Here is a 144,179-nt window from a genome sequence, read left to right as displayed (position 1 = left end):
ATGCAATACAATGTATAAATGGTTTTGTATGGCTTTAAATGTCCATGAACCTCAAGCCGCTTTTCTTGAATGTCACTGCTCATAGAGTTTCATGAGCATCTATAAATAGCACGGTCTCATTTGGATTTCCGACCGCCAAACAAAAATACACAACAAATGTTGTGTAATAATGGCTCTCTTGTGCCATCCAGTGTTACTCTGTAATATTACATTTAAAAAAAACTGAATTACTATGCTTAGTAAGCTGCACAATCTTCTAGATTCACAAAGCTCTGTTAAGTCACGGCTCATAAAACAATGTTACCTAAAACAGCTGTTATTTTCCCTGAGATTAATGCTTCTACTCAAAATAACAACCGTTCTACATTTTATTAGCATAGGCTTAACGCCATTCTAGTGTAACTTTGTGTTAGTTTCTAACAGCATGACATTAAGTTTATCAGACGTACTCCCATCCAGACCCTGTAAAAAGGGCTTTCTGTGGAGACCTATTTTGGCGTCTGGATAGAAGTAACCTAAAGTTTAAATATAACTTAACTAACATTAAGCCCCATGGACTTTAGTGGATATGCGCTATTACGGTAAACACCTCTTTTCACATCTCATTATTTCTAGTTAATGCAATGCTCAGTACGGGAGAAAATATAACATAACATTACATAATTGGCTTTTGAGGATCTGATGTAAGGCGTAACGTGACATTAGGTTAATGTAACAGTTACTTAACAGAGCTTAGTGTATTTTTGGCCAAATTGTAGTGGTATGATTTTTTTTTATTGGTAAGTACATTTATATGGTTTTGTCTACAATTAAAATACCTCAGTTTTTTTCATATGCAACTTTTTGTAGCATACACCAAATCTTATTGTTTTGAGTCCTTTTTGTAGAATGCAATACATGTGTAGCCAGGTACCCTCCGGTCTCCCCGCGCTTCCGTTTTCCCCCTCCTTACCCTCAGTGTGTGCCAAAATGTGAGTGCATTACCTACCGTACCGACACACTTTATTCGAGCAAATACCCAGTATGTACCTGGCAGATACCTGGAATGCGCCGCTCCTCACCTCTGACAAGCCCCGTTGCGTTTGCCTTCCCAGCCTGGGTTCATGCCTGGCTGACGGGCGGCTGATCTGTTAAATGATAATGATTAGGATTTAATAGGCTGCAATGCTTCGCGTGTCTACCAGATGGCATAAATTCATGAATTGTAATGCAGTATATATATATATATACTGTGCAGTATTGCAGCAAGCGGGAATAAAATGCTTCAATCCCTGCCTGGAAAATAACCCAATGCACTCGGGCAGAAAACAGTCACAAACCTCAATACACCCGGGTATACCCGAATTCGTGGGACTAGCCGAGCTCGAATAAAGTGTGTCGCCAGTGTATATGCTATTTTTGTGCAATATATACCCTTATCATACCACACTATTGTGCGCTCTCTCCTTTCTTTCTCCACATTCCTTGGGAGGTATACTGAGTACTTTACAATTCCATCACATGTCAAGCTTACCAGTCCAACAGTTATAAGGCTTCCATCACCAGAGGGCTTCCAATAAAGGGCTCCCATCAGAGAGAGATGGATCTCTGATACGTCTGATATATCTGAATTAATTTGTGAGTAACACTAACACAGAGACTATTTTATATTTCACTTATTAATACCATCTGCACTATTATACTATTTCTTTCTTTTTCACATATTATCTCGAGAACCACAGCGCTCCTACCTGGAAGACAACGCAAGACTACATTGGACCTGGAAAGTCCTTTAAAGGGTGTAGAGCTGCGGTATTTATATGTATTTCACATTTAACATTTAATATTTTATTAATCACGTCTTTTGGTGAAGGTTATTTATTCACTATATTTGTATATATATATGTAACGGTATTTCTGGCCCGGCCTGACCCACCCAATCTCACATTGGCCCCTGTGGTCTAACCGGTCCCCATTACAGTATGATAGTGTCTGGTGGTGCACCTGTTGGCAACAGGACTCCTGAGTCTCCCGCATGATGGTGTGTGGGGAGGACCCGTCCAGACAGGCAGCTGAGGTAGTGTGCTGAGTCCTACCTAGTTCCAGTGCAGCGCCTCCACCTCATCAGGGTCCCTTCGGTCACTTGGGGATGGTCCTGGTGAGGAACTCCTCGGTGGTGCAGCCCCCTGTGCAATCACTTGACTCTTACACACGAGGGTTTCTGAGATCAGCTTCATCTTTATTGATACGGTGGGCTAGCTACCCTCCACAATGGGGTATCTCTAGCCCGTCATTGTGCCCGTACTTCCCTTTAAAAGGTATTTAGCCTTGATCAGGGATTCCCTATCCCAGTCGGGATATCTTTATTCTGTGCCAGGTCCCTGGACACAGACTCCTACTGCAGCTATTAGAACATAACTGTCTTAACTACTTGAACTTGAACTTGACAGAACTCCTTCCAGAACTAGACTAACTTTTAGACACAGTGCTGTGCCTTATGTACACTCTGGGGGCTGACACAACTCTGACATCACCAACCAGGAAGTCAGAGTCTGTGACCACTCCCATCCTTACACAGGGCACATCACCAGGGTGTGAGGGCAAACCTCCATAATTACTGCTGGCATGCCCACAACTTACCAGGCCTTACTGTCAGCAGGAAAGATGACTGTAGCCATTTTACATGACCGCTACATTTACTTATTTTTTTTTTAGGTTCACTGTTATTGGTTATTTTTTACCACTAATCCACTTCAGTTATTTCATAGTTAGAAGTGCCCGGTTCCACTTTTTTGTTCTGTGTCCTGTTATCTACCCTGAAATGCCGATGAAATTCGAACCCTGTAGCCACATTACAGACTTGCAAGAGACTAGTATTAGCATGCCCCCGTCCCCACCTGAAAGTATATGCGGGGATGAGGTCAGTGTATTATCATGTGCTAATTGTTGCTCAAGTAGGCGGAGCTCCAGCCCCAACCTCAGTCCCAGCAGAATGGGGGAAATTCAACTACTTGCCCAGGCCATACAACAATTAGGTGGACCAAAGCATGAATTCCCTCCCCCGCAGCCATAGAGAAAATGAAAGCTCTTTTCAGTGGTAAAACCTACTCCCACGGGTGAGGAGGCTTTTGAAGTGTGGAAGGAATATGCTTCACAGGTACTGAAAGAGTGGACCAGTCCTGATGCGGTGAAATGACAACGAATCATGGAGTGCCTACAGCCGCCTGCGTCCACTACCATCAAGATGTATAAAGATCAGCATACTGAGGTTACAGCACATCAGATGATGGAGTCTCTTACCCGGGCATACGGTAAGGAAGATGATGTGAGTGAGTTATGGACTAAGGGGGTCATGCAATAAGCTCCGTTAAGTCGTTTTTAGAGCGCAAAGTGTTCTTAGAACGTGATGTTGCGCTGAACACGATGCACTAAGCCACGCAAACAGGCACTTTGCACTCTAAAACTGACTTTTTTCAGGAAATTTTTCTAACTCCAACTTTGCTCGTTCGTTACCCTGTTTGCGTTAAATTCTGCCCTTAAGCGGGATGCACTAAACTACGTAACCTTAGCGTACGCGAACGTTGCGTTCAACAGAACATGTCAGCTCAAGGTAGATGCAAAAAAAGCTGGACTTTGAAAAATTTCTTGCTTTGCATTTTTGCATGCGCAACGCCCATACAACAGGCCGGCAGGGATTCCCCGGCTGACCCCGCGGGGTCCCCGAGAGAGGCTGGGGGTCGCGCGCATGTCCCCGGCTGACCCCGTGGCCGTCCCGGGGTCCCTGCGAGAGTCCAAGGGTACCCGCGGGCCTGCGGTACCAATGTTGAGCCTACAAAAATACTAAACATATTTCTAACTAAATACACCCCCCTAACACATACAGTACAATAATGTGCAAAATTACTACAGCTAAACCCCGTTATAACGCGGGTCTCGGGGTCCACCCCGAGACCACCGCGTTACTAACGGGGTCGCGGAAAAAAAAAATGGCCGCCGCGCTTTAGCGCATATTCATCCCGCGGGACAGGAGATGGGAGCGGGCATGTCCCTCCGCTCCCCGCTTCCCCCTGTCACCGCGGGACAGCCCGCGGGGCAGGAGATGGGAGTGGGGATGTCCCTCCTGTCCCCGCGGGACAGACCGCGGGGCAGGAGATGGGAGCGGGGATGTCCCTCCTGTCCCCGCTTCCCCCTGTCACCGCGTGACAGCCCGCGGGGCAGGAGATGGGAGCGGGGATGTCCCTCAGGTCGCCGCTTACCTCAGATCCCGCTGCCTGCATGGAGGTGGTAGCGGGGGGTTTCTTCTCCCCACCGCTGTCCCCGGTGCTCCCGCTGCCTGCGCGGGAGGAGGGGGGGGAGCGGGTGGTGGTGCTGGTCACGGCCTTTCCTCTGCTCCGACCCCACCCCCCGTCTGTGTAGAGTGAGTGTGTGTGTATGTATATATGGGAGAGAAAGTGTGTGTGTGTATATGGGTGTGTGTATGTGGGTGTGAGTGTGTGTAAGTGTCTGTGAGTGTGTGTAAGTGTCTGAGTGTGTGTGTGTAAGTGTGTGTAAGTGTGTGTGAGTGTCTGTGAGTGTCTAAGTGTGTCTAAGTGTGTGTAAGTGTCTGTGAGTGTGTGTAAGTGTCTGAGTGTGTGTGTAAGTAAGTGTAAGAGCCGGAGCGGGAGGTGGGAGGTTTGACAGGGAGGGGGGGGCGTGGCTTGAGCAGAGGGACCCGCTACTCTCCCCCCCTCCCTCCACGGACTGCAGGAGGGAGCTGCTACTCTCCCCCCCCCCTCCCTACACGGGCTGCAGGAGGGACCCGCTACTCTCCCCCCCCTCCCCGGACTGCAGGAGGGAGCTGCTACTCTCCCCCCCCTCACCGGACTGCAGGAGGGAGCTGCTACTCTCCCCCCCCTCCCCGGACTGCAGGAGGGAGCTGCTACTCTCCCCCCCCCCCTCCCCGGACTGCAGGAGGGAGCTGCTACTCTCCCCCCCCTCCCCGGACTGCAGGAGGGAGCTGCTACTCTCCCCCCCCTCCCCGGACTGCAGGAGGGAGCTGCTACTCTCCCCCCACTCCCTCCACTGGCTGCAGGAGGGACCCGCTACTCTCCCCCCCCCCCTCCCTCCACGGACTCGGGCTGGAGCACTCATACATACACACATACACACACACACACACACACACACACACACACACACACACACACACACAGGCACTCACGCACTCATACACACACACGCGCGCACACACATGCAGGCACTCACGCACTCACACACACACACACAGACAGGCACTCGCACTCACACACACAGACCGCTAACCCCCCCCCCCGCCGCAGTACAGGGCCCGCCGTAGCCGCAGCGCAGGGCCCCACCACCCCCCCAACCCCCACAGCACAATGACTTCCCACCCCCTTAACTTTGTGAAACAAAAGTCACAAGACATTGTACAGGCAAAATACATCTGTTAAAGTGCAGTTGTCTGTTTATTTCTATATAATAATTGTGTGCAGTGTGCAGTGTGTGTGCAGTGTGTGTGCAGTGTGTCAGTGTGTGCAGTGTGAGCAATGAGGAGTGTGTGTGCAGTGTACAGTGTGTGTGCAGTGTGTCAGTGTGTGCAGTGTGAGCAATGAGCAGTGTGTGTGCAGTGTGTCAGTGTGTGCAGTGTGAGCAATGAGCAGTGTGTGTGCAGTGTGCAGTGTGTCAGTGTGTGCAGTGTGAGCAATGAGCAGTGTGTGTGCAGTGTGCAGTGTGTATGCAGTGTGTCAGTGTGTGCAGTGTGAGCAATGAGCAGTGTGTGTGCAGTGTGCAGTGTGTGTGCAGTGTGTCAGTGTGTGCAGTGTGAGCAATGAGCAGTGTGTGTGCAGTGTGTGTGCAGTGTCAGTGTGTGAAGTGTGCAGTGTGTGTGCAGTGTGTGTGCAGTGTGTGTGCAGTGTGTCAGTGTGTGCAGTGTGAGCAATGAGCAGTGTGTGTGCAGTGTGCAGTGTGTGTGCAGTGTGCAGTGTGTGTGCAGTGTGTCAGTGTGTGCAGTGTGAGCAATGAGCAGTGTGTGTGCAGTGTGCAGTGTGTGTGCAGTGTGTCAGTGTGTGCAGTGTGAGCAATGAGCAGTGTGTGTGCAGTGTGTGTGCAGTGTCAGTGTGTGAAGTGTGCAGTGTGTGTGCAGTGTGTGTGCAGTGTGTGTGCAGTGTGTGTGCAGTGTGTCAGTGTGTGCAGTGTGAGCAATGAGCAGTGTGTGTGCAGTGTGCAGTGTGTGTGCAGTGTGCAGTGTGTGTGCAGTGTGTCAGTGTGTGCAGTGTGAGCAATGAGCAGTGTGTGTGCAGTGTGCAGTGTGTGTGCAGTGTGTCAGTGTGTGCAGTGTGAGCAATGAGCAGTGTGTGTGCAGTGTGTGTGCAGTGTCAGTGTGTGAAGTGTGCAGTGTGTGTGCAGTGTGTGTGCAGTGTGTGTGCAGTGTGTGTGCAGTGTGTCAGTGTGTGCAGTGTGAGCAATGAGCAGTGTGTGTGCAGTGTGCAGTGTGTGTGCAGTGTGCAGTGTGTGTGCAGTGTGTCAGTGTGAGCAATGAGCAGTGTGTGTGCAGTGTGCAGTGTGTGTGCAGTGTGGCAGTGTGAGCAATGAGCAGTGTGTGTGCAGTGAGTGTGTGCAGTGTGTGCAGTGTGCAAAAAAAAAATGTAAAATTTTTTTTTTTTTTTTAATTTTTTTTTTTTTTTTTAAACGGGAGCCACGGGAAAACCGCGTTATAACCGAATCGCGGTATAACGAGGCACGTTATAACGGGGTTTAGCTGTATTATCCAGATATGGATAATAGAATATTTGCCCATTATTAAACACTACATTAGCATACCTAAATAAAGTAAATAAAAACAGTAGCCAGCTAATCCAATGAATACAAGCAGTAACAACATCAACAATGAATTAATTAAACCATTAACCAATGAAACCAATTAATTCCTAAACCAACTCAAAATGAATAGTAACACTAACCAATCAAACCAATGAATTACTACAAAATTAATGAATGTAAACATGAAAAGACAAAGAAATAAATTCAAACAATATCTGAATTAACCATAAAACGCATTAGCTAACATAATACAACATTAACTACAAACGAACACCAATCGCAAACATTTTATTACCATTAAGCAGGAAAAAAACAGTCACATCGACATAAGAAATTGAAATTAAAAAACCCAACAGAAATACCAAGCCACAAATGCCCCCCAAATATTGTCATAATAATGTATTCATCTGTACCCTAAAGTGGTACAGATTAATACTGTATATTATCAGTCAATGTGCCTCCCCCAAAAAATCAAAAAAACACATCCAATGAAGAAACCTGTAAAAAGAGACGTTTACAAACATTCAATATATTACTTACCATTAGAAGCGGTGGCCCTCCGACTCCCGGGGTAACAGGAAGCTCACGTACCTTGAAGGCCTCCAACAGCATCCAATGCCATCCGCCATGAAGATCCGGATCAGGTACCGAAATCTTCTTTTTTCTTTCTTTAATCACCTTCTTCTATCTTCATCTGTCACCATTTCTTGATCTTCTTTATCTTCTATCTTCATCTGTCAATCCAAAAAAACCTCATGGTAAATCCCAACCGATGTTGTCTCATTGTCTTCTTGGGCTCAAATGAGGTGTTGCGGCCTTAAATAGGGCTTGTGACGTCACATTTAGCCTCAAAATGGTTAACAGCCACCTGATTGGCTGTTCAAACCATGTTCTGACTTTAATTTTTTTTTTTTTACATGACGTCACTTAAAGGGAATGATGCCAGACAATCAGAATGGCTGTGCTTCATTTGCCTTTAAGATGACGTGACGAAGCCGGCGTCACATGGTATTTCAGCCAATCAGATCGTGGGAACCAATTCCACACCCTTATTTGCTTAAATACCATGTGACGCCGGCCATCTTGGATTTAGTGAAGTGGGATCTACGTTCCTGCCAAGTCATCAAGGCTTCAGAAGTGAATGAGAATAGGCGCACTCAATTCCTGCGGGGAGCCATACCCACTCATCATATCGTAGTAATGATCAGATGCGCGCTACGGAAGAAGACCTACTGGGCAAGGTGAAGAGTCATGAGGCCTACACTAGGTTGCATATGCCCAAGAAGGTTAAAGAACCTCGCAAGGACAAGACCAAGGAAGCAACCGTACCCAAAGCAAAGGGAAGCAAGAGCGGTAAGGATACGGCCACCCCCGAGGTGCCTGGGTCCGCTCCCAGGTCACCTGGCAGACCAGGTCCCCGCCCAGACTTCCGTTGCTTCAACTGTGGCGAGAAGGGCCATGTTGTATGGGTCTGTCCTAGCCCCAAGAAACCCACTAAAATCCAGACCTATACCGTAAAAGTGCGGAAGTCACTCTCGTCCTTATCAGCCATACCTGAGGAGAATGAAGGAGAGTCTGAAGCCCCCACAGGACAGCTTCTTCACCAAGATGCTTACAGCAGGGTAGGACCTACGGCTATAATAAGAGTCATCGTAGAAGGTGTATATGCCTCGCTTTGATGGACACAGGGTCTCAAGTGACTATTATTTATAGAACATTCTACAACCAACACCTCAGCCATCTGCCTCTACAGCCGGCTGAAAAGATGAAGTTGTGGGGCCTCAGCAACGAGGATTATCCCATCAATGGAGTAATAGCCATGCAGATCAACATATCCCAGTTGAACACCAATCAGACTAACCCAATGAGAGTGGAAGTCTGGTTTGTCCCGAGCCCCAAGAACAGCCGAGTGATCCCATCATATTGGGAACGAATGCTGACGTAGTAAGGTCAGTGATCCAAACCTTTCTTCAGGAGACAGGTGAATTACCTCTATCTGCACTGCAGCACCCTCCAGCCCTTAGGGATGAATGCTTACGAGTCACTTCCCAGGAAGAATACGGGGAGATCTTCAATCACAAGCAAGGATTGATAGAGATTCCACCAGGGGGAGTGAGGCACATGACCGCCGTGGTCAGATACTGGGGCTGAGACACTGCAGACACCTTGTTCTCATTAGAAACCACCACTGAAGATGATCTGAAGAGAGGGCACAAGATGGTACCAGAGATAAGGGAATGGAACGCAGCTATTCCTGAGAAGATCACGGTGTCCATGCAAAACATTTCCCTTAATCCGATGCCGTTTGAATTCGGACAGAGACTGGGCAGGATATACCCCATGACCACAGTGGAGACGGAAGTGCATGTCAAGGCTATTACCGTCCAGGAAGAGCCCGAAGGGTTATCATTTGACTTTGGGGATTCAACCATCTCTGAAGAGTGAAAGAAGCGGCTGAGTGCACAGCTGGAAGAACGCCGTGAAGTGTTCTCTACTAGTGAGTTGGATGTGGGCTGTAGCCGTAAAGCTCAACACACGATCAGATTGAACGATGCCACTCCATTCCAAGAGCGATCCTTGCGAATTGCACCCCGGGACGTGGATGATGTAAGGAATGTCATCAGCAAGATGGAAACGGCCGGCATCGTGACTGAGTCCCGAAGTCCCTATGCATCTCCAATAGTGAAAGTGAGGAAGAACGGGACCGTCCGCTTCTGCGTTTACTATCGTACCTTGAATCGACGGATCCTGCCAAGGTGGAAGCCGTGGTTATCTGGCCAAGACCCGACAATGTAATGGAATTACTAGCGTTCTTAGGGTTCTGTGGCTATTATTGAAGATTCGTCGAAGGATATTCTAGCAAGGCCAAAGCTCTAAATAGTCTACTCAAGATCTACCCAGAGGAGCCTCGGCAGAAAGCTACCTCTCCCAGAACACCCTTTGGGGATAAATGGACCTCTGACTGTGAGAAGGCGTTCCTGGGACTGAAGAAAAGTCTGACGGAAGCTCCTGTGCTGGCTTATGCCGACCTGAAAAAACCCTATGTCCTGTATGTGGATGCCAGCTTCAATGGGTTGGGAGCGGTATTACATCAGAAGTACCCAGCTGGTCTGTGCCCCGTAGCATATAAGAGCTAAAGCTTAACTCCTAGTGAGAAGAACTATCCGTTCACAAGTTAGAATGTCTCGCCCTCAAGTGGACCATAGTGGAAAAGCTCCACGATTATCTTTGAGGTCTCCTTTGAAGTAAGAACAGACAACAACCCATTGACCTACATCCTAACAACTGCCAAACTGGATGCCACTGGTCACAGGTGGCTGGCTGCTTTATTCATCTACCAGTTCATATTAAAATACAAGCCCGTGGGAAACTTCCGGTGACGTCACCGTGAATGGCAGGGTAGGCAACGAGCTCCCGACACCCTCCCCACAAAGCTAAACAGAAAAGCACCCCACACGGCGCAAACACCCCCCAAAAGTGGCCAGCACGCTCCCTAAGACACAAGGGATGGCGGGGAAACAACAAAGGAAGACACAGAACCCCGTTTCAAAGTTCTTTCAGCCAACGCAGCGCCCGATGGAGCCGTCCTCAGAATCACAAGATGGCGCTGAGGAGCACGAGCATGCCGCGGAGGCCGCATTGCTCGGCCAAGTTGTCCCGGCCCAGCAGGAACTCAGTAAAGAATTCTTTGAGGCTCTTCTCCTCAGAATGCGCAGGGGATTTATGGAGGACCTGGAGAAGGTCCTGCATGACATCAGATCGGACCTGAGCACCTTAACCACGAGAACAGAGGCAGTGGAAGCACAAATTACCACCATATCGGTCACTCACTCCAACATGGAGGATGACATGGCTAGAATGGGGCATGAGCTGGCTGCCCTCAAGAATACAATCGAGGACCACGAAAATAGGGACCGTAGGCAGAACCTACGGTTCAGAGGAATCCCTGAATCAGTACCACCAGAATCCATCCAGCCCTACCTAAAAAAACTCTTTCTGAATCTCGTTCCTGACTTATCCGACAATGAGCTCCAGCTAGACAGGGCACATAGAGCCCTCGGTCCTAAATCTCCGGATCCTAACCGCCCCAGGGACGTGATCGTGAGATTCCACATCTACACAGCGATAGAAAATATCTCAGTGGCCGCAAGAAGAGCGGACGACGTTAAAATGGATGACCACACAGTCCAGATATACAGCGACCTCTCCAGGTCCACGGTCATGAAGTGAATGGAGATGAAGCCTCTCATGGTTCTCCTTTGTGACCGAGGTGTCTCCTACCGATGGGGTTTCCCCTTTAAACTCATCGTCCTGAGGAGTGGACGGTTCTTCACCATGACGGACCCAGAGGACACCATCGACTTCCTCAAAGCCATCGGCATCGCCCCCTCACGAGGAGAAGAACGCCCCCCCCGAGCAGCACGATCCGAGCCTACCGAAACCCCCCGAGCCTCAGAAAGTCTCGCTAACCAACGGTTCCAGTGAGCCGCACATCCCACGACTGTGCCCCGAAAGGCCTGGTAGCCTCTACGCCCATCCCTGCCAGATGTCCAACTCACCCACACTAACTCTCCTGCATCGATTCCTGAACCATTAAAGTGACGATCCAGCTGGTTCTACTCTGCTCCCCCCTCACTCCTATCCCCCCCTCTCCTATCCCCCCCTCTCCTATCCCCCCCTCTCCTATCCCCCCCCATCCCTCCCCCCTCCTCCCCCCCTTCCCTCCCTCATCCACCCTCCCCCTCCCTCTTACCCCCCCATATCTAGTAAGAGGACTCCCCCCTCAAGCACACTCCCCCCCTTTCTCCTAGCCTTCCCCCCCACCCCTCCCCCCTCTCTTTGCCTTCCCCCCCTCCTTGCCTTCCCCCCTCCCTCCTTTCCCCACTTCCCCCCCTCCTCCTCTCCTTACCTCTTTCCTTTTTGCCCCCACGCATCTGACTGCACCACGATCCAGCCGATGCCCAGCCCTCATCGCAACCGAGCCATCCCCGAGGAGTACCTGATGAGAGATGGAGCCGTGGGTCACTCTCTCCATCTGCAGGGCCAGACCAGCAAAAGCAGATGGCTGTTGCCTAGCGCGTCACGTGAACCAATGAGCCCGGTTCTCTGGGGGTGGGGAGACCTTAAAGGACCAGAGTCGTGGAACTGTGCTAACCAAGGGCTTAAACCCCCCTCCCCGGGGGGGGTCCGACCCCCCCGATTCTCAACGGCAGAGTCAGAGCAGCTCCAGAACTCTAGCAGTGGCGCAAACCTGGACAACTTAGCGTGGACAGTTGGTGTCCCCCGCTGCCAGCCCCTGAACTCAGGTTGTATAAGCTAAGCCCCCTCCCCCTCCATGTATCCCCCTCGGCCCGGCTCTACAGTCCCCCCCCCATACCCTGCTCCAAGTCTGTCCCAAATGAACTATGTATAGCCTATACAGCAAGCTTAGCTGTATGCGTTGGGTGCCCCTCGGTCACTCTCAGTTGATATCACCCTCTTTCAGTTCAGGGAATCTTTACCACTGTATCTGCTTAAGGTCATGCTCCAAGTGATCCCCCCCGCCCAATCCCCCCCTCCCCTCTCCCTCTCCCCCCCCTCTCTCTCCTGCCTGCTCCCCCTCCCTCCCCCCTCCCCCCTTCCGCTTCCCCCCCCCTCTCCCCTCCCCCTTTTTTCTCCCTTCCCCCCCTCCACATCGACTGCAGCAGCACCCTAAGTCTGAGCCCCCAGCGACCCTCTGCACTGCTCAATAGGTGGTCAAATGATGTAAATAAGAGGTAGAAAGTGCAAGATGATATAAATGTGTTGAAAAGTCTTATGCATAACCACAAGTCCAAATGAGATATCGATAACCTGTGATCGATGGGAACCGTTACGCAGGTGATGAAACAGCACCACACGTTCATAATAATCAGATCCCCATGAGGCCCCCCTCCTCATCGCGTCCCCCCCCACCCCTTCTCTCGCCTCCCCTCCCTTCAGCCGCCCCCCCCCCTCTCTCCTTCCCCCCTCCCCCCTCCCCCTTCTCTTCCCCCACCACGCACGCCAACCGCAGGAGCACTCTAAATCTGTCTGCGCCCCCAATGACTGTCTGTGCCGAATAACAGCAGTTTATCTGGTATAATTAAGATGTGGAAAATGCTCGTTGATGTTAACGTGTTGAAATGTCCTGTGCATAACCACAGGTCCATATGCTGTATAGTTAACCTGTGGAAAATGAGAACTGCTACAAAGGTGATAGAAAAGCACTACCCGGTTATAAATGTCAGATCCCCATGAGTCCCCCCCCCGCCCTCAACCCCCCCTTTTTCCTCAACCGCCCCCCCCTCCCCCCACTCCCTCTCCCCCCTCCCCCCCTCTCCCCCCCTCTCCCCTCCTCCCTGTCCACCTCCCTCCCCCACTCCCCCCCCACCGTCACTCCACCCCACCCATCTCTTCCCCCCCCCCACATATAGGCTGCAGGAGCACTCTATGCCTGCCTAAGCAGAAACCTGCACCCCCAGCGACCATTGGAACCGCATATCAGTAGTTTGCATGGTGAAAATAGGAGGTGAAAATCATTAGATGATAGTAACGTGCTGAAAAGCCCCATGCATAACCGCAGACCAATACGATGCACGAATCACCGGTGGTAAAACGGAATTGCTATGAAGGTACAAAAACACACACCCTCTGGGACTCCCTGTGCTTAGCCACAGACCAACATGATGTATAGATACCTGGGAGCTGCTTCAAAGATGATGAAAAAGTGCCATAGGTCCCACTCCCTTTTTCTTCCCCCCCGCACGCCAACTGTGGGAGCTCTCTAAATCTGTTTAAGCAGAACCTTGCGCCCCCAATAAAGGTCTGTGCCGAATAACAGCAGTTTAGATGGTATATATTAGATGTGGAAACTGCTCACTGATGTTAAGGTGTTGAAATGTCCTGTGCATAACCACAGACCAATATGTTGTATAGATAAGATGTGGTAAATGAGAACCGCTACAAAGACAATGGAAAAAACACCACCCGCTAAAAAATGTCAGATCCTCATGACTCCCCCCCCCTTCCCCCTCCCCCCACACCCTGTCTCTCTCCCCCCCCTTTTTCCCCCTCTCACCCCCCCCTTTTCCCCCCTCCTCCCCACCCCCCCTTCCCCCCCACTCCCCCCCACCTATCTTTCCCTCCCACACCCCTCTCCCCCCCCACATATAGGCCGCAGGAGCACTCTACGCCTTCCTAAGCAGAAACCTGCGCCCCCAGCGACCATCTGAACAGCACAACAGTAACTTATATGATGATAATAAGAGGTGGAAATCATTAGAGGACAGTAAAGTGTTGAAAATGTCCCATGTGTAACCACAGAACAAAATGGTGCGCGAATCACCGGTGGTAAAATGGAATTGCTATGAAGGTGCAAAAACACACACCCTCTGGGACTTCCTGTGCATAACCACAAGCCAATATGATGTATAGATACCAGGTTATACTTGGGAGCCGCTTCAAAGGTGATGAAAAAGCGCCATAGGCAAATATACGGCGGTCCTCCCCTGAGTCCCCCCCCAGCCTCCCCCCAATCACGCCCTCCTCCCTCAACCTCCCCCTCCTCCCCCTCATTAACCCCCCCAACCCCCCCCGCCACATCCGCACGCTGACAACCCCCCCCCCACACTCGGAGCCCACCTCTATAGCACTATATACCACTAGACCCACCCTACACCCAACATAAGTGGTACAGACAGACACACCATGGGAAACCACCTACACTAAGGCTCCCTCCCCGAGCCCGGCCCCCTACCCTCTCCAACCCCCCCTCTCCTCCCCTTCCCCCCCCAGACATCTCCCCTCATACCTGCCTCCATCACTCTGACTCAGGCCCTCATTCTCTCACGTCTCGATTACTGCAACCTCCTGCTGTCCGTCCTTCCTACCTCTCACCTGTCTCCCCTACAATCTATCCTAAACGCTGCTGCCAGAATCACTCTACTCTTTCCTAAATCTGTCTCCGCATCTCCCCTCCTGAAATCCCTCTCCTGGCTTCCGATTAAATCGCGTATCTCACACTCAATTCTCCTGCTCACTTTTAAAGCTTTACATTCTTCTGCCCCTCCTTACATCTCAGCCCTAATTTCTCTCTATGCACCATCCCGACTCTTGCGTTCTTCTCAAGGATGTCTTATTTCTACCCCCTTTGTATCTAAAGCTCTCTCCCGCCTTAAACCTTTCTCACTTTCTGCCCCTCACCTCTGGAATGCCCTTCCCCTCAATACCCGACTAGCCCCCTCGCTATCCACCTTTAAGACTCACCTTAAGACACATCTGCTTAAAGAAGCATTTGAGTAGCACTGGATAATCATGGACACATGACACATAAAGCTTGGCCCCCTGCAGACGCACTTACTAGTATTCCCTCCTACTGTCTCTGTACGTTCTCCCTACCTACCAATTAGATTGTAAGCTCCTCGGAGCAGGGACTCCTTCCTTAATGTTACTTTTACAGTATGTCTGAAGCACTTATTCCCATGATCTGTTATTTATATTATTTGTTATTTATATGATATGTATTACTACTGTGAAGCGCTATGTACATTTATGGCGCTATATAAATAAAGACATACAATACAATACAATCACCAGGGGGCCCGAAAGTCGAAAGTCTCTAGGCTCGATGAGCGATCCAGCCCCCCCACCCCCCCCCCCCGTTGTCCCACCGTTGGGAATACATCTCGCCCTCCCAGGTTTTTGCCCCCCCCTCCCCAAGGCCACAGGCAGACCCCCCAGTTAACCTAGACAGGGAGGGTGTCGGATCTCCCGGCCTGACAGTGCCCCATGATTGGCACTCCAGAAGGATCTCCAGGGGTTCTGACCCCCTTTTCCTTGACACAATGGTGCCAAAGGAAATTACTATTGGGCTCCCTGAAAGCCCGCTTCTCTTTCTCCCTATGTGTGTCTACCCCCCTTCCTCCCCCTGCCCCTTCCAACCCTCCCCCCCACCCCTCTCCGTTCCCCCACATCAATAAGGATCATAAGGCAGAAAACAGGCCCATCATCTCCCCCCCCACAAGGAACCAGACCTCCCTCGTCATGGGAAAAACACGGGGCCCAGACCCCCCAACTCTGGGAAACCCCCCCCCCCAATAATGTCGTCAATCAAAATTACATCCCTCAATATTAAGGGCCTCAACTCAGTTAAGAAACGTAAACTAGCTCTGCAGGAACTTAAAAAAACCAAGAGCGACATTATCTGTATTCAAGAAATCCACTTTAACTCCAACGACCCTCCCAATACGTTCAAACAGGCCTTCCCTCAGGCCTTCTTTGCTTCCTCCCCCATTAAAAAAAGGGGAGTCGCCATATTGATAAAAAACAATGTCCCCTTTGCCCCTACTAACATAGTTAGAGACCCAGAGGGACGATACTTACTTTTGCAGGGGTCCCTATCTGGAAACCCCATCTCCATCATCAATGTTTACGCCCCCAACGAAAATCAGGTACGCTTCATACAGGACCTTCTAGAATCCCTAGACCAGTCAATACTCGCCTCGCTACTTTTGCTCGGAGAATTTAATATGGTTCTGTCTCCAGACCAAGACAAGTCTAGCATGCCCTCCACTACACACACCACCCAGACCCAGCAAAATGCGAAAAAGTTCAGAGAGATCTTACAGAACTTTTTCCTCACGGATATTTGGAGGGCCCAGCACGTAGGCCAGAGGGACTACACGTTCTTCTCGGCCCCACATCAGTCTTACTCGCGGATCGACTATTTGCTAGGAACCTCAAAAGTTCTCCAGGTGGCCTCCCAGTCCAACATAGGCCCGATCACATGGTCGGACCATGCCCCAGTCGAATTGATCCTCTCTCTGTCTTTTGTTAAGAACTCCTCGTATAAGTGGAACCTTAATGATTCCCTCCTTAACGACCCACAAGTTGTGGAAACAATCCAGCGAAAATTAGCATCATTTTTTAAAATAAATAAGGGGTCTGTCTCTGCTGCATCAATGTTGTGGGAAGCCCACAAGGCCACAATCAGAGGAGACCTAATCTCTCTAGCATCCCACAAGAAAAAAAAAAAAACTAAAAATTCAGAAAGCATTAACTGACAAGATACTAGCCCTCGAGCAACAACACAAAACGACCCCCTCCAAGAAACTTCTCAGAACACTTGACAAAACAAGATCTGAGCTAAAACAATCCCAACTAGAAGAGGTAGAGAGAGCGCTCAAGTGGACCAACCAGAGGTTCTACGATAGGGGCAACAAGGCAGACAAACTTTTAGCAACAAAGCTAAGAGGCCCGATCACATGGTCGGACCATGCCCCAGTCGAATTGATCCTCTCTCTGCCTTTTGTTAAGAACTCCTCGTATAAGTGGAAACTTAATGATTCCCTCCTTAACGACCCACAAGTTGTGGAAACAATCCAGCGAAAATTAGCATCATTCTTTAAAATAAATAAGGGGTCTGTCTCTGCTGCATCAATGTTGTGGGAAGCCCACAAGGCCACAATCAGAGGAGACCTAATCTCTCTAGCATCCCACAAGAAAAAAAAAAAAACTAAAAATTCAGAAAGCATTAACTGACAAGATACTAGCCCTCGAGCAACAACACAAAACGACCCCCTCCAAGAAACTTCTCAGAACACTTGACAAAACAAGATCTGAGCTAAAACAATCCCAACTAGAAGAGGTAGAGAGAGCGCTCAAGTGGACCAACCAGAGGTTCTACGATAGGGGCAACAAGGCAGACAAACTTTTAGCAACAAAGCTAAGAGGTCTTAAGGCAAAGGCCCAAATCACAAAGATCCGCACTAAAGGAGGCCACACTACTTACTGTATGTGGAAAAAGAAATCGCCCAAGAATTTGCATACTATTACACAGACCTCTATAATCTACACTCCCCTAATCAGGACCCAAACGCAGTAGATACTGCCTCGCAATTTCTGGCGCGATGTAATCTTCCCTCTCACACTGAAGAAGAGCTTGCAGCTCTGAACCACAAAATCACTAAGGAGGAATTGACCCAAGCCATAAGCTCTCTCAAAGTAGCTAAAACCCCAGGCCCCGACGGCTTTTCGAATGCCTACTATAAAAAATTTGCATCGTCCCTTTCCCCTTACCTAATTGAAATGTTCAACTCCTTCCTAGAAGGAGAACCGATCCTGGGCACAATTTCAGCTGCCAACTTAGCCATTATTCATAAGGAAGGAAGGGACCCGCTTCAATGCGGTAACTACAGACCGATCTCCCTGCTTAACACAGACCTGAAACTCTTCAGCAAGATCCTCGCAAACAGGCTAAACCCTATTCTCCCCAGACTAATTCATATAGACCAAGTGGGTTTCGTATCAGGAAGACAGGCCTCTGACAACACCCGTAAAATCATTGATATAATTGACCACGTGCATCTCAATAAACTCCAGGCCATGATTCTTAGCCTAGACGCCGAGAAGGCCTTTGATCGGATCAAATGGACCTTCCTCGACCAAACCATGATTAAATTCGGCTTCTCAGGCCCTTTTCTTGAGGGTGTCTGAGCCCTATATCAGAACCCCACCGCATATTTAAAACTCCCGGGAGGACAATCCAACCCAATCCATATAAGAAATGGAACCAGACAGGGCTGCCCCCTCTCCCCTCTGCTTTTCGCGATCTCTATTGAACCACTAGCATCTCAAATTAGAGCCGACCCAAACATCAAAGGCATAACAATCGCTGATAAAAACTATAAAATATCCCTTTTCGCGGATGACGTTATTCTGACCCTAGCTGACCCACACATCTCCCTCCCTAATCTACAGAAACTATTAGACCAATTCAGTCAGGTCTCAGACTATAAGATAAACATGGATAAATCCGAAGCGCTGAACATATCCCTCCCTGATCCCATCTGGAAGCTTCTGCAATTAAATTACAAGTATACAGTAAGTGGAACTCCACCTACATAAAATATTTGGGAATAAAAATCACTAGCTCATACAACTTGTTGTACAAAGCAAACTACCCCCCCCTATTTGACCAAATCAAGAGAGACCTAAACGCTTGGAACACATACCAGATCTCCTGGTTTGGCAGAATCATCTCCGCTAAAATGAATATCCTCCCCCGCCTACTGTATTATTTTCAGACACTCCCAATCCCAGTCCCCCTGGCTGAATTAAGAAATATACAATCACAGATCCTACGTTTCATATGGAAACAACGTAAACCTAGAGTCCCGAGATCGGTACTCTTGTCCGCAATGACAAGAGGAGGACTAGGGGTCCCTGACGTGGTTAGATACTACCACGCAGCCCAGCTTAGGCAAGCTGTGGTTTGGAACAACCCACCGAGCTCTGCTTGCTGGCTAGAAATAGAAACCCATCACGCAGCCCCCATCCCCCTTCCAGTGCTATTATGGTCCCAAGAATATAAGGAAAAACGACCCCAGAGGCTAGAGCTAGTAGCAATGAAATGCACATGGTCCACATGGTTTAAGAACAGTGGGAAATATGGCCTAACTTCATCCCCCTCCCAACTCACCCCCATACTTGGGAACCCAGAATTCCCTCCTGGGTGCTCCCGAGCCCAGTTTGGTCAATTTCAGGACCTAGACATTAGCATGGTTGCGGATCTGCTGGAGAATAACGAAGCTCTGTCCCTCCAAGAGCTCAAAACTAAATTTACAGCCCCCAATCTCCCCATATTCAAATTCCTACAGATAAGGCATTTCCTTGGAGCTCTATCCCCGACCTCGAAATTCCCCCCGCTGACCAGATTTGAATCTCTCTGTCGTATAAGAGAGTACCAAAAAGGACTAAATTCAGGAATCTACAGAATAATCGAGAACTCCCTCCCCCTACCCACACATACCTACATGCAAAAATGGAGTGCAGACCTTAACACATCAATGGATCTGGAGGACTGGGGTTGATGTCTGGGAAGCAGCTTCCAAAACCTCAATATGCACAGTCACAAAAGAAAACATTTATAAAATACTATTTCAGTGGTACCTGACCCCGAGTAGACTGAGCCAGATCTTCCCTGCCATGGTTGACCTGTGCTGGAGAGGATGTGGACAAAAGGGTGACATGGCCCACATTTGGTGGTCATGTCCAGAGATCCAGAGGTTCTGGGCTACAATCCAGAGACTCCTGGACGATTCCCTGGGCCTAGAGGTCCCCTTGGACCCCCTGATGTACGTGCTGGGTAAACCAATAGAGGACCTCCCGGCCCCCACGGCCAGGCTGACCTCAGCCATTCTCATGGTGGCGAGATGCTCAGTTGCTGCGGCCTGGAAGCAAGTTAAGGCACCCTCGAGAAGGACAGTAGTGAATAGGATAAACATAGTCAGGAACATGGAAAAACTCACGGCCATGCTGAAACAAAAAATGCCCCAATTTTACAACACATGGGAACCCTGGCCCAACTCAGACGACCTGCCTCTGCCACAGATTCTAACTATTAACTAAACAACAAGGGATAGGATTTGATCAGAGAGATACCCTACCCCGCCCCCTCTCCTCCCCCCCTCCTCCCCCTCCTACCCTCCTTTTGTCGTCCCCACCTATCGTCCCACCCTATGTCTCCCCCTCTTTTTATACTAAAAAAACAGGAAAAGGACTATTGGGACATCTAATATACTCTGCGGTCATGTGCCGATGACCCCACTGTACAGTGTATTGAAATGATGTAACCACTGTTTGTAACCTTCACACATGTCTCCAATAAAGAAAAAAAGTTTTGAAAAAAAAAAATACAAGCCCGGGCCTCTGAACATAGGAGCGGACGCACTATCCAGAAGACCGGGGCTGACTACTATGTCTGATGACGGGCCTATGGAGGAGATTCCTGGACCAGGAATTAAGGCGACCACTCCCTACTATCCTGAGGGAGATGCGCTCCCAGAAAGATTCAATCGGACATTGCTAGACACTCTAAAGGATTCCCAAAAAGGAGAATGGAGCAAACATGTGGAGGCCTTGGTGCATGCATACAATTGCACTCGGCACGAGTCCACCGGGTATCTCCATACTTCATGATGTTTGGGAGAGAAGCCAGATTGCCGGTCGACATCCGCCTGCGGGTATCTACCGATGGGGTACCCAATACGGCTCTTTATCGATATGTGAGAAGACTCCAAGATACAGAGGCGGCACACTTTATTAGCACTTGGCTAGTGCCGCAAGCCGGGAGGTGTCCCGGCTTGCTCGTTGCTTTCCCTCGGCGTGCCGCGCGTCATCGATGCGCGGTCACGCTTCATCGGGAGCGTGCGCACACGGCGAGGGAGCCCTGGGTTGCTCCTAATGTGGGGGATGCGGTGGGGGGCTACAGGGGACCCGGCGGACCCGGAGAGGGGAGGGGGAAGCCCCGATCGGAGGACCGATCCTCCGAGGCTCCGGCGCGTGCCCGGGACACCTCGGCGCGCGCCCGGTTTCTGTTGCGGCCGAGACCGGGTAAAGGTCATAATAAACTCGGCCGCAACAGTAGCTGATAGGCACGATGCAGACTATCAGAAAGAGCCACAGCTAGACTGAATGCCAATAACAAGAGAAGATACGATCACAAGGTACGTTATCGTTCTCCTACGCAACTTAGGGATTCCCGGCAAACACTAGCTGGCTGATCGCTGGAGAGAAAGTCCTTTCCAAGTAGAGTCCCAAATGCTGGGCCTCCCTGTCTATCGCATACGCGATGTGAATGGCAGGGTAAAGGTCTGGCACCGAAACCACTTGTTGCCTATTCCACAACTGGGAGAAAGTGATCCAGAAACAGTAGTAAACGATAGTGAGCCTGAAGAGTCTACCAAGAATTCAGAGTCAACAGATGAAATTATTCAAGATCCTCTGGAAGGAACTTCCAACGGAGATTGGTGGGCACCTACCGAAGGAGCAACGGGTAAAGGGCCTGCGACCCATGTACCAGCAACAGGCGAGTCATCAAGTCAACAGTTAAATCCTAATAGCCTGAGTTTTGTGCCACACAGAGACAATGTTCAGTTACCTAGAGACTTTGCCCAAAATGGTTCACCCTCTACCTGAGAGTCCTGGCCTCAAGCCTATGATAGTCTCTCCCAAGGTGAAGAGATGGAGACTGAGACTCGAAAAGCCAGCGAGTGAGACGCCCTCCCACTAAAGTGGCTTATGGTTCATTAGGGGCAGATCAGTATGAGTCTTAGCAGCCAGCAAAAGCTAAGCTAGCCTCTGTGATAAATATGTTTGTAGAAATGTACAATCTCGTTTAAAGTTGATCGTTAAGTTGTACACAGAAAACTGCATTTTTAATATATAATGTTGTTGTTCATGTGTTAGTTCAAGCGGGGCCATTGAGGTTTTCACCAGGGGAAGGATGTAGTCAGGTACCCTCCAGTCTCCCCGCGCTTATGTTTTCCCCCTCCTTACCCTCAGTGTGTGCAGGCAGGGCGACAGAGTCGCCAGTGGCTCCCGCAGCAGGGCGCCGCCATCTTGGGTGTGCGCAAGCGTGAGAATCGTGGAAGCAGCGAGGAGCCGACAGAGTGCAGGAAAGGTTGCGCATGCGCAGGGCAACCCCACGGCGGCCATTTCAGGGGTCGTGCAAGGTGCAGAGCAGCGGCCATTAGAGGGAGAGCACGAGACTCCTAATGTTAAGTGTGCAGCAGAGACTACAACTCCCATGATGCTTAGGGAGAAAACTGCCTGGTGCCACACGAGAGCCAATGGGATGGCTGGATTGCTTCTGAAGAAAGGAAAGACTACTGCCTGCTGGGACAGGATGTCAGGAGTCAAGACCTGGACACTAAAGGTGCAGGTATTGTCCACGGAGCAGTGCTCCAGGGACTAGGCCAGAGGTATACCCCCAGGGCCCAGTTAGTCCCCTGAGACACTGTAGAGAAGTAACTTTATGGTATAGGGAACTTCCTTAAGACAGGGACTCCTTCACTGTACTCATAGAGAGAGAGAGAGAGAGATGCTGCAGGACATTGCATGAATGCCAGTGCAGCGTGAGAGCTGAAAGAGTATCTGACTCCATAGCAAAGACTGTTCTCAAAGGATCATCCGGCTGGGGATCCCTCCCCTGATAAGTCACACGGTAATCATTCCTGCAAGGAGCAGCGCGTTGCGCCGTGGGACCACGTTGCGGAGCTGCTGATTACCAAGGATTATCCTGGCCAGGACCATGACCAGGAAGGTATTTTAAGTGCACCAATGGGCCCCAACACAGAGAAGCACTATCCCTCACACTCACACTCACTTTAATGTTTGTGGACACTCAGAGGTTAAGTGCCTAGGCACATTGCTACTTAAAGGACAAAGGGATGCAATGATTGACATGTGTGATGATGCAATGCTATTCATGCAGGGGGATGCAATGCTGTAATGAGAGTTATGCAAAGGTTATTATTATGATGCTTAGTAAATACTGTTTTATCCAACTGTGTGTGTTTACTGTATATGTTGGTTCTGATGAGGGATCCCAACGTGTGGGAGTATTCCCTTATCAGTGGAGGCGCTGCATCGTGTGTAAGTATACTCCAGGCTCCCAGTGGTGGACGCTCAGGCCTCTTGTTAGCCTCACAGGTGACAGCAGCATCAGTAGTTATAGTACCCCAGGAGTGCCCCCGCTACACATGTAAAAGAACAAATTTTGCAGTAAATAATAAACTTCCTAGGACGATTTGCCTTTGCCGGAATTTTTTTTTTTATCACTGAGAAATCCAATTCACAGTTTCTGCAATCCATTGGAGGATTTTAGAATACAATCTGCGAATTCCACAATCCATTGGAGGACTCTTAGAAGATTTTTAACGGTTTGCTGAATACGTGGATGGGATTCTACAAATCTGTCAACAGATTGATTATATCCAATAGCGGTTTTTAATGTATCCATACGGATTGAAACTGCAACAATCAGTTGACGGGTTTTATACTGCAGAACAAATTTTCAATTCAAAGCTCAGGTAAATTCTGGGAAACGGATTTTAACAGTTTTGCCCATCTCTATTCCCAACATTAAAATAAAAACATACCTACAAAAAAAAGACATTAAGTAAATGCACTAATTTATACTGTAGCTTAAATAAGAGTTGGAGCATGGGCTAACCAGTTATAAGACATTGAAACCAGAAAATAATTAAGTTTTTTTGAAGTATTTAACTCTTCACTGTGATAGCACTGATATTACTTTATATTCAAGCTAAATCCAGAAAATATTAATAACCTGCATATTAGGTCGGTAACCACTGGATAAAGTGTAATAGTACTCCATGGTATTATTCTTAATACTGTACTGTACTTGTTAACCTTTTGTTCCATTGGGTTTTAAAGGAAAGTGTGCCTATTTTAACAAATGATCCTCCTTCCTTGTAAATAGTTCCTAGTTGAAATATTGTACATGGGTGTGCCAACACATTGACAGAATGCATTATATGCATGTGCTGTTACTGTATAACAAAGATAATATACAGTATATGTCAAGTGTACAGCTAAGGAAGACAAATTGATTTTCAAATGATTTTGGGGGACAATTTTGTATGTATAACTTTATTTATATAGCATCCACAGTGTACTCCGCGCTTTACAATAGAGATACTATAATACAGGGAATTATAATACATTAAGTGCAGGGGAATTCCTTCCCCCGGAGATCTTACAATCTACGTTCAATTAACATGCCATTTATTTTTCTTCGTCTTTTTGTTTTAATTAATTGAGAAGTAATGATTCCTTTTTGTAGGACATTTTGTTTTAATTTGTCTATGTAATATTTTGTACTGCTATGTGGTTCGCTGCTAATAAAACGGTAAGAGAAAAAACAGAAAACACAAAGAAAAAAGTGTCTCCCCTGCCCTATTCTTTTGTTGTGAAGTTTTTGATGATTGTGTCCAGAGCTCCCTCATGTTCAAAATTACACTTCTATTAGGCCCTTGATTTGAGAATATAGTAAGCACAAAACAACCACATTTTTTAATGCAATACAGGTTAGTAGGAGGATATTTCAATACAGTAAGTATTTCTGATTACACATCCAGTTGTGTTGGAAGGGAATGAATGGAAGAAGCTTCTCACTTGTAATGTCAGCATGTCTGATCTGCAAAGTAAAATTAGACAAGCTCTGACTTAGACTGCAAGGGATTGTGGGTAATGATTAAAAGCATCTCAGCTGGACTGAGCTAACAGCTACTCCTTTTCCGCCTTTAGTTCCCAGCTGGGAGACCAATCACCTGAGGGCGTCACATTTTTTTTCCTACATCTAATTCCTTCTCATTAATTAAATTATTAAATGACTTTAGTATCTTTGTTTAATGCCTCCGCTTGCAGGTGCATATATAAATTCTTATTCAGCACTGTAACAGGAGCGGAACATAATACTGTCTGTGAAATTAACAGGGAGGAAGGGTTTGCATTACTTTTGCCCAGAGCAGTGGAGCAATTTAATAATTAAAACTAAACCACTGATGGCCAACCCAGTAGTTAAGAAGATATTACACTGTGAGAGTCTGGATTCCCTAGATTTTACCACAGCGCTTGTTGAGAGCGATGCTGAAACAACACTTGGCGAGAATGAGCAAAGAGACACTTTGCATTCATTTGGGAGGGTGATACAGAGAATGTTGTATATTAATAATCGAGTACAAATACAGTAGAGTAGTGCATGAATTACATTGTGTTTCTATGGTACTTGGTTAAAAAACATGCATTTCATTGAATTTATGTGCATGTGTGTTTCTATGAAACCTGGTTAAAACGCAAATGCTTCATTGAATTTGTGCACAAGCGAGTTTATATGCAGCCTGCTTGAAACGCATGTCATTGAATTTCTGCATTGTATACGTATTTGGGGTAAAAAAAAGTGAAATAATTGTGAGAAGAAAATGCTGTACATGAATTAATTACAATACATTACCTGGCAGTATCACTGGATGTGTTTCCTGCACAAACACTGTCTTGTCATCGGCGTGCGAAACCTGCAAAAGGATGAATAAAAACAAGAATTAAATAATGACTGCAATATGAATTTTTTGCATTTTTGAAATACAACAGTAATACAATAATACAATGCTCTTCAACCGTCAACTGACATTGTAGTGCTGTCTCTTGCATATGTTCAAATGTTAAATAATTGTGAAATTGTTTTTTTAGAAGAGAACATGCTAAAGATGGATGATGTACGCTACATTACCTGTTAGGCTAAGGTCCCGTTGCACGCGTCCGCACGGCTGGCGTGCTTGCCGGCGGCGCGTGCAACTCGCTGTACCGCGATCTGCGGTCTACAGGAAACTTTTGTCGGAGCGGGGGGGGCTTGGCCAAACGGGTCGGGGGGGCGCGGCCATGACGTGAGGGGGCACGGCCATGACGTGAGGGGGCGCGGCCATGACGGAGGGGGCGGGGACCAAAACCAAAACAAAGCAGGGCTCACAGCACTGCAGCAGCTCCACACACAAGCAGCCAAAATGGCGCTCTCAAGGAAAGCAAAATTAAAGAAGATTGCAATTTTCCTGCTTATGGACAGTGCATGCATGAGATCCATGTTATTGTATGAGTGGGAAACCAACGTGCACAAAATAAATCGCCACCGTGCATCACATGGCGAATTTTCAACCTTGTACCCAGTACTGCGTAAGTACGACAGAATTTTTTTTGAATACATGAGAATGACAATAACTACATTTGATTATATTTTGGATAAGATCAATGACAAAATCACACCTATCCAGACAAATTTTTGTTGCACAATTCACGGAGATGAAAGGCTAATGCTCACCCTGAGGTAAGTTATACTACTATTATTTGCTTATTAATAACGCACTACCGGATTGTGTTTGTATTATATATATATATATATATGTGTGTGTGTGTGTATATATGTGTGTGTGTGTGTGTACGTATATATGTGTGTCTGTGTGTGTGTGTGTACGTATATATATGTGTATATATATGTGTATATATATATGACGTGTATGTATAGATATATATATATATATATATATATATACACGTGTGTGTGTGCATATATATGTGTGTGTGTGTGTGTGTGTGTACGTATATATATATATATATATATATATATATATATATGTTTGTGTATATATATATATATGACGTGTATGTATAGAGATATATATACACGTGTGTGTGTGTATATAGATATGTGTATATATAGATGTGTGTGTGTGTATATATATATATATATATATATATATATATATATATATATGACGTGTATGTATAGAGATATGAGGTGTAGGGTGTAAGGTGCGGCAGGTGAATGTTATGCGCGGTGGGTGGTGTGACTGTCACGCCGCCGGCCATTCATTATTTTATATATATTTATTATTAATATATTGTTTTCCCTTTCCTCCTACAGATTTCTTTCGACTGGAACACCGTTCCGTGGCTTGGCATTCTCATTTCGGATAGGGAAAACTACAGTGGCAAGAATTATCTACGAGACATGCAATGCTATATACTGTACTTTCAGGAATGTTCATATGCCTTTTCCAAGCGTTGAAAGCTTGAGTATGGTGGCAAGCGAATTTTACAGCAAATGGAATTTTCCGAATTGTATTGGCTGTATTGATGGGAAACATATCCGTATGAAGCAACCCCAAAATTCGGGCACCATGTATTTCAATTCTAAACATTACCATTCCATTGTTTTGCAAGGTGTTGCAGACGCAAATTGTAAATTTATTGCCGTTGACATTGGAGCATTTGGAAAGCAAAGCGATGGCGGGGTCTTTAAAGCCTCATCACTTTATCGGTTTATAGAAGAAAAGAAATTACCGTTGCCTTTGGAGAAAAGTTTACCGTTGAGCCAAAATACCCAAATGTTACCGCATGTACTTTTAGGAGATGAGGCCTATCCGTTGCTACAATACCTCATGAAGCCATACAGTCGGCAAGGACTAACAAAAGAGAAAGACATTTTTAATTATAGACTTTCCAGAGCGAGACGCTGGGTGGAGTGCGCATTTGGCATTATGACAGCGAAATGGAGATTGCTTTTAAAGTCTATTGAAACATCAGTGCCAAATGCAAAGCGTATTGTGCAATGTGTTACTATATTACATAATATTGTAATTGATTTGGAAGGTACTTGTGACGTATCATCAGTGGATGTGGCGCATGTCCCTAGTACACAGCTGGCGAGAAGTCGGGCAAATAGTTCAACCGGGAACATGGCAAAAACCATTCGTGACTCATTCAGGGATTATTTTAATGGTGACGGAGCTATCCCATGGCAAAATATTGTGTAGTGCCTTGCACTTAACTTACTAATTATGTTTGCAACCTGTATTGTTTTTTTATGCTCATAAGTATGTACCCCTATCCTCAAAAGTTCAATAAAACATATTTCATTTTAAATATTTTGTTTCTTTATAAATCACCTTTTTATGTCCCTAGTTCATGCCCTCTCATATGCCCGCTATACTGTCCTCCTATTGCCCCCAACCCTAACGCTATTACCTTTAGCATTAAACATCATAATAAATGACAAAATGTTGAATCAAAAATAAACTTTATTAACTTTAGGGAGGGGTTGGTGGTTTAACATTTTGTGCAATAAAAACATACAGAAATAAATGAACTTGCATGCACTACAAACATACTAACTGTCTTGCATCGCATTCACCACAACCATGTTGATTTGATTTCGCACAAGCAATTTTTTGATTGGATCTAAAGTTTTGAGCTGTGGTAGTAGACTTTTCAAAAAAGATAAGTCCTCACAGTCTTCTACAGGTGGTGGTGTGGGTGGTGGTGGTGGTGAATCATGTAATGCATTGGCTAATATAACAAGTTTATTTTCTTCTATGGCTAGTAATTTTTTTTGTAGTCATTATTTAGCTTCCTTTTCTTCGTTGGAGGTTCTGATGGGAATGGCGGGGTCACACTGAAGGAAGTGTCCTCCACACTTACATCCAGCGTATTGTCCGTGGAATTCCCTGGGAGTTCAGTGTTGCTATTTTCAAGATTGCAGACCGTCTGTGCAGGCGTCATTTGCTCTTTTAGGAAGAGCATCATGGAGAAGTACGGCCACGAAGATGTGTACTCATGTACACTTGCTGCTGCGTCACCTGAGCGTGGGTGTATAACTTTATTCAGCTCCCTACGGAAGGAATCCCGCAAGTTCTTCCACTTGGTTCGCAGGATGTCAGCTAAAAAAAAAAGAAGCAAAATATTAGAGACAAATGTAAAAATACTTTCAATTGTTGTAATACAATAGGGCCTACAAATCAGGCATGGGGCAATCTACATTGTACAAAATAGGGCCCACAGTTCACGTGTTTGTGTGTGTTTATATATATATATATACACACATACACACACACACCATCCACACGTGTGTGTGGATGTATGTATATATATATATATATACACACACACAATAGGGCCTACACATCAGGCATGTGGCAATCCACATTGTACACAACAGGGCCCACAGTTCACGTGTTTGTGTGTGTGTTTATATATATATATATATTTTATATATATATATATATATATATATATATATATATATATATACATATACACATACACCATCCACACGTGTGTGTGTATGTATGTATATATATATATATATATATATATATATATATATATATATATATATATATATATATATACACACACACACAATAGGGCCTACACATCAGGCATGGGGCAATCCACATTGTACACAATAGGGCCTACACATCAGGCATGGGGCAATCCACATTGTACACAATAGGGCCTACACATCAGGCATGGTGCAATCCACATTGTACACAATAGGGCCTACACATCAGGCCTACACATCAGGCATGGGGCAATACACATATATATATTTATATATATATACACACGTGTGTGTGTGTATATAGATATGTGTATATAGATATGTGTATATATAGATGTGTGTGTGTGTGTGTGTGTATATATATATATATATATATATATATATATATATATATATATATATATATATATACACATCCTATATACGGCCATCGCAAAATTAGTGAAGATACAAATGATTAACTTAATGCATGTATATTAAATTCTAAACAGTAACTTAATGCACTTAAGTTACTAAATGACATCAATACTATTTATATAACATATTCAGACAGTTTAATTTCATATTTACTTACTTCCACAGGACATTATTTCTCCAATCTCGCTCCACAATTTCTTGGTCAGGAAACGGTCATGATATGTGTTGGCCTTCTGGTTCCAAAGAGGATCGCATTTGTATATCTCAGATATGAGCTGCTCTATGCTGGAGCTATCCATGTTCATAATTAAATAAATATAAATAAATAAAAAATAACGATATTGAAGAGATATAATAAATAAATATAATAAATTATAATAAATAGCTATAATAAATAACTATACAGATTACAAATAAATAATAAATAAACTACTGTAATATAATATCTAACTATAATAAATATTAAATTAAATAAATAAAGCTAGCAGAAAACTACAAGCAACCTACAAGGTGAATGGCTTGAAAGCAATGTTTTCAAACACAACTTTTCCCTCTTCCGTGTTTGAAATACTTTGCTCCCATTGTGGCTAGCAATAGCTGGCTTGCCATTGGTTGAAGGGAGCCAGTCTATGATTGGCCCCTTCGCGTACCATGTGACGCGTTGCTGCAAGAGAACACCATTCTCTCGTGTCTCCTGCTGGCTGCCGCGTCACAGTATGTCGCAAGTTGCAAGGGAGGAGGGACTGGGACCCGATCGTGAGTTCAAACCGCAATGGTAAGTTGCGCTCACGCCGCCGCCCGCGCCAACGGGCGCAGCGGGTCCCAGCCCTAAGTATCGCTGGATATGCTTCCTGCATGAATACGGTGTTATGATCAGTCCACAAAACCTGCAAAACAAGAATGAAATAAAGAATTAAACAAGAAATACAATAAAGTACTTGATTAGAAACATTTTCTGTAAAACTGTATTTATTAGATTCAAAATATTTTATGCAAAACTTTATTTATTTAGTTCATAAAGTCATCTGATTCGCTCGGAACACTCAAGCTCAGAGTTCTCTAATACCGCAAAATTGCATTAATGCTGTCTTTGACTGTCTTGAATTGTGCAATGCTCATTTTAAGCTGCTTCTTGAGCTGTGACTATCTTGGACTATGCTGGACCAGGGCGAGGTGAGCAGGGATATGGGAGCTGGGAGCGATGGGGGTGCCGGGTTCAGAAGCAGGTATCCTGGCCCCAAAAACTTGAGTGGAAATGGATTTTGCCATCTTCTTTCTCCACACCATTCTGTAAGGAATCTGCTTCTGGCTTTGATTCTAGCCTTGCAGACCTCTGCAGTTTACAAAGTTTCCCTCTGGCAATCAATGGCACATGTGCTGCCTCTCACTGCAGCTTCAGCCCTGTGCTCGTCATTTGGGAATGCTCACACACCTCCCTCCTGTGATTGGCCCAACACCCTTTATATGCTGGGCTCTGGCACTAATTCAGTGCCAAGCATAATCCTACTCTGGATGTTAGTGTTCTGCCACAAGCCCCCTGGCTTGCCTTGTTCCTGTTTCCTGTGACCTGCTGCTACTCTCCACGCAGAGGTCTGTGTTCCGAGTGACCTGCTGCTACTGTCCACGCAGAGGTCTGTGTATCTGTTTCCTGAGGCCTGTTGCACGATCCCTTCTGCAGAGGCCTACTTCAGACTCGTGTGCTGAAGCACTGGTTTTTCCCCGGCGCTGCCCTGCAGTGTTCTTTGGCCAGTCTGTTGTCTCCTCCTACTGAGACCGGCGTCATGGGCTGTGCCTGCTCCTCACGCAGAGGCCACTCCAGCGCTCTCAGCGCTGAAGCAGAGAGCACCCGTCTACCCGTTGCTGAACTCCTGCCTGAACCACGACCATGCTGCCTTCTCCGATCCTGACAATGCTTCTCCTCAGACTACGCTGCCTTCTCCAGTCCAGACCCCGGCTTGTTTGACCATGAACTTCGCACTCCGGATCCGGCTCCGAGGCCTAAGTTCGGTGATTATGCAACCCCACCTCAGTTTCTCGGTCCGGTCCCGGTTTGTGGCGAGCACGTCCGTCACACATTCCCGGATTCTTCCCCTTATGAGTTTTGGGTGCTGTCTAGTTTTCTTTCCCCACTTTAGCCTTTTTGTTTTTGTGGGTCTCGGGTACAGCTGGCATCTTTTGCTTTCTCAAGATTTTGGGTGAGTAAGGGGATGACCCCTAAATTGGGTGCTCTAAAGAAAACCTTGCTGGCAAGTCTGAATTGTTTCTTAGTATTAAACAAGCGGAGTACTCTGTCATCTAAGGTAAACGGTAATGAATGATAAGCAGTATGCAGTCAGAGGACGGTGAACATGTAATTTTAATGGCGTACCAGCCACAATAAAGCCTTTTTCTACGTTTTTGCACATGCCCTAGCCAGAGTGTCTTTTTTGCAGTGCTCGTATCCCCCCCCCCTTTTTTTCTCAACATTTTGTCTGGGACAGCAGCAGCAAGCGAGTTCTTGCATACGTAGAAGCAGGATCGTAGAAGCACAAGATACAGTATCTGATAGCACAAGAGAACAAGAGTTAGTTCTGATCAAGATCAGTGAATGTGGCTATGCAATTTCTGTGAGCTTTTATGTACACTACCACTGACGTAACAGCGGCAGCATTCGGTGTTGGGTGGGGCTATGTTTGTAAGTTGTAAAAAATAGAAGTATACCTGTACCTGTCATTTTACCTTTAAAATGCAGCACAATGTATAACGAAGATGCAATTCACATTGAATACATATTAATTAATGATTCAGTCCTTCTGTAAAGCAGCCATGACCCCAAAAATGACCAAAGAAAACAGCATCACGATAATGCAAATGTACAAGAAAGGATACAGAACGCACATCCAACGTTGGCTTAAGCTTCATCAGTGTTGGGGCATTCTAAAAACTTGAACAAGGACTCATAATTATATTTGAAGATAAGTCCCTCTGTATCACTGTTATCTTCATTTTACACTAAACATCGATACGTTCAGTTCATTACTGAGTGGGCTTGCATGTTCTTACTGCACTATAAGAAATGTGTCAAAAGGCATTCACTAAGAAAAATCACCGTTTTTTTTAGTGTGGTAAAAAAATGTAACATCGCACTGCTTTGTCTTTATTTTTTTTCCCCCAATACTTATCACACTACTTTGGTTTTGCTAAAACTGTGATTTCACTCTAGCAGTGTGGAAGAGTTTCATGGAGAGAGCTGTATCTCCTTGCACGGCTCTTACAGGCGATCGGGCAGTTTTAATGTTAAATTTAATAAGACTATGGAAGCTGAACCGCATTAATTTCAGCCTCAGGGACACCCTTCTTCCCGAGGTACAGATCCCGGTATAGGGTACCGGTATCTCCTGTGTGTATAAATGACCTGGTCACGTGACGTGGGAGACTTTTAAAATTGGGGGGATACTGGCACCCCATAGTGGGGCATGTAACTCGGGAAAAAGGGGGTCCCCAAGGCTAAAATTAATGTGGTTCAGCTCATGAGACTCCCTGCTGCAATACTCTTTTATTAAAATTAACATTAAAACAGTTTCATTTCCTTAGCGGCTAGCCGCTAAGGCAATGAAGGGGGTAAGCCTGAGTACCTGGTTTATTGATGTTAGAGGTTGTGGGTGAATGGGGTACTTTTCACCAGGGTGGGTGGTTAGGCCTAAAATAAAAAATAAGACGCGCAATCTAAAATTAACAATATATATTCAATGGTGCTTCTCTGTGCTGCTCAAAAAAACAGTCTCTAGATACTGTGTGCATGCGTTGATTGTGAAAAAATTCAGCGCACTAGAGTGCAACCATTAATGAAAAAAAAAAAAGAATTATAGTACACAGTTGGTAAGTGAATAAACCACTCCCATAGATGTCTGTAGAAGAATGTCTTGACAAGCACCACCTCTCTTCAAAAAATATACATGGAGAGAACATAGCGTGATACAGTTTAATGGACACAAATACAAAGATGATGGGCAAAGGACACACACACACATTCTCCCAGTATTTTAAAGCATTGAGTGCTGTAAGGGCACACTTACACCACTCTGGATCACCCGAAGTTTCCCGAAACAACTTCTTTGGTTGCACAGCTCAACGCCTTATGATTAATTATCCCTACTGCACCGACACACTTTATTCGAGCAAATACCCAGTATGTACCTGGCAGATACCTGGAATGCGCCGCTCCTCACCTCTGACAAGCCCCGTTGCGTTTGCCTTCCCAGCCTGGGTTCATTCCTGGCTGATGGGCGGCTGATCTGTTAAATGATAATGATTAGGATTTAATAGGCTGCAATGCTTCGCGTGTCTACCAGATGGCATAAATTCATGAATTGTAATGCAGTATATATATATATACTGTGCAGTATTGCAGCCAGCGGGAATAAAATGCTTCAATCCCTGTCTGGAAAATAACCCAATGCACTCGGGCAGAAAACAGTCACAAACCTCAATACACCCGGGTATACCCGAATTCGTGGGACTTGCCGAGCTCGAATAAAGTGTGTCGCCAGTGTATATTCTTTCCTTCCTCTAATAATTTCTCTAAAGCTTTTGGAAGCTGATCGTTGGATCGCTTTCCAATACTTTATACGTAAATGTATCACCCAAAATATGATTGGCTTCATTTATATAGTAGTCTTTAGAGATAATTACTATTCCTCCTCCATTATCAGCCTGTTTTATAACAAGCTGTTATTGGACTGTAAATCTAGGATTGCTTGGTGTTCTTTCTTACTTAGATTAAACTTTTTCTTTCTCTAAACTTTTCGTAATTGTTCAAAATCCTTGGTAATCAATTTTTTTCCAGATAATTATCTTTACAGTGTTTGGGGAAAAAAAAGTGGATTTAGGCTTTAGGCTGGAGTGCTGATAGAGTTCCTGATTATCACTAATAACCACCTCATCTTTTTTCTTTTTTTTCCTTAAAGTTTTTTTCTTCTGCATTTTGTTTCAAAACGTAACATTAAAGAGTCAATTTCCTCAAATATTTGTGGGCACCTACAAATAATTTAAAAGAATTCGATCCTTGGGCTGGTGCAAAATGTAATCCTTTATTTAAAAGTGAGATTTGATCTTCAGTTAACTCCACATTGCTAATGTTAAAAATACCTTTTGACTGTATTACCTCATCTTCTTTTTTTGTTGCTCCGCCTTCTCCCACCTCTGGTCCCTCTCCATTTTTTCTTTTTAGGGGAGATGCTACCAGAGACATATCTCTTAGGGGAGAATCTGCTGGGACGGAGCCACAGATTTATCGGTTTCTCTACCACCTTTCCTTTCTGTGGTTTCCCTCTCTCCTATGAAAGGAGAGTCTGATAAGTGTCTGACTCCCCTTTCTTGGTTTCCAACAGATTTTGGTGCTTCTTGTGGTTTATAATAGTGCCTTTATGTGAACCTAGGTTTATAGTCCCTGCACTGGCCCTTACTTGGGGGTTTAGAAAATTTCTTATTTCCCCCCATGTGGTAATTCATATTCCAATGTGGGGTTGGATTCTCTCTGTGGTAATGTTGATTTTTGTAATATTGTTTCTTGAAATAGTTGTAATTACCCCTCCCCCAATGGTCATTCCTTATTGGTGGATGAAAACCATTAGGAAGGTGCTGGTTCCAATTATAATCATAAGATCTAAAATCTCTCCATGGTTCAAGGTATATTTGATTCTGGCTAGGAAGTCCTAATATACCTTCTCTTTATGTACTTCCCCTTTAGGACTACTTTGGGACCCCCTGCTTCGATAACATTAAACAGCTTAATTTCCTTAGCGGCTAGCCGCTAAGGCAATGAAAGGGTAAACTAGATTACTTGGTTTATTGGTGGTAGAGGGGGTGTGTGAAGGGGGTACTTTCCCCAAGGTGGGTGGTTAAGCCTACCAGAAATGTTACAGGAGTTGTTAACCCCTTCATTACTATAGTGGTGATAACCGCTAATGGTAATGAAGGGGGTTTACCCCTGTAGTGATGGAGAGGGGGGTGGGCCCAGTAATAAAGGGGTTGACCAGTAAGCGACAACTAGTAGTGCCCCAAAGGGCCACCCCCACCATCGTATGGGAGACAAGGGGTTAACTGTTAGAATGCTTAATGGTGTTTTTAATCCCCTGCCTCAATGCAAACTGTGTCTCCCCTGGTTACATGTATTTTTCCCTTTACTGTGTGTACCCAACACATACACTGGGATCAGGTCGGGAGGGAAAGGGTGAATTGCATTAATATGTTTATGGCCCTTTGTTTCCCTTCCCGCCTTTTCTATCCCCATTTGCAGCCCATCCCATAGGTCGCCATAGGAGCTCCATGCAAGTCAATGGAGATTTCCGTGGTTTTGGCCTAATATCAGAAAAGACGTGGCGCCCGAGAGGACGAGCGGAACTCCGCCATTGAAATTAATGGAGTAATGTATTTCAATGGGGATTCCTCGAGTCCGACCTCCAGGAACAAGTTGGCTGCCAGCCAAATCGTAAACCCCGAAAGTGGATACAATTTCAATAAAGAGCGTTTGATCACTAAATTTGCGTGGGAACTTGGTCACAGCCAAGTTCATCCATATTAAAATTGTATCTCTGTAGGGCAGCTAGCAGTTTAATTATTTTTGCCCCTAGCTCAGGGGAACCCACTTACTCGACCCCAACAGGGTCTGACGGACAAACCACAGGGTATGGAGCAGCAATTGTAGTCTCTAGCTCTCTCCTGCTGCAAATGGGGCTGCAGGAGAGGAGAGAGCTAGAGACTACTATTGCTGCTCCATACCCTGTGGTTTGATTTTGCATTATTGTGTACTCACCTCACATTCTCTTGTTCTGCTGCTATTACAGTGTACCTTAGTATTTTTTTGCTTGCTAGATTATCTTTTGTTGCTTAGTTATCTAGGGCTTATTTTATTAACTCTTTTAGGGGTATTGGGGTAAGGGAAGTACCTCTTGTTCCTTTAGGGACAAGGGGGATGGGCCTGAGGAAGGGGCCTGTCCCCAAAATGTTGCCCCCCTGTTTATCCCCCATTGTGTACACCCCCCCTTTTTTCTCCACTCCCACATCTTTCCATTTTTTTGCTATTTTTAGTGTGCTTTGTTCTATTGTGTTGGTGTCACTTTGCTCCTTGTATATAACTTGTGCATTTATTAAATACTCATTTGATTTGGCATTTCCCACTTGTTGCTACTATTCCTATAGTCAGAGCGTGCTGGAATTATTCGCTTTGTTGGTTATTGTGATGGAGGATATTGGGTCCTTCTTATGTTCCTGTGCACCCTGCATTTAGCATAACTATATTATTCTATTTGACCATGAGTGCTGTCTATCATTTCTGTTCTTGTATACATTGCCAGTGAATGGTCAACCTAAAAAAAAAAAAATACACAATTAAATTAAAGCAATCCAACTGTGGCACCAACTCTTGACCCATGACGCAATGCACCTCCTCACCATGATGCGCTGGAGTCCATGATCCTCTGTTGATTGAAGAGACGTATCTGGTAAGTTATTCCTTTCTTTTCCTCTTTTTTTCTTCTCTTATTTATAATCCAAAGGGACTGGAGATGTTGCTAAGTTGAGATAGAACTTGCAAGCGCCACGTTTTTGGATTTTAATCAATAAACAGCGTTCTTGGTGAGCACGTCCAGCATTGACTTTTTTGGCTGTGCACCGGCTTTTTCCTGTTTGGATCCTTCCCCCTGCTACATACTCAATGGTTGGGAGCACACCTGGCAGGAACCTCCATTCGGACTGAAGATTGTGGAGGACCGTGAGAAAACTATAGTATCCACATTATTGTTATGCTGTTAATCATGCCAGTGGATTCTGCATCTTGCGACTGGGACCTGCGACGGCCTCACTCCACTCTGCACAGGGTTAAGTTGCATTTTGTACTGACAGGCTCACGGTCATAATCACTTGCCCACACTCACAAAGATTTGCTGATTCCACAAGGTTCCTGCTTTACAGTGTTATACATCACTCCTGTGGACTAATTATTGTTATTCATACTGTGGTTTTTTGTTCCACCGGACTCTGGGACTGATTACAGCTCAACTTTTCACATCCATATGTTTTAAGAATGTGAGTCATCTTAAAGGGAGGGAAGTCAACCAATCAGGTAGTGCTTTCCTCCCTTTAAGATGTCACTTCAGCAAAAACAAAATGGAACACATCACATGGGATACCCACCAATTGGATTGGTAGACATACCATGTGATGCCTTTCCTTTTTGGAGTGATGTGACGTCTTCAAAAAGGGAGGGAAGATAGCCAATCAGGTAGCATGGCGATTTTGCCATATTATCGAAGCTTTGTAAATAGCTACACATGCAATATCGCTTTAAAAGGGCACTTAACCAGTATTAATGCACTTATCAAAGTTTAGTGAATAGGCCCCTAAGTGTATCTGGATGTTACTCTGTCCCTGTATAACAGTGTTAGACAGTATACAGAATGTTTGACAGTAGAACTGTAAATTTATCTGAACGTGACCCTGTCTCCGTATACCAGGGTTACCTTTTTTTTATCCAGGAATCATGGTGTGACATGCTATGAAACATCAGTAAAGGGAGTGCGCTATTGAATAATGATATACATAAAATATGGAACAGGGGAAGAGATCATCTGAACTCCCCGGGGTCTTGGAGGAACAATAAATTAGTCTTACCTTCTATTGTAGACCCAGATTGAGTCAGTGTATCCTGCTGGCCATGTATATGCCAGACCGCTTGCCTGTGGAGATGCAGAAAACTCCTCTCCCCCTTACGTGCTTCCAGGATAGAAGAAATCAGAAAAATGGCTACAAGGAATCATTCCTTGCTGCCATTTTTGTGCTATGAAACATCACCTGAGAAAAATGTCAAGCTGACAAACAAAGAAGAACTTCACAAAGAGATCCTTAGTTACTGGAATGAGACTTGTGTCCAAACTTGCAATAATTATAAAACTCATATAAATAATGTGTTTTAGAATGTCTTGGTATGGTATGGACATTGGAATATGATTATACTGTAGTATAAACATGATTGTATTTCACAAGAATCTTTTTCTGTACTCTTCCACATTCAGGTTTCTTTAGCAGCAGGTAAAAGTGTCAGTTTCAGTAAGGAGGAATATTGGCCAAACGCTAATGATTTGTCAACAAGTTGGAGAAAATCTTTCAGCAATCTGTGAGTCATTCCCTGGGGATAGTACAGTTTAATCCCGTTTTTACAGTTTTAAGGTTCATTAACAAAATGTGAGATAATCATTTTGAGTGTAACTTCAAGCAGGCTGTTTCACACCTACTGTAGCTAAACTGTAAGCACTAACCAAACATTCTCAGATTTATTATAATCTACTCTTTCATGTTTCGATGAACAGTGGAACTAATATATATATATATATATATATATATATATATATATATATATATATATATATATATATATATATATATATATATATATACAGTGTTCGACAAACCTATACATTTGCACGCCCCGGGCGAGTGGATTTAACATCGTGGCGAGCTCCTATTGGCCCAAGCAGCACACGTGTGGTACTAGGCGGCGGGTAGATTTTTTGGTGATTGGTCAACCACTGTGTATATATATATATATATATATATATATATATATACACAGTGGTTGACCAATATATTACATATTTTTGTGTTGTTTTTTGATATATATATATATATATATATATATATATATATATATATATATATATATATATCAAAAAACAACACAAAAATATGTAGCGCTCAGGTGGATATAAGTGATAATATTAATAGTAAAAATAATATTATAACTAATAAGTATATACTAATAAAAATAACACACAATTAACTAAATATAACAATAAACCATAACGTGATAGTGATAAAGAATAAGTCCAAAATAAATTTTCCAGAGAGATAAGAGTCCCAAGTGAAGATTCAGAGAGAGTTGTGCAGCTTCAGAAAAAGGTGGTATAGCCAACCACTACGAATCTAAGAACAAAATACAAACAAAAGCGCAAGCTCCATAGCACGTAACTGTTTAAACAATAAAGTACATTTATTTAAAAAACTGCAGCCCAAAGGAAATGCACTTACAGGATTAAAAAAGCAACCATACGTGGGAGAGAAATCTCTATGTGTAGTCATCTGCAAGGATGGGGGGGGGTCCCAGGTAGGCAGGGTACATCTGCACAGCTTGTATCCACCACTAACTTCTCTCACGAGTTGGCGCCAAGGAACTGTCAATCAGTATCTCCACGTCCTCTGCTCTCAGCATGGAACAGTTGCCAGCACTAAAAATGCAGCTAGCAAGATCGGAGGGACGCCCAGGACTCCGTGTACACACACCCACAAACGCGATGACGTCACCAACCCTACGCGTTTCGTCACACAAGGGCGACTTCGTCAGGGGATGTTTGATTGGTTAGTGACGGCCAATGAAATAGGCTGAATGATGTAAAGTAATTCTTAAACCCTAATTCCTGATTCACCACAAAACGGAGATTTACAAGTTTGAATAAACATTAATTGCATTTAAAAATTCCACAGTACTTCATCAATATTTGTGTGGTTCACACCATACGCTCAGAATAACCCAACTTATTAATTAAATTAATTTAATCACTTCTAAACCTACTACTAACAGTACCAGAAAAATAACCTACTAATACCAATCTAACATTCATCAAATATGAAAGAATAAACCATTTAAATTGGAATCTATATCTATAGTTAATCTTAGTTCTAATACACTAATTTCTATTACATAACTCAAGTAAATACACCATTTCATATGTATATTACCATATATAATTCCTTATGTATAGTGGGAACAACACAACAACAAAATAACAATGCATTGAACATTTGACATATTTCACAATAAAAAAGAAAATTCATATAAATAAACAAAAAATATGTGTAATATATAGAAAATTAATGATAATTAATATTTAAATTAATTATTAATCCAAAATAGGAAATGATATAATAAAAAATTTACTTATGCTAAAAAATAATATTAATAGAACTGGATTGACTCTAAACTTGAAAATTCAGCACCCATTTTGAATATAGATAAAAAGTATATATAAACTACAGAAAAAACCCTCCAAAAACACAGAGCCCTATCCACTTAAAACTTAACCGTATTGGACAGGGGGAGAGAATCACTATAGTAACCTGAGCAGTTAGGCAGAGAAGAGCAAAAGAGAAAGAACACTAAACCAGTGTGCTTGTATCCAAGCACTCATTAAGACCCTTGGGCGAGAGTGTATCGAGAGAATAAATCCAAAATGATTCTCTCATACAGAGTGACTTGAATCTATCCCCACCCAATTTGGTACTAGAAATACTCTCTATACCCATAATACGGTGTCCCCTGGGATCCTTGGAATGCACTTGGGCAAAATGACGAGAAACACTGTGTGCCAGAACCCCCTTGATAATAGCACGTCTGTGCTCAAGGAATCTGACACACAGTGCTCTTTTCGTGCGACCCTCATATTGTAGATTGCACGAATAAGATATACACTATATATGTTGAGAGACAATTGATTGGACTCATTTTTGTATGCACAGACTGATTACTAGATGAAGAAAAAGTGTCTAATAACTGAAGATGTTTACACATAGTACATCTGATCTCCTGCATTTGGAATTCCCAGGCACTGAATGTTGCCCTCCATTACCCAGTGTATTATCACTAAGTTTACTTGGGGCCAAAATATTTTTAATATTTAAACCCTTACGAAAAACCAAAGGTGCCTTAATAGACAACTGACTGTTTAGGTGTGGATCTGAAAGCAACACTTTCCAGTGGCGATTCATAATCTGTTTAATTTTATTTGAATAGCCATTGTATTTTGTGATGAATTTAACACAACAGGTGTTTTTGTTCTTGCCTTCCAAAGGAAGAAAACGTTATATCTATGGCGCTGGGTCACAGGCAATAAAGGAATTAGAAAAAAGTGTTATACAACCTGTGAAGAGATGTTCTCCGCTGGAACTCTTCCAATGAAGACAGTAAATCATGTAAGAAAAACAAAAACAAACATAGTGTAATACAGTAACTAAACAAAACACTTAACACTAGACAGACATCTGCTGAGACAAGGACTGTTATAAAAAAAGTATCACATTTAATAAAACAACATTAAAATGATGGGTCATGTCTGCATCGAAGCCACGGAAGAAATGCCCGCTTACCAGACACTCATTCAAAGCATGCAGTGGATATATTGGAGAGTATCCCCTCTCTTACAGGCCACACCACGTGCTCTGGCGTCCAAACGGAGCTCCAGGGGAAACCCCCTCCTGTTTATGCTGCCGTTGGTCTCTGCACCTCAGGTATGCCGGCTGGTGTGTGCTGGAGAATCTGCCGTCACGTGTGCCGCTTGGTGGCAGGATACGCGCCGGTATCTGCAGCCCAGCAATGGGATGTGCAGCCAGATCTATGGGGTAGCCGCCAAAACCGGAAACCGCAACAGCGGAGTAGCTGTGAAGGAGGTCCAGGCAGTGTAGTGGGTCCTGTAGTGGCAGCTGTGCAAACAAAGACCACCCTACGCGTTTTGGAAGACTGCGCTTCCTTCCTCAGGGGTAAAAAAGTAGTCCCTTTGCCTTGCAATGTCCTCATATATATAGTCCCGGTTTAAAGGTGTATACACTACTAATACAAGTGTGGACATGCGCAATGGTTCTACTAATGTATCCTGCGTCTCAGCAACAACAATACAGGACTAAACAATACACAAACTTACAAAAATTACATAAAACTGCATAATAGCTAAACAATCATATAATATTACCTAAATGGAAAAAGAAGAAGAAAAACAAAATTACACACAACATATAAAAATTATTATGAGGGTATAGTAGTTCCCTTATAGGGATATGCAACTCCTAAGATCATAGAATGTATCTATGCATATACTATCTCACAACAGTATAAATGATGTCTCATCACTGATGTTCTGATGAGTGAATCAATATGCTAAGGACAGTGTGCAAACGGAGCTGGCATGACATTGCACAGGTGGATACACAAAGATGCAAACAGGACTAACTAACCCTCAAGCTGCTCCAAGCAGGACACAAATGCCCAATCTGACAAATGCTGTCAGGGATGGCTGTCGAAAAAATAATATAGAAGTATAAAAATATAAAAAAGTAAAAAAGTGCAAGGGGTATATAATATGTTAAAGTAATCGTGCACTGTGCCTAATTAGTGCAAAAAACCCTGTAATAGGGAACTATATTATAGTGTGTGAAGTGAATAAATACAGTATCTATGTATGAATTAGAAAAGGGGGATCAGTGTGCAAACCATGAGTGGCACATTAAATACTTTAATTTTATGTTATATTATTTTGTTTTATTTGTAAACTAGAAAAGCCCTGAGGTCGAACTCGTTGTTGAGACAAAGTGGAGTCAGGGTCTTTAGCTCGTATATCCAAAAGGACTCTTTCCTCCCTAGGAGACTACTGATGTTACCGCCTCTCCAGTTGGGTGTGAGTGCCTCTATGGCCACACATTTCAGTCCCGTAGGGTCCTTATTATGCACCTGGAGAAAGTGATTCGATACATTATGTGTGGTCAAACCTTTGGTAATATTGTACACATGCTCGTACAAACGGCGTTTGATTGGCCTTGTGGTCATTCCCACATACTGCAGACCGCAGGGACATTCCAACAGATAAATGACATTAAGGGTATTGCAATTAATGTGTTGTTTGATATTAAAAGTTTTGGATGTAACTTTAGAACAAAATGTCGTGCTTTTTGAGCTGTACTTACGAGCAGTGCATGTATTGCAAATAAAGTAACCCTTGAGGCCGAAATTGCTAAGGGTCTTCTTACGCACTAGAGGACAGCTGGGTGCCAGACTGCGTCCTATATTAGGTGCTTTCGTGAACACTATGCTGGGTCTTTCAGGTAGTAATGTAACCAAATCTTTATCCTTCATCAGTATAGGCCAATGTTTGTGTAGGATCTTTTTAATATTTGGGGCCATTGAGTTGTACTGTGTGACAAATGATAGCTTAGGAGTGGTGTCACGTTTCTTATTATATTGAAGAAGTACATCCCTATCTAGCAATTCGACCTCTGATATAGTCTGTTCTAATTCATTTAATGGATATTTGCGACTAACAAATTTATTTTTTAATTCTTGAGCTTGTATCTGAAATGTGCTGTTTTTGGAACTATTTCTTTTTAACCTGATAAATTGGCCTTTTGGTATGTTACTGATCCACGCAGGGTTGTGATGGCTATTGGCGTGCAAATAATTATTGGCTTGAACCGTTTTAAAGAAGGTTTTTGTGTGTAAAGTGTTATTATCTATATATACATAAATCTAGAAACTCAATAGAAGTTTTGCTAGATGTGAAGGTGAATTTAAGGTTAAATAAATTATCATTCATATAATCTTGAAATGAAATTAACTCTAATGGGGTGCCTGACCAAATAAAGAAAATATCGTCGATGTAGCGCCGCCATAGTACCAAGTTCGCTCCATAGGGACAGCCGGACCAAATGAATTTATCTTCCCAGCTGCCCATAAAGAGATTGGCGTAGCTAGGAGCGAACTTCGTACCCATGGCAGTGCCACATGTCTGTAAATAATATGATCCATTGAAGTTAAAGAAATTGTGTGATAAAATAAATTTTATACCCATGACTAAAAAGGATTTAAGTGTGTCTGAGATATGGGGATCACCATCTAATACCCGGCCAATAGCCTCACAACCCTGAACGTGGTCAATAACAGTGTACAAAGAAGAAACGTCTGCTGTAACTAAATAAAACTGTTGTTGCCATTGGATGTCTCTGAGGGTCTGCAGTATGTGGGTCGTATCTCTTAAATAGGATGGAAGCTGGGTGACGTATGGCTGCAAATGAAAATCTATGAACTCAGATAAATGGGAAGTTAATGATTGGATGCCGTGTGCGTGTGACTGTGTGTGTGTGCGTGTGACTGTGTGTGTGTGTGTGTGCGTGTGACTGTGTGTGTGTGCGTGTGACTGTGTAGTGTGACTGTGTGTGTGTGCGTGTGACTGTGTGTGCGTGTGTGATGTATGCGCACCCATCCTGCACCTTGCATATGCCCCTGCACCTCGCATATGCCCCAGCACCTCGCATCACCCCCCTGCACCTCGCATCACCCCCCTGCACCTCGCATCCCCCCCTGCACCTCGCATCACCCCCCTGCACCTCGCATCACCCTCCTGCACCTCGCATCACCCCCCTGCACCTCGCATCACCCCCCTGCACCTCGCATCAAACCCCTGCACCTTGCATCAACCCCCTGCACCTCACATCATCTCCCTGCACCTCACATCACCCCCCTTGCATCTCACATCACCCCCCTTCACCTCCTCACATCACCCCCCTTCACCTTCTCACCTGCACCACCCCTCACCCCCTGCACCTCCGATCACCCACTGCACCTGCGAGCACGGCGGCAGAGCAGTGTGGTAGGAGGAGGGATGGGCACAGGTTGTGTTGCCCCGCAGTGCCGGGGATCAGGGCAGGGAGGACGGCATATACGGCGAGGAGGCCCATGTGAGTGTCACGCCCCCCCCCCCCCCCGGGGAAAAACACCATGATGCCGGTGGGGGGTGTGGGGGGAGGAATAGAGGGGGTAATTGGGGGGAGAGGGGTGGGGGAAGGTTGAGACGCGGCCGCACCGGGCCCGCCGTATGCGTGGGTTGCGGCGCGCTCAAACCCCCCCGCTTCCCACTTTACCCGAGCAGGAGCCAGGAGTCACTGGCGCCATCGCGCATGCGCGGCACGGCAGTAGGCAGCGGGTCGGGGAACGGCGGCCGTTATGAGCTGCACCGGCGGCTATCGCCGCCGCCGCCGCATGTCAGCAGCTGTGTGGGGGGTGCGGTGGCCATTAGGAGCGGCGCCGGCGGCAATCGCCGCCGCCGCCGCATCTGATTTGTGGAGCGGCTGTGATGTCAGTGTTGGGGTCGGGCTGAGCCAGAACACAGCCCGGCCTCAACTGCCAGCACTGACGTCACATCCATTTCATTTCTGTCTCCACAATCCATTTTTGCCCGATCACGAATGAGGTGCCACTAAGGAAGTTTCACTTCAATAAGAAACGTGACACCACTCCTAAGCTATCATTTGTCACACAGTACAACTCAATGGCCCCAAATATTAAAAAGATCCTACACAAACATTGGCCTATACTGATGAAGGATAAAGATTTGGTTACATTACTACCTGAAAGACCCAGCATAGTGTTCACGAAAGCACCTAATATAGGACGCAGTCTGACACCCAGCTGTCCTCTAGTGCGTAAGAAGACCCCTAGCAATTTCGGCCTCAAGGGTTACTTTATTTGCAATACATGCACTGCTTGTAAGTACAGCTCAAAAAGCACGACATTTTGTTCTAAAGTTACATCCAAAACCTATAATATCAAACAACACATTAATTGCAATACCCTTAATGTCATTTATCTGTTGGAATGTCCCTGCGGTCTGCAGTATGTGGGAATGACCACAAGGCCAATCAAACGCCGTTTGTACGAGCATGTGTACAATATTACCAAAGGTTTGACCACACATAATGTATCGAATCACTTTCTCCAGGTGCATAATAAGGACCCCACGGGACTGAAATGTGTGGCCATAGAGGCACTCACACCCAACTGGAGAGGCGGTAACATCAGTAGTCTCCTAGGGAGGAAAGAGTCCTTTTGTATATACGAGCTAAAGACCCTGACTCCACTGGGTCTCAACATCAAGTTCGACCTCAGGGCTTTTCTAGTTAACAAATAAAACAAAATAATATAACATAAAATTAAAGTATTTAATGTGGCACTCATGGTTTGCACACTGATCCCCCTTTTCTAATTCATACATAGATACTGTATTTATTCACTTCACACACTATAATATAGTTCCCTATTACAGGGTTTTTTGCACTAATTAGGCACAGTGCACGATTACTTTAACATATTATATACCCCTTGCACTTTTTTACTTTTTTATATTTTTATACTTCTATATTATTTTTTCGACAGCCATCCCTGACAGCATTTGTCAGATTGGGCATTTGTGTCCTGCTTGGAGCAGCTTGAGGGTTAGTTAGTCCTGTTTGCATCTTTGTGTATCCACCTGTGCAATGTCATGCCAGCTCTGTTTGCACACTGTCCTTAGCATATTGATTCACTCATCAGAACATCAGTGATGAGACATCATTTATACTGTTGTGAGATAGTATATGCATAGATACATTCTATGATCTTAGGAGTTGCATATCCCTATAAGGGAACTACTATACCCTCATAATAATTTTTATATGTTGTGTGTAATTTTGTTTTTCTTCTTCTTTTTCCATTTAGGTAATATTATATGATTGTTTAGCTATTATGCAGTTTTATGTAATTTTTGTAAGTTTGTGTATTGTTTAGTCTTGTATTGTTGTTGCTGAGACGCAGGATACATTAGTAGAACCATTGCGCATGTCCACACTTGTACTAGTAGTGTATACACCTTTAAACCGGGACTATATATACTGCTGCGGCCAAGTTTATTCGAGCATTTGCCCGTTCTTGGCCGCAGCAGTAGCCTGGCGCGCGCCCGAGTGTGACGGGCGCGCGCCGAAGCAGCGGAAGAGCGCCCTCCGATCGGGGCGCTCTCCCTACCGCTACCGGGTCCGCCGGGTCCCCCGGAATCCTCTGCCGCCGTCCCGCAGATCGCGGGACACCAGGGCTCCCTCGGGGAGCCCTGGACGCGCGTGCAGGGGGCGCAGGCTCCCAAAGACGCGTGACCACGCGTCTATGACGCGCGGCACGCCGAGGGGCAGCCACAAGCAAGCCGGGAAATATCCCGGCTTGCGGTACCGGCCACACTTTAATAAAGTGTGTCGGTAGTGTATGAGGACATTGCAAGGCAAAGGGATTACTTTTTTACCCCTGAGGAAGGAAGCGCAGTCTTCCAAAACGCGTAGGGTGGTCTTCGTTTGCACAGCTGCCACTACAGGACCCACTACACTGCCTGGACCTCCTTCACAGCTACTCCGCTGTTGCGGTTTCCGGTTTTGGCGGCTACCCCATAGATCTGGCTGCACATCCCATTGCTGAGTGGATGTTTGAACTGGGGCGCTCCCTGGGGTGTGTGGCTAGAAAATGCTAAATCGCCTGTAATGTATTAAAATATTAAAAAAATGTAAAAATGATGTTGTGGTGTAAAAGAGTATAAAAATATATACTGGCCCTTTTGATGGTTTTTTTTGGCTGCTGCTTGACCTTGAAGAAGGGAACCCCGTGTCCTTCTTAACGTGGCAATGGGAGTATGAAGACGGTCAGCGCAAAACTCATGGACCTCACGATGTTGATGGAACAGGATGAAGTTGAATAAAAGATGGAATAAAAAATGGAATAAAACACAGTATTAGTGCATAACATCCACATGTGTAGGGGACGAGGGGGGGGGGTGTGGGTGGAGGATATGATGGAAGGGGTGATAGTGGATTTCCACTAAATATACAATCAATGAAACATAAGCATATGGTTTCAATGACTCACACGGGCTTGTGTGAGACTTCGCCCTCAACGCAGACTGTAGTTGGTAAGTGCAGACTCCTATGGTGGAATCACAATAAACATAAAACTCACACGGCCTAATGCGAGTTCTTGCCCTCAGAGGGTGATGTCAGCCTGTATAGGTGATGTAGAATCGTCTCAGCAAAATATCCCCCAATAGGTGTGGTGTGTGAGTGGCTCCTCTCCCCGTTGCCCAAAGACCAAAAAATGTGTGCAAAACCAGGGTTAGCAATATAACAGGTCTTTATTGGTGACAGTTAAAACATAAACATAGACAAGTATAAACGTTATAAAAACAAGGTGAATAAACACAAGGCACACTCACACTGAATTGCAACTCTTGTTGCCCAGCAGCAGCCGCGTGGTTTGATCCTGCAAGATCTCCTCCTCCGTTGATGCTCTCACTGGCGCGTCCGGCAGTGGAACCGGAAGGATCTACACCGGATGTCCTGCGGTCGGCTGGGTCCCTCTCTCAATGAGCTCCGGCAGGGAACAACGCGTTTCGCAGTAAGCTTCGTCAGGTTCCTGCTGGATGCTCATTGTGTGCAGTATATATAGGCGCCATGTCTTAATTAATTAGTAAAACACTTGGCTTTCCGTAAATGTTGTCTACTTCAATTAAAATATAGTAATGTATATGAGAATAAAACCAATCTTTCCTAGCCCTTGGAAACAGGGACAATACAATATGTTTGTACATTTAACATGTTATTATAAACATTTCTTTAGTTGGCACAATCAACATCCAGACGTTGTTCAAGGCAAACATAAATTCGCAGTTTGAAACATATTCTTATGGTGAGTGTCATCATTGTTCATAAACTAAAATTTGCGGACTTTTGTGGGCTCACACAGCCTAGAATCGTGGTTCTATAAATGATTAGCAAGTTCTAAACCGGAGAGTTGTATCCCTTATACTATTATGCTGTCAGGGAACTTTTCTTCATTTGTTGTGCAATGGTGCCCTCATGTGGCTGAGCTCGGAATCTACATGGCCATAGTCGTTCCCTAATGGTGATTAATGCTAGTAACAGCAAGCTGTAAGACTGTGAGCAATGAATTAGTGCTTTAAAATAGTGATGTATCTACCCCAAATTTATATACATAGATTGTAGATAAAACTAAACATACATTTTAGAGAGTAAAAATCTAACAAAATTATTACAGATCTTTGGACAATTGAAACATTGATAGATAATGGGAAATATTAGATTATACATCAATACACTTTATAAAGGTAATATTGTTGGTTAGTTGCCACGCTGATATGAGTCAATTTGGTCTGAAAGAGCTGGTTCAAGGTGGATTCCTATTTGAAACGTGAACTCCTAATAAAAAATGGTAGGGAAAAAAGTGGGATAAGGGGATGGAAACGGATCAGTGTGTGTTTAAAGGAAGGCTGCAATGTCGATCTCTACATTGAGGCCCATGGGGGCCAAGCTTTTCAATTTATAAATCCAAAATGTTTCTTTTCTTGATAAAGTTGTCAGTCTATACCCACCCCTCCAATGTGGTGGGACTACTTCGATGCCCCTAAATTCAAGGCCAGATGGATCTCCTTGGTGGTGCAGTGCAAAATGTTTTGATACACTATGTGTCATTAGTTTCCGCCTAATGTTCCCTAGGTGCTCCAGTATGCGTACCCGTAATGGTCGGCTGGTACGCCCTACATATTGGAGTCCACAGGGGCAATTTAGTAGATAGACTACGAATTCAGATTTACAGTTTATGAAATGCGAAATTTTGAACTGTTCCCCTGTTGCTTTAGAACTAAACTGAATTTTCTCTTTTGTTCCCTGTTTGCAGGCTTTACAGGCGTTACATCTGTGGAAACCATTTACTTTCTGTAACCAGTTTGAATCCTGGCCTGTTTTCTTACTTTCTGGCTGAAAAAGGCTTGGTGCTAGCTGCCTTTTAATATTATCTGCCCTCTTATAAATCACCTTGGGTTTCTCTGGGAGGTGTTCTTTCAAGGTGGGGTCTCCCTATAGGAGCTGCCAGTGTTTGTTCAGGATCTGTTGTATGCTTCCAGCATCTTGACTATATTGTGTTAGGAAAGCAATATTAAAATCCTCTCTAGGTTTCGGTGGATTGGTTTTTAAAATATCGCTGCGTTTAAGCCTCCCTACTTCTCTAATTGCTGTATCCATTTTTTCATTATCATAATTCTTTGCAATGAAGCGGTTCTTCAGAATATTAGATTGTTCCCTGTAGACATGATCATCGCTACAGTTTCTCGTAATTCTGCGAAACTGTCCTGGGGGTATATTTTTCAGCCACTTCTTATGGTGGCAACTGGTATTAAGCAGGTAATTATTGCAGTCAACTGTTTTGAAGAAAGTTTTAGTCTTGAGTCTATTGTCTTCTATGTAAATTGTTAGATCTAAAAAGTCTACCGAATTGTTCCCTATGCATGTTGTAAACACTAGGTTCCTCTCAATGTTATTAATATAATTCAGAAAGTGATTTAGGGTCTCACTATTGCCTCTCCAGATAAAAAACACATCATCGATGTATCTCCGCCATAGGACCAAATCCTCACCGAATTCATGTTCCGACCAGATGGTATCGGTCTCCCAACTGTCCATAAACAAGTTGGCATAACTCGGTGCGAATTTTGAACCCATGGTTGTTCCGCACTTTTGTAAAAAATATGTTCCATCGAAATTAAAAAGGTTGTATTTAAGAATGAAATTAATACTTTCTAAAATACAGCGTCTTTGTTCTTCATGTACGGCAGCATGATTTGTTAGCGTCCGTTCGATGGCTTTAATTCCATCATCATGTTTTATGGACGTGTACAATGAAGTCACGTCGCAGGTGCACATTTTATAGCCTTCTTGCCAGTCTACCTGTTCTAATATATTTAGAATTTGCGTAGTGTCTCTGAGATAGGACCGCATATTTGCAACGTATGGCTGCAGAAAAAGGTCTATGTACTCCGACAGTCGGGATGTGAGCGAGCCTATCCCAGAGATAATAGGTCTACCTGGTGGTGCTTTAATATCCTTGTGGATTTTGGGTAGAAAATAAAATATAGGCATAACTGGGAATTTCACATTTAGATATTCATATTCCTTTCCATTCAGGACTCCTGTTGAGCTGCCCCTATCTAGCAGAGTGAGGAATTCTTCACAGAATTCTTTGTGGGGATTAGTCTTCAGACGTGCATAGGTGATGTCATCCGACAATATCCTCTCTGCTTCACTCTTGTAGTATTCCGTATCCATAATGACTACCCCCCCCCCCCCCCCTTTATCTTCTTACGGCACACGTGACGGCAAATTCTCCAGCACACACCAGCCGGCATACCTGAGGTGCAGAGACCCACGGCAGCATAAACAGGAGGGGGTTTCCCGTGGAGCTCTGGTCGGACGCCAGAGCACGTGGTGTGGCCTGTAAGAGAGGGGATACTCTCCAATATATCCACTGCATGCTTTGAATGAGTGTCTGGTAAGCGGGCATTTCTTCCGTGGCTTCGATGCAGACGTGACTTATCATTTTAATGTTGTTTTATTAAATGTGATACTTTTTATAACAGTCCTTGTCCCAGCAGATGTCTGTCTAGTGTTAAGTGTTTTGTTTAGTTACTGTATTACACTATGTTTGTTTTTGTTTTTCTTACATGATTTACTGTCTTCATAGAAGAGTTCCAGCGGAGCACATCTCTTCACTGGTTGTATAACACTTTTTTACTAATTCCTTTATTGCCTGTGACCCAGCGCCATAGATATAACGTTTTCTTCCTGTTCTATATCTGACCCGGGGGGTCAGAGTTATATCACAGGCTGCGGGTCTTTGTCTAGAATAGCGCTACCTTTCCTTTGTTTAGTTTCTTGCCTTCCAAAGCCATAGATTGAACATATTGTTTTAACTTTGATTTAGCTAATAGATCCACACGTTCTACAGATCTAACCTTGTTGAATGCCTCCTGCACTAGAGACATATTATAGCCCTTATGTTTGAAATCCTCGATAAGACGACAGGATTGCACCTCAAAGACCTGGTCGGACGAGCAATTCTTCCTCAGTCTATTGAACTAACTGAGGGGGATATTGCATAGCCACTTTGGATGGTGGCTGCTTTTTGCGTGTATATAGCAGTTGACCGCCACTTCTTTGAAGTGCACCTTTGTGTTGATGTTCAAATCTGAACCTACCGACAATTCCAAATCCAAAAAGACTATATTTGATGCACTAATCTGATGGGTAAATCTGAGGCCCATATCATTGGAGTTAAAGTCAGCCAATATCTGCTCGAGGTCCCCATCCCATATGATCAAGATGTCATCAATGTACCGGCCATAGAACACCAAGCTCACCCACAGCCGTGCATTGGGCCAGATAAATCTTTACTCCCAGTAACCCATAAATAGGTTTGCATAGCTGGGGCAAACGTGGTGCCCATGGCCATACCACAGGTCTGGAGATGGAAGCTCTCCCCGAAAAGAAAATAATTGTGACCAAGGCCTCAGATTTATTCAACCTTGTACTATTCGATATATAGGTACCTATAGTGCTCTATGGGATCAGATTAAAAACATCTACAGAAAACATTGGCACATCCTTCTGGAGGACAATGACTTACGTAAGGTTCTCAAACCATTTCCCACGATGGTATCGAAGAGATTAAAAAACTTAAGGATACTTTGGTCCACAGTCATTTTCAAAATAACCAACAAGTTCAAACATGGCTCCCCCAAAAAACGTATGGTACATATAAATGCGGCACTTGTAAAGCGTGTAAATATGTTCAGTCTAGCAAAACCTGTGTAAAAGACTGAATCTGGGCTTGAAGAATTGATATAATTGATATAAGTAAGTTCCTGATGCTGAGACCCTGTGTAAAAGACTGAATCTGGGCTTGTAGAATTGATATAATTGATATAAGTATGTTCCTGATGCTGAAACCCTATGTAAAAGACTGAATCTGGGCTTGTAGAATTGATATGATTCATATAAGTATGTTCCTGATGCTGAAACCCTGTGTAAAAGACTGAATCTGGGCTTGTAGAATTGATATAATTGATATAAGTATGTTCCTGATGCTGAAACCCTGTGTAAAAGACTGAATCTGGGCTTGTAGAATTGATATAATTGATATAAGTATGTTCCTGATGCTGAAACCCTGTGTAAAAGACTGAATCTGGGCTTGTAGAATTGATATAAGTTAGTATGTTTGAATGTAAAAAGTTTTTTTTTTCCCCCCTCTTAACTCTGTGCTGTTAATTGACCAAATGGTACAAGCTGATTGATTGGGGAGGGGGAGGGTCATGTGACTGCTTTTATCTGTATAATACCAACACCTTTCCTGCATCTTTGCAGGAACTGCATTAGGCATTAGACAGTGAGGCATTTAAAGTGAGGTTTTTAAGTGATAAATACAGTTAGACTACAGTTTGACTAGAGGTGACTGGGGACTGCTTTTTTCTGCAGACTCTTTTACTCAAGACAACAAACGGTAAGCTATTCAGATCACACTATGATCCCATGCTTCCTAACCTGCATATTTCAACCCCCCACCCCTTTACAACTTATTCACTGCAGTCTCTCCCAAAACTGACTGCACAATACACTGAAACCCTGAACTGACTCTAGCATTGCAATACAGCTAAACCTTTGACAAGGAACAGGCACACACCTGCTGTTAGTCTGCTCATACTCACTCTGCTCACAACAGCTCCTTGCAGCACTGCCTACCTCTGGCATCATGAACCTGCTATGTATTTTAATTTTTTTCTTTCTCCTGGTCTCATGGAGATGTTACTCCCTCTATCCACTACAAACTCCTCCATCCTGGCCCACACCCAACATCACCTACACCCTGGACTACTCAAAAGCCTTGCACTATCTACTGAATGTTGGTGGAGAACTCTAAAAACCAGCACACCAACCACTGCTCACTCAAATGGCAAACATCACAAATCTACAACTTGCAAACAACTACCCAAATTTCTACTCATACTATTACTCTCTTTAGCAGGTGATATTGTACCTAACCCAGGTCCTCCCATTTCAGCTCTGTCCCATGCCCCTAAGAATTCCACCTTTAAATTCCAAAAAGGGCTATCTGTCGCCCATATAAACATCCGGAGCCTGCTGCCCAAACTGGACGAACTAAGGGCATGGTGCCTTATGCATAAACCCAAAGCCATCATTCTTACAGAAACATGGCTATCCCCTACAAACCCTGATGCAAATATCGCCATTCAGGGATACTCCATTTTTAGGAGAGATAGGTCAAAGAGAGGAGGAGGGGTGTTATTTTATATTGCAGACACCTTACAATTTACACTGTTAAATTGCCCACCAAGTCCACCCTCTTTTGAAACTCTAGTTGGCAAAATCTGCCTCCCCTTTTCTAAGCCCATCTTGCTTGCTGGCATCTACCGCCCCCCTAAAGTTCCTCTACAATCCCTGACTGATATCACCCAATTTCTTGGCTCCATTTCCTCTTTGAATGAGAAGAGTGAGCTGCTAGTTCTTGGGGATTTCAACTTCAATTGGCTTGACCCTAAAAACCACAAAATCCAGATACAACTCAAGTCACTTAACCTATCGCAACTCATTTCCCAACCCACACGGATAAACCTGAAATCGCATAACCATTCCTTGCTAGACTGGATTCTCTCCTCAAACCCCAGCAGAATCCAATCCTCTGGCATCTTTCCTGATATTTTCAGTGACCATGCAATAGTGTACTGTGTAAGGAAAATTAAACCGCCCCATTCAAGCCCTAAAGTTCTCCTCACTAGAACATTTAAAAACTTTAACCCACAACAGTTTCTGGATGACCTTACCAACTGCCAGTGGCACAGAATCGATTTAATTCCCGACCCCGATTCTGCGCTCGACTATTTCCAATCCGAGTTCTTAAAACTCTGCGATACCCATGCTCCACTACGCAAAATAAGGGTACGGGGGGCCCACCTTCCATTGGTTACACTTGACCTTATAGCACTCTACCAGTTCAGGGATGCCTTGTGGAAAAGCTACAAAGTAACTGGCACTACCAAGGATCTCAATCACTACAGATGCATGCGGAACATGTGCACAAGGCAAACAAGGCATGCAAAAGCACAATATTACGCTGACAATCTCCACAAAAATACATCAAACCCAGCTAACTTCTGGAAGGTTATCAACAATATATTCCAGCCTCCTAACCATCAACAACCAAGTAATATCACTAAGGGGGATATTACTCTGACAAACCCCACTGACATTGCAAATGCATTTAATGATTACTTTGTGGGGTGTGCCACTAACTTATTAGCGAAACGCAGCACAAACCCCAAACATGAATCTCATACTGGGAGTATCCCTACAGTCCCACCCCCTCCCAACACTGCCCACAATTTTCAATTTAGCCCAGTATCTGAAAAGGAGATTACACAAGCGCTCCTCAAACTAAAACTAAGTAGCCAATGTGGACCCGACTTACTACAATCTAGGTTCCTACGACTTGGTGCCCCAGCCATTGCCAAACCAATTGCGTCCATAGTCAACTCTATCCTGTCTGCAGGCCATATCCCTAAGACCTGGAAAACTGCCAGAGTTGTCCCAATCTTCAAAAGTGGGGACAAAAACACTGTCTCAAACTACAGGCCAATATCACTTCTCCCAATTCTATCCAAAGTCATGGAAAAATGTGTCCACTCTCAATTAAGCGATTTCTACACCAAGACAAATTTCCCTAGCCAATTCCAGTCTGGGTTTCGTCCCAAACACTCCACCGTAACTACCCTGCTAAAAGTTTGCAATGAAATCCAGTGTGGAATGGAACGGGGACAACTCACTGGTGCAGTATTCCTAGATTTTGCAAAGGCTTTTGACACAGTTGATCATGTTATCCTGCTTAACAAACTCCAGAGCTCTGGAATAGGGAAATATTCTTTAAACTGGTTTCAGTCCTACCTATCAGGAAGATCCCAACATGTGTCCATCTCAGGCTCTAACTCCAACCCCCTGGATATCACCTGTGGTGTCCCGCAAGGCTCTGTTCTGGGCCCCCTACTCTTCTCAGTGTTCATTAATGATCTTCCGACAGCTTGTTAGGAAGCCTCAATACACATGTATGCAGATGACACAATCCTATATACACACAGCCATAGCCTCTCTGACCTTCAACACATACTTCAGTCTGACTTTTTGAGACTCGAAAACTGGATTTCCCAAAACAAACTGTTTTTAAACACTGACAAGACTGTAACAATGGTATTTTGGACCAAAACTAAATTTGTAAAGATTCCAGTGACTGAGCTCCTGATTAGAACCAATGCTAACACAACCCTAACACCTGTCACTAGTTTTAAATACCTGGGCTTATGGTTTGACTCCCACTTAACATTCGGGATGCACATTGGTACCCTGACAACCAAGACCTATGCCAAACTAGGGGTACTTTACAGGAACAAATCCTCCCTAAGTCTCCTGGTCAGAAAGCGTATTGCACAGCAGATGCTAATGCCAATTATTGACTATGGAGACATAGTATATGGCTCGGCTCCTCAAACCCACCTTAGCAAACTTGACACCCTCTACAATTCAATTTGTCATTTTGTTCTCCAATGCAACTATAACACACATCACTGCGAAATGCTCAAAGAACTAGATTGGTCATCACTAGAGTCTAGGCGCAAAGTTCACCTTTCCTGTCTCACCCTCAAATACTTTCTGGGCAAGCTACCCAGCTACCTGAATAAGCTCCTCACCCCTACCACATACAGCACCTATCACCTGAGATCAGACTCCAAAAGACTATTCATGGTCCCAAGGCTCAACAAAGTATCCGGATGTTCCTCCTTCTCCTTCCGTGCACCCCAAAACTGGAACAACCTACCAGAGACTCTCATATCCACCACCAGCTTAAGTTCTTTCAAATCGAAGGCTGTCTCACACTTTAATCTGGTTTGTAACTGTTTCATACGCTCATAATATATATTTTCTTTAACTGAGCACGCAATGTCTCTGTATATAATGTATACCTTGTTCATTTATGTAACTGTACTTGTAACCATGTATTATTTGTTTTACTCTGTGCCCAGGACATACTTGAAAATGAGAGGTAACTCTCAATGTATTACTTCCTGGTAAAATATTTTATAAATAAAACGTTCAGAAGCACTAACAACATGAAGACTTTCCAAATGAAAAGCTTCATAAACTGCAAAACAACTAAAGTCATATACTTAATCACCTGCAAATGTGGGATCCAGTATGTGCGGAAAACGGGTCGACAGTTCCGTAGACACATACTAGAACACATCGGATCCATTAGGAATGAGCTGGATACCCCAGTATCCTGCCATGTAAGGGGGGACCACAGTGGAGACATTAATACTCTGCAATTCCAAGGAATTGCAAGTCTCAAAAGTGACATGAGAGGGGGAGATTGGGATAACAAACTTTTACAACTAGAATCTCGTTAGATATACCAGCTATCCACATTGACCCCATGTGGTTTGAACGAGGGATTCCTCTTCACCCCTTTCTTATAAATCTGCCCTGGCATCCATACACTGGCGACACACTTTATTCGAGCTCGGCTAGTCCCACGAATTCGGGTATACCCGGGTGTATTGAGGTTTGTGACTGTTTTCTGCCCGAGTGCATTGAGGTATTTTCCAGGCAGGGATCGAAGCATTTTATTCCCGCTGGCTGCAATACTGCACAGTATGTATATATATACTGCATTACAATTCATGAATTTATGCCATCTGGTAGACACGCGAAGCATTGCAGCCTATTAAATCCTAATCATTATCATTTAACAGATCAGCCGCCCGTCAGCCAGGCATGAACCCAGGCTGGGAAGGCAAACGCAACGGGGCTTGTCAGAGGTGAGGAGCGGCGCATTCCAGGTATCTGCCAGGTACATACTGGGTATTTGCTCGAATAAAGTGTGTCGGTGCAGTAGTGCCAATTATGGAAAAATTATTATAGCTGTTATAATCAATCCAAATACTTTGGATTAACCCCATGCCAAAGGGTTTCATGAGTGCCTCTAGATATTCTTAAGGATCTATACAGGGATGTGTATCATTAAGATCACTTAGACAATCAACATTCTTCCCTATAGATCAGAGGAACCAATACTGATTATTCAAATATATCACACTTAGTTGATATGTATCCTAAGACTATAGTTTCCTGTTATCTGATTAACCAGATTTGCCATTATTAACACCATCATGCAACTAACTTACCTTGATCACCAGCATAGCTCCTTAAAGTTATCAGTTCAAATAGAATATAAATAACATATTATATGTCCTTTGTAAACTAATAGAACTGGTACAAGTAAGAACAACAAATAAAGGGGTTATATAATGCTTTAATCCAATGCACAATAAGAAGCACGTATTTCTGACAGCCACACAAATGTAAATAAACAGACACGAATGAGTACACAGTGATACTAATGAATCACGGACCTCGCCGGCAGTCAGGTGGTGTAGGGAAACCAATGAAGACGCATTACACGTCCTCTGTTGCATTGGGACATGACGCGCAATTATTACGCGACGTCACGTAAGACCAATGAGTATTAAGCATTTCTGGTGGCCATAGCAACACACTAGATGGATATACATGAATGCAGTAACATACTGGCCAATCATTGATGTTGCAGATGGTCAGGTGATTTGAAACAACAAATAAAGGCACAATATATCCTCACTGATGTAATCGAGGGTGACGCACGATGATGATGCAACGCTTTAGGACCAATTAGAGCCTGACACTAATTAGTATCCATGGCAATGGTTGCACATAAAAACTCACCAGGAACACATTGAAACTGCCCCGATGAAGCCACATAGGCAAAACATATGTTGCGCACGCTTAGTGCTACTACCTGGTGCGCAGGCTAGTCGGAGAGGTCTGGTGCTTCATTCCTGTCAGAGCATTTCGGAGCCGTCACTGTGGGAAGCACAACACTCTGACTATATCCTATTTCTCTGTAACTTGAGTGTTAGATTCTAAGACTATGGTCTAAGTGGGCTATGTTATTTAAACTCCATTCATAGGAGTAATTTGCCAGTGTATGTCAAGTGGTTCACCATAACAGACCTACAGGCTCAGTTACAGTAGAGGCCACATTTATCCTAACGCTTGCTTTAAACTAGCCGGGTTACATTCAGAGTATGTTCTGGGCTAGTTTGAGGCACGTTTAAGGCATTTCTGCATTGACTAACAACCCATAGGATTAACACAGCAGGGGTCCCTGGCAGTCCAATTCAGTTTGAATGGGACTGCCAGGACCCCCACTGTTAATCTGATAGGCCATTAATCAATGCATAAATGCTGGGGCTAGTTTAAGGCACGTTTTAGGCATGTATTCTGGCAATTCATGGGTCTTTTTGGTGAATGCCACTGGTTTTTGTTAAAATAATCATAGTCTCTACTGTATCTCTGCACCTGGTGGTCTGGTGATATAGTGTATGTGTACATAGAGGTACGGACTAATATATAGTTGAGGTAGATCTCACATTAGTCCAATTATTACCCCACATACAAACACTTATATAGACATACAGAGCTAGTAGCCCTCTACAACCATAAACACTCTTAGTCATATAGGATTATATATCTGACGACCTAAAATTGTATTGGAATAGCTATTACCACGGCTAATTCATATAGCATAACCGTGGGATGTGATAATGTTCAATAGCTATTTCCCTCATTTACACTGCCGTCTAGATTTAGCACACAGACGCCTCCATCACTTTTAATTTGTTTTAATATTTTGATTCATTGTATACTCCACTGCAATTATATTTTAATCAGTTTATTAATAAAATTATTTTAATACAGACAAGGGTGTTTTCTCTAGTGCGACATAATAGGGAGATTTTCTTTCTTCTGTTCACAACATTACTCAATCCCAGTCAGCACCACCCCTACACCCGTTATTGCAGTGTAGTTCTCTGTCATAAACAGGATACAATCTTATCTTCCTTTTTGGAGTTGTGCGGGGTACACATTGACCCCTTTTTGGGGTTACCCTTCTTCTCTTTTTTTGTTATATATAAAAAAAAATCATTTTTTTACAAATATATATACATTTAAAAATGTTTATAGAAAGTATAATAATGTTCTAAATATTCTGTTGATGTTATATATTTTTCTGTCTAAAAACATAGTATAACAGTTTAATAATCCTCTTTTTTTTGTTTTCAGGTTGCTTATCAAAAGGTAACATACTAATGTTGAATGTTGTTTCCAGCAGGCCACTTCACACCTACTGTAGCTACAGTAAACTGTAAGCACTAAGCACAGATTATCAGATGAGCCTTAAAGAGTTTGATTTCTTATAATGTATTCTTTCAAGTTTGGGTACGCAGTACGTATAACCCTATAATCCCATTTTTCTGTTTTCCGATTGCTTAACAAAAGGTGAGATACTCATGTTGTGTAGCTTCCAGCAGGCCACTTCACACTTACTGTAGCTAAAAGTATAATAATGTATGTACAGTATGTGCCCACTACAATTAAAATATAAAAATATAAAATATACAAAAAGTAAAAACCCCTGTATTGGAAGGAGTCATTGTGCATTGCATTTTTTTTTTAATCAACACCTTTGCACTTTGTCTGTGAATCGAACTTTGCTTATAACCTGGATCGAGTTTTGACACATTCACCCATCTCTAATCATATCCTACAGCTAACCTATTTGAAAATATAATTAAACAAGAGAAAAAAGCATTTTTAATAAAACCAATGAGGTAAGTAATTTTCAACCGAAATCCCTATTGACCTCAATATGGATTTTGATCTGAAAATGGCCCAAACAGCTGCTTCAGGGTTAATAGAATTTACCTAAGACTATTACATTTGTATCCATAAAAAAGCTATTTTCAGAAATGAACTTGAAACTCAAATATTCCTGCACACACTAGAGTCCTGTTTATGTAAAATGATGTGACATCTTTTTACCTGCAGAAGCCTCAGAGATCAAAATCATTGTCCATATTGAGCCATGAAAATATCTTCTCTAAAAAAGCTAATAGTTGAGAAAATGATCACTTAAAACAAATGGCAAACAACTTCAGGGCAAGATTTCAATTAAAATAAAAGATATTTATATGACTATTTTTCTACCAAAACTCATCTGAACAGAATAAAATATGCCAAAAGAATTTGTCTGTTACAGAACAGAAATTGTAATCATTTTTTTAGACTAAAATGATTGTTAAAATAATGATTTTGCCTGAAAAATTGGTACCCTGAAAAATGAATCTATAGTTGCTTGCCATGTATCATTTATATGATTATTAATAACACAACGCATGTAACACAACAAGTCATATTATTGTATTTTGTGCTGCTAAGGGGTTACTGTTGTATTTTTACAAGTTGCTTGCGTCTTGAACTCTCTACTCAATTTTTATCTGGATGCATTCACTGTAAGATTAAGGTGGGAGTTACACCTGCAATTTCCCCCCCGTCCTCCTCCCCTCTCCCTTTTGTTAAACAGATATGGAAAGCAGGGATGAACTGTGTTAATTTCCACTTAAGGCACCACCTGCTTCCTGAGATACTTAGCAGGGAAGGTGCTGCCAGTACTGTCCCTTCCAGGTTAAACAAAATGGAGGTTTAAATCTCCCCTGTCACACAGGTCAATAAGAAGCCGCAACATCATCATCCATCACAGCTTCCTATTGGCCTGTGTGTTGCAGGGGTTTAAACCTCCATAAAGAACTGGTGGTACCACCTTCTCCAGTAAGTATCTCCGGAAGCAGGGTGTCCCCATAGCTGAAATTAACAGGTCTGAAGACCTCCTGCTTCCTATTGAGGGAGCTGGGAAGAACTGCTCCTTTAACGTCAACATCATGTTTCCTAGTAAAATCCTTGCTTAACTTTTATTAATCTTGTTATCTCTGGTGGATTAATCTATTAATTGTAACTTTTCTCTGTTATTTTCAGCAATTCTATACACACACCCTTCCAAATCCTTTATACTGTTATTTCTGTTCTGATGCAACATATAACACTGTATATTGTGAAATAGGGGGAGAGAATGACACTAGAGAGGAAACTACTACAGTATGTAGCATTTTTCAGTGTCCTAGAAACTATTGGATAATCATTATTATGAAATAGCCAGGTACTGTCCCCTTTCGTTTAACTATACTGATAAACTATACTATACTAATAAACTTCTCAGAACAAGACAATTGAATATGTAGGTAAATAAACTAATACCGACCAGGCAATTTACTATTAGACAAAAATACCCAATGTGACAGAATACATACAGCTGCGGCCGACTTTATCCTAATGCGGCCATAGCGGCGCAACTCTGATAACCGCGGGCAGATGCAGTATATATTTTTTCCGGAATATGTTCTGGTATTTTAGCGCTCGTAATATTAGCATATTCTTAGCGCTGTCTGCAATACTGCAATACCGTCTAAAAACTCATGTGGGTCGTTCGCGAGCTGTTGTCTTCAAAGTCTAATACTTTAGCAGTTCAACCTACGTCAGTACACAGTCTGCGTGTGCGCGCTCAGTAATTGTAAATTTGCATATTTTACATGCATGTATGTCTCATTTGAACATTGTTGAAACGCATAGGTGTGTACTGTAACAGTATCAAATTTCGGCGTATATAGCGCTCTTCCCTCGCTCGCCCCCGCACACACACACAGGATAATGTACTGCACAGCAGTATTTCAACTTCTTATCTACAGTACACCTCTCCCACGCCATTCCTTTGAACGGATGGCTTTCTGGTTTCAATAACATTCCTGTCATCACATTCCTGCGTGTATAACGTTCAGTTTTGATTTACTGTATTCTTCTGTGTTGATTATTAATGCTCATTGGGGAAAAAAAATTTCAAGAGTGACCAAAAAAAAAAATATTTTAATTTTCTTATTGTTGGCTTTGAGTCACCTCTCTGCACCTGCATGTAATCCTCTTTGGGAAGGGAGCTGTAGTTGATTAGTACTGCGCATGCGTGAATTGCTTGCAAAGTTCAAGAGTGACCAAAAAAAATATATTTTTTTTTCTCGTAATTTTTTATTATTATTTTCTCAACATGAATGAACATGTTCCTGCCACAACCATCTTGACATTACAATATTCAATCTGTGCTGTAGCTTTTGACTGTGACACTGTGCGCTTGACTGCACATGATTGATTTGTGTGATTTTTATGTATTTGGGGGTGTGGGGATCAAATTATTATGATGACCTGCCTGTTGAAAATATGTCTTGTCTTTGGACTACAGTACAGCTAATCCTTCATGCAGCTTTACCCCTCTCCCCCACGCACACACACAAGGCTCGCTCAAGGATTTGAACCTCTTATCGACACATCTACAAAACCATTCGTTAATTTTCCTATTGTTGGCTTTGAGTCACCTCTCTGTAATCCTATTTGGGAAGGGAGCTAGCTAATGATTACTGCGCATGACTCACCCATCCACCCCCCCAACCCTTTGAGGCTTTGTTTACGGTAACGCTTGTGATAATCCCTTCTCGAATTTGATATGTAAATCTGATTTGCACAGCACTGTGAAATTGAGAGTTAAAAAAAACATATTCTGATTCATGTTTTTGATGCAGTAAATTACCAAATTTTGTCATTCTTACTTTTTCTTTGGTGTAGGGGGGTGGGGGGTGTCAATGATTATGATTATCATGAATGTAAAGAAATATTTATTTTATTTTATCAGGAACAAAAAATACAAATATACAAATAATCATGAATAATACAAAATGCAGTATTTATTCAGTTCTTCTGTCAGTTGAAAATTGAGGGCCGGTGGATAATCATGAATAATACACATTGATAATAATATTAATTAATAATATATAATATATAATAATATAATCTTCTTCCTCATTCTGTGTAGTTCATTGAGAGAGGGGGGGTTTTGTGGAAATCATGACTGCACTTTAGATACACTTTACTGTACACACAGTTCACACAATGTACACATGATACCCCCCTCCCCCTTTCCATCCTTTTTTTCTCTGAAAAGACAAGAAAATAAAAAATTAGTGCAGTTAGGTGCATATTATGGCATTGTGTACTGTATAGCTACTCCATATTGGACTAAAGTATGCAGTTAGTACTGTCAAACTAGTCTAAACTGGAACTACTGTATACTGGAACTACTGTTAAATACTTTGTAACCAGATGGCTAGTGCTGCTCTCAGGAAAGAAAAAAATTGTGCCATACTTACCTGTATCATACAGCACTGTACTTGGTGTGCCGGTACTTACCATATTACAGTACAGTACTATACCATACTACCTTCCTGATGCTTGCCCATTACGCTCAATCACAATGGGCAACACAGTCGCAATATGGTCAATATATTTATTGCATCGTTCCACGGTGAGTACATCGTTCCAAAAACTCATTATGCCTTGCGCCAACTCATCCTTTTTTGAGGGTTTCACGACTTTTCGGATATGATCCTTCAGCTGATGCCAGACCATTTTGATAGGATTGAAGTCTGGCGATCTGTCATTGGAGGGGGGAAAAAAGGACAATTAGTTAAAGAGATACACAGTAAAAACAGTGGGAAAAAATGAGACACGGTTACCGCACTTACTCCGCTGGCATCTTCACCCAGAATATGCGCTGTTGACGCGGTGTGCTTCGGATCGTTGTCCTGGTAGAAACGGTGACCATCTGGGAACTCACGTGTGATGTATTCCACAATTTCAGGCACAATTTGCTCTTGGAAAAAAGCTTTATTCCTGATTCCTATAACAAGAAAAGAAAAGTGCTCAAAACTGCACACTAGTACAGTACAGTGCATAAGGCAAAAGCGTGTGACTTATTTTACCTTCAAAGATGACAATGCATCCTGGTCCACGCCTAGAGATGGCACCCCACACATGCATCTTCACTGGGTGTTTTGGACGCGGCTTCATAGATATGCGACCTTTTATGTAGAATGCAAAGGTGGCAAATCTCTCCAGCGAAACAGTAGACTCGTCAGTGAAGATGCAATCCTGGAAAGTTTCTCCACTGTCGATCCATGGCTGGGCCAGGGCCACTCTCTTGATCTTGTTAACGTCCCTTATCATAGGGTACGCTCTGTAATGACAAGGAATAATTTTATAGGTACAGTACAGTTTCTTAAACAACACTTTTACCTCCTGTACTGTCCAGTACTAACCTCACACGTCCATATTTCCATCCAATTCTGCGTCTCATCTTCTTTATGCTGGTCTCAGAAACAGTGAGATTGTGATTTTGCAGCAGAGTGTATTTTACCCTTAAGGCACTCTTTTCATCATTCTCTTCACTTATTTTGTCGACCAGAAGAGTTGTCTCCCTACAGTGTACAGAAAAAAAACAATCCGGTAAGTTATAGTGCAGTAGGCCACAAGTACAGCACATAATTTCCAGTAAACAATAATAGATGCAGCAATATAAACAATAATAGATAGATATATTATATTATATAGTAATATAAATAAACAGAAATAACCATAATGTTAGATAGATCTATACTATATAGTTATACAGTATGTATATGCAGCAATATAAACAATAATAGATAGATATACTATATTATATAGTAATATAAATAAACAGAAATAACCATAATGTTAGATAGATCTATACTATATAGTTATATTTATAGGCAGCAATATAAACAATAATAGATATACTGTATTATATAGTTATATAAATATACTTACGCGTTAGTTACCGTTGGTGTCCTCGTGCGTTGTTTGGTTTTTCCGTGTGCATGATAGCACACGGTGGTTGATGGCACAACGAGGCCAGAAGCAGCTAACCAGCGTTGGATATCTGCAATTCATTGTCCGCTCGTGTACATCTCCTTAATTCTCATGCTGAGATCCTTTGAAATCTTTTTTTTTTTTTTCAACTTATATTTTTTATTATTTTGTTCAGTACATAATATGCATACAGTAAAAAGGCTCGTAAGAACAAACATTATCTGCTTACTGCATGTGTCATTCAACTTTGTAATTGGGTAGAGGGTTTTGGACATACGGGGTAGACGGACAGACAGACAGGGGGGGGACTCCGGCCAGAAGTCGGAGGGGAGAGACAGACAAAAAGAGGGGGAGAAGAAGAGAAAGAAGGGGGGGGAGTTCGGGGGGTCTCCTTCCATGATTCCGCCTCTCTCATGCTGGTTCTCTGCATCTGAGGACTTTGTGCATACCCCGTAGGACCTCTAACTTTTGACTAGTTTGTCTCTCTCATTTTCTTTTAGGTCCCTCTTGGGGCCGGCGGGGTTTTGGAGTGTGGGGGGGGGGATGTGGGGGGGGCACTGCGGGCGTCTAAGTGTGGTACGGGTTCTACCGTTAAGCACTTCCTCACGGGAGAACGCATTTGTCCCTATCAAAGCCAAATTGAGGTCCTCTCCACTCCCTGGATTTCTTTCTGGGCTAACCATGGTGCCCAGACTTTTTCAAAATTTTCGCCAGTGTCATTGACCAAGTTTGTCAGCATTTCCATCTGGCATACCGTCCAAATTCTATGTCTAATATTTGGGATTGAGGGAATTATGTTCTGTTTCCAGCGTGCTGCAGTCTCCCCCCTCATCGCCATAGCAAAGTGAGCTATCAACTTATTTTCTACTTTAGTGAACCCGACTGCTGGTCTGTTCAGGAGGAACAGCCATGGATCTAATGGGACGGGTTTACCTGTGATAATCTTCAACCAGTCTTTAATTGAGTCCCAGACTGGGACGATTTTGGGGCAGGACCACAGCATGTGCAACAAATCTGCCTGCTGTCCACATTGTCTTGGACATAATGGGGAGTAACTGGGCAGAAATTTAGCTAATTTTGTGGGAGTGTGATACCAGCGCATCATTACTTTATATGCGTTCTCCCTTTAGGTCGTGCACATTGAACTTTTGGAGGTCGCCGTCACTATTTTTGTCCAGTCCTCTACCTCTAACTCCTCTCCTAGGTCTGATTCCCATTGGGTCATATATCTGGTTTTGTCCTTTACTGTCGTGCTAGAACCGGTCACTTCTTTATACTGCTGCGGCAGAGTTTATTCGAGCATTTGCCCGTTCTCTGCCGCAGCAGTAGCCTGGCGCGCGCCCGAGAGTGACGGGCGCGCGCCGAAGCAGCGGAAGAGCGCCCTCCGATCGGGGCGCTCTCCCTACCGCTGCCGGGTCCGCCGGGTCCCCCGGAACCCCCTGCCGCTGTCCCGCGATCGCGGGACACCAGGGCTCCCTCGGGGAGCCCCTGGACGCGCGTACAGGGGGCGCACGCTCCCGAAGACGCGTGACCGCGCGTCTATGACGCGCGGCACGCCGAGGGGCGGCCACTAGCAAGCCGGGAGATTTCCCGGCTTGCGGTACCGACCACACTCGAATAAAGTGTGTCGGTACTGTACATCTGCGATGTAAGTCTCACCGTGGATGTCCCTGATCGACAGAGCTTTTCGAAATTTGTCATAGGGGATTTTGGCTGAACTTTTTGATAGAACGCCCTGATCTGGAGGTACCTAAAGATCTCGGCATTGGGGATATGGAAGTCTGATTTGACTATTTCGAAGATTTTTATTCCTTGTCTTCCCTCCAGATCAATCAATCGCTTTATGTTATTTTGTTTCCAGATAGAGAAATCTGTGCTGGACTGGCCCGGAGCAAAGAGGGGGTTATTCCAAATTGGTGTCATGCCCGATGCCCTGCTGGTCAGGCCATATTTGAGTCTTGTGCTTTCCCAGATTAACAGCGAGTTGGTCATTGAGGATAGCTAAATAGTTGAGTGGAGGCGGTCACAGCACTTGGAGTCCAGTCAAAGGCTGAAGATAAAATCAGCTTTATTAGAACATGCTGTACATCGCAGATAACATACTCTGACGCGTTTCGTCTCTGTCCGAGACTTTATCAAAGAGTAACTTGCCGTTATCACACAGGTTCCCTAAATAGGTCCCAAACAAATGTGATTGGATGTTCTAAATGTGAATATGTGGAACCCAATCAGCCTGATGGGCTGATGACCTTTGATGGGACCCATACAAGGAGTCTGTGCAAGAAAATACAATACATGCAAATAAAATATATATATAATAAAGGAAAAAATCATATATATTTTTAAACACATAACATACATTTTAAAAAGAAAAAGGCGATCACTGCGATTTAAAGCATAATATAATGAAATCATTGAATGTTACAAATATGGAGTTTAAGATGTGGAGGGATGTTAATTCTTGAAATAAATATATATAAAGGAATTGTATAAATTGATATATATTTCTTCAAAAAAATATGAATAAAGTCATGGTGATGCTGATAATAATCATCATATAAATCTATAATTATAAGTACAATAATAGACAATACTCAATTGTGCAACAATGTTGATATTAAATAGTTATATAATATTTGTTGATGATGACTATACAATTAATTAAACAAATGGAACAATAAAACATATGAAGTCGAAGAGTTATAAATATAGAGAAGGATTGATGCACTGGAATACACCCTGCCTACCCCCACGCACATGGGTATCACAGGAAGTGTTTAAGCTCCCAATCCGTGTTGATCCCATGTGGTTGGAGAGTATTGAGGGTGTATATCCAATACATCTCCTGTTTGTTTAATGTGTTCTCTCTATTACCCCCCCCTGGGGTGAGAATGAACATGCTCAATGGCAGCAAAAGAAAAATTAGCGATGCCTCCTTTGAGGCATCTCGTAAAGTGTCTTGATACCGGATGAAGTAAGTCGCCTTTTCTGATTAGGCGTACATGTTCCGCTATCCTTGTCTTGAGGGGCCTGATGGTACGACCCACATATCTTGATCCACATTTGCAAAATAGAATATATATGACATAACTAATGTTGTAATTTTAAAACATCTTAATATTATATTTCCTGAGATTATCTTTAGACATAATAAATGTAGTTGGAGATGCATACTGACACATTGTGCAACTGACACATTTAAAGAATCCTTTCGGAATACCTCTAATATTAGGGAGACTTGATCTGCTATCGTACATACTTGGTGACAGATGAAAGGCTAATGTCTTGGCCTTGCGGTAGGTGAATCTCGGTCCATCTTTAACAATTGGGTGGATATCACTATCCAGCAGGAGGGTGTGCCAATGTTTGTGAATAATATTACGTATCTGTTGGGATTGTTTGTTGTATGTTGTAATAAAATAAGGGCTTTTCCCATCAGATTTCCAAGCATTGGTTCTCCTCCTGCTGTGTAGTGATCCCCTCCGTTTACAAATAAGGGATTTTCTATCCGTGGCCATGGCTTTCTCAATGGCTGCTGAAATAACTTTGGCTGAATATCCCCTTGCCAGGAATCTTTCTGACATCTCACCTGCACGGGACAAGAAGACCTCACTGTCAGAGCACAATCTTTTTAATCGCATAAATTGCGCTCCAGGGATGTTTCTGATTAATGATTGAGGATGGCAGCTTTGAGCGCTGAGGAGTGTATTCCTGGAGTTCTCCTTACGAAAAATATCAGTTTGTATTTGCATATTGTTGTCAATGTACAGGACTAAATCCAAGTAGTGGATATGATTAAGATTGTGTTCAAAAGTGAGTTTTATATTAACATCGTTAGTGTTTAAATAATCAATAAAAGAAAAAAGTGTGTCCTCGTCTCCCTTCCAAATTAATATCAGATCGTCAATATATCTCTTATAGAAGATGATATTTTGACAAAATGAATTGTCACTGTGAAAAATAAACCGTGATTCCCAAAAACCCATAAATAAATTAGCATATGACGGTGCAAAACTCGTGCCCATTGCGGTGCCTAATAATTGTAAATAAAAACGTGAATCAAACATAAAATAATTGTGGGTGAGTAGAAATGAAATAGATTCAAGTAGAAAAGTGCAATGTGAAATAGATAGTGTAGAAAGATCTAAATAATGTTGAATTGCTGTGAGTCCATGCTCGTGTTTGATAATAGAATACAGGGAGGCCACATCAAGTGTGACCCACCTGTAATCTTTGTGCCATGTGAGGTCCTGTAGATTGACAATCAAATCCGCTGTGTCTCTGACAAATGAGGGCAACTGTACAACTAGGGGTTGTAAAAACCTGTCCACATATCGCGACAATCCATCTCCCAAAGATCCAATACTCGATACAATTGGGCGACCCGGAGGGTCTACCAGCGACTTATGGATCTTTGGGAGATGATGGAGTCACTGGATGTGGACAGGTAAGGAATTCAAATTCCTTATTACTGATAGCATTAAGAATCTTGCCAAATTCTAACAGTTCTAACAATTCACGACTATATTTGGATACGGGATTCCCTACAAGACGCTGATAGGAGTCCGCATCTTGTAACTGTCTTAATGCTTCTTTCTTATATTGTTGAGAAGACATAATCACAAGTGCGCCCCCCTTGTCAGCATTCTTAAGTACAATATCATAATTCTTTTTGATACAATCAATCTGTCTAATCTCCGTGTGAGTCAAATTACCAGAATTTACACTTGAGCAGGAAAAACCTTGAGCTAATAAACGTAAGTCCCGTTCTACTAAATTTTCGAACACAGTAATTGAAGGCCCTCTGTTGTAAGTAGGGCAAAACAATGATGTCTTGCGATAGCCTGAATCTTCATGTCCAAAGAATGGTTGGGTATATGTAGATAGATGTTCGCCCTGTGTATCAAGCAGTGTGTCCAAATCGGAAAGGGCGCAACATTCCTTGAAAGTCAATGACTCAGGCTCATTGTCCAATGGTGATTTTTCTAACGTGTCTCCACTGGTCTCTAGTGTGTCAGAATCATTTTTTGAACTAAACATTTTCTTTAGGGACAGCTTTCTGGTAAATTTCTGTAAGTCGATCACAGTTTGAAAGAGTTGAAAATTTTGTGAAGGTGCAAAACCAAGTCCCTTATTGAGAAGTGTCAATTGATCAAATGTGAGGTGTATACCAGACAGATTAATTACATTACCAGGATCCATCACTCGTATTTCTTCCGCTTGGCTTTGCCTCGTGCCTCATTTCCTTTTGGATCTCCTTGTTCTCCTCGCCCTTTCGGGCCTGCCGGTAAAAAAGCTGAGGATGGTTGACCTGAGGATTTAACCATTTTAGTTTGAAAGGATGAGGTTGAGGCTTTATTGTCAAACTTGGAAGTTCCCCGGTTGTCCCTAGAGTAATCTACAGATCTATCAAATGAAACTATTTGTGATCTGTATTCTTGGTCCGAAGCTTCGGATTCAAAACTAGAGGTCTCTGCTCTGGGATTTTTTTAAATCGATTTATTCGGGGGATTATTTGTCCATCTTTTTTGATGACGTTGTGTGTTCTTGGGTGTGCTGGAGCTGGTAAACTCTTTAATAACTATAGGCTTTTGCCAACAATATACTTGGCCTTTGCTGTAGTCAATGCGATCTCTTTCAAATTTCACATGTTTTTTATCGCTAATGGTATCTTCTATTATTTCAATGTTAGACAATAGTGTCTTATCATTTTTGACAAATTGATCCACTTTTGAAAATGGTTGCAACTTAGTCTGAAGTGTGGTAATTTCTGACATAAGAAGCGATTTTTCTGCTGTCTTTTGTTGAATGATAAGTTCCATCAATTGCAATGAGCAGGTGTCTAAAGCCTTAACCCAATCTTGTTCAAATTGTTTGTTCAGAAATCCAAAAGATGGAACTTTCTTAATGCGTAGTCCCCTAGGGATTCTATTGCATCTGATGTAATTCTCTAGTGAGGTAATGTCCCACCAGAGTCTTAGATTCTGAACTAACAATCTTTCCAATTTAACAAAATGATGGGTTAGGTCTGATGGTTCATCGCATACTATGTCAGAGATACCATCAAAAAGATGAGCGGCCTTTCTTGTTCTTCTAGTATTGTCACCACATGTAAGTACATATGTGCTACTCTCAGCATCTGATATGGCATTTTCCTCTCCACTGGATTCCTCCATAATGTGAAGGAAATTTGGTGTAAAGATTCTTTATGTACTTTTTATTAAAACAAAATAAATAGTTCCTAGACTGTGTACTCCTGTTGAGCGGACTGGATGTGTATATAGAAATAAAGGTATATTTTTCAAATCAGAAAAAAGAACAAAATCCCAATGTAATAGACTGCATACTATAAATCTCTCAGTATAACAAATAACTTAGTTGGAAAAAATGTGTGTACTTGACGAGCAACCAGCAGACCACAATAGCTTGATATAGACAAGGGAATGAACCCAAAAGCTGATGCTACCAGAGTCAAGTATATAAGGGGTTAATGGGAATAATCCATAGTCCGCTGTACCGAAGATGGCTCCTCACCATTGACATAAATGATAAGTCATATAAGAATAATAAGAGGATAATGTAACTCACCCGTGGCGGGGGGCCCGTTTTTCAGTGTGGGGCTGGGTCCAGGAATATGAAGTATCCAGAAACACCGCACTCCTGTGTCCCTTGTGCCGTTAGCTGCTGCCCTTACCCGTGTTTATTGTATCCTCGGAGGGTTGCTGAGTACGTTGAGCTGTGTATCCCGCTGGAACGTCTCCCCTGGCGTCTTTCCTATGACGAGGGAGCTTGCGGTGGCGTCCTAGGTGTATTTCCGCGCCAACCCAGCTTCCATGTGGATACCAGCTGATTCCGAATCAGTGCACGCTGTTTCCCTCAGAGAGGAGGAGCCGCTGGTGCGTCCTTGCATTGAGGATAGCGGCAGTTTGGTGCTATTGCGCACCTTCTTAGGGTACCAAATCAGGTGCTCTAGTTCCAATGGGGAGCATGCCTCTCGTTCCAACGCGACCCACCTTTTAGAGTCGGGGTTAGTGTGCCATTGCACAATTTGACATAATTGGGCCGCTCGATAGTATGACAGCAAACAAGGTACCGCTAGCCCTCCCGCCCCCGTTTGTGTGCGCATTATCTGTTTGCTCACTCTCGCCTTTTTGCCTCCCCAGATAAACTTATCTATCTCAGTTTGGAGGGAGAGAGTTTCCTTCAAACTTAACGGCACTGGGAGTGTTTGAAAGAGATACAAGAGGCGAGGGAGCAAGTTCATTTTTACGCAGTGGATTTTGCCAATCCATGAGATTTTATTTTTGGCCCACCTATGGAGATCCTCTCTCAGGGTCCGTATCAGCCGCGGGTAGTTAGCTTGGCCAATTGTATTATATGTCCGCGTGATATTGACCCCCAAATATTTAATTTGCTGTTTTTGCCAGCGGAAATTGAAGTTAAGGGCAATTAGTTTTTCTACGTGTTTAGGGAGGTTTATGTTAATAGCCTCCGATTTGCTCTGATTGATTTTGAACCCGGAGACCCTATTGAAACGTCCCAGCAGATCGAGCAGGTTTGGCAAGGAGGTGAGGGGCCTGGATACTGTCAGGAATACGTCATCCGCATAGAGTGCCACCTTATGCGTCTGGTTTCCGATGGCAATACCTGAGATGTCTTTGCTATCCCGTATCTGAGCCGCCAGCGGCTCCATACACAGTGCAAAGAGGAGGGGGGAGAGCGGGCATCCCTGTCGCGTACCACTCTTAATTTGGAAGGGTTCTGAAGCGAATCCCTGGTGGGTAACCCTAGCCGACGGGGTCGAATATAGTGCAAATATAGCTTTTGTTAATTTGTCACCCATTCCGAACGCTCCAAGCGTGGCTTCCAAGTATGGCCAGTCTATCCTATCAAACGCTTTTTCCGCATCCAGACTGAGCGCCATAACTGGTATGTCTTTATGATTGGCTATTTCTATCAGATCAATAATCCGTCGGGTGTTATCTGAAGCTTGCCGACCCTGGATAAACCCGACTTGATCTGGGTGCACCAGTCTGGGTAGGATAAGACTCAATCTATTGGCCAACAATTTAGAGTAAATTTTGATGTCTGAATTAATTAGGGATATAGGTCTATAGCTTTTACAGTCCTGTGGGTCTTTCCCTGTCTTGTGTATTACTGAGATGGACGCTTGGAGCATTTGGCTAGGGAACTGGGAGCCGTTCAGCACTTGGTTGAACATACGTAGTAGATAAGGGGCTAGTTGTTTTCTAAATTTTTTGTAGTAAAGGTTCGAGTACCCGTCGGGGCCCGGGGCTTTAGAGGGTTTCAGGTTTTTCATAACCTCCGATATTTCCTCCATTGTAAAATCTCTACCCATCACCTCTCTGTCCACCCCGCTCAAGCAGGGTATATTTGAGCTATCTAGAAAATTCACCAGGGCCTCCTTGTTCGCTGGAGATCTAGCTACTTTATCTCCGTCGTATAGTTTTGCGTAGAAGTCTTTGAATTCCCTTACAATTTGCTTGGGGTTGGCGGTAATTTCCCCTGATTCTCGCCGTAACGCTTGGATATTATAATTGCGTGTTTTGGAATTAATCATATTGGCTAGTAAGGTATCTGGTTTGTTTGCTTTCTCGAAGAATCTTCTCTTTGACCAACTTAACTCTTTCTCAGCCTGGGAAGTGAGCAGAAGGTTTAGTTTAATCTGGGTGTCCTTTATTTGTTGCAGGGTCGCTGCATTGGGTAGCCTTCTATGTTGTTCCCAGTGCTGCTTTAGCTCTGCTTGCACCTTAATAATTTTTGCGTTGCGCTCTTTTTTCTTGCAGGCTCCCATGCTAATCAAAACCCCCCTCAGTGTTGCTTTATGTGCCTCCCAGAGGGTTATATGTGAGTCAACGCTATCTTTATTCTCCCTGAAGAAGTATTTAATCTCCTCTTTGATCTTTCTCTCAAGGTCTGGGATCTTTAGAAGGGAGTCATTTAGTTTCCAGTTTGCTCTTGGCCTTTCCAGCCCTATCTGCGTGCACCTTAGCTCGATCTGTGCGTGGTCTGACCATGAAATATCATGGATCTCCGTATGGGTGACCGCGGAGACCAGTCTACTAGACACAAAGAAGTAATCGATTCTGCTAAATGAGTCGTGTGGGTGTGAGTAGAAGGTGTAAAGTTTTTCTAGTGGGTGGGTTTCTCGCCATGCGTCCACTAGCTGGAGGTCTTTTAATTCTTGCTCTAACGTGGAAGATCTGGGATTGGCTTTGTGTTTGTGAAGCCCTGAGCGATCCAGAGTTATGTTCATAGCCACGTTGAAGTCCCCCCCTAGGATTAAGGCTCCTTCGCTGAATTTTTTATGATGCCGAATGTCTTCTTAAAGAATTCTGCCTCATGGGTATTAGGGGCATACAGCGTGGCTATTGTTATGGGTAGTGCATTTATGGATCCTACGAGCATCAGGAACCTGCCCTCTCGGTCCTTCTTTACTTTATTTACAGTTAAGCCTACCCTATTATGAACTAGGATTGCTACACCCCGCTTCTTTTCTATGGCGGAGGATAAGAATACTTGGTTATATTGTTTATCGAAGTATTTGGGGGCGCTATTGGTACTGAAGTGCGTTTCCTGGAGAAGGATGAAATCTTCTCCCTTTTTTTTGTAATCAGTAAGAGCTATCCTTCATTTGCATGGGGAGTTTAGTCCCTTAGTGTTGTGGGATATAAATGTTAGAGGCATGTTGGTGCGGGGTACTGACCTTGTATTCTTAGTGTTGCTCTTGGGTGTATCGAGCCACTACGGTGCTGCTTCTGTACCTCTGCAGTACTCAGCTCTGTGCGGGGCTTCGGCGGTGGACCACTTGTAAGGGAGACAGTGTGGGGGAGGGTAGACACAGTAGGTACGTGGGATACATGAGGGAAGAAAAAGAACACATATAAAACACATATCAACTTGGGAGAGTGGTCAGCGGCATAGTACCACTTTCTCTCCCTTGCCTGTGGGTCGGTGGGTCTCTGTAGCACGCCCTCCATCTCCTTCTTTCTCCAGAGGGCCGTGTCACCCCACCTCTTCCCCAGGGCTTCCTCAGGTTCTAGGGCAGCTGCCCCAGCCCGAGGGTAGACACACACGGCGACTGTAGGACCGCCGTCCCAGCCATCTAAATATCAACTTTATTAGTCCTAACTTGGATCTCGTTAAAGTTCGCATGTGAGATAGTCTGCGTAAAACCTCTAATGTGAGAATAAACCCAAAACTGACCATGTAATCATAACTTTCCACAACTTGACCCACTTTCCTCTGTATTTGTGACGCCCCTCATATTGCCTGCTGAGCTTAAGCTATCTGCTACATCCTGTAGGTATAATCTCTTCCCTTTTAGCTCCAAGCTTTAATTTAGTTCAAATTAGCTGCTCTTAGCTTAATTGCCCCCCCAGAGGTACCTGTCAGTCTGGACCTATCCCTGAACCTCCCCATCTCCCCTCTCGTGCCTATGTTGTCGCTCCCTTTGCAGGTTTCTACATTGGCATCTCCACTTCCTAACTTACAGGTATTTCGTTATTGTCTGTTGCTTCTGTGTGCACTCCAACTTTTATCTCCCTCCCCCCCTGCTCCCTCCCCCCTCCTCCTCCTCCCCTCAGCAGGCTCCTTCCGCTTTCTCCTGCTGCCCTCCGCTCTAGCTCCCTGCTTTACCTTGCGGGGCCCTGTATCTTAATCCCCCTGCGCCGCTCTGTTAGTGTGTGTTGTGTTACTACTGTCCACAATCTCCCTTCGGTGCCTTGTGATGCTGGATTGCTGGGCTGCTTCCGGGATCTTGTTCTTGCTCCCGCCTCTTCCGGTTTGTTACGACCACCGCCATCTTGGATGTGGCGCCTCGATCGCGTACCTCTCGCGTGAGGCGCTGCCTCCTTCCCGCTGACGTCATCTGCTGCCGCCCCTTCTCAGTTGGGCTCCGGAGCTGGTTCAAGATGGCCGCTATTCCTCTTCTGCTGCCGTCGGGGGTACAGGCAAGTGGTGCAGTGATGCTGTGGGAGATCAGGACCTTGTCTCTGCCGGGTTTCGATGCGAATGCCGTGGGGGGGGGGGGTGCGCAGCCATGAGAGGGCTCCTGGTGGGGTTTTCGTGGGCATCTTTGGCTAACGGAGAGGTAGGGTCAACTGTAACTGTGGAGGAACATTGATTCTTTATTTGACCATTTACTGTGGGCTGTGGGCTTGGTTGTTTTTGTTGGTTCTTCCTGCCTCCCGCCATGTTGGATCTGGGGCTGCTCTGTTTCCCGCCACTTCCTCCGTGATTTTATCTTGCAAGCCCAGTTTTGTAAGAAAGGCTCCTCCATCCTCAGCTTTCTTTATTGTGGTGGATGCCCCATTTCTGGACACCAGGAGCCCGAAAGGGAAGATCCAGCGGTATTTAACCCCTTCGTCCCTGAGGATCCTGGTGATTGGGGTAAGTTGCTTTCTTTTCAGCAACGTGGTGGGGGAGATGTCCTGAAAAACTTGAATCTTGTGTGACTCAAAGGACGGGTTATTTCGGGTCAGCTGGGCAAACAGTTCTTTTATTCTGAAGTAATGGAAGCGGGCGATGATATCCCTCGGGGGGTCTCCCGGTTGTGGCCTGGATCTCAGGGCCCTGTGGCAGCGATCTAAATGCAGCTCCTGGGACGTTTTGTCCGGCATCAGCTGGGTCAGCCACCGGGCCATGAAATCTTCTGGGTCGGTCTCCTCTTCTGGGACCCCCCGTATCCTCATATTATTTCTTCTCTCCCGATTTTCGTAGTCCTCCTGCTTATCTAGGATGTCCTGGATAGTGTCCTTTACTTGGGCCAATTGTTTGTCTGTTCTATGGAGTGCTTTCACAGTAGTGTCCAGTTTCCTTTCCAAGGAGTCAGTTCTGGACCCTATACTGCTTATGTCTGCTCTTAGGGACGCCACCTCGGCTAGCAGGCATCTCTTAATGTCCGCGCAGAATTCCTGCATATCGCGTCTCCGCATGATTCTGTTGCCATTATCATTCTCCCCCTCTCCCTCCGAGTCGGAGCCACTTAGCGGGAGGCCCTCTTGGCTGCGGGCGCGTGGCTGATCTCCCTTGCTATAATAGTCCGTCATCACTGTGGAGGGGCGCTTTGATCGTGTTCCCTTTGACATCTTGGGGGTATCTGCGGGCTATGTGGGCAGTTTTCTTTAGATTTGGTGAGGTTTTAGCGCATTTATTGATTTTTTAGTGCCGGCTGGGAGCGGAGCTGAAGGTTCAAGCAGCCATTCAGTCCGCTGTCGCGCATGCGCATCCTTTGAAATCTTTTTAACAGGCATTGCTGCGAGTAAAAAGAAATACAAACACAAGAATGTATATTTGATGTTTAGTCGATGTGTATTCAATGTGCAGTGAATCCACAAAATGGATGGTGTATTTATACGTTAATGACTCACATTAGAGTACGCCCACTTTTAACACCTGTACCTCGTCGCCATGCATAAAAGGTTACACACTTTGCATAGCCTCCCACTCAATGATCTTTATCTGAACTTGCCCTTATCCAGATACTGCATTGTGCCATCTGCTTCCATGGATCAACCCCGATTCTACGGATGCAGGAACACACTCGCTTCTGCCGTGCCTGTCACGCAGAAAAAGTGAAAGGCAGGAGCCATTTCCAAGCCAAGGCCAAAGCAAAAGGCTAAGGCTAATAAAGAAAACCTTCTGCTGACCCCAAAGGCTAAGGGCTTTAATACACGTAAGCCTTATTAAGTCAAGAAGAAATTCGGTGATGTACACTCAAGGCAAAACAAATGGCAGCCAACCCATCGAACCCGCAGGCCACTTCCTCAATTACGCTTCGATGACTCTGCTGCTGCCACCCCGGAAATCCACAGCCCATCTTCTCCACTACTTATCCACGACGCTGCCGCTGCTCTCCCGGAAATCTACAGCCCATCTTCTCCATTACTCTTTGACGACGCTGATGCAGGTCTCCCGGAAATCCACAGGTCACTTTCTCCATTACGCTTAGACGACTCTGCCACTTCTCTCCCGGAAATCCACAGGTCACTTTCTCCATCCCTCTTCGACGACGCTGCCGCTTCTCTCACGGAAATCCACAGGTCACCTCCTCCATCCTTCTTCGACGACGCTGCCGCTTCTCTCCAGGGAACCCCCATCTCATCCTCTGTAGCACCCATCCACCCAGATGTCCTGAGCACCCCATGCACAAGATCCAGCTCGATAGACAGCATGCTGAATGGGTTAAGTGTCGATATCCCCGGGAACTCTACTATGCTGGTAAAGATAGATCTTCTTTTAGAGACCATGTTAAATATGGATCAACGGATGGAGAAGCTGGATCAACGGATGGAGAAGATGGATTAATGGATGGAGAAGATAGAGACTGACATAGCGGGGATACATAATTTGCACGGAGTTCATGCCCATGTATCTCCGACGCCGGAGCAGGAGGGTGGCATGGATGTGATGAATGGGACCTTCGACCGCCTTTCATCACCAAGCGCACCCCTTCCACCAGAAGAATATGTGTACATGTATGCCGTTGACGAGGATGACATGACAACCCTGTCAAGACCACGCCAGGAGAAAACACGGCGACCAAGACAGGAGGAAAGCATCCTCCCAGACAACCTACCCTCGCCCGCTGCCACAAGCACACCCGCTGCCAGAAGAACACCCACTCCCAGAATCCAATCCACATACGCTTGCATCAATATGGTGCCCGACATCATCCTGCGCGAGCTGCCCAATCCACTCAGGGAGAAGTATAGGGTGATATGTGCTGGTTTACCCCAGAAGTATGCCATGTTAATTTTCAAACACCACGTGTCCTACTTGGTGTACTGCGGGTGGGCCAACAATGTAAACTACGAAGGAAATCGCGAAAAAAGGGCGCTTCCTGAAAATTTAAGAAGGACTATTGTGGAGGAATTGCGGAGCTATTTTTCAATTACAGATCCTGTAATGAAAATCGTTCGATACTCCATTAATGGCATTTTGCGTCCTACAAGGCATCGGACCTGGAAGGACAATCTGGTGGGGATCGAATTTGCGTGACTGTTCAAATGTTGTTTATTTTTTGACTTGTTGCTTGTTTTGACTTGTATTAATAAATAAATGTTTTTTACTAACACCATACTGTTGTGCTGTAAATGTTTTGACTTACTGTACTTTAATAAAGGAGATGCTGCGTGTTTTAACTTGTATTAATAAAGAAATGTTTTTTACTAAAAACATACTGTTGTGCTGTAAATGTTTTGACTTTCTGTACATAAATGTTTTTACTAGCAGTACACCATACACCTTTAAATGTTTTGAATTGCTGTACACTTTTTGTACTTACTCCACCAATAAAAGAAAATGTTGATTTGTTTTAAATTAATCCATTGTCTCCTTTTATACTGTAACGAAATACAGTGTTTCTAGAACATACAGTACAGTACTGTCCAGGCATACTGTACTGTATACTGTAGGCATGCTCAGTACTGTACATCACAAGAGTATTAAAACAATACATACAGTACAGTACTATCCAGCGAAAAAAGGGCGCTTCCTGAAAATTTAAGAAGGACTATTGTGGAGGAATTGCGGAGCTATTTTTCAATTACAGATCCTGTAATGAAAATCGTTCGATACTCCATTAATGGCATTTTGCGTCCTACAAGGCATCGGACCTGGAAGGACAATCTGGTGGGGATCGAATTTGCGTGACTGTTCAAATGTTGTTTATTTTTTGACTTGTTGCTTGTTTTGACTTGTATTAATAAATAAATGTTTTTTACTAACACCATACTGTTGTGCTGTAAATGTTTTGACTTACTGTACTTTAATAAAGGAGATGCTGCGTGTTTTAACTTGTATTAATAAAGAAATGTTTTTTACTAAAAACATACTGTTGTGCTGTAAATGTTTTGACTTTCTGTACATAAATGTTTTTACTAGCAGTACACCATACACCTTTAAATGTTTTGAATTGCTGTACACTTTTTGTACTTACTCCACCAATAAAAGAAAATGTTGATTTGTTTTAAATTAATCCATTGTCTCCTTTTATACTGTAACGAAATACAGTGTTTCTAGAACATACAGTACAGTACTGTCCAGGCATACTGTACTGTATACTGTAGGCATGCTCAGTACTGTACATCACAAGAGTATTAAAACAATACATACAGTACAGTACTATCCAGGCATACTGTATACTGTACGCATGCTCAGTATTGTACATCACAAGAGTATTAAAACAATACATGCTGTACGGGTAGTAGAATACACATATGTACTGGAATACATGTAGAATAAATGCATACTTTTTTCCGAGTTTATTATACAGTATATATATAAAAAAGTATTGTATACGGTCTGAAAACAACAGCATACTGTTTCAGGTTTTCTATGAAGCTCTCATTTACAGTATTCTATCCTAATCAATAGCAACGGCCACTAAACAGTTGACTCCAGTACGTGGTTTTTTAAATCCGATTCAACAATGTGCAGGCATTGTTACACAAAGCGATATTATCCATCGAAATCCCTCCATGTGCCATTTTCCGCATGAGATGACAAAGTTTTCTTTTCTGAGGAAAAAAAAAAGTTAAAGTTTTACTGTAATGGTCAGACAGTCCCCTAAAGAAGTTCCCACAGTCAGTCCCACCAATAATTTTCTTGGGGGGCGTCTACTGTTCACATGCGCATGCGCCTACTGTCGATGTGATGACACACATATGCATTTCAAGAAGGTTCCAATGCGCATGCGCCTTGCTTTACACCAATTGTTCAGTAGCTACTGTAGAAGCTGCTCAGCCAATGATATTGCTTACAGGAGAATCGCTTGACTGTGCATTGATATTTCAAAAAAAGAATAAAATACGGCAACATTACTCACCATAGACTTTGCCAATCAGCTGGCGCAGAGCCACTGCCAGTCCTGTATTCTTGATTATACACGTAGTTGACAGGTGACAGCGGGACTACTACACCTGTAGTTGACAGCTGATGAGGCTGGAAATCGCTTTGGTACATGCAAGCTTGCTGGAATCTGTACGGGAAATCCGGCTCAGGCTGCAGGTATCTGGCCGGGGACAGACAGCAAGGGTTGCCGGTCACCAGGTTTTCACTGACGGTCGGACCGTTATTGGAAGCTGGCGCTGTCGCTGGCGCATTGCTTGCCAGCGACTGACGTTTCTTAGTTGGTTTTAACATGACCTTTCACCTTTTGAAGTCTCCATGATCAAAGGTACGGGAAATATCTGGTGCTACACACAATACCCTCCAATAACACCGGGATCAATACGAAAAAAACACGGATCGATACATAACTTTTTCCTTATTGCACGCTTCCACACATGAGCATCTGGTGAACATTTGTAAAAGTCATAGTTTTCGATAAAATATTGATACATTTGACCAACTGTTGCCATCTTATCATCTGTTGCATTAATCGCGGCCCATATTAAATAAGCGTACGTTATATCGGGTTTTTGGTACACGGACTGCAGCGGTGCACTCATCTCGGAACTCTCAGGACAATAGAACACCAGACACTGCGCATTTAGTTTTTAATATCAAAAGCTTAAATTGATACATTATTGTAACTTCTTCAGTACCAAGGTCAATTTACAATAGACCACTGTGGTATTTTTTTAAACACCTGCAAGTCGACACATTACTAAAGCGCATGCGCATTACAATTCATGAATATCTGCCACCTGGCGGATACGCGAAGAATTGAAACCAATTAAATCCGAACCATTATCAATAAACACATCAATAAACACATCAACCGTGGGTGACGCCGGCATGAATGCAACATGGATGCGGCATGAACGCGGTGAAGCGCGTGACATTCGGAAAAAATCCCCGAAAGAAATCGGAGATATCGGACAATAAAAGGGGCCGCGGCTGTAGTTAAATACTTCAATGTTAGTATTCTCATGCGTAAGGGTAATTTAGTTAAACCCTTTGGCCAAAGCATTATAAGCCTGCAGCCACTTCATGGAATGACCAGTATTCAGGTCGTAACACTACCTGTGAAAATTCTCATTTACCTCTGCAATGGAGGGAGAATGGCCTCAGTGGACCTGTCCTGCACAGTTTCATGGAAAAACCTGCTACTTAAAAAGTGGGATGGGATGAGGTTAAACCCTGGGATGAAGGTCCACCAACCTCCCACCAACTGATAACCATTTAAAATTAAAATTAATGTTCTATTAGAGTAATATGTTATTAGAAGAAAACACTATCCTTATCTAGCATTCACAGTGCTGTATAAAGACATTTCATAATGCATCCTTATCTGGAAGAACTAATAATCTAATGTTGGTTTCTGAAGACCAGAGAGATAAGGGCTGGCAGTTGATTTATTCATTCAGATAGTAGATGGTCTCCTTGCTCCATTTAGCCAAAAATCTAATTTTAGCACTGTAGTTAAGCTATTTCTCCCAAATGTTCAAGTTTGTATAAAGTATCTTTAACATAAGATCATAGTCTAGGAACATGTTCTGATCAGAGATGAACAGACACAAAATATGCGTTCCCTGGCGCAAAAAAAATTGGTTGATAGTCCAATTTACCGTAGTCCAAAATATCAGTCCAAGAATAAAATACGGACTGCAGATTCAGATGATAAACTATTCCAAAAATTCACAGACGAATGGTAGTGACCCCATGGATGTCTCCGTGGGTGATTCTAAGGATTAGACAAAGGACACACCATTGCGCAGTAAACTGGACAGGGACACTTAACTAAAACTATAAAAAACCTACTTACAAGATTATATCTTGCTCAGGCAGGGGATAGAATCTGTGCTTGTGCAACGTCTTCACCTCGATCATTCACGGAACCCACGTGTTCAGACCGGATGGAATTCCCTCAGATGGTAGTCAGCGCTCCCACAACGGATCAATTCCGGTGGCAACCGATGGGGAAGGGACAAAGACACAGCACAAGTGCAATGCGTAGCAACAATTTAATAAGAATAAAAAACCAACTAACCACACTTATAATGTGTCAGTGGTATACATACGACTCACGAATGCCGTCCGCAGCCTGTATCAGAGTCTGATCAGAGATGGGTGAATTTGGATCTGCAGCGGATCGTCCGGTTCCTTTGGTTTGTGGATTTCATCGGATCAATATCAAAAAAGGCGATTTGCATTTTGCAGATTATTTATTTCTTTTACCAATAGACTCTGCAACCCATGGATGGCTTTGTAGAATCCAAGCCACGGATTCAGCTATCCATTGGCGGTTTCTTAAGAATCCACCAACGATTGCTGAATCAGCGGATTGGATTCTACAAATACGTAATTGGGTTGTATGTAATGGCATATTTTGATGTATCCATGTGGATTGAAACCGCCCACATTTTTTTACACCACAAAAACCTAGGAAATGGATTCTGATGGATTTTTCACTGGTGGCATAAATGTACTTTTTAGATGACACTTTATTTTTCCTGGCTTCTCAGTTGTCATATTGTAAACAGTTGAAATAGCCTTGATTTCTAAGTCAGTGAGTCTACATGAGGAGAGATAAATATTAATAGTTTCTTATTTTGGACCACATTCTCTGTGGTCTTTGACTGTAGTCGATGTCCACGCCTCATCATCTGCTTCTCTGCTTCACTAAAACAATAGGTGCTGGTGGAGGTAAGTAGAAAGCCTTCCTCTAAGTCCATGTGAGTCACTGCGGCTGTGCACTGTAGATGGCGTGTTTGTTAGAAATGTCCTGTAACTACGACTGTTTTGTAGGAATTTGCAGCATTGTGGTGATTGCATGAATTTTATCACTAATGTCCTGGCTGTCGTTAGATTAGCAGTCTGTCAATCATTTTGACGTCCGGTACAAATACTGTAGTGCCCCAAGCTGCAGACATCACAACCATGCCATTCTTTTCAGGTAAATTATTGTGCCAGGGGAAAGAAGGTGGAAGAGAGACTTGACCAGGGGTTGATCTTCTGGCAAAGTCCCAGTTACCAAGCTAGAAGCCCAGCAACTGGGCAAATGGTGGCTATGCCTTGCTTAAATTATGGTTTAACCCCACTTGGTAAATATGGCCTAAATTATAATGTGGTGGTGTGTTCTGCATATTTCTGTAAGTCAACGGATACAGTAGAAAACATTGTGCAGATATCCTGTTGGTTCTCGACTTCTGGATTATCATGTGATAGCAATAGTTGTATCTTGTAGTTGCATGATAGTGACATCTTGTGGTAAGATGGGTTAAAGCAGCAGTTCATTTTTAATTATTCAGAACAAACAACTCAAATATTTTTTTTTTTTTTCATATAGCGCTTTTCTCCCAATGGAAGAATAACGTGTATAGCGCATGGTAGGCACTACATAGGAATTTTTACAGACACAGTCCCTGCCCCAGATAAATTTACAATCCTATGATTTTTGGTGCCTGAAGCACAGGGAGATAAAATGACTTGCCCAAGGTCACAAGGAGCTGACACCAATAATTTAACCAGGTACCCCTTGATTCAAACTCTGTGTCATTGTTCACAGAGTCAGTGTCTTTCCTTATTGAGCTGCTCCTTCTCCCTATGTCCATTATTTTGCCTCTTTTATTTGTTAAAGTTAAACCTTTAGTAGATTACCCCATGTCAATAGTAATGTCTCATTATATTATGTCTCACTATAAATGTATAATGCATTATAAAAACATTGCACAATGCTCATAAAAATAATAATTTCCTCTTTATTCTGCCTTTACCACTAAATGCAATGTGAAACGATGGATCATAAATAGGAAGTACCTGTTTAACATTTAATTTGAGGTGCCTGTGGCATGAGGGAAATCTGTTCATATGCTTATACTACCTATCCTCTTTCTAGTACATCCAAAATAATGCTGTTTCAATATAGCTGCTGGGTCAGGGCTTGCTCCGGTGGCCAATAGAATTATAGTTGGGGCCTTCTAGTAGTCATCATCTGCGCCCATGTTTACAGTTCACCACCATAGGGATCTCATATACAGCTTACAATTTAGCTATTGTAATTTACCTCTAATAATTAAAAAGGGGTCTACAATACTAATGGTGCTGAAGACCCTTGTAGAAGGGGAATAATACTAATTGTTTTGTTGGCAACTTACTTAACAAAAGTGGGACAATTACAGCAACTTTGATATTCCAAAATCAGGAATAAAATGATTGCATTCAATCTTTTCTTTTGAATAACAAATGTATACTGCATTATACAGTGTAACATATTGCACAATGCTCATAAAAATAATTATACTACTGAATGCAGCGTTCAGTGATAGAACATAAACAAGAAGTCCCTTTTTTACGATTTAATTTGAGGTGCTTCTGGCACAAGGGCAATCTGCTCAGTCTTATACTATCTGTCCTTTTTTTTAGTACATGCAAAATAATGCTGTTGGATCCAACTTAATTTGAAATCACTCTTTCCTCTTTCATCCCTTTCGTTCAATTGCTCAAATTCAAGGGCTCAGTGTTTCCCCACAAGGCTCTCAATGGCAGAGTGAAGGGACTACAGATGTTGCTGTTAATCTCTGTGGGAGGCCTGATCAGCCCTATACCCTAATAAGATTGTTTTGCATCTCTGTGAATGACGTAGTTTAATGAAGCAATCCGTCTACAATTTTATTTGAAATCTTCCATAGCGGGGAGCTTGGGGTGGACAGGGAGTGACTCCAGTGGCCAATAGAAAAGCCATAACATCATTGGGAGATGAGGTAGCGGCCTTCTACTGGTGTCCACTGTGGGAATGTTTGTAGTTTGAACAAATAGGAGGATCCAGGGCACTACGGATTTGTAGAAAATAAATGTATTCTATGCACACACAACATTTCGAGCTGTACAAAGCTTGAAATGTTGTGTGTGCCTAGAATAAATTTATTTTCTACAAATCCGTAGTGCCCTGGATCCTCCTATTTGTTCATACATCTTGAAATTACACCAGACATGTTTTTTCCCTGAATCACGGAGCACCGGTACCTCAAATTGCAAGTATATTGCTTATAGTACACACTTATAGTGTGCTAGACATAACCCTCTTGTTTGATCATGTTTGTAGTTTGCCACCCGGTTTGCAGGTTTTTGTTGTCAAAACCATCACAAATAAATGACAAATGGCTCCAAAACCAGGAGTTCTTGGATGCTTGGGGACACCTATCAACTCCCTGGGACCCTCTGGATCAGGTTAGAATAAAAAAAATATTCTCAGGCAGTTTGCTGCTTTATCCTAAAGTTTAATTCCACTGTAGAACATCAAGGTTTATTGATATTGTAACATTCATTCTGAAATAGATTTTTTAAAATAGCGAATTGTTTTCTAATGTTTTCTTAATATAAATTTAGATCAGTTTGTGATATGGGGAATTCATTACCCATGGAGACTGTGATGGCAGATACAATAGATTTGTTCAAAAAAATGTTGGACATCTTTTTAGATGGCAAAGGTATACAGGGATATACCAAATAAGTATACATGGGAAGGTATGTTGATCCAGGGATTAATACGATTGCCAAATCTTGGAGTCAGGAAGGAATAATTTTTTCCCCTTAATGGGGTTTTTTGTTTGCCTTCCTCTGGATCAAAAAGTATAGATATAGGATAAAGTATCTGTTGTCTAAATTTAGCATAGGTTGAACTTGATGGACGGAAGTCTTTTTTCAACCTCATCTACTATGTAACTATGTAACTATGAACAAATAGTGAAAAAAATCCACTCAGTGCATCAGAGTAGTCCTGGTCCAGTAGCCAATGAATCTTCAAAAAGACAATGGGGGCTATGCACTAAGCTCAATGGCTTTGCGTTCGGATGTTCAAAAAAAGCACGTCCGTTAAAAAAAGAGGGGCCGGGGACGCAATTCACTAAGGCCTTGAGCCCATTTTTTAACGTACCTGCTCAAAATAGCTCAAAACACCCACTGCATACGTGTTGCTTTTTTTTCGCCCTGCTAGCATTCTTAACCTTCACGTACGCTAGCTGATAGAAAAAAAAGCCGCTTGTAACATTTGTATGGAGATTCTGTATCTCCATGTAAGGCTGTTACAGGCGATCGTACACTAAATTAATAAATAAAAATACATTAAAGCAGCTTCATTACTTTAGTGGCTGGCCGCTAAGGCAATGAAGGAGTTAAAGCACAATAGCATGTTTATTGGGGACAATTGGCCCCAATAAACATAGCAATATACAACACACATCCCCCCTGCCTCCTAACACATACAGTACTGTAATGGGCAAACAAACTATTATCCACATATGGATAATAATGCATTTGCCTATTTTAAATACATATAAATTACAAAAAATACAGTAAATACATATTACAATTACCTTTTCCAAGGCACCCACGACGAAGGCCGTCTTCATCCTCATCTTCATTTTGCCCATGTCCCTCCGATGCTGCAAAACATACACAAGAATAAAAATAGCCAATGTAATGTCCCCTAACCCATTAATCACCTTAGCGGTTCTTAACCTCTACAGTCGTTAAGGTGTTAACCCACCCTCACCCACCACTCGGGAGGCCTACATACCCTCCCCCACTACCCCCCCACCCCATGAGGCCTAACCACCCTCACCCACTATCCAGTCAGGAGGCCTACCCACATACCCTTGGGGCCAATACCCCCTTCCCCCACCCCCAGTACCCACAATAAAAACAATACACTGCCCCACAATAAACATCATTATATTTATTAAATACATAACCCACCCCTTGTGCCCCCCCATAAATACATGATTTATTATTTTACATACAGGGTTAATACCCCAGGCCCACGGGAGTCCCCGGTGGGCCTGACGGGTCACCTCACAGTCCTACAGTAGCCCAGCACCATTTTTAAAACAGGTTCTGGAGGCCTGTTGGTGGTCCCGCCAGGTGCCATGGTCCACCAGGTGGTCTCCACGTGTCACCATGGGCCACAATGGGGTCTCCACGGTAGGCCCGCGGATGTCTGGGGGGCCCCAGGTCAGACCCACAGGTGTCTGAGGGGCCTCGGTGGTTCCCACGGGGGTCTGGGGACCCACATGTGGTCCCTACAGGTCCGCGGTGCCCCCACAGATGTGGGGCCACCGGTTTTTCCCCGCAGGTGTCCCCCGTGGACCCGGCAGCCTGCTACCCGTGGAAAGCCCGAGGAGACCTCAGGTGGTCTCCAGAGGTCTCTCGCAGACCAAAAGGAACCAACCCTGTATGTAAAAAAAATAAACCGGACCAATACATTAAATACATCAATCCACCTCCCCACCCCCAACACATATAGTACAATAATGTGCAAAATAACTATTATCCAGATATGGATAATAGATTATTTGCCCATTATGAAACACATAAAACATGCATAAATCAAAACATGAATTCTTAATCTTAAAATCACCACATTGCATGTTACAATAAATCCAGCAGCACTTGTAAAAATAAAACAACAAACCAGCAGCTACACAAATGTATATTAAATGTTACACAATTGCATTGAGTGTGTACATGATGCAATTAATCTGTGCATCATGTAACACTATGCAAAATATATGTAACAATAAAATACACTATGAACAACGTCCCCTAACCACCAATGCCATCATGAAAATCAAATAGAAACTAAGCAACATCAATACATTTACCATCAATCAATTAATCAATTTCCTAAACCAATTACAATACAATACAAATCAATTATACAATTCCCTATTCAATTCCTAAAGCCAAACCATTGCCAAAAGAATTTTAATTGAAAGTAACCACCATCATTCTAATCTAACTACCAGAAAGAATCCATTAAAAATAACCTGTAACTAAATACAAATTACATTATTCCCACCAATGTACAAATAAAGCTGATAAATACATTAGCCATACATGAAAAGAACATAAACATTAGCAAAACAATCAATTATTATCCCTGTATGTCTATCCATATATATAGATATACATAAAGTAACATACAGGGGCAATAATAGAGCATAAAAAAATATACATTTACATCCAAAAATCACATAGAATACACCCATTCAGTGTCCGTGAATGTAGGTATATCCATAGGTACATAAATACATTCACCGGCATTAAATTTGACTGAAAAAATAAAAGACATTAATCAAAAATTAAAAAAACCTGTAAAAGTAATACACTTTTCTTTTGTTTACTTACCATTAGATGCCCACTCACCAAAATCCAGGCGACCCGGAAGCACTGGAACCAATCCACAGGTAACCATAAAATAATAAACCCTTACAATCCACAACAGTGTCTTCTTTCTTCTATTTATAATTCTTCCCGTCAGTCTTGGGGTCTTCTTTTCTTCTTTGGGGTCTTCTCCGTCTTCTTCCGTCTTCTTCCATCTTCTTCTGCCACGCCCTTCTTTTCTTCTTAGGAGGGGAGGTGTTCCCTCCTCGGCGCATGGCTTCAAAATGAGGCGACATAGGCTTTTAAAGGCCTATGACGTCACATTTTGGTCAAATGTTTCCCACGGTCCTGATTGGGCCGTGAAAAACATGTGATTTGTAAAAATAAAATAAAAAATGATGACGTCATTTAAAGGCAATTACGCCAGCCAATCAGAATGGCTGAGTTTCAATTGCCTTTAAGATGATGTCATCAAAACAAAGATGGCCGGTGACACATGGTACGGTAGCCAATCAAAATGTGGGAACTCCATCCCAACTCTGATTGGCTCAAGTAGACTGTAACAGGGGAGTTATCCCTGTTCATGAAATGTGCCTCTAATCCAGCTGTGTGGTGGTTAACTGCTGGTAGTCAATTAACCAACACCACCTGGCTGATTAGGTTTCTTAGAAAAGCCTGCCCTTGAAACAGGAAGAGAGATTGTTCCTGAGTATCACAAGTTGTGGGACTGACCATAGAAACAGATGTCTTGAGCCTGCCAGAAGAAAAACTGCACGCTGCTTGCAAGACACAAGGGAAAGCACTTCTGAACCTGAATCCTGATATAGCCTGAGGAAAAAGACAGCAACCCAGGAACAGAGAAGACTTTCCCTCCAACTACAAGAAAATAGACAAGACTTTCCTTTATAAGACTTTGTATCTGCACATATATGTATCTATGTACCTATGGATATGAACAAAACACAAAGTAGATGCCGCAATCAAATCAGCTCAAAATGAACTAGTAATACACAAAACCAGATGTCAGGGTAAATAGTACACTCTGGCGGTGCTACCGACCCAAAGACAATTTAACCACAAAAAGAGGGTCAAAAATGGAACACTCAAAAAGTATATAGTGAGAATTAGAAAAATGGATTTTATTAGCAATGCAAAAAAAACAACAAATAAAACATAACTAAACACATTCCACATTTAAGATGACTGCTGTAAAAATGAAACTTATAATATCTAAACAAATAAAAAATAAAAAACCCCAATACATAGAAGAACCATATAATGAGAGTCCCAATAGAACAGAACAAAACTAGGGGAAAAGAAAATTCCCCTAGAGATGTCGTAATGATCGGCCAATCATAGGGTAAATAGGGACTCCAAAAAATGAATGGAACAACCAAATAACACAATAATAAAAAATAAGATGATAAATCAAAATATAACACTATAGACCAAAAACCTGCATATAAAGCAACTAGAAAAAATATCTAAATGCTGCATAACATAACACATGAAATGACAGGCAAAAATAGGTACTAACATGGGGAAAATAAGGATGAACAGCAAAAACCTAAGTGGCTACAATAATGATGGTGAGTAACATGTACAAAGCCACAAAGGTATAATAACGAGACCCTGTGAATGCTGAAATTTAGAAATAAGTCCTGATGCTATTGAGGCACTGCAAGCATATAGTAGGCAGGGTAGGGAGGAGGTCCAAATAAAGCACAATGTACAGTAGATACAGAACCCCAGCGTTTCAGTCCCCCAGTAGAGTGATAGCCAGCAGCCAGCAACCAGCGTCAAGCGCCCCAGCATCCATCAGTCTAGATGTATAGATGAGGTAGACATAGGCATTACGCTGCACAGGGCATACATGGGTCAAGGGGATGTGAAGGTCTGACGCAGCTCCGATGGCCGTTTTGCCGTGAGGCTTCTTCCGACAGCGTAGGTCTGTTGAGTCCATGAGCGCTCTTTAAAAGGCTCCAATTTCGCGCCAAATTCAAATTCGCGACCGACACCAATCAGCAATGCTGTAATAAAGGCGCATCATCTGTTGCGGAGGTTATACCTACAATCACGGACACTGAATGGGTGTATTCTATGTGATTTTTGGATGTAAATGCATATGTTTTTTATGCTCTATTATTGCCCCTGTATGTTATGTATATTTATATATATGGATAGTTAGACATACAGGGATAATAATTGATTGTTTTGCTAATGTTTATGTTCTTTTCATGTATGGCTAATGTATTTATCAGCTTTATTTACTCAATGCAATTGTGTGACATTTCATATACATTTGTTTAGCTGCTAGTTTGTTGTTTTATTTTTACAAGTGCGGCTGGATTTATTGTAATATGCAATATGGTGATTTTAAGATTAAGAATTCATGTTTTGATTTATGCATGTTTTATGTGTTTCATAATGGGCAAATAATCTATTATCCATATCTGGATAATAGTTATTTTGCACATTATTGTACTGTATGTGTTGGGGGGTTGGGGGGTAGATTGATGTATTTAATGTATAGGTCCGGATTTTTTTTTTTACATACAGGGTTGCTTCCTTTTGGTCTGCGAGAGACCTCTGGAGACCACCTGAGGTCTCCTCTGGCTTTCCACGGGTAGCAGGCTGCTGGGTCCACGGGGGACACCTGCGGGGAAGAACCAGTGGCCCCAGATCTGTGGGGGTACCGCGGACCCGTAGGGACCACCCGTGGGTCCCCACACCCCCGTTGGAACCACCGAGGCCCCTCAGACACCTGTGGGTCTGACCTGGGGCCCCCCAGACATCTGCAGACCTACCGTAGAGACCCCATTGTGGCCCACGGTGACCGGCAGAGACCACCTGGTGGACCATGGCGCCTGGCGGGAAACACCAACAGGCCTCCAGACCCTGTTTTAAAAATGGTGCTGGGCTACTTTAGGACTGTGAGGTGACCCGTCAGGCCCACCGGGGACTCCCGTGGGCCTGGGGTATTAACCCTGTATGTAAAATAATAAATCATGTATTTATGGGGGGGCACAGGGGGTGGGTTATGTATTTAATAAATATAATGATGTTTATTGTGGGGCAGTGTATTGTTTTTATTGTGGGTACTGGGGGTGGGGGAAGGGGGTATTGGCCCCAAGGGTATGTGGGTAGGCCTCCCGACTGGGTAGTGGGTGAGGGTGGTTAGGCCTCACGGGGTGAAGGGGGTAGTGGGGGAGGGTATGTGGGCCTCCCGAGTGGTGGGTGAGGGTGGGTTAACCCCTTAATGACTGTAGAGGTTAATAACCGCTAAGGTGATTAATGGGTTAGGGGACATTACATTGGCTATTTTTATTCTTGTGTATGTTTTGCAGCACCGGAGGGACATGGGCAGGATGAAGATGAGGATGAAGACGGCCTTCATCATGGGTGCCTGGAAAAGGTCAGTGTAATATGTATTTACTGTATTTATTGTAATTTATATGTATTTAAAATAGGCAAATGAATTATTATCCATATGTGGATAATAGTTTGTTTGGCCATTACAGTACTGTATGTGTTAGGGGGCGGGGGGATGTGTGTTGTATATTGCTATGTTTATTGGGGGCAATTGTCCCCAATAAACATGCTATTGTGCCTTAACTCCTTCATTGCCTTAGCGTCTGGCCGCTAAGGTAATGAAGCTGCTTTAATGTATTTTGTATTAATAGTGTGCGGGAGCAGGGGGTCCCCTCAGCTGAACCGCATTGATTTCTGCCTCAGGGACCCCCTGCTTCCCGAGTTACAGGCCCCGGTTTGGGGGATCATGCCAGTGTCGCTGCCATCTTTATTGAACCCATGTCGCGGCTTGGACGCTATAAAGATGGCGTCGACATTGACCTCCGATGCCCCATACCGGGGCCTGTAACTCGGGAAGCAGGGGGTCTCTGAGGCAGAAATCAATGCGGTTCAGCTCAGGAGACCCCCTGCTCCCGTACACTATTATTAAAATGTACATTAATGCAGTTTCATTACCATAGCGGATAGCCGCTACGGTAAGGAAATATTGTTTATTGTTATGTGTGTTTTAATACTAGTGTAGATGTGCAGGGGGTCTCCTGAGCTGAACCGCATTGGTTTCAGGTCCGAGGACCCCCTACTTCAGGAGATACAGGCCCCGTTATGGGGTGCCGGTATCCCCTGCAGAATGTAAATGTCCCGGTCACGTGACGCGGGAGTTTTAAAGTGCAGAGCCATTGAGCTTAGTGCATAGCCCCCATTGTCTCCTCGGGCTTTCCACGGGTAGCAGGCTGCCGGGTCCACAGGGGACACCTGCTGGGAAGAACCGGTGGCCCCTCATCTGTGGGGGCACCTGTGGGTCCCCAGACCCCCGTGGGAACCACCCGAGGCCCCTCAGACACCTGTGGGTCTGACCCGGGGCCCCCCTAGACATCTGCTGGTCTACCGTGGTGACCCCATTGTGGCCCACCGTGACCCGCGGAGACCACCTGGTGGACCATGGCGCCTGGCGGGGACCACCAACAGGCCCCCAGAATCTGTTTGAAAAATGGTGTAGGTCTGTGAGGTGACCCGTCAGTTTTTATTGTTTTTATTGTTTAGTATTGTTTTTATTGTGGTTACTGGGGGTGGGGGAGGGGGTATTGGCCCCAAGGGTATGTGGGTAGGCCTCACTTCTGGGTAGTGGGTGAGGGTGGTTAGGCCTCATGGGGTGGGGGGGGGGTAGTGATGGAGGGTATATAGGCCTCCCGAGTGGTGGGTGAGGGTGGGTTAACCCCTTAATGACTGTAGCGGTTAATAACTGCTAAGGTGATTAAGGGGTTAGGGGACATTAAATTGGCTATTTTTATTCTTGTGTATGTTTTGCAGCACCGGAGGAACATGGGCAGGATGAAGATGAGGATGAAGATGGCCTTCATCGTGGGTGCCTGGAAAAGGTCAGTGTAATATGTATTTACTGTATTTATTGAAAGTTATATGTATTTAAAAAGGGCAAATGTTTATTATCCATATGTGGATAATAGTAATTTTGCCCATTACTGTATTGTATGTGTTAGGGGGGTGTATTTAGTTATAAATATTGTTTATTATTTTTCGAGGCGCAACATTGGTACTGCAGGCCCACGGGTACACCGGGACTCCCGCGGGGACCCCGGGATGGTCACGGGGTAAGCCAGGGACACCCATGCGACCCCCGGCCTCCCTCGGGGACCCCCACGGGGTCAGCCGGGGACACCCGCTGGCCTGTTGTATGGGTGTTGCGCATGCAAAAATGTAAAGCAGGAAATTTTTCGAAGTCCAGCTTTTTTGGCGTCTACTTTGAGCTGACGTGTTCTGTTGAAGGCAACTTTTGCGTACGCTAAGGTTGCATTGCTTAGAGCATCCCACTTAAGGGCAGAATTTAACTCAAACAGGGTAATGAACGAGCAAAGTTGTACTTTCCTGAAAAAAGTCAGTTTTAGAGCGCAAAGTGCTTGTTTGCGTGGCTTAGTGCATCGTGTTCAGCGCAGGTTCAGCGCAACATCATGTTCTAAGAGCACTTTGCACTCTAAAAGTGACTTAACGGAGCCCCAATGTACCTACCCAGGAGATACTATAATGAATAAATTCACTAGAAAGTACAGTATCAAAATGTGAATCCCTTAATTGAAGAGGTGAGTAGTATATGTAGCATTTCAAATGCCTATGTATATAATGAATACCTGTCCACATAAATCAGAAAGCACAGCATAAAACTCAAAAGCAGAGCCTATTGTGAGGGTAGAGGGACAAGCACCCCCCTCCCCTTCCCCCTCCACAACCCTCCCCCATCCACTACCACAGATAATGGGCAAATGCAGAGTAAACATAACCTGCAGGCAATAAATAACATAAACAGAAAGGCAAATTAAGGAATAACTCCCTGATTGTAGTCCACAGGGAGTCTTGCCACGTGCTGCCGAAAAAGAGAGAGAGCATCAGATAGTAGGGAAAAACGGAGCACAGCACCATAGAGCAATTAGCTGCCAGAGTGTGCGGAAAGTAAAAAAATTATTTATTAGGCCAATGCAATGAAGTAAAAAAGACAACAAATTCTCAGACTGTTACTCTTGCTCTCCTTACAGGAGTCATATATACATGCAACTGATTGTAATGTTTTATCGGTTAACTGAGGTCTAATCTACAAGTAATACATTGGGATGATGTTTTTGCAGGGAAAAATGTAGAAGATAATTGGTCAGTCTTTAAAACATTGTTAGAAAAGCACACTTATCAGTGTATACCCTTGGGTAATAAGTATAAAAGAAATGTCAAAACCAATGTGGCTAAATAAACAGGTAGGGGAGGAAATGGACAAGAAGAGGAAGGCGTTTAGATTCTTTAAGTCAGAAGGGACAGAGACATCGTATCAGAATTATAAGGAATGTAACAAAAATTGCAAAAGGGCAATCAAATTAGCAAAAATGGATAATGAAAAAAGGATTGCAATAGAAAGTAAGGTCAACCCTAAAAAGTTCTTTAAGTACCTTAATAACAAAAAAATGAGAAAAGAAAATATAGGACTATTTCAGTGTGAGATGGGTAGGCAGATTATTGGAGATAAGGAACAAGCAGAGGTATTAAACAAATTCTTTGCCTCTGTGTTTACCAGGGAAGAATCAAGTTCAATAGTAGCGCAACAGGAGGAAGCCACAACCTCCATATTAAAACAATTGGTTAACTGAGGAAGAAGTTCATAAGCGACTTTAACAAATTAAAGTAAATAAGGCACCTGGCCCCGATGGCATACATCCAAGAGTTCTCAAGGAGTTAAGCTCAGTAATAGCAAAACCATTATATTTAAAATTCAAGGACTCCATTTCCACAGGCTCAGAACCACAAGATTGGCGTAAAGCAGATGTGGTGCCTATATTTAAAAAGGGAGCTAGATCACAACCGGGAAATTACAGACCTGTAAGTCTGACTTCAATAGTAGGGAAACTACTTGAAGGTTTAATACGGGATAATATTCATGAATACCTAATGGAAAACACAATTATTAGTAATAGTCAGCATTAATTTATGAAGGATAGATCTTGCCAAACTAACCTTATTTGTTTCTTTGAGGAGGTAAGTAGGAATTTAGACCAGGGTAATGCAGTTGATGTGGTCTACTTAGATTTTTCAAAGGCTTTTGATATGGTTTCACACAAGAGGTTGGTGTACAAAATAAAGAAAATTGGACTCAGTAATAATATATGCACCTGGATTGAAAACTGGTTAAAGGACAGACAACAGAGGGTTGTCATAAATGGAACTTTTTCAGGTTGGCTAAAGTCATGAGTGGAGTACCTTAGGGATCGGTACTGGGACCCCTGCTTTTTAACTTGTTTTTAATGACCTTGGGGTTGGCATTGAGAGCAAAGTCTCCATCTATGCTGATAATACTAAATTGTTTAAGGTAATAGAATCAGAGCAGGATGTAATTTCTCTTCAGAAGGACTTGGAGAGACTGGGAACGTGGGCAGGTAAAAGGCAGATGAGGTTTAATTCAGATAAATGTAAGGTTATGCATTTGGGATGCAAGAATAAAAAGGCGAATTACAAATTAAATGGGGATAAATTGGGGGAATCCTTGATGGAGAAGGATTTAGGAGTGCTTGTAGACAGCAGGCTTAGCAATAATGCCCAAAGTCATGCAGTAGCTGCAAAGGCAAACAAGATCTTATCTTGCACCAAACAGCAATGGATGGAAGGGAAGTAAACATAATCATGCCCCTTTACAAAGCATTAGTAAGACCACACCATGAATATGGAGTACCATTTTGGGCACCAATCCTAAGAAAAGACATTATTGTACTAGAGAGAATGCAGAGAAGAGCTGCGAAATTAATAAAAAGGGATGGAAAATCTAACTTATGAAGAGAGACTAGCTAAATTAGATTTATTTACATTAGAAAAGAGGCGTCTAAGAGGGGATATGATAACTATATACAAATATATTCAGGGACGATACAAGAAGCTTTCAAAAGAAGTATTCATCCCAAGGGCATTACAAAGGACTCAGGGGCATCCCTTAAGTTTGGAAGAAAAAAAGATTTCACCAGCAACAAAGAAAGGGTTCTTTACAGTAAGGGCAGTTAAAATGTGGAATTCATTACCCATGGAGACTGTGATGAAAATACAATAGATTTGTTCAAAAAAAGGTTGGACGTCTTTTTAGATAGGAAATGTATACAGGGATATACTAATTAAGTATACATGGGACGGATGTTGATCCAGGGATTAATCCGATTGCCAATTCTTGGAGTCAGGAAGGAATTTATTTTTCCCCTTATGAGATATCATTGGATGATGTGACTCTGGGGTTTTGTTTGCCTTCCTCTGGATCAATTAGTATAGATATTTGATAAAATATCTGTTGTCTAAATTTAGCATAGGTTGAACTTGATGGATGGAAGTCTTTCTTCAACCTGGTCTACTATGTAACTATATAACTCTGCATTTTTGGTCATTACTTTTCACACCATTGTGTTGTATTAACAAGCCTATAGATAAGTCTAGTTTCCAGTGACAGTCAAGGCAACGGCAACAAAGTTGTGTAGAAAGGCCTGCTATTGATCTGTCACAACAATCTAACACAGTCTTGAAATCAAACAAAAATGTAGATACCGAATACTACTTCAACGCTCACATCAATGCAACTTGAAAAGAAATACATTTAATCAGGGATGGAAAAATCCGGGGCGCTTAAAATGTCTCCCCTGGCACCTGAGCTGTGCGCAGTGATGACTGACTTGTCAATCAGCACTCTGACATCAAAGCCAGATCTGGCATGCTGGGACTGGCAGTGGCGGTGAATGACAGGTCAAGTCACCACTGCGCAGATCAGTGAAGGGACCAGGGGTATGGGTAAGGTGAGAAAACGCAAGATATGAGGGAGTGTGTCCTAGATTTGACCAAATGGTGTTCTGCAGCAGATTCAGTTGGTGAACTGCCTGGTAGCCAAGCTAGAGCTGGTGGGGAAGAAAAGGGGAAGGGGGGGGGAGGAAGGAGACAAAGAAGGGGCTGATGGTGTAGTAATATAAAACACCTTTAATAAAGGACACATAAAAAAGCCCCCCTGAGGGCATACTGACACTCTGTACTGCCACTCAGGGCACATAAGGGTATCTTTACAGCCAATGCTGTATGCTGTGTGCATCTCCTCTGTCTCTGGCAGTCTCTGACGGTCCCCACAAGTGGCCGCTGGGGTTCTCGTGCAGCTTTACTGGAGTCGGCGTCTGAAGTCACGATCAACCAGGAACGGATTGCCTCCTCCTCCTCCTCTTCCACTCAACGCATTTCGCAAGATAGGGTTAACTTGCTTCGTCAGGAGTATGGGTAAGGTGACCATATTTTTAAAGTGACAAACTGGGACAAAATACAAAATAATTTAATAATCAGCTCACTAATGCTCCCTCTCTATCACTCTGCCTGTCTTACACCCTCTGTCACATTCCCCTCTCACTCCGCCACCCCTCCCCCATCCCTCTCTCTTTTCTCAATGACAATGCCTCACTCAGGGCTGCCAACAGGGCGGTGTTAAAAGTTGGGCTGTATATATTTGGGGGGGTTTGGGTGTATGTATTTGGGGGGGGGGTTGCATGTATTTGGGGGATTTTTGTGTGTATTTGGCAGGTTTGTTGTGTGCATGTGGTGGCTTGTTGTATGTATTTGGCGGGTTTGTTGTATGTATTTAAGGGGGGTTGTTTGTATTTGGGAATGTTGTAGATATTTTTTGGGGGTTGTATGTATTTTGGGGTTGGGGGTTTCAATGTATTTTTTTGGGGGCGGGGAATTGTGTGTGTGTGGGGGGGAAGGGAATGAGTGATAGTTGGGTAATTGATGGAGTGGGAACAGTGAGGAGAGTGGGTCTAAGAGAGGGAGTGAGGGAGTGAGGGAGGAAGAGATGGGTAAGAGAGACATAGGGGAGAGAAATGCATGGGAAGAGGGGGGGAATAGAAGGGCTCCCAAGGTGTGAAACGGGGGTGCTTGAAAGACACTGGGTTGGGGCCCCGGTCATAACTCTAGTCCTGGGCCCCAAGAAGTCTGTCTGCGGCCCTAGCCTCACTCTCACACCCTGACCTCACACTCACCCACCTCCCCCACCCACAAACCTCTCTCTCTCACCCCCAAAGAATCTCACATACACACACATCCCAGGAATCACACACCACTCCCCCCAAAGAATCACACACGCCTCCCCCCTCAAGAATCACACACACACACACCTAAATATCAAACACACACACTCCTTCCCCCCACACTGCCACTGTAAGCTCAGAACCAAAATCGACCATCACATATATTGTTTTAAAAACGCACTAATTCCACCTTTTTAATTTTAATTGTAGTTCCTGCTACAATTGTGAAAGAACACTCTATTAAAGACAGCTCTCCCAACATTATAGTAGTTATGAGAGCTTTTTATTGCAGGTGTAGCAGTGTTAGGACCTACAGAGGGGCCATACTGTGAAGTGGTTGTATGCTTAAAATACTTTATGACCCTTGCTTATGAGAAGATAAACCAATACATATTTAACTATATAATATGTCAAGTTATAAGTAGCACTAGGCCTTTTTGTCTTTAGTTCCACACCTTACCCCCCCCCCCCCCAAGAATCTGACACACACACACACCTTCCTTCCCCAAGAATCACACACACAACACCCCCTCCAAGAATCACACACCTCCCTGCAAGAATCACACACACATGCCTCCCGCCTAGAAACACACACACCTCCCCCCCACCCCAAGAAACATATACACACACACATACATCTCCCCCCTAAGAAACACACACACTTTTTACCTTGGAGGTGGGGGAGGGAGGAGGTAGACCTCCGGTTCCACAGTAGTCCTGTGCTGGTCCCGCGGGTGGATGCACTAGTTGGACTCGCTTCCGAGTGGGCCCAATGTCTGGCGCCAGCAGATGTTAGTAGTTAAAGCTGGGCCACTGCCTGCAATACATCTCATATGTACTGGTTTTTAAATTGCAACTCCAAGAGGTTTGTAGAGACAATTTAAAAACCAGTACAATGAGACGTTTTACTCAGCCTTTCAGGACACTGGGACAAGTTCTCTAAAACTGGTACTGTTCCACTCAAGCCGGTACATATTGTCACAGTAGGTATGGGAGTGGAAAGCAGCTGGCAGAGGTTGTCTGAGGGCTGGGGTGGATCAAGTTGGAGTGTTCCTGTACTTTGCTTGCCACTGCTCTCAGTGCAGTGTGTGTGTGTGTGTGTGTGTGTGTGCGTGCGTGCGTGCGTGTGTGTGTGTGTGTGTGTGTGTGTGAATTTGTGTGTGTGAATTTGTGTGGGTAAGTAGAAGTGTATGCATGAGTGGGACAGTGTATGTGAGAGCATGCAAGTGTGTGACAGTGTGTGAGAGAGTGAGTGTGACAGTCTCTGTGTGAGAGTGTGACAATGTGTATTAGAGAGAGGGTCAGTCTGTGTTTGTCAGTGTGTCCCAAATACACACTGACACACACACACCTTGACACAGAACCGCCGATGGGAGGGGAGATACTTGGAATGCGATTTCCCTCTCCCCAGAGCGCCTAACAAAATGCTGGCTCTTAAAAGTTCTAGCTGGTTCTTAAGTATTTTATATTTTTGTCCACCCCCTAATATCACAAACTGCAAAACACAATGTAACAATGACAATCTCATTCACAAAAAAACTGTCCAAAAGATGAGAAACCAAAAAACCCACCAAATCTCATGAGGGTGATCCACTAAGCTCCGATTATTTGCGCTGAAATGGGAAAAATTAGCTCGGGCGCAAAAGGGTGAAGCCAAATGCGCTATTCACTAAGGCTGCTCGGCGCATTTTCGGACTGCCTTGGCAAAAAGTGCCATATCGCGCGAGCACCTTCTTTCCTCCCTGCTATCGTGCTTAAAGTTATATAGCACGATAACTGATATAAATAAAGCAGCCTGAAAGAACTGCATGCAGATGCTGCGTCACAATGCACGGCTCTTACAGGCGATCGTGCCGCACAAACATGATTTTTAATAATAGTGTACATGTGCAGGGGGTCTCCTGAGCTGAACCGCATTGGTTTCAGCCTCGGGGACCCCTACTTCAGGACATACAGGCCCCGTTATGGGGTGCCTCATTCATGTGTCATTCATGTGACCAGCTTAGTCAATAGGAGCTGCTATATTAAGCAAATGTATTGTCATCATTCTGTTTATATCAGAGACTATTCAGATAATAGAGAGCAGGTTATTCAGCCTCACCTACCCCATGTTAGGAGTTATTACTTCATCCTTACAGCTGATGTGCTTAGGATCATAAATGCAAGCACTCTTTAAGTGGGAAGGGATTTTGCTCCACTGTTTATCATTGCTAACATCTCATAGCAAGTAGAGCTTCCTACTGACTATATACTACATGTCTTTAGACAGGCTTCTTTTTTGCAATAGCTATCTCCTGTCATTCTGACTACCTAGGTGTACTTGCCCTGTATGTGTGCACTGATTGCTTAGTGGGTGTCATTTACCTCACAGATTAGCAACACTGTCAGTGCCACTACATGACCAACACACTCCCTTATCATTAGACACTATTTAGAGACACACCTCGTTTACCCTTGCTCCTGTGTCAATGTCAAAGGACACTGGTGGATCCAGGCACTGATATTTAGCTGTGTTAAGCCTATACGATTAAAAAGCCTTCATAGCAGAGACTTTCACAGACACCACTGCATACAGCCGTGGTCCCTTTTATTCTCCAACATCTCCAAATTTTTTCAGGGATTTTTTCCGAATGCCACACACTTCACCGCACTTCACCACGTTCATGCCGCATTCTGACCGCATTCATACCGCATTCATGCCGGCGTCACCCGCGGTTGATGTGTTTATTTATATGTTTATTGATAATGGTTCGGATTTAATTGGTAGCAATTCTTCGCGTATCCGCCAAGTGGCAGATATTCATGAATTCTAATGCGCATGCGCTTCAGTAATGTGTCGACTTGCAGGTGTTTAAAAGAATACTGTACCACAGTGGTCCATTGTAAATTGAAAAACAAAAAACAAAAATAGGAGCGCATGAAAATGAAACCAAGAAAAGCCAAAATTAATACATATATTTTATGTCATAAAAAATAGTTCATCATACAAACATACATATAACAGAAATATATAAATAAAACCTGTCTACAATGACACTAATATATTGCAAAAAGGAGCCCAAGCCACGTAAGAGAAAGGGGTGTAAACACCCAAGTACACAAGCCCTAGTTGTAACAGGAGGGAAGAGGTGCTAGGAACGCTAGATGACACAAAAAACAGACCTTAGGCACTTAAATTCTTCCGTGTACTCCTCATGACAGGGCTGGGCTCAAACAGCAACACACTCTGACCGTCGTCACGCCGTGCGCCGCTGCGTAATGATGTCACCAACGCGTTTCGTGTCACATGACACTTCATCAGGGTTTGGTCATACACTCTCAAAGGGGCATATATATACCTCCTATGGTTCATACATCAACCAATGAGGAACCATGTCTGATTTTAGCAAATCAACCTTCCAATCAGAAAGAACATAACATTGCTACTCAAATTGTAACACAAACAGAATACAGGAAATCAATAGAAAAAATGCAATAAAGAAAATGAAATGAAAAATAAAAACATAATACAATTTAATAATAACAACTAATTAGCCCAATGCTAACAACATCACAGCTTACTGAAAAAATAAAATTAATCAGGGCTGTGACACACAGAAAGCCCTTTGATTCCACCCTTAGTCCATATTATTTAAAATTATATAATATAATATAAAAGACAAGAGATAGATGTTAATCATATCGAAGACAAAAGATAATGTTAATTTTATCAATAAACAAGACACCTTATCACAGCTTGTCAAAATTAACCCTTAAGGGTCAGAGTGAAACTCGCAGGACCCTTATAGGTAGATAGGGATATAGAGAACCCCATATCCTGATTAAAATTGCATTTAAAAAATAACATATGGACATGTAAAGATAGTCATAAGGGGTAAATTGATATATATAAACACAAACACCAATAGACATATGCAATTGCACAGTAAATACATATAAAATATGAACACTCCAAAATTGATACATCATACATTAGTTCCTATTATTAATTATAAACCATAGTAGGAGATGTTATAAGCTAAAAGTACTTATGAAAACATCGCAGCCTACTAATTTCATAATTGGGTCAGAGCTAAGCTCGCTGGACCCAATATATCATATATCAGAACCTTATCATACTACTATCAAGTGACTAAGAGACCATCACAACTGACAGTATTGACACCAAAAGTAAATGATCAACCTCACAGGCCCTTTAAGAAATTAATGGACGTATAAAAAATAACCAGACTTTATTTCAGGAAAGGGGCCAATTCTATCTGCTCATTTAACCCTCCAGGTGACTTACTCCCCAAGGTACAGATCCAAAATTGTTCCCTTTGGAGTAGGAAATTGTCCCTATCCCCCCTCCTAGGGTCTCTGGATATTACCTTGATTCCCCTAAAATGTAGGGTATCAACTTCCCCTTTATGGTATGTCAGGAAATGTTGAGCTAGATTGTGGATTGTTTTCCCCTTTTCTGAATTCTGTCGTGCATTTTTGATCCCATTAATGTGCTCACAAATACACACTTTGAGTGGTCTGGTAGTTTTCCCAACGTATGATAATGGACATGAACAATTGATAACATATACAACAAACGTAGTTAGACAATTTACGAAATGATTCACCACATACTCCTTCTCATTTTTACTGTCACAAATCACCTTATCTTTGCTCATATGTTTGCAAACCACACATCTGCCACATGTGTAGTTGCCAATTGGTTTAAGAAGAAAATTGCCACTTGTAGGTACACTTTTGTTATCATTAGTAGCCTTTTTAAGGGCACTGGGTGCCAGCCGATTTTTGATATTTTTGGCTTTTCTAAAGGCTTGTTTAGGCCTAGAGGGCAGGGTTTCCTTTAAAATAGGATCCATTTTAAGGATGTTCCAATGTCTATTAAGGACCCCTCTTATTTTATTTTCTTGTTTGCAAAAGCCTGTCACGAATATTGGTGTATCACTATAAAAATGTTTCTTTTTGACCAATTGTTTAGATTTTGGAACAAGTAGTTCTTTTCTAAAGAGTCCTCTACTTTTTTTGATAGATTTATTTATGAGTTTCTCATTATACAGTATCCTTTTTCCATAAATCTAGTGGCAAGGCTTTGAGTTTGTATGTCAAAATCAGTGATTTGTGAGCAATTCCTACGGACACACAACATTTACCCATAGGGAATATTATCTAACCAAAAGATGGAATGGTTACTGTTGCGGTCCAAATAGGAATTGACATCTACTGTTTTGAAAAATGTTTTCGTAACAATATTATTATCCTGAATGGTCATTTTCAGGTCCAAGAAATTAATTTCTCTATTGTTATTTTCCCCACTGAAAGCCAAATTTCTCTCATTATTATTGATGCTTTTAATAAATGAATCTAGATCATCTTGCATACCTGACCAGATTATCAAGATATCATCTATGTACCGCTGGTAATATTTAAGATTTTCTCCATAGGCATTATTGTTCCAAATGACATCAAGTTCCCACTTTCCCAAGAACAAGCCAGCATAATTAGGGGCAAAACGTGTCCCCATGGCCGTCCCAGTGGTCTGGAGATAGAATTGTCCCTCAAAAGAAAAATAATTGTGATAGAGTATGAAATGAACACTATCTATAATAAATTAATGTTGTGAATCGGTTAAGGAATAATCAGTGTGCAAAAAATAAGTGATTGCTTCCAAACCCTGGATGTGGCGTATACAAGTATAGAGAGAAGCTACATCTAGAGTAACCCAGATGAAATGCTCCGCCCATGTGATATTTTGTAAATAGTTGAGTACATCCATACTATCACGTAAAAAGGAGGGGAGTGCTGCAGTGAGGGGTGCTAGAAAATAATCAACATATTGTGATAAATTGGCAGTGATTGAATCAATCCCAGACACAATGGGACGGCCAGGGAGACTCTCTAATGTCTTGTGTATCTTTGGAATGTGATACAAAATGGGAACTCGTGGACATACCTTATACATATAAGAAAATTCTTTTCCAGACAGTACCCCCAAGTTAAGTGCTTTACTTAGGAAATCTTTAATAATGAATTGATATTTCAGTGTGGGATCACCTAAAAGTTTTTCATAGGAGGCACTATCATTGAGAAGGCGATACACTTCTTTAATGTAGTCTTCCCTATTTTGCAGGACAGTACCGCCCCCCTTATCCACTTGGCGTATAATAAGATCACCATTCGAATGCAATTCTTTTAGAGCTTGTCTTTCTTGATTACTTAAATTGTCATTGACCTTACATGAACGTTTGTTTTTACACATTAGATGCAGATCTTTTTCAACAAGTTTGCCAAAAAGTTCCGCATAAGGACCTTTAGATTCATGAGGATAAAATAGACTGTTAGGTCTATAAGATGTGTGCATGATAGTTTTGGCATCCTCACTTTCCAAATAAAAACCCAGAAGATCTTGTAACGTGTCTCTATCTTGCGATATTTGTGAATGTCCACAGTTGGAGTCATTTGCATTATCAATAGCCATGACTTTACTGTTGTCTTCCACAAGTTCCAACATATCATAATAAAATGATGAATCGGCATTGATAGCCGAACCTTTTGCACCATCTTCCATCAAATCATTGTTGATGGTGATCGATGGTGCAAAGGTATCACCCATTATCTGTATAGATTCCTGTAAACCTTCACATGATTTATCATATTTTTTTAGAGATTTTAGCATAGTGTCTCTTCAATGTAATTTTACGTATATATTTCTGTAAATCAACGTATATGTTAAACTCATTTGGTGGACTAACCAGAGCAAAATTTAATCCTTTATTGAGCACTTGAATTTGTTCAGGGTATAGAGTGTATTGGGACAAATTATAAATCCCTAATTCTTGGAGACTTTTGTCTGTGTAGGCCTCTTCGGTGTATGTGTTTGTTTTGGTTCCCTTACCTCTGCTCCCCCTATATTTGCTTTGTTTCGCCCTCCTCTCAACCATGACACTGGATCTAGAGATTGTTGTATCATCTGTTTCTTTTTCGGGATTTTGCAGGGTATAGAGTGTATTGGGACAAATTATAAATCCCTAATTCTTGGAGGCTTTTGTAGGCCTCTTCGGTGTATGTGTTTGTTTTGGTCTAGGGACTGAAGAAGTTACAATAATGTATCAATTTAGGCTTTTCATATTAAAACTAAAAGCGCAGTGTCTGGTGTTCCACACTATTTTCCTGAGAGTTCCGAGTTGAGTGCATAACTGCAGTCCATGTTCCAAAAACCCGACAGAACGTACACTTATTTAATATGGGCCGCGATCAATGAAACAGATTTTCACCAGATGCTCATGTGTGGAAGCGTGCAATAAGGAAAAACGTATGTATCAATCCATGTTTTTTTCATATTGATCCTGATGTTATTGGAGGGTATTGGTGTGTATCGCCGGGTTTTTCCCGTATCTATGATCATGGAGACTTCAAAAGGCAAAAGGTCATGTTCAAACCAACTAAGAAACGTCAATCGCAGGCAAGCACTGCGCCAGCACCAGCACCAGCTTCCAATAACGGTCCGACTGTCAGTGAAAACCTGGTGACCGACAACCCTTGCTGTCTGTTCCCACCCGGATACCTGCAGCCTGAGCTGGATTTTGCATACAGATTCCAGCAAGCTTGCATGTATCTAAGCGATTTTCAGCCTCGTCAGCTGACTACAGGTGTAGTAGTCCCGTTGTCACCTGTCAACTACGTGTATAATCAAGAATACGGGACTGGCAGTGGCTCGGCGCCAGCTGATTGGCAAAGTCTATGGTGAGTAATGTTGCCATATTTTATTCTGTTTTTGAAATATCAATATCAATGCACAGTCAAGCGATTCTCCTGTAAGCAATATCATTGGCTGAGCAGCTTCTATAGTAGATACGGAACAATTGGTGGAACGCTAGGCGCATGCGCATTGGAACCTTCTTGAAATGCATATGTGTGTCATCACATCAACAGTAGGCGCATGCGCATGTGAACAGGAGACATCCCCGAGAAAATTATTGGTGGGACTGACTGTGGGAACTTCTTTAGGGGACTGACTGACCATTACAGTAAAACGTTTACTTTTTTTTTTTCCTCAGAAAAGAAAACTTTGTCATCTCATGCGGAAAACGGCAAATGGTGGGATTCCGATGGATAATATCGCTTTGTGTTACAATGCCTGCACATTGCTGAATCGGATTTAAAAAACCACGTACCAGAGTCTACAGTTTAGTGGCCGTTGTTATTGATTAGGATAGAATACTGTAATTGAGAGCTTCATAGAAAACCTGAAACAGTATGCTGTTGTTTTCAGACCGTATAGAATACTTTTTGATATATACTGTATAATAAACCCGAAAAATAAAAAGTAGGCATTTATTCTACATGTATTCCAGTACATATGTGTATTCTATACCCGTATAGCATGTATTGTTTTAATACTCTTGTGATGTACTGTACAGTACTGAGCATGCTTACAGTATACAGTACAGTACTGTACAGTATGCCTGGACAGTACTGTACAGTATGTTCTAGAAACACTGTATTTTGTTACAGTATAAAAGGAGACAATGGAACAATTTAAAACAAATCAACATTTTCTTTTATTGGTGGAGTAAGTACAAAAACATTTATTTACAAATACAATTTAAAAACATTTAAAGTGTACTGCAATTCAAAACATTAACAGGTGTATGGTTTACTGCTAGTGAAAACATTTATGTACAGAAAGTCAAAACATTTACAGTAGGATGGTGTACAGTACAGTCAGTCAGGCCTGCACAACTCTAGTCCTCGAGGGCTGCAAACAGGCCTGGTTTTAAGGATAACCTTGAAAACCGGGCCTGTTTGAGGCCCTCGAGAACTAGAATTGTGCAGGTCTTGTGTAAGTAAAAACATTTCTTTATTAATACAAGTTAAAACACGCAACATCTCCTTTTTTTTTTTTCAACTTTTTATTTTCATCCTTTTCCAAGCATACAGCAGTGTGAAGACATTTTTTGGTCCATAATAGCTGAAGTTGCCACATGACTTACTTATTTTTATACACATGAAACAGAGACTCAGGGGGGGGAGGGGAGTGACACATTAGGGGAGACATGTGGGAAGGGGGGGTAACACAGAAGGGGGACAGAGGTAGGGTAGGGGGATGGGTAGGGGGGGTTGACCCTTATTCCACATCATCTGGCATCTCTTTGGGCCGTTCGGCTCGTACTGTGCAACCCTGTGTTGGGTGATTCCTTCCACGTCGCCTCAATGTTTTGTATCTGGGGCTCGTACCTGCTACACTGTCTTCCGGGACATGTTGAAGGAGAACTCACCTTCCATTATTACAGCCAAATGGTGGCATTGCTCACCCAGTCTGTGCCAGCCAGGGGAACCAGACGTTTTGAAAATTTGCGCCAGTGTCGTTGACCAGACTTGTCAATTTCTCCATCTGGCAAACGAACCAAATTCTGTTCCAAATCTTTTCTACCAATGAGGTTGTATTTTGCTTCCACAATGCTGCCGTCTCACACCTCACCGCCATCGCAAAATGAGCGACCAATTTGTTTCCTGCTCTCGACAGGCCCTCTAATGGCCGATTTAGGAGAAATAGCCAAGGATCTAGAGGAATTTCGAGGCCCAAGATCCTCTCTAGCCAACTCTGAACCTGTTCCCATATTGGGCACAGTCGAGGGCAAGACCACAGCATGTGCAGCAGGTCTCCGGGCTCTCCACATTGTCTAGGGCACAAGGGGGAGTAACCCGTGACAAATTTAGATAACCTAACTGGAGTGAGATACCACCTCATTAATTTCTTATATGAGTTCTCCTTCAACGTCGTACAGATCAAGGTTTTTGCTGTCGCCTCAAGTATGTCTGTCCAGTCCTCATCCTCTAATGTCTCTCCCAAGTCCCTCTCCCATTGGGTCATGTAGTCGAGTCGTGGCTTGGGTCCAACCCCAGGATCGATTACTTCCTTGTACTGTCTAGACGTAAGTCCCGAAGTGTTGTGCCCACGTGCACAGAGCGATTCGAAATTCGTCACTTTAGGACGGTTCTTGTATTTGGTGTAAAATGCCCGGATCTGGAGGTACTGTATCTAAAAAATTCTGTGTTGGGGATGCCTTTGTCGGCCTGAATTTGCGTGAATGTTTGAATAGTGCTTATGCCTTCCAGATCCCTCAGCCTCCCGTACCCACTCTGCTTCCAGAGTATAAAGTGTCCCTCGTCCAGCCCCGGAGCAAAATCAGGGTTGCCAAATAATGGTGTCATCAGCGAGTGCCGCTTGGTTAAGGCGCATTTAAATTTAGTGGATTCCCAAACCGAGAGTGAGTTAGTCATTGAGGATAGTGGTCTCGGGATTTTCTTTAGTCTATGTTTTGGATACCAAATCAGGTTCTGAATGTCCAATGGGGCACACAGCTCACTCTCCAGCTCCACCCATCTACGCCATTTTGGATCTGTGTGCCATTGGATAATTTGTCTCAATTGTGCCGCTCTATAATACGAGAACAAGCAAGGTACCGCCAGTCCGCCTGCTGTTTTGGGTTTTATCAGTGTTGTTGCTGGTATCCTAGCTTTCTTATTGTTCCAGATAAATTTAAAGATCTGGGCCTGTAAGTCTCTTATGTCCGCTCTATCTATGGGGATGGGGAGTGTCTGAAAAAGGTACTGTATAAGAGTCTGGGCAGAAGGTTCATTTTAACGCTATAAATTCTTCCAATCCAGGAGATATCGTATGTCGCCCATTCCTTCAGCTCCCTTCTCAAGGATTGTAAGAGTTTGGGGTAATTTGCTTTATATAATAATTTAACCTCCTTTGTGAGATCAACTCCCAGGTATTTAATCATCTTGGGTTGCCAATTTAAATTGAAGTTAATCTCTATTAGTTTTTCGGTATTTTTAGGGAGGTTCAGGTTCAGCGCCTCTGATTTTGTTTGATTGATCTTGAACCCTGAAACCAAATTAAATTTATCCAGGAGGTTAAAGAGGTTGGGTAGGGAGACCAGTGGCTTTGACAATGTCAGGATAACATTGTCCGCGTATAGCGCGGTTTTGTACTCCTGAGATTGGATTTGGATTCCTGGGATGTCTTTATTGCTGCGAATATGGTTTGCTAGTGGTTCTATGCATAAAGCGAACAACAGAGGCGAAAGCGGGCAGCCCTGTCTTGTACCACTTTTAATTTGCAGCGAGTATGACGGGTACCCCTGATGGATCACCTGCGCTGTTGGATTAGTGTACAGCGCTTTGATTGCCCATGCTACCTTGTCCCCCATTACAAATGCTGCAGGCGTGGCATCCAGGTAGGGCCAATCCATACTGTCAAAGGCTTTTTCTGCGTCTAAGCTTACAATTATTCCCTGGATCTTGTTGGCATTTATATAGTCTATGGTATCAATTACCCTTCTAGTGTTATCGGCCGCTTGTCGCCCTGCGATGAAGCCAACTTGATCTGGGTGAATCAGCCTTGGCAGAATTGAACTCAATCTATTGGCCAACAATTTGGAGTAAATTTTAATATCTGAGTTAATCAAAGATATCGGCCGATAGCTTGGACACTTGGTGGGGTCTTTGCCCTGCTTATGAATCATTGAGATGGACGCCTGCAACATCATGTCTGAGAAGGAGCCCCCCTTTAGAATATGCTTGAACATCCTCAGTAAGTGCGGGGACAGGATTCCTATATATATTTTATAGTATAAGTTACAAAATCCATCGGGGCCTGGAGCTTTTTCAGGTTTAAGGTTAGCAACTACTTCTTGTAGTTCCTTCGCTGTAAACTCCGTTCCAAGGAACTCCCGCTCCACCCTTGTTACTTTTGGCAGTTCTGCTTTGGCTAAAAATTCGACTAAAGTTTTAGTTGTTTTAGCGTTATGTCTGACCTTCTGGCCATCATATAACCACTCGTAGTAAGCTCTAAACTCCTCAACTATGTGTTTGGGATTGGCTGTTATCTCTCCCGTTCTAGTCTTAATCGCATGTATTGTGTAGTTGTGTTGTTTATTGCAAATTTTCCTCGCTAGCATGGTATCTGACTTGTTCGATTTTTCGAAAAATTTCCTCTTTGTCCAACTCAGTGCTTTCTCGGCCTGGGAAGTGAGGAGGAGGTTAAGTTCTATTCTTACGTCCTTCAACTCCTTCAATGTGTCAGCTCTGCCAGATTGGGCATGCTGGGTAGAGAGCTCATGGAGCCTCTCCCTTACTAGCTTCATTTTAGCTTCCCTTGCTTTTTTCTTACCTGCAGCTATGTTTATCAGGACCCCTCGCATAGTGGCCTTGTGAGCCTCCCACAGGGTGATGTGGGACTCCACACTGCCGGTGTTAGTTTTAAAGAATTGTGAGATCTCATCTTTAATTTGTTGTGCGGTCTCTGGGATCTTGAGTAGAGACTCATTTAGTTTCCAATTTGCTCCCGGGCTGACCAGTTTGATCTGGGAGCACCTCAGCTCAATTGGTGCGTGATCTGACCATGAAATATCATGGATTACTGAGTAGGTGATCTGGGGGACAAATCTAGCTGACACCAGAAAATAATCGATCCTGCTGTAGCTGTCGTGTAGGTTTGAGTAGAATGTGTAACTCCACTCCCCTGGGTGCTGCTCCCTCCAGATGTCCACCAGCTGATTCTCCCTGATCCCCTGTCGGAGTGCTGTGACCCCCTCTGCTCTGTCCCTGTGTTTTGTCTGTGTCCTGTCCATGTGTGGGTCTAGTCGTTTATTAAGGTCAAGTTTTTAAGGGTAGGGAAAGGGAAAAGGGAAAGGGGAATGGAGGCTCCCGCATCAGCTAGTAAAATAAGTAATGTGAATGAAGTAACTCACAGACTGGTGCAATAGAGGATATATATAGTTGAAACATAGACGAACAGGAAAGATCCTCCTTGAATGCACTCAGAAAGGTAAGTCAACGTGATATGGTTGATAATATTAAAAAACCTTTTAATCACACATATAGTAAAACATCTTGTATAGAGGGAAATGGCAGAAAGTAATCCACGACCAGTCCCTATTGACAAACCAAGAAACAATTTTCCCAAATAAATACACGGGAGATAATGAGGTGTGACACTACACCGCCGATATGTGGGCTAGAGGGCTGCCAGTAGTAATCACAGTGTAACTTCAGACTAGAAAATCTGTTCTATAAAGCAGATAGTCTATTGTAAAAAAATCAGCACACCTGAATAAATGGTATGCTGATGCTGGATCTGAAGAGGTGTGTTAATAGGCAGTTGGTAGGTCAGAAATAAATACCTACATGGATACACATAGACCACAAAGTATATAGGTGTATGTCTGCTCCTGAACGGGGTGAAGTCAACATATAATGTGGAAGATAATACACACAACATAAAAAATATCTAACACCACATACATAGCTAATTGCTGCGTGGCTTGATGGTGTTTGACTTTGCATAGGGCAGGCACAAAATGTGCTCAACTGATGCCCTGAGGCACGGTTCTGAGACCGTATCCAGTTATAGCCTCAGAAAAGTAACGGTCATAAAATGCAAAGGTCACTGAATAACACTAAGTGGAATTTGCCAATGCTTTGCTAGTGATATAAAGCAAATACAGAAGGACTGAACCATGGTACATATAGCATAGTGTAATGTCGCCAGATATATATATATTGTTATATCCTAATTGTGTCGGCGGCATTGGATGGTGTTTGACTTTGCATAGGGCAGGCACAAAATGTGCTCAACTGATGCCCTGAGGCACGGTTCTGAGACCGTATCCAGTTATAGCCTCAGAAAAGTAACGGTCATAAAATGCAAAGGTCACTAAATAACACTAAGTGGAATTTGCCAATGCTATGCTAGTAATAAAGCAAATACAGAAGGACTGAACCATGGTACATATAGCATAGTGTAATGTCGCCAGATATATATATATTATTTATTATACCCTAATTGTGTCGGCGGCATTAATCCCCTGATAGTAGAATGATCAAGGGGTAGCCTGTCAGGGAGTGTACTATAATGCTTACAACTCCGCGGTGTAAGTAACCGCTCTAAATAGCAACTGACTGGCTAACCATAATGTCTACTTAGCTTGGGGGAGAAAGGCTGTTGTCCGTTCCTGCATCTCTCATTCCAACAGTGTGTAGATTGAGGGCAGGGTGCCGGGACAGGGAATTACAGCCTGCATGTTCAGCTGCTGCAACCGCGCCGGTCTCGTCCCACTGCTGGGAGGCGTCCGCTCAGCGTGATGACGTCACCACGTACCGCTGACCTCTGACCTGACGTACGTTTCGCGCATGCTCGCGCTTTTGAAAAAGCGCGAGCATGCGCGAAACGTACGTCAGGTCAGAGGTCAGCGGTACGTGGTGACGTCATCACGCTGAGCGGACGCCTCCCAGCAGTGGGACGAGACCGGCGCGGTTGCAGCAGCTGAACATGCAGGCTGTAATTCCCTGTCCCGGCACCCTGCCCTCAATCTACACACTGTTGGAATGAGAGATGCAGGAACGGACAACAGCCTTTCTCCCCCAAGCTAAGTAGACATTATGGTTAGCCAGTCAGTTGCTATTTAGAGCGGTTACTTACACCGCGGAGTTGTAAGCATTATAGTACACTCCCTGACAGGCTACCCCTTGATCATTCTACTATCAGGGGATTAATGCCGCCGACACAATTAGGGTATAATAAATAATATATATATATCTGGCGACATTACACTATGCTATATGTACCATGGTTCAGTCCTTCTGTATTTGCTTTATTACTAGCATAGCATTGGCAAATTCCACTTAGTGTTATTTAGTGACCTTTGCATTTTATGACCGTTACTTTTCTGAGGCTATAACTGGATACGGTCTCAGAACCGTGCCTCAGGGCATCAGTTGAGCACATTTTGTGCCTGCCCTATGCAAAGTCAAACACCATCCAATGCCGCCGACACAATTAGGATATAACAATATATATATATCTGGCGACATTACACTATGCTATATGTACCATGGTTCAGTCCTTCTGTATTTGCTTTATATCACTAGCAAAGCATTGGCAAATTCCACTTAGTGTTATTCAGTGACCTTTGCATTTTATGACCGTTACTTTTCTGAGGCTATAACTGGATACGGTCTCAGAACCGTGCCTCAGGGCATCAGTTGAGCACATTTTGTGCCTGCCCTATGCAAAGTCAAACACCATCAAGCCACGCAGCAATTAGCTATGTATGCGGTGTTAGATATTTTTTATGTTGTGTGTATTATCTTCCACATTATATGTTGACTTCACCCCGTTCAGGAGCAGACATACACCTATATACTTTGTGGTCTATGTGTATCCATGTAGGTATTTATTTCTGACTTACCAACTGCCTATTAACACACCTCTTCAGATCCAGCATCAGCATACCATTTATTCAGGTGTGCTGATTTTTTTACAATAGACTATCTGCTTTATAGAACAGATTTTCTAGTCTGAAGTTACACTGTGATTACTACTGGCAGCCCTCTAGCCCACATATCGGCGGTGTAGTGTCACACCTCATTATCTCCCGTGTATTTATTTGGGAAAATTGTTTCTTGGTTTGTCAATAGGGACTGGTCGTGGATTACTTTCTGCCATTTCCCTCTATACAAGATGTTTTACTATATGTGTGATTAAAAGGTTTTTTAATATTATCAACCATATCACGTTGACTTACCTTTCTGAGTGCATTCAAGGAGGATCTTTCCTGTTCGTCTACGTTTATTAAGGTCCCCTGCGAGCACTATGCTGCCCTCTGCGACCCTATTTAGGAGTTCAAAGAAAGAGCGAAAAAACTGTGGGTCGTTCTCGCACGGGGCATAGATCGAGGCCAAAGTCAGGCTACTGTTTTGTATTGTCCCTATCAGAATAAGATATCTGCCCTCTACATCTCTTTAAATTTGATCTATTTTGAATGGGAAACTATTATGTAGAAGTATAGCTATTCCTTTTTTTTTCTCTCTTGCTGAGGCTAGATAAAACTGCCGATACTGGGCGTCTAAATATCTGGGGTTGTGTCTGGCTCTAAAGTGTGTTTCCTGTAGAAACAAAACATCTATCTTCTTTTTCTTGTATTCAGAAAAGGCAACTCTCCGCTTTGCGGGCTGTTAAAGCCTTTCAGATTTTGAGATAACCAGGTTACAGACATTGTGGTGTGTGTATAGATCTGATCACCCCATTCTGTGCACTGATACGGGTGACCTTGCCGGGCGATGGCGGAATTGCCGTTGGGCCGCGTAGCTACAGTCGCTCCAATAATCGATCCATGTGGGGGGTCGGGACAGGAGGGGGGGGGGATACTCACAAAAATATACCAGGGAGACAACACAACATGTACTGCTGCGACACACTTTATTCGAGCAAATACCCAGTATGTACCTGGCAGATACCTGGAATGCGCCGCTCCTCACCTCTGACAGGCCCCGTTGTGTTTGCCTTCCCAGCCATGGTTCATGCCTGGCTGACGGGCGGCTGATCTGTTAAATGATAATGATTAGGATTTAATAGGCTGCAATGCTTCGCGTGTCTACCAGATGGCATAAATTCATGAATTGTAATGCAGTATATATATATATATATATATATATATATACTGTGCAGTATTGCAGCCAGCGGGAATAAAATGCTTCAATCCCTGCCTGGAAAATAACGCAATGCACTCGGGCAGAAAACAGTCACAAACCTCAATACACCCGAGTATACCCGAATTCGTGGGACTAGCCGAGCTCGAATAAAGTGTGTCGCCAGTGTAGTGTAGACATCATCATAATCAGCAAAAACAACAATTGTTCTGAGCTCTTGCCAGACCTTGCTGGTCTGAGCTCATGCGCCCGGGGACGCCGTGCCCTTGCATCCACCGCACCGTTCTTCCACGCAAGGCTCCAGGTTCTGTAGGAGGTCCACATTCCCCGGGTCTTTCCCCACTGACCTCGATGTTCCCTGATCAGTGTGGTCTAGGCCCATGCCTACTGCCAGGAGAGCGGAGCTGCCTCCTAACCCCCTGCGCTATGGAACATTATCGTATTTAAAACTATATACTCCTATAGTGTATGCCATTGTGTAGTCCTTACACCCAGCTATCCTGTGGAACCCTACTTTATAACATTATACCCTATCCCCCAACCTATACACTTGTATGGGTTAACTAACCTGCTGCGCTAGCCACTTGGGAACTTGTTTGACTATCTATCCTCTTTTTCCCCCCCCCTTTTTTTTTCTTTATATTCTTGTTCCTCCTTTGAGTTTTCTTTTCCCCCCTCCTCATTTTCGTCAACCTGCCTGTGTTCCCCCTGTTCCCTTACTCTTCTTCCCCCTTCAACTTGCACCTCCTCCTACCCCCCATCTTCTCGTCCTCCCCCCCTCTCTTCCTTTCCCTCTCTAACCTCTGCTCTCTCCTCTTGCCCTTCCCCTCCCCTCCCTCCTCCTCCTCATCCCCCCCCTTCCTTTCTCCCCCCGCACCTCGACCTGTCCTCTGCCCACTCGTTATGGTGCCTGATGCTCTGTGCCATATCGTTGCCTGAGCTATATACCTCTCACCGCTGAACCGCTCTCCTGGGCCCCCCCCTCCAATTGTCTCCTTGCTGCCCCCCTCGTTCCGATAGGTCGGGTCCCTCGGCCGAGGAATTCGCGTACCTCTGCCTCGGGACGCCGCCATTGCCCCTCTTCACTTCCTGTTGTTCTGCCGGTAACATCATTTCCGGGCACCCGGTCCCTGTCTCTGACGTCAGATCCTGTTGTCCTCGGATCGGGTAAGTGGTGCCTCCCTCTCTCTCCTCCCATGACTCCGCCTCTACATCCTCCCCTACCGCCCACTTGCCTCTGAAGCCGTCCATTCGTGCCTTTAGCAGGGGCGCCATGTTAGCCCGCGAAGAGCTCCCGCTTCTTCCTCAGCACCACGATGTCTCCTCAGGCAGGTTCAGCAGGCGCCATTTTCTTTGACCATTGTCTCTATAATGGAACAAGGTAATTCTTACATTTCTTTCAGAGGTCCAATAGTGTTAACATCACTGGAGGCAGTGTGGTAAAAACAGCTTCAAACTGTGGTAGCAGGATTTAAACATGAATATGAACTTTGTCCCTGTACCCAGTACCCGTGGCATCCCAGGGGGCAACGTGCCGCCTGACCAGCCAGGGGTGCCGGGGGTACAACTAGGGGGCATTAGCCAAGCCGATTCACCATCCAGGACTCAGGGCTTGTTTTTATTGTTAGCTTTCTTGTTCTCGGCCGCCCTGTTCACTCTTGTCCAGGTTGTTTCTGCATTCGGGCGCTGCTCTGCTTGCGGAGGGAGCGTGTCCTTTACTCCCAGGGTTTTTAGGAGCACTACCCCTTCGTCTAGATGTTGCAGGCTGTGAGCTTTACCATCTTTGATAACAGGGAGTCCAAAGGGGAAGACCCACCTGTAGCGTATGCCCCTATCCCTCAGCACCTTTGTTAGGGGTTGTAGGGAACGTCTTTTATTGAGTGTAGTGGGGGATATGTCTTGATAGACAGACAGTTTCACTCCCTCAAACAGAAGTGTGGGGGATGCCCAGCTAATTTTGCTTATCTCCTCTTTTATTTTAAAATAGATGAAGGGCGCATGATGACGTCCCGCGGGGGGTTGTTGGGAAGAGGTTTCGCCCGCAGGGCCCGGTGGCATCTGTCCACTTGGAGCTCTGAGGGGGATTTATCTGGCAGCAGGGATTCCATCCACCTCCACACAAAGTCCTCGACATCCAGGACCTCCTCACTTATGCTTCTCAGCCGGAGATTGTTTCTTCTGTCCCGGTTTTCTCCATCTTCCTGCTTCTCTTCTAATTCTAGCAACATTTGTTTTATTTGGGCTAGTTCTTGCCCTGTGTGCTGGTGACACTCCATAGAGACGTCCATCTGCTGTTCCAATTCGTGGGTGCGTTCTCCTATCCCCTGTATGTCTTTGCGCAACCCATCCATATCACTACGGAAAAAGTCCTTTATTTATTTTAAAAATTTGGTCATGTCCTTCCTTAGGACAGGCTGCACCTCCCTGCTTCCTCCTCTGGGTCTCCCCTTCCTTGCGTGGAGTCCGTGTCGGAACTCCCGCCCGCTGACATGGCCGTCTCGTCCCTGGTCTTTGCCTGCTCTGTATGCCAAAAATAGGATCTCAGATCTAGGGACTTTCTCTTTGTGCTTTTTGTCGTGGCCCGAGTTGTTGGCATAGCCGCCACTTCCGTGCTTCTTAGGGTATATGTTGCGCCGAGTTAGGACGGGTGTTTGTGGTATTTATTTATTTAATTGCGCAGGGGATCGGCGGAGCCTTCAAATTAAGCCGCCATCTCCCGATCCGTCGCGCATGCGCCTCCTTTCAACATCTCCTTTATTAAAGTACAGATAGTCAAAACACGTACAGCACAACAGTATGGTGTTAGTAAAAAAAATTGCATGTACCTAAGCGATTTCCAGCCTCAGCAGCTGACTACAGGTGTAGTAGTCGCTGTCACCTGTCAACGACGTGTATGATCAAGAATACGGGACTGGCAGTGGCCCGGCGCCAGCTGATTGGGAAATTCTATGGTGAGTAATATTGCCGTATTTTATTCTTTTTTTTTTTATTTTGAAAATATCAGTATCAGTGCGATTCAAAAGTCAAGCGATTCTCCTGTAAGCAATATCATTGACTGAGTGGCTTCTATAGTAGATACTGCACAATTGGTGAAAAGCTAGGTGCATGCGCATTGGAACCTTCTTGAAACGCATATGCGTGTCATCACGTCAACGGTAGGCGCATGCGCATGTGAACAGGGGACTGACCTTTATAGTAAAACTTTTACTTTTGTTTTTCCTCAGAAAAGAAAACTTTGTCATCTCATGCGGAAAACGGCAAATGGAGGGATTTTGATGGATCATATCGCTTTGTGTTACAATGCCTGCACATTGCTGAATCTGAGTAAAAAAAAACAAGTACCGGAGTCTACAGCTTAGTGGCCGTTGTTATTTATTAGGATAGAATACCTGAAACAGTATGCTGATGTTTTCAGACCATATACAATACTTATTTTAAATATACTGTATAATAAAGCCGAAAAAATAAAAAGTATGCATTTATTCTACATATTATGTTAGTATGGTTTACAGTCAGCACAACAGTATGGTGTTATTAAAAAAAATCTATTTTCAAAAAATGTAAAAAATGCAACATCTCCTTTATTAAAGTATAGAAAATCAAAACATTTACAGTAGGATGTTGTACAGAACAGTCAGTCAGGCCTGCACAACTCCAGTCCTCGAGGGCCGCAAACAGGCCCGATTTTATCCTGAAAACCGGGCCAGTTTGCGGCCCTCGAGGACAGGAATTGTGCAGGTCTTTTGTAGGTAAAAACATTTCTTTATTAATACAAGTTGAAACACCCAAGTCAAAAAATAAACAACAGTCGAACAGTCACGCAAATTCCATCCCCACCAGATTGTCCTTCCAGGGCCGATGCCTTGTATGGCTCTAAATGCCATTTATGGAGTCTTGAACGATTTTCATTAAATGATCTGAAATTGAAAAATAGCGCCGCAATTCCTCCACAATAGTCCTTCTTAAATTTTCAGGAAGCGCCCTTTTTTCGCGATTTCCTTCGTAGTTGACATTGTTGGCCCACCCGCAGTACACCAAGTAGGACACATGATGCTTAAAAATTAACATGCCATACTTCTGGGGTAAACCAGCACTCATCACCCTATACTTCTCCTGAGTGCCGGTGGCAGCTCGCGCAGAATGATGTCGGGCACCGTATCGATGCAAGCGTATGTAGGTTGGGTTCTGGGAGTGGGTGTTCTTCTGGGTGCGGGTGTGCTTGTGGCAGCGGGCGAGGGTAAGTTGTCTGGGAGGAAGCTTTCCTCCTGTCTTGGTCGCCGTGTTGTCTCCTGGCGTGGTATTGACGGGGTTGTCAAGTTATCCTCTTCCTCAATGGCATACATGTACACAAATTCTTCTGGTGGAGGGAGTGCGCTTGGTGTTGGAAGGCGGTCGAAGGTCCCATTCATCACATCCATGCAACCCTCCTGCTCTGGCGTCGGTGATACAGGCACATGAACACAGAGAAAATAATGTATGCCCGCTATGTCAGTCTCTATTTTCTCCATCCGTCGATCCATCTTCTCCATCCATGATTCTTATTTAGCATGGTCTCTAAAAGCAGATCTATCTTTACCAGCATAGTCGAGTTCCCGGGGATATCCACACTTAACTCATTCAGCATGCGGTCTAACGAGCTGGTTCTTGTGCATTGCGTGCTGTGGACATCTGGGTGGATGGGTGCTACGGAGGAGGAGATGGGGGTTCCCTGGAGAGAAGCGGATGCGTCATCGAAGAAGGATGGAGGAGGTGACCTGTGGATTTCCGTGAGAGAAGCTGCAGCGTTGTCGAAGAGGGATGGAGAAAGCGACCTGTGTATTTTCGGGCGAGAAGCGGCAGAGTAGTCTAAGCGTAATGGAGAAAGCGACCCGTGGATTTCAGGGACACCAGCGGCAGCGTCGTCGAAGAGCAGTGGAGAAGATGGGCTGTAGATTTCCGGGAGAGCGGCGGCAGCGTCGTGGACGAGTAGTGGAGAAGATGGGCTGTGGGTTTCCGGGAGAGTGGCAGCAGCAGCATCGTGGACGAGTAGTGGAGAAGATGGGCTGTAGATTTCTGAGTCGTCGAAGTGTAATCGAGGAAGTGGCCTGCGGGTTCGATGGATTGGCTGCCATTTGTTTTGCCTTGAGTGTACATCACCGAATTTCTTCTTGACATAATAAGGCTTACGTGTATTAAAACCCTTAGCCTTTGGGGTCAGCAGAAGGTTTTCTTTATTAGCCTTAGCTTTTCGCTTTGGCCTTGGCTTGGAAATGAGAGTAGTTTCTTGCGTCCGTGGAATCGGGATTGATCCATGGAAGCAGATGGCACAATGCAGTATCTGGACAAGGGCAAGTTCAGATAAAGATCATTGAGTGGGAGGCTTTGCAAAGTGTGTAACCTTTTATGCATGGCGAAGAGGTACAGGTGTTAAAAGTGGGCGTACTCTAATGTGAGTCATTAACGTATAAATACACCATCCATTTTGTGGATTCACTGCACATTGAATACACATCGACTAAACATCAAATATACATTCTTGTGTTTGTATTTCTTTCTACTCGCAGCAATGCCTGTTAAAAAGATTTCAAAGGATCTCAGCATGAGAATTAAGGAGATGTACACGAGCGGACAATGAATTGCAGATATCCAACGCTGGTTAGCTGCTTCTGGCCTCGTTGTGCCATCAACCACCGTGTGCTATCATGCACACAGAAAAACCAAACAACGCACAAGGACACCAACGGTAACTAACGCGTAAGTATATTTATATAACTATATAATACAGTATATCTATTATTGTTTATATTGCTGCATATTAATAGAACTATATATTGTGTAGATCTATCTAATTTTATAGTTATTTCGGTATATTTATATAACTACAGTATATAATACAGTATATCTATTATTGTTTATATTGCTGCATATTAATAGAACTATATATTGTGTAGATCTATCTAATTTTATACTATTTTTACTGTAAATTATGTGCTATACTTGTGGCCTACTGCACTATAACTTACCGGATTGTTGTTTTTCTTTACACTGTATTGAGACAACTCTTCTGGTCGACAAAATAAGTGAAGAGAATGATGAGAAGAGAGCATTAAGGGTCAAATACACTCTGCAGCAAAATCACAATCTCACTGTATCCGAGACCAGCATAAAGAAGATGAGACGCAGAATTGGATGGAAATATGGATGAGTGAGGTTAGTACTGGACAGTACAGGAGGTTAAAGTGTTGTTTAAGAAACTGTACTGTACCTATAAAATTATTCCTTGTCATTACAGAGCGTACCCTATGATAAGGGACGTTAACAAGATCAAGAGAGTGGCCCAGGCCCAGCCATGGATCGACAGTGGAGAAACTTTCCAGGATTGCATCTTCACTGACGAGTCTACTGTATCGCTGGAGAGATTTGACACCTTTGCATTCCACAAAAAAGGTCGCATATCTATGAAGCCGCGTCCAAAACACCCAGTGAAGATGCATGTGTGGGGTGCCATCTCTAGGCGTGGACCAGGATGCATTGTCATCTTTAAAGGTAAAATAAGTAATACGCTTTTGCCTTCCTTATGCATTGTACTGTACTAGTGTGCAGTTTTGAGCACTTTTCTTTTCTTGTTATAGGAATCAGGAATAAAGCTTTTTTCCAAGAGCAAAGTGTGCCTGAGATTGTGGAATACATCACACGTGAGTTCCCAGATGGTCACCATTTCTACCAGGACAACGATCCGAAGCACACCGCGTCAACAGCGCATATTCTTGAGCGCGGTATCAACAGGGTGAAGACGCCAGCGGAGTAAGTGCGGTAACCGTGTCTCATTTTTTCCCACTGTTTTTACTGTGTACTGTATCTCTTTAACTAATTGTTCTTTTTTTTCCCCTCCAATGACAGATCACCAGCACAGTAATCATCAGCTATCAAGCAGCAATGTGATTGAAACAAGAAAGACACACATTCAAAGGAATGGTGTGGGAGAGGTGTACTGTACTGTAGATAAGGTAAGAAGTTGAAATACTGCAGTGCAGTAAATTATCCTGTGTGTGCGGGGGCGAGCGAGGGGAGAGTGCTGTATATGCCGAAATGTGATACTGTTACAGTACACACCTATGCGTTTCAACAATGTTCAAATGAGACATACAGCACTACACATGCATGTATAAATATGCAAATTTACAATTACTGCGCGCGCGCGCGCACACAGACTGTATACTGACGTAGGTTGCACTGCTAAAGTATTAGACTTTGAATACAACAGCTCGCGAATGCCCCCCTGAGTTTTTAGACGGTATTGCAGTATTGCAGACAGCGCTAATAAAATGCCAATATTACGAGCGCTAAAATACTGCAATATATTCCGGAAAAAAAAACATACTGCATCTGCCCATGGTTATCAGAGCGCCGCGGATCCGGCCGCATTAGGATAAAGGCGGCCGCCACTGTACTCTCCTGTCATTTGCCTTATACTGCTTTCCACAACCCTGCTTCATTGTTAACAACGGAGAGAGCGGGGAATAGACTAGGTTCCTGGAGTCAAGTCATACGCTGTCCAAGCGCTATTTTATTTGTATCTGTGTTTGTGTTCATTTTCAATAATTGATAAAACGTATTTATTTTACTATTAGTAGAGGTTCGTGTGCGTCCCAATAGGGTATTTTTCTTCCCGTGTTAACCTACAGAATTTCCCCCACAGCCAGTGTCATTGAGGTTTGGGGGATTTCTCAGATACCACTAGTATAAATGCGTTGTCACGAGGGAGAATCCAGGAGTGGGTAGGACGTCGGTGGCCAGAACAGCGGGAAGCAGGCAAGACTCGTCATGGTCGCAGGCAGATAGCGTGGTCGGGGGGTCACAGGCAGAAATCGGAGGCAAGCAGCAGATAGCATAGTTGGGGTCACAGGCAGAGGTTGGCAGCAGGGAATCCACAGAAACGGACAGAGGCTATGGCAGGAACAGGGCTGGGACTCTGGAACAGGACTGAGTCTCTGGGACAGGACTGGGATGCACAAGCAGGAAACAGACAGTGACAAGCCAGTAAATAGGCAAGGGCCTTTAATTGCAAGTACAGGAATCAGGAACAGGCTGTGGCTGAGAAGTCCAGGGAACACAAATCAAAGGCATGGAGGAGCAAAAAATAGGAAACTATAAGGCAGGCAGTGACAGAAGACAGGAGCACCCAAAAGGAGACAAACAGAGGAAAACCCAGAGCAGGCATAAACAGCAGCACCTGGTGGCCAGGCAAGGAACAGAAAGGGATAACTCCTAAACTGTCCGGATATGCCTGACATGCGGTTTCCAAAGTCCTACCAAAAAGTGACACAAAAGGTCTGTTCCCCCTTATTTCGGGATCTAAGCAAGGTCTTCTAGGCCAACTGGTCCTTGACAAGGGCGGTCCAAGTCTTATTGCCCACATTTAAAGGCTAGAGGGACGCCCAGTCTGGAGTCCCCCGAATGTTTGGTATCATAATGTTGTATGTTGAAATGTTGCACTATGTTTTCTGGTTTAATATTTACATAGTTACATAGTTACATCGTAGATGAGGTTGAAAAAAGACATACCGTAATTTCCGGACTATAAGCCGCTACTTTTTCCCCACTCTTAGAACCTCGCGGCTTATATTCAGGTGCGGCTTTTTTATGAATTTTCCCCGCTTTCTGCTCTCGAGCAGACTCCAGCCCGTCCATCATTCCGCTTCCGGTAACGCCAAGGAGTGTGAGACGAGAGATGCGAGGTGGCAAGTGGAAAAAGCAGAAAACAAGGACAGATTCCCAAAGATGAAGTTCCATGTGTAGGAACAAAAGACGTGTCGGGTGAGAAGCCCCTGATGACGTCATTGGCGTGACCGGCTAGCTAGTAGCGCGGTCAGTTTGCCTTCACAGCGTGGAGCACTCGTGGAGCACCTAGATAACTGAGATGTGGGCCAAATGTGGGTCCCACTAGCTAGGGAAAGAACGAATAACCTATACTGCAGTTTGGAGGGTTCCTTCAACAAGTACACAGGTACTCGACATACTGTCAGCTAATTGTTACAAGGGGCACGAGGGGTTACTATCTCTACTGCTCCCTGTTTATTGTGAGCCCGAGGGTTATTTAAATTGTACAACCTAGCAACCGGAAACTGTGGGGTTTTGCGTTTACTCACTATATCCCAGCATGCAGTGAAATTCTATGCCTGAGATAGATAGGCAAGTGTTATTGACTATTAATGTCAGAAAACCCACCTAGCACTACAGTTCTAGGGCCATTTCAACTTACCCATGGGCTATTTGGAATGGAAGTGGAACACTAGCCATTATTTTTGATTTGGTGTATCTACCCCTTTATCTCTTTGATAGAGTTTTGTTTGGGATTGTATATACTTACCTGAACAGATACTTAGCTTGTCCACTACACTATCACGACTCAGCCTGTTGTCTGGATCACTCTAAGTGTGCATATATCCAGGAATAGTGTGGTAGCTCAGTGATAACAAAGTGAATATCAGTGTCATGCTCACTCTGGATACCTACTACCTATACTATCACCTCTCAGCCTGTTGTCTGGATCACTCTTAATGTGCACATACCCAGAAATAGGGTGGTAGCTCAGTGAAAACAAAGTGAATATTAGTGTCAAGCTCACTCTGGGTACCTACCCCTGTACCCCTTCATCTCCCCAAAGAGGTCTTGGATGGGACTGTGTATGCTCGACTAAAGCTGATACCTAGGCACCTGCGGCTTATATTCAGGTGCGGCTTATATTCAGGTGCGGCTTATATTCAGGTGCGGCTTATATTCAGGTGCGGCTTATTTATGTTCAAAGTAATAAATTGTTTAAAATTCAATTGGTGCGGCTTATATTCAGGTGCGGCTTATAGTCCGGAATTTACGGTAGGTCCATCAAGTTCAACCTATGCTAAATTTAGACAACAGATACTTTATCCTATATCTATACTTACTTATTGATCCAGAGGAAGGAAAACAAAAAACCCCAGTGTCATATCATCCAGTGATATCTCATAAGGGGAAAAGTAAATTCCTTCCTGACTCCAAGAATTGGCAATCGGATTAATCCCTGGATCAACATCCTTCCCATGTATACTTATTTGGTATATCCCTGAATACCTTTCCTTTCTAAAAAGATGTCCAACCTTTTTTTGAACAAATCTAATGTATCTGCCATCACAGTCTGCATGGGTAATGAATTCCACATTTTAACTGCCCTTAATGTAAAGAACCCTTTCCTTTGTTGCTGGTGAAATCTCCTTTCCTCCAACCTTAAGGGATAGCCCGAGTCCTTTGTACTGCCCGTGGGATGAATAGTTCTTTTGAAAGCTCCTTGTATTGTCCCTGAATATATTTGCATATAGTTATCATATCCCCTCTTAGATGCCTCTTTTCTAATGTAAATAAATCTAATTTAGCTAGCCTCTCCTCATAAGTTAGATTGTCCATCCCTTTTATTAATTTGGTGGCTCTTCTCTGCACTCTCTCTAGTTCCATAATGTCTTTTCTTAGGATTGGTGCCCAAAATTATACTCCATATTCAAGGTGTGGTATTACTAATGCTTTGTAAAGGAGCATAATTATGTTTACTTCCCTTCCATCCATTGCCCGTTTGATGCAAGATAAGATCTTGTTTGCCTTTGCAGCTACTGCATGACTTTGGGCACTATTGCTAAGCCTGCTGTCTACAAGCACTCCTAAATCCTTCTCCAATTTCTATGGTTGTAATTGCTTTATACTGTATGTAAAGTTTACACTCATCAAAGGAGCAGAGTTTATAATGTAGAAATAGTCTGGTGCTATCAAACAGACATACATCCATTCAGTACAATACTTTATATTTGAGGAAATGCGGTACCTCCATAAGTCCAGTATACCACATCAAAAGCAGGTCTAGGGAGACTAGTGTCTAGTGTATCCTGTCGCTATGCACAAGCTGCAATTCCTGACACAAAAAGTTATCTCCCACCCACTAATATAATAGCATTAGTATCAACCTGATCAGAACTCACTATTCTGGAGATCTGGAACAGTCCTGGGAAGTCTGCAGAGAAGCAGAGTTTTGTTTAGCTTCCCCTTTACAGAGGGCACAGAGAGGCCTGAGAAGTACTGGGGTTGGAGTCAGAGTAGAAGGGCTGTCCTTCTTCCTGCCCACTACCCTCAACCATGCCTTGAAGACATAAATGCCCTTGTTCGTTTTTTTTTTTTGTAAAGGATAAATCCATTCTTGTTCTTATTGCAATAATTTCTTATTACGATCTGATATTTGGGGGGATCTGCTCCAAACCAATGAATTTAAACCCAGTTAAATCACTATCATGATTTAATAAAAAAAAATGCTTAGGAAGATTGTGTAGTTTTTTCTTTTGTTGCAAATGTTTCTTCACATTCTTTATATTATTCACGTTTCTTTTATTCTTACATGCAACTCTTTTTTAGTCTTACCTATATAATCCAGGCCACAGGCACATGAGATTTTATAAACAATATATGTTGACTTACAATTAATAAAGTTATTAATTTTATATACCTTTCCTGATGGTAATAAAACTTCCTTTAATTGGTCCATATATTTGCAAATATAACAGGGCCCCGGGCACACGGCGGTTCCGTTCTAATGGCCCGCCTTATAGTGAAAATCGCCGGAAAGCGGAGCTGGCGATTTTCAGCTGCGCGCATGCGCAACCTGGCAATTTCCCCCTTGTGCGCATGCGTGACCTCCATTCGGCAAGCGCAACCTAAGTTGCCTCAGAGGCATGCGCGACCTCTGAGCAGACATGGCGGTCCCCTTGGTGCCGCCGTATCAGCGGATTGCCAAAAAGCGGGGCGCCGAGAAGCAGGGCCTTGCTGTAACACAGTTACTGCATTTAAAGTTTCCCAACGGTTTTGAGGTCAACCAACCCTTACCAATATTTTGTTTAGGAACTTCTTAAAGAAGGCTAGGGCTTAAAATGTTCTTAAGGGATAAAGATTTTTTTAAACAGATTTTTGGCTTATTCTCAACAGTACTACCTAATATTGGATCCTCCTTGATGATACTCCAATGTTTGGTTAAGGCTTTTTGTATCTTATAATGCAGTGGATTATACTTTGTTATGAACAGAGGATTTGTATTCTTCTGATATTTCTTTTTTTTGTATACTTTGTCATTACTTGTTTTATTCTTTATCAATGTTTCCCTATTGATTTTATTAACTCTTTCCAATGCGGTTTCTACCACTTGCTGGTCATAACCTCTTTTTAGAAAATTGACCCGGAGATCTTCTGCTCGCTTAGCAAAGTTATCGTTGTTAGAATTATTACGTTTTTAACGTAGGCATTACCCATACGGGATTGATTTGAATCCATTTGGTATGATTACTCTCGGGACACAAGTACCTACAGGCATTCACCTCTTTGAAATAAGTGCTATTGTGTAAGTGTAAGTGTCCATTCTCTTGATAAATGTTAAGATCCAAAAAATTAACCAATAAATTGCTAACTGTGTGAGTGAATTTAATATTTTCATCATTCGTGCTGCACGAAAGATTCTTTACTTGTAAGTAAGGATAGGGGCTTGTGTCCTACTAAATATCTTTTTATTTATCCAAGAGGTCTGTGTTTGTCTTCTCTATTTTTTATATACAGTCTCATTCTCCACGCGATGGTCAAAAGAAGAGCCGTCACAATACGGTTTCACAACCGTATCTCTTTCACGCACAAAGTTAAGAAAATGGACAGGGATGGTAGATATGTTAAGGGAACTACGACCATTGCAACAGTTTATGCCTCGAATGAAAATAGTGTTAAGTTTTTTTATTCCTTTTTTACAACCCTAGGCAACATACTGTAGCTAGAGTTCAAATTATATCGGGAGGGGACTTCAATCTCACCATAGACCCTGACTTGGATAGATCATCCTCACTGATATCAAGCCCATCTGATCCTAGATCCAAAGATGTCAAAGCTCTACAGAGGGGCCTTCTGTCCCTTAACTTAGTAGATACATGGAGTGAGTTAAACCCAAATTCGAAGGACTATAACTTCTATTCATCACCACATCAATCGTACTCACGTATAGACTATATTTTCATGTTGACCAAAAAATTGTAGTGCAGCTCACAGCAAAACAGAGAGCAGGGTTAAGAGAATAAAAAAATCAATTTATTAAAGTAACCATTAAAAAAACGGAGGGTATAGCTCTCCTACGTGTTTCAGGAGCGATCGCACTTTTTATCAAGTGCGATCGCCCATGACTTCATACCAGCTGCACGTTGAAGGAGACACAAATTGGGGAGGGTACAGTGAGCCTTATATGATTTCTATTCTGAGGACTATCCCACTGAGGAGGGGAAGGGTATAGTTTATGTACCACTCACCACCTTCAGGGAATATTTGTTCCTCACTCAAGAGAATCTCATCAGACCTACCACTGATTTTATACTTGATATTATTCTACTGTGGATTTATATGCCCCATATGTCTGTGTCTCCTGACTATAATATAATGATCATCAAAATATTTTGGACCTAGTACTTGAGCACCTGGACCACTGACACACATACCCTATTGATTTCTCATGTTCCAGACTCAATTATTTATAGTATCACTTGGTCGGACCATGCCCCAATGGAATCAACATTTACAAATTTAAATATTAAATTCCTCAGAGGCAGTATGGAGATTAAATGAATCTCTGCTTAAAGTTCCTGAAGTATTAGGTGAGATCGGAAAGGAAATTGAGGCCTTTTTCTGGTCTAATGTGGTGAGTGTGTTGCCTTTGCAACACTGTGGGAAGCACACAAGGCCTCTTGTCCTCCGGTGCTGGTGTGCCCCCCCTTTGATCAGTGCGGCGTCAAATAACGCGTGGGGTCATATGACGTCACATCACGTGACCCACAGCGTCATTTGATGCCGCGTTGCTATGGCAATGCACATGACGTCACATGACCCCGCGGCGTCATTTGACGGTGTAGTGCCATGGAGACGCTTCCAGACTCTGGCTGAAGCAAGGTAAGTTGAGGTTCCAGAGGCCTCACGCGATCACCTGGCATTTAATTTTAATGCCTTGGGGAAGAGCACGCAGCCTCTGTAAATGCCCGTGCCCCCCAAGAAAAATCTTGCGTGCCCCCCAGTTTCCCAATCCTAATTTCAGATCAAAAGCGGTACGAGGCAGGGTTGTCCCCTATCCCCACTTACCTTTGCGCTTTGCATGGAACCCCTTGCAGCGCATATCTGCCAGAATCCTTATGTCACAGGTTTGGTAGTAGGAGGCCAATCCTACAAATTGGCACTCTTCGCTACAACATTATAGTAATGATGTCCTATTAGGCAGATGTGACTAAATAGGGTTTTTGGTAATTAAAAAGCATTAAAAATAGAATCAAAAGTACATTACAACGGGGGCCTACATAGCCACATTGGCAATCAATATAGGCCCTAAATAAATACAAGTATTACTTACTCATGCCAGGAAAGCAGTCCGTCCTACTAATCCTCAGGAGCACCGAGGCATACATCAATAAAAGGCTGATGCCTAACCATTAAAACAAACAAAAAAACCCATCCCCAGTCCGATAAAATTAAAAACACAATATGCATTCAAAATGGCATAAAAAATAATAATCAGGAACAATAACCCATGGGCGATGGAAAAATAGTAAAACAATCAATCAGTAAATCCATGTTGATGGCACAAAAATTAACAAAAAGTTGAAGGCAAGTAAAATAGATCCAGGTCCAAGAGCCTTCTTCCAATGTGATGTCATCCTGGGTAAAGATTGATGGATCCTACACTTGATCCTAAACAATGGATTTTCTGTTGATTAAAGAGGAGCCCGGTGAGTAGTTCTTCTTTTCTTGCTTTCTTTACAGGTTGTCATCTTTCTTGTTTTATGATGTTGACTCGTCGGCTTCTTCCTCGTCGGCTTCTTCCCGTCAAATAAGATGTCCAGGCATTCACTAACACTATTTACCTCTAAACCAAAAGTTAGGGAATCACATGGTATATCAAACAAAGAAGATGTATAGGACGCCAGTGCATCAGAAGAACAAGTCCTTATATTTATAACGTCTGCAGTAAGAGAAACTCCCAATATACTGGATATACACAATAAAGTTGCCCTAATAGGGTTAGGGGACAAGTACTTAATGCCACTGGCACCACTGATAAATAGTACAGACAAAGTCCCATACAGTGAGAATAATAGGGTATGGCAACCCACAGAAAGAACTCACTTTTGGTATCCAGGAGTTTCATACAGCAGTAGCATGAAGGGCGTGCAGTCCACCAGAGGATTCAGCAGGAACAGGTAGAAGAACGGCAGTGCACTGCCAGAAAGACCAGGAGGAGGCTCACGGTTGCAGCAGCAAAAAGTGTTTATTGCATAAAAAATTGGACTAAATGTCCCCCCTAGCCACAGCAGTGGTCCACCAATGCGTTTCGTGCTCTATTAGTCCAATTTTTTATGCAATAAACACTTTTTGCTGCTGCAACCGTGAGCCTCCTCCTGGCATTTCTGGCAGTGCATTGCCGTTCTTCTACCTGTTCTTATCAAACAAAGAACACTGCAGAGGATTGGTGGACAACACGAACACGCAAAAGCACTTACCGCTCACCGGGTTTGAACAAAAAGAAAATGTATTAAACTACATATTTAAAAAAAAAAAAAAGCTGTGTGTGCTGTGCACGCGCATAGTAAGTGAAACTTCTTTGACTTTTGTCACAGAAATTGTATTTGTGTTTGTGATGTTTTAATTAAAAATCAAAATACAATTTCATTGACAAAACGTAAATAAATTTGGACTTAGAAAGTGCGTGCTTGGCACACATCCCCTGTATTTGCAATAAGCGTGAATTCCTCGTGTGTGTGTGCGTATGACTGCGTGTGCGTGTGTCAGTCACAGTATGTGTGTCAGTGTGTGTGTGTGTGTGTGTCAGTGCGAGCGTGTGTCAGTCAATGTGCGTGCGTGTGTGTCAGTCAGTGTGCGTGCATATGTGTGTCAGTTTGCGTGTATGTGTGTGTCAGTCAGTGTGCATGTGTGTCAGTCAGTGTGTGTGTGTCAGTCAGTGTGTGTGTGTCAGTCAGTGTGTGTATGTATGTGTGTGTATGTGTGTCAGTCAGTGTATGTGTGTGTGTATATGTGTGTCAGTCAGTGTGTGTGTGTGTGTGTGTATATGTGTGTCAGTCAGTGTGTGTGTATATGTGTGTCAGTCAGTGTGTGTGTATATGTGTGTCAGTCAGTGTGTGTGTGTGTGTGTGTGTGTGTGTGTCAGTCAGTCAGTGTGTGTGTGTGTGTGTGTGTGTCAGTCTGTGTGTGTGTGTGTGTGTGTGTGTGTGTGTGTGTGTGTGTGTGTGTGTGTGTGTGTGTGTGTGTGTGTGTGTGTGTGTGTCAGTCATTGTGTGTGTATGTGTGTCAGTCAGTGTGTGTATGTGTGTCAGTCAGTGTGTGTGTGTGTGTGTGTATGTGTGACAGTCAGTGTGTGTGTATGTGTGTCAGTCAATGTGTGTGTGTATGTGTGTATGTCAGTGTGTGTGTGTGTGTGTGTGTGTGTCAGTCAGTGTGTGTGTGTGTGTGTGTGTGTGTGTCAGTCAGTGTGTGTATGTGTGTCAGTCAGTGTGTGTGTGTCAGTCAGTCAGTCAGTCAGTGTGTGTATGTCAGTCAGTCAGTGTGTGTGTGTGTATGTGTGTCAGTCAGTGTGTGTATGTGTGTCAGTCAGTGTGTGTGTGTGTGTATGTGTGTCAGTCAGTGTGTGTGTGTATGTGTGTCAGTGTGTGTGTATGTGTGTCAGTCAGTGTGTGTATGTGTATGTGTAACAGGGGACTTATCCCTGTTCAGTAATGTGTCTTTAATCCAGCAGTGTGGTGGTTAACCTCTTGTAGTTAATTACTAAACACCACCTGCCTGAATTAGATGGCTTAGAAAGCCTGTCTTTTGAAACAGGAAGTGAGAACTCTTTAGCTGACACATGAGCTGAACTTGGAGACACACTTGTTTTGAGCTCTGCCAAAGTTAGCAGAGCTGCTTTCAAGACACAAGGCCCAAATAAGACTTCTAAACCTGGATGCTGATTTTCTGTGCACGCTCAGTGCGGTTCCAGGAGAGCAGAGAAGCTTACTCTACAGCTGATAAACAGATAAGACTTTCATTATTAAGAGACTGCTTATTTTCATGCTATGTTTGGGGCTGGGGAGAAATGCTTGACTAGGGAGATGTGAATTGGTTGCATAGTGTTTTCACTAGAATTACTCCCAAGTGAATGGAAGCTTTGTTCCCCCCCTGTGTTTGGATAATTTTCCTGATGAAAAGGAACAGGCAGAATAAAGCCTATTATGTTTTCACATTATAAACGACTCCAAGTGTGTACCTCTGTAAACGTCCGTCCACAGTATGTCTGTCTGTCAGTGTATGTGTGTCTCCCTTTCTGTGTCCTGCCCCCTCTATCCTGACTCCCCTCTCCCCCCAAGACCCCCCCCCTCCGAGCTGCGGACACGCAGGGGCTCTGTCTGAGTCTCCTGACTCTCTCTCCCCTCTCCCCCCCCCCCATTTGCGGACCCGCGGGGGCTCTGGCTGAGTCTCCTGACTCTCTCTCCCCCCCACCCTGTGCTTAAGAGGCCCCCCCCTCTGACAGTGCTGAATGGGAAGCGGCATGCTCAAGCCCCCCGCTTCCCATGTTACTGGAGCAGGAGCTGTGAGAGGCGACAGGGCATATGCTGACAGCGCCGCGGGCGTGTGGGGGTATTGGCGGCCGTCCCGGTTACCCTCCATGATCTCGGGGCTCCTCTCCTCCTCCGGCCCCGGCGGCGCTCAGAGGGACACAGGGAAGGGGAAGCGGAGGTAGAGAAAAGGGAGGAGAGAGGCTGAGCAGCGGTTCCTCCTCTCACAGCTGGAGGACTTGCGGGGCTTCTGTCTTCTAACTACACCCACACCCACAGCACCGGATGCTCTGCGCCAGCCATCTTTGTATACCCATGGCAGCGGACGTGTGGGGTTAACGGCGGCCGTTAGGAGCGGCGCCGGCGGCTGCCGCTGCCTCCGCATGTCACAACGGGTGTGTGGGGGGAGCGGCGGCCGTTAGGAGCAGCGCCAGAGGCTTTCGCCGCCGCATGTCACAGCAGACATGTGGGGTGCGGTGAGGTGGGGGAGCCGTGACGTCACTTCCATTTCACATTTCGTCCCCCATCTCTCCCGTTTTACCCCATCAGAATAGGTGCCACATAAGAAGTTTCACTTCAAAAATATATTAAGGACAAAACATAGGGGTTCTCTTTGGAGGAGAACCCCTATGTTTTGTCCTTATTATGTTTTTTTAAAATATGTAGTTTAAAAAATGTTCTTTTATTTTTGTTCAAACCCGGTGAGCTGTGAGTGCTTTTGCGTGTTCGTGTTGTCCATCAATCCTCTGCAGTGTTCTTAGTTTCGATTGGACGGACGCGTAGCAGCAGTGCAGCATCAGAGTCTTTGGATACTATCTGAAGATAGCTAAAGAAGACGGCGTGGGACAGTGATTACACAGCGCGTCATGCCGGGATCATCGCAGGGTGTGGGCAGACTGCAAGATCGAGCGGGACTGTAGAGGTAATTTATCATCTTTCCTCTACTTAGCTGTTCCTGCCAGTGGCTGTCTGAAGACATCTCCAGCGTGGGATACTGAAAGTACTGTGTCACTCCGGGATCTTAACGGAACGAAGAGGAGGAAATAAAAGACTGCGAGATCGAGCGGGACAACAAAGGTAACTCATTATTTTTCCTCTATTTGGTTATTCCTGCCAGCAGTTGATATGGAGCAGACAAGATCAATTTTCCATCACCACGGTCTGTATCTTATACAATAGAATATTAGCTGTTCTACAATACTATGGGGACTATGCCCTAACCTCCGTTAAGTCACTTTTAAACCGCAAAGTGCTCTTCGAACGTGATTTTTTGCTCAACCCGATGCACTAAGCAACGCAAACAGGCACTTTGCGATCTAAAAATTACTTTTTTCAGGACTTTTTTCTAAGTCCAACTTTGCTCGATTGCAACCCTGTTTGCGTTAAATTCTGCCCTTAAGCAGGATGCACTACTGCACCGACACACTTTATTCGAGCAAATACCCAGTATGTACCTGGCAGATACCTGGAATGCGCCGCTCCTCACCTCTGACAAGCCCCGTTGCATTTGCCTTCCCAGCCTGGGTTCATGCCTGGCTGACGGGCGGCTGATCTGTTAAATGATAATGATTAGGATTTAATAGGCTGCAATGCTTCGCGTGTCTACCAGATGGCATAAATTCATGAATTGTAATGCAGTATATATATATATACTGTGCAGTATTGCAGCCAGCGGGAATAAAATGCTTCAATCCCTGCCTGGAAAATAACCCAATGCACTCGGGCAGAAAACAGTCACAAACCTCAATACACCCGGGTATACCCGAATTCGTGGGACTAGCCGAGCTCGAATAAAGTGTGTCGCCAGTGTAAGCCAGGGGTGAGCAAACTTTTTATGCCGAGCCCCCCTTTTCATCCATGAAATTTCTCGGGCCCCCCCTGCCTGATGTAATCAAAATCACATGACGTCAGCGCACGTGAGCTGGTTCAGCCATTGAGGGCGAACCAGCTTTGTAACGCCCCCGCCACGCGTCTACAAAAAAAGTATTTATAGCACAAATTACATAACTTAAAAATAAATATTATAATATTTGTCTAATAGCGTTCCCATTTCTGCTGTATTATTAATCTCTCTCTTCCCGCCACATTAGAACACCTCAGGACCTCTCTAACCTCTTCCAGTCTCTCCCTGTATTTCTCACTCCCCCTCCAGTCCCTCTCTATTCCTCCCCTCAGTGTCTCCCCCTCCCCTCCCCACTCTCTTTCCCTCCCCCCAGTGTGTTTCTCTTTCTCCCTCCCCCATTGTCTCTCACTCTCTCCCCTCTTCCAGTCTCACACTCCTCTTCCAGTCTCTCCAACTCCCTGTATTTCTCACTCCCTCTCCAGTCCCTCTCTATCCCTCCCCTCAGTGTCTCCCCCCACTCTCTTTCCCTCCCCCTGTGTGTCTCTCTCTCTTTCTCCCTCCCCCTAGTGTCTCCCTCCCTCCATTGTCTCTCTCTCTCCTTCCAGCCATTGCCTCTCCCTCCCCCCAGTGTCTCTCTTGCACTCTCCAACCAGCTATTGTTTCTCCCTCCACCCGGTGTCTCTCTCACACTCTCCCTCCAGCCATTGTGTGTCTCTCTCCCTCCTGCCAGTGTCTCCCTCCCTCCCACCAATGTCTCTCTCATCCCCATCCCCATGTAGCTCTTTCACCCCCCCTCCCCATGTCACACTCACTCTCACCCCCCTCCCCATCTCACACTCTCACCCCCCTCATGTCACTCACACCCTCCCCATGCCTCAGTCTCACACTCACTCCCCCATGTCCCAGTCTCACACTCACTCCCCCATGTCCCAGTCTCACACTCACTCCCCCATGTCCCAGTCTCACACTCACTCCCCCATGTCCCAGTCTCACTCTCTCACCCCCCCATGTCCCAGTCTCACTCCCCCCCCATGTCCCAGTCTCACTCCCCCCACATGTCCCAGTCCCCCCCCCATGTCCCAGTCTCACTCCTGCCCCATGTCCCAGTCTCACTCCCCCCCATGTCCCAGTCTCACTCCCCCCCCCCATGTCCCAGTCTCACTCCCCCCATGTCCCAGTCTCACTCCCCCCATGTCCCAGTCTCACTCCCCCCCATGTCCCAGTCTCACTCCCCCCATGTCCCAGTCTCACTCCCCCCACATGTACCAGTCCCCCCCCCCACATGTCCCGGTCTCACTCCCCCCACATGTACCAGTCCCCCCCCATGTCCCGGTCTCACTCCCCCATGTCCCAGTCTCACTCCCCCCCATGTCCCAGTCTCACTCCCCCCCCATGTCCCAGTCTCACTCCCCCCCCATGTCCCAGTCTCACTCCCCCCCCCATGTCCCAGTCTCACTCTCCCCCATGTGCCAGTCTCACTCCCCCCCCCCATGTGCCAGTCTCACTCCCCCCCCATGTGCCAGTCTCACTCACCCATGTCCCAGTCTCACTCCCCCATGTCCCAGTCTCACTCCCCCATGTCCCAGTCTCACTCCCCCATGTCCCAGTCTCACTCCCCCATGTCCCAGTCTCACTCCCCCATGTCCCAGTCTCACTCCTCCATGTCCCAGTCTCACTCCCCACCATGTCCCAGTCTCCCTCCCCACCATGTCCTAGTCTCACTCCCCACCATGTCCCAGTCTCACTCACCCCATGTCCCAGTCTCACTCCCCCCCATGTCCCAGTCTCACTCCCCCCCATGTCCCAGTCTAACTCCCCCCCATGTCCCAGTCTCACTCCCCCCCATGTCCCAGTCTCACTCCCCCCCCATGTCCCAATCTCACTCCCCCCACATGTCCCAGTCCCCCCCCATGTCCCAGTCTCACTCCCGCCCCATGTCCCAGTCTCACTCCCCCCATGTCCCAGTCTCACTCCCCCCCCCATGTCCCAGTCTCACTCCCCCCCATGTCCCAGTCTCACTCCCCCCATGTCCCAGTCTCACTCCCCCCACATGTACCAGTCCCCCCCCCATGTCCCGGTCTCACTCCCCCCACATGTACCAGTCCCCCCCCATGTCCCGGTCTCACTCCCCCATGTCCCAGTCTCACTACCCCCCATGTCCCAGTCTCACTCCCCCCCCCCCCATGTCCCAGTCTCACTCCCCCCCCATGTGCCAGTCTCACTCCCCCCCCATGTGCCAGTCTCACTCCTCCATGTCCCAGTCTCACTACCCCATGTCCCAGTCTCACTCCCCCATGTCCCAGTCTCACTCCCCCATGTCCCAGTCTCACTCCCCCATGTCCCAGTCTCACTCCCCCATGTCCCAGTCTCACTCCCCCATGTCCCAGTCTCACTCCCCCATGTCCCAGTCTCACTCCCCCATGTCCCAGTCTCACTCCTCCATGTCCCAGTCTCACTCCCCACCATGTCCCAGTCTCCCTCCCCACCATGTCCTAGTCTCACTCCCCACCATGTCCCAGTCTCACTCACCCCCATGTCCCAGTCTCACTCCCCCCCATGTCCCAGTCTCACTCCCCCCCATGTCCCAGTCTAACTCCCCCCCATGTCCCAGTCTCACTCCCCCCCATGTCCCAGTCTCACTCCCCCCCCATGTCCCAATCTCACTCCCCCCACATGTCCCTGTCCCCCCCCCATGTCCCAGTCTCACTCCCGCCCCATGTCCCAGTCTCACTCCCCCCATGTCCCAGTCTCACTCCCCCCCCCATGTCCCAGTCTCACTCCCCCCCATGTCCCAGTCTCACTCCCCCCATGTCCCAGTCTCACTCCCCCCACATGTACCAGTCCCCCCCCCATGTCCCGGTCTCACTCCCCCCACATGTACCAGTCCCCCCCCATGTCCCGGTCTCACTCCCCCATGTCCCAGTCTCACTACCCCCCATGTCCCAGTCTCACTCCCCCCCCCCATGTCCCAGTCTCACTCCCCCCCCATGTGCCAGTCTCACTCCCCCCCCATGTGCCAGTCTCACTCCTCCATGTCCCAGTCTCACTCCCCCATGTCCCAGTCTCACTCCCCCAAGTCCCAGTCTCACTCCCCCATGTCCCAGTCTCACTCCCCCATGTCCCAGTCTCACTCCCCCATGTCCCAGTCTCACTCCCCCATGTCCCAGTCTCACTCCCCCATGTCCCAGTCTCACTCCCCCATGTCCCAGTCTCACTCCCCCCCATGTCCCAGTCTCACTCCCCCCCCATGTCCCAGTCTCACTCCCCCCCCATGTCCCAGTCTCACTCCCCCCCCATGTCCCAGTCTCACTCCCCCCCATGTCCCAGTCTCACTCCCCCCCATGTCCCAGTCTCACTCCCCCCCATGTCCCAGTCTCACTCCCCCCCATGTCCCAGTCTCACTCCCCCCCATGTCCCAGTCTCACTCCCCCCCATGTCCCAGTCTCACTCCCCCCCATGTCCCAGTCTCACTCCCCCCCATGTCCCAGTCTCACTCCCCCCCATGTCCCAGTCTCACTCCCCCCCATGTCCCAGTCTCACTCCCCCCCATGTCCCAGTCTCACTCCCCCCCATGTCCCAGTCTCACTCCCCCCCATGTCCCAGTCTCACTCCCCCCCATGTCCCAGTCTCACTCCCCCCCATGTCCCAGTCTCACTCCCCCCCATGTCCCAGTCTCACTCCCCCCCATGTCCCAGTCTCACTCCCCCCCCATGTCCCAGTCTCACTCCCCCCCATGTCCCAGTCTCACTCCCCCCCATGTCCCAGTCTCACTCCCCCCCATGTCCCAGTCTCACTCCCCCCCCATGTCCCAGTCTCACTCCCCCCCATGTCCCAGTCTCACTCCCCCCCATGTCCCAGTCTCACTCCCCCCCTCTCCCCATGTCACACACGCTGATGCAGGAAGCAACGAGATGCTGCTGTGTACTGTAGCACAGCGCCACCTAATGGCCAAAAGAAAAATTGCAGCTGCAGACGGCTTTTTTCCCTCTGCTCCTGGCAAAATCGCCGCTGCTTCCTGCGCTCCCCCTAAACAATCTTGCGCCCCCCAGGGGGGGCGCCGCTGCACTAAGCAACGCAACTTTAGCAAACACGAAAGTTGCGTTGATCAGAACACGCCAGGTCAGAGTAGATGCAAACAAATCTGGACTTAGAAAAAATTCTTGCTTTTAATTTTTGCATGCGCAAAACCCATACAGCAGAACGGCGGGTGGTCCCCGAGGGAGCCCGGGGGTCGCGCAGGTAACTCCGGCTGACCCCGCGGGTGTCCGGGGGTCCCCGGCTCACCAAGCGGGAGTGCGGGGGTCCCTGCGGGAGTCCGTGGGTCCCCGCGGTACCCGCGGGCCTGCGGTACCAATGTTGACCTCCAAAAATAATAAACAATAATTATAACTAAATACAGCCCCCAAACACATACTATACAGTAATGGCCAAAATTACTATTATCCAAATATGGATAATAATGCATTTGGCCATTTTAAATACATATAACATTCAATAAATACAGTCAAAACATTTTACACTTACCTCTTACAGGCACCCACGATGAAGACCATCTTCATCCTCAGCTTCATTTTGCCCATGCCCCTACGGTGCTGCAAAACATGCACAACAATTACAATAGCCAATATAATGTCCCCTAACCCCTTAATCACCATAGCGGTTATTAACCGCTACAGTCATTAAGGGGTTAACCCACCCTCACACACCACTCGGGAGGCCTACATACCCTCCCACACTAACCCTCCACCCAGTGAGGCCTAACCACCCTCACTCACTTCCCACAAGGGAGGCCTACCCACATACCCTTGGGGCCAAAAACCCTTCACCACACCCCAAGTACCCACAATAAAAACAACACACTGCCCCACAATAAACATCATTCTATTAATTAAATATATAACCCACCCCCTGTGCCCCCCCATAAATACATTATTTATCCTTTTACATACAGGGTTCATACCCCAGCCCCATGCGAGTCCCCGGCGGGCCTGTCGTGTCTCCTGACAGACCTACAGGGTACCAGCAACTTGTTTCACACAGGTTCTGGAGGCCTGTTGGTGGGTCCCTCCAAGCGCCATGGCCCTCAGGTGGTCTCCGCGGGTCACCGTGGGCCACAAATGGGTCCCCACGGTAGGCCCGCGGATGTTTTAGAGCCCCGGGTCAGACCCACAGATGTCTGCGGGGCCTCGGGTGGTTCTCACGGGGGTCTGGGGACTCACGAATGCTCAAATTGGGTCTGCGGTGCCCCCACGGATGTGGGACCACCGGTTCTTCCCTGCACACTACGGGTCCGCGGTGCCCCCACAGATGTGAGGCTACCGGTTCTTCCCCGCAGGTGTCACCCGTGGAACCACCAGCCTGATACCCGTGAGATACCCGAGGATACCGCAGGTGGTCTCCAGAGGTCTCACGCAGAACCAAGGAACCAACCCTGAACGTAAAATAAATAAACCTGGCCTATACATTCAATACATACATCCCACCCCCCCCCCAACACCTACAGTACAATAATGTGCCAAATAACTATTATCCAGATATGGATAATAGATTATTTGCCCATTATTAAACACATTAAACATGCATAAATAAAAACATGCATTTTTAATCTTAAAATCACAACATTGCATGTTAAAATAAATCCAGCAGCCATTGTAAATATAAACCAACAAAAATGCAGCTACACAAATGTTTTAGGAATATCACACAATTGCATAGAGTGTACATGATGCAATTAATCTGTGCATCATGTAACACTATGCAAAATATATGTAACAATAAAATACACTATGAACAATGTCCCCTAACCACCAATGCCATCCTGAAAATCAATAAGAAACTAACCAACATCAATACAATTAGCATCAATCAATTAATCCATTTCCTCAAACAATTAAAATACAATACAAATCAATTATACAATTCCCTATTCAATTGCAAAAGACAAACCATTGCCAAAACAATTCTAATTTAAAGTAACCACCATCATTCTAATCTAAGTACAATAAAGAAGCCATTAACTAAATACAAATTACATTATTCACAACAATTACAAAATAAAGCTGATAAATACATTAGCCATACATGAAAAGAACATACACATTAGCAAACCAATCAATTATTATCCCTGTATGTCTATCCATATAGATAGATATAAATAAAATACCGGGGCAATAAGAGAGCATAAAAAAAATGCATTTCCATAAAAAATTCACATCAATACACCAATTCAGTGTCCATGAATGTATGTATATACATATATACTTTAACGAGCATTAAATGGGACTGAAAAAATAAAAGACATGAATGAAAAATCATAAAAACCTGTAAAATTAAAAATAATAAACTTTTCTTTTGTTTACTCACCATTAGATGCCCACTCACCGAAATCCAAGCGACCTGGAAGCACAGGAACCAATCCACAGGTAAGCCATAAAATAAAAAACCATAACAAATCCACGTCTGTGTCTTTGGTGTCTTTTGGGGTCTGATTGGGCCGTGAAAAACATGTGATTTGGCCGAGCCAAAAAAAAATTATGACGTCATTTAAAAGTAATGAAAGCACAGCCAATCAGAATGGCTTTGCTTCAATTGCCTTTAAGATGACGTCATTAAAAGAAACATGGCCGGTCTCACATGGTACGGTAGCCAATCAGAGCGTGGGAAATACATCCCAACTCTGATTGGCTCTAGTACCATGTGACAGGCTTTCAAAGATGTCACATCCGTTCTCCCCCAAGCCTCTGTCACATGGTCTACTAGAGCCAATCAGAGATGGGATGGAGTTCCCACGCTCTGATTGGCTACGGTACCATGTGAGACCATCAATGTTTATTTTAATTACGTCATCTTAAAGGCAATTGAAGCAAAGCCATTCTGATTGGCTGTGCTTTCATTACCTTTAAATTACGTCATCATTTTTTTTTTGGCTCGGCCAAATCACATGTTTTTCACGGCCCAATCAGGACCGTGGGAAACATTTGACCAAAATGTGACGTCATAAGCCTATAAAAGCCTATGTCGCCTCATTTTGAAGATAGTCGTCGAGGAGGGAACATCTCCCCTCCTAAGAAGAGAAGAAGGGCGTGGCGGAAGAAGGAAGAAGCTGGAAGAAGACCCCAGAAGACCCCAAAAGACCCCAAAGAAGAAAGAAGACACAGACGTGGATTTGTTATGGTTTGTTATTTTATGGCTTACCTGTGGATTGGTTCCTCTGATCTGGGTTGCCTGGATTTTGATGAGTGGCATCTAATGGTGAGTAAACAAAAGAAAAGTATATTATTTTTACTTTTACAGGTTTTTATGATTTTTCATTCATGTCTTTTATTTTTTCAGTCCAATTTAATGCCCGTTAATGTATCTATGTATATACATACATTCACGGACACTGAATGGGTGTATTGTATGTGAATTTTGTATGTAAATGCTTTGTATTTTATGCTCTATTATTGCCCATGTATGTTATGTTTATCTATCTGTATGGATAGACATACAGGGATAATAATTAATTGTTTGGCTCATGTTTAGGTTCTTTTCATGTATGGATAATGTATTTAGCATCTTTATTTTGTAATTGTTGTGAATAATGTAATTTGTATTTAGGTAATGGCTTCTTTATTGTACTTAGATTAGAATGATGGTGGTTACTTTAAATTAGAATTGTTTTGGCAATGGTTTGGCTTTAGCAATTGAAAAGGGAATTGTATAATTGATTTGTATTGTATTTTAATTGTTTGAGGTAATGGATTAATTGATGCTAATTGTATTGATGTTGGTTAGTTTCTAATTGATTTTCAGGATGGCATTGGTGGTTAGGGGACATTGTTCAAAGTGTATTTTATTGTTACATATATTTTGCATAGTGTTACATGATGCACAGATTAATTGCATCATATACACACTATGCAATTGTGTGACATTTCAAGTACATTTGTGGAGCTGCTGATTTGTTGGCTTATATTTACAACAGATGCTGGATTTATTTTAACATGCAATGTGGTGATTTTAAGATTAAAAATTCATGTTTTGATTTATGCATGTTTTATGTGTTTCATAATGGCCAAATAATATATTATCCATATCTGGATAATAGTTATTTTGCACAT

This window comes from Ascaphus truei, chromosome 3, assembly GCF_040206685.1.
Source record: "Ascaphus truei isolate aAscTru1 chromosome 3, aAscTru1.hap1, whole genome shotgun sequence".
NCBI classification, from domain to species: domain Eukaryota; kingdom Metazoa; phylum Chordata; class Amphibia; order Anura; family Ascaphidae; genus Ascaphus; species Ascaphus truei.
This window is presented reverse-complemented; position numbering follows the sequence as displayed.